Below are 144,179 nucleotides of genomic sequence, written 5' to 3'. Positions count from 1 at the left end.
GATATAAGGTTCAGATGGGAGATCCCAGTGGGGTTGATGGTGACGCACGAAGGTAAAAAGTACCGTTTGGTTACTGTGATGCAAGCGTGTGATTTCTACAATAATGTTTTAAATGCAACGCCATTAACACTTTTGGAAGCTGGAAAGGGATCTGGAGAAGGAGTGCATCAAGAGGCCGAAGATGGTCAGATAGAAGACAACGGTGTTGGAGGAGATCAAGATACAACCTCGTCGGATGAATCTATAAAACAGAGGGTGACGCGTGCTGCTGCAAAACGATCTAAGAAGAGAAAGTAGCAGGAATCGCAGAAGTCTTTGGAACTTTTACGATATAGTCAAGTAGTCAAGTAGGGGAGGGGGGAAAAGATTTGGGTGTAGACGCAATATATTTTTATATTTGGTGGTTTTGTGGAAAGGGTGAGCTTTTTTGGATTAAAGTTCAAGTTTTGTTTGCAATCTTTTTTTTTTCTTTTTTGTTGTGTTTGGAATAATTATAGATGTGGTACTGGAAGAGGAATGGTCGATTACAGAAGAGTTGACTTTAAAGTTTTTTGATTTGGGATCCTTGGTTAATTTGGAAAATTATTTGTACGAATGTTATATCATGGAATGGATAAAATGGATGGAGTTTATTTAGGATAAGTATAGGGTTGAGAAGGGTTTTTTTTTTCTTTTTCCTTTTTTTTGTCTTTAATATATGTTTAATACTATTAAGGTTTGTTCCATTCTATATAAGCTAGAGAGTGTCTTTTTCTTATTCTAGTTTTTTTTATATATATATTTAATATTGTTAAGGTTTGTTTTATCCTATATAAGCTAGAGAGTGATGGATTTTAGAATTTATAGTTGTTAGTATATGGTTGCTTAGGTTTGCTTTTTTTTATATATATATACCTTGTATTCAGCTCTGGGAAGTAGGGGGGGGAGGGGGGGAGGTAGGGGGGGAGGAGGGAGGGGGGAGGAGGGGAGGTAGGGGGGGAGGAGGGAGGGGGAAGGGGGGTTTTTTAAAGGAAAATTGTATTTTAAAACTTTTCAATAAAAAAAAAAGATTACGGTAGTATACCTTGTAGATTCAAATAATACAAAAATAAATCCTATTGTAATTACTTCACTAGATGCAAAGGAGGATGAAATTAATTGGAATTATCTAGTACTATGGGCTTCAGTAAAAACAAGGATTTGGAATAAAATTAATATTTTATAAATGAATAAACTGTCATTGGTAATTAATATCATGTGCAGTATTCCTTCTCATATAAAAGGTAAAGGTAAAGGTTCCCCCGAACATGTGTGCTAGTCGTTTCCGACTCTAGGGGCCGGTGCTCATCTCCGTTTCAAAGCCGAAGAGCCAGCGTTTGTCCGAGGATGTCTCCGTGGTCATGTGGCCGGCATGACTAGACGCCAAAGGCGCACGGAACACTGTTTCCTTCCCACCATAGTGGTCCCTATTTTTCTACTTGCATTTTTACATGCTTTCGAACTGCTAGGTTGGCAGAAGCTGGGATGAGTAACAGGCGCTCACTCTGTTACGCGGCACTCGGGATTCGACCCGCCAAACTGCCGACCTTCTGATCAACAGGCTCAGCGTCCTAACCCACTGAGCCACTGCATCCCTTCCTTCTCATATACATAACCTATATTATCAAAAATTTAATGCATAGTTGTGGATGTTTATCTGAAGAATTGTGTCTTTGTTTTTTTACTTAGGCAGATTCAATTGCCAAAGATGGAGGTTTTCATTCTCCAGGTTTAAGTTTGATTTTTTCTAAGATTAATGAATGGCATCTTTTGCCTACTGGAAATTTGCTTCATGGACCATTTTGCAATTGCTAGCAGATCATGTCAGGAAACTACTTTAGAAAGTATGAAATATCCACTCCTAGTATATTATTAGTTAGGCAAAGCACACTAACTCTGGTTTGATCCTCATTGTCATGCTAAATTAACAATATGGGGAAATCCAAGCTTCAAAATAGCAAAGCAATTGTTGTTGGGGGACTTGGACATAGATCTCAGAGTAGTTAATAAGGTTAGATTATATTTTAGTTAGTTGGAGAACTGCAATACAAATATAATTTGTGAAAAATGTAGAGTGGCAATAGCTTTTAAACGGAAGATATTGAGGCTTCGTCTCAATCCCGCCAAGACTGAGTGGCTGTGCATATCGGCATCTCGGGTCAACCAGACTATTCCATCTCTAACGATGGGGGGTGAGGTGTTACCCTCCGTTGATAGGGCTCGCAACTTGGGCGTCCTCCTGGATTCACGACTCAATTTTGAAGACCATATAGGAGCCGTGACCAGGGGGGCTTTTGCCCAGGTTCGCCTGGTGCGCCAGTTGCGACCCTATCTGGACCGAGATGCCCTACTCACAGTCACTCATGCGCTCGTGACCTCCCGTTTGGACTACTGCAATGCTCTCTACATGGGGCTGCCCTTGAGGACCACTCGGAGGCTTCAGCTGGTGCAGAATGCGGCCACGCGAGTTGTGATGGGGGTCTCCCGATACTCCCATGTAACACCTCTACTCCGCGAGCTGCATTGGCTTCCGGTTGCCCTCCGGGTGAGATTCAAGGTGCTGGTGATGACCTATAAAGCCCTACATGGCTTGGGTCCGGGATATCTGAGGGAACACCTGCTGCCGGCATCAAGTTCCCTTCGTCCAGTGCGCTCCCACAGGGAGGGTCTTCTCAGGGTGCCACCGGTAAGAGATTGCCGGCGGACGACACCCAGGGATAGGGCCTTCTCAGTGGGGGCGCCTGCCCTTTGGAACCAGCTGCCAGTGGAGCTGAGTACTGCCCCCGACCTCCGTTCATTCCGCCGGGACCTGAAGACCTGGCTCTTCGAGCTCTCTGGCCCAGGCTGAGGATTAATTTTTTAACTGGGGTTTTACTTATACAGGGATAAATTTAATTTTTTTAAACTTGTTTTTAACTTTTGTATTTTGGTTTTTAATTACCCTGTAAAGCACCCTGAGTCCTTCGGGAAAGGGCGGTATATAAATGTAATAAAATAAATAAATAAATAAATAAATATGTACTTATAGGTTGGTAGTGTTAGTCCTGGAGTATTTATATACTTATAATAACTACTTATGAATTGGGTATTGCAATATACAGTAAAGCTAAACTTTTACCACTACAAGAAAAATGTTATTGCAGGATACAGGCAGTTCTTATCTCACAACCACAATTGAGCCCAAAATTTCTATCACTAGCCAAGACTGTGGCTAAGTGAGTACTGTCCCATTTTACGATCTTTGTTGCCACAATTGTTAAGTGAATCTTTGTAGCTGTTAATAAAAAAGTTTTTAAATAAATCTGGCTTCCCCCATTGACTTTGCTTGTCAGAAGGTTGAAAAGATGATCACATGACTCTGGGACACTGCAGCCCTCATAAATGCAGGCGTTGCCAAGCATCTGAATTATGATTGTGTGACCATAGGGATGCTGCAACAGTTATGTGCAAAATGGTCCTAAGTCACTTTTTCCTATACTGTTATAACTCTGAATGGTCGCTAAACAAGTGGTTGTAAGTCAAGAAGCACTCATATTTCTCTATCAAGTGTATAATGGCCTGAAAATTCCTCTCCATTTCTGTATTTAGACATGCATTTTATCAACAAAGTCACAACTGGAGGAATATTTTAAAATTCAGACTGCATATACTAGCTTGCATTTAACTTCCAGTTTATTTCCTATTGTTAAATAACTTAAATGTTAACAAATTACCAAAGGGTAATTAAAATTCTGTTCATGGCATACATTCCCCCCCCCTTTTTTTTGCAACAATACAAATGTGGTTTACTATTACCTTATTCCAGGAATTTTTCCCACAAGTCCAGTTGTAAGCTGTATTTTCTATTATTTTCTGTGGTTTATAAACTATAAATTATTGGTGTTAAATATATTGGCTAAAGTTTGGAATTTAAAGAGAATAGATGATAAAAAAGGGAAAGGGAGAAGATGAAAGCCTTGGGCAAGAATATAATGACTAAATGCAGGGTTTCAACATCAAAGATGAAAAACAACACAAAGTTTCTTAAGAATGTCAACAAACTGAAGAAAATAACAAGAACAGGAAAATGAAAGAAGTTTTTATCATGAAAATGTTGCTAAAAATCAGAGAAATCCCCCCAAAATTTAAAGTTAAGGTAGAAATTACTCAAGTATAATCATAGTAGAGATCTAATAGAGACAAATGATTTTAAATGGGGATGGAATCATTATACTGAAAGTTTTCAAAGTGGAATTGTAGAACAACAAAGCAGATGGCAGGGGGGAATCTATTCAGGAATCATCTTGAAAGTGAAAGTGAGGTACAAGAAGCAATCAAAAATATATTGGGCTGTTCAAACAGAAGTAGGTGAAATGCCATCATTTCTGTATCAGCCAATATGGAACAAAATCCATAAAGACTGGGAAAGTTTGGACTTCCGGTTTTGCATCATGGTGGGACGGATGCAGGAATGCAGGGCTCTGCCTTCCGCACCCGATTTCACCCTGCTGGGGGCCCTAAAAAGGGTCTAAAGTTGCCGAACAGATGATGAAGAAGGAAGGGTGTCTGTTAGTCATGGAGAGACAGCAGTCTTTTCGTTCGATCTGAGAAAAGCCCTCCAAAATGGCAGTGGAAAGACTGGCTACATTCCTATGGCCAGCCATTAGCTGCTGACAACCGAAGAAAAGCACCAATTAACACATCGTAAACAGCATGTTTGGAATTGGTGAGAATATTGATCCTTTCTTTACTATTTTACAAGAGTACGAAAACAGGATATTGATTAATGAATTGATATTATTATTTGTATAACATTAGTAAAATATGATGAAGATGTTTATATCTAACTCTGTATACATCAATTGTATTAAGAATTGTAATTGTGTAATGAGGGGAAAATGGAAAAAATATGGGGAAGAAAGGAGGATTAGGGGAAAAATACTGGATTGTGCAGTACTGAATAGATTTATATGGAAGAAGTTAATATTAAATATGTGAACCCAGACAACATGTTGTTTACTAAGCTCTAAAGATTGTAATTCTTAAAAATTAATAAAACTAAAAAAAAACTGGGAAAGTTTGTTTACACATTACATGTTGCAGTGGCCACGTAATTCCATTCCATTTTCAAATAAACAAACTTTTGTTTTAAGATGCTAAAATAATAGAGCCCTATGTACAGGGAAAAATACAAACAATCAAGCAGGTCTCAGGAAAAGGAAAATAACAGATTGGGTGCAAACATAAGCTTGATAAAGGAGAGAGCAAGGGAAAAAAAGTAGGCACATCTTTGTTGTATTGACTAATAAATACCTTTGATTATGTAGGGTGATGGCAAAATTTGGAATATATTAAGAATAATGTGTGGGTGTGAATGCCCAACCTAAGAAAATTTACAATGAAGGGACTTCCGGGTGGCTCTTCAGCGGCGCGGACAGTTGGATTCGACCACCGGTCCTTTGATCCCATTGAAGCGGCGGAATAGCCGACGATCAGCTGTGCTGCCACTCAAAAACCCCTCTCCTCGGGCAAAGAGGGGAGGGGGAGCTTCCAGGTAGGGGTAGAGCTCCCCTAGTGCCCCAGAACATTTGTTCTGGGGCATGAAGGGTGAGAGCCCCCCTGAAGCCTGGGAATGCTCCGGACGAAGGACTCTTCTGCTTTAGCAGAACAAGACGCTGAATCCACTCCTGCCGGATCTGATTGACATCTTGAGTGACAGTAGCAGCAGAGCTGATGCAGGAGCAAGATAAATACCAAGTACAAAGCTTTAACTCTGAAACTCAAACTCTCTTCCTGCTCCAACGATCGTTTTGAAAGAAGGGGAAGATGGCGCCTGACTGATTTTTTTCTTTTTAACAAGAAGTGAAAGTGTTTTTCTTTAAAGTAAAGTGACTGTTTGATCTGAGTTGGAATATGTAAAATGGACTTTTAAACCTTAAAAGAACTACTTATATTTTGGAGGTGCTAAAAAGTTACTTTTAAAACTTGGTTATTTCACAGTTTAACTACAAAGTATAAATGGACTAGAAAGTGAAAGTGTGTATTGAAGTCATTAGTTGCAAAGATGGCTCCCAAACCGCATAGACCTGTTTTTAAAAGTGCGGAGGCATTGTTTGTTCAGCAATCTGGAACGCAGTCTTTGAAGTTACCTCCTGAAGCTGCTGCATCTCTATTGACTTTAAAAGATTTACAATATGCTCTAAACCTTAAAAACTCAGTCCGAAAAAATATTTGAGAAGGTGGCAGAATTTATTGGAAAGGAGAGCAAGAAAATAAGGGAGGATACTTTGATGGCACTTCAAGTGTTTTTAGGCTGTATTGAGAATCTGGATGAATGTGTGGAAGAAGTGAAACAAAATAATCTGATGTTGGAGGCTAAAATGGGTGAAGTGGAGAATAAAATGGAAAAACTTGAAGATGAAATGATGATGATGCAATATAGAGATATGGAATTCGCCCTGAGGATCAGAGGTTTGAAAGAAAATCCGCAGGAGAATCTGGAAGAGACGTTGGTGGATGCCCTGGCGCCTATTTTGGGGTTGCAACTTGAGGATTTTTTTGGGAAGATAGATAAAGTATTTTGTGTTAATTCTTGGGTTGCTAAACAAAGGAAACTGCCAAGGGATGTGGTTGTGTATTTTACAAAGAGAAAGATTAGAAATGATATCATTCAAATCTCCTATAATAAAAGACTTAAAGTGGCCAATCAGGAGGTTTTGATTCTGAAAGAGATTCCTCCAAGAATTTTGAGAAAAAGGAAAGATTTTTTCTTTCTGACAGATGAATTAAAGAAACAACAGCTTCGGTTTAGGTGGGAGATACCAGTGGGGATTGTGGTGAATTATTTTGGAAAAAGATATTGTCTTAATACAGTAGGGAAGGCACGTGATTTTTATTCTAATTTATTGAAAGCAGGCCTACCATCATCCTCAGAAGTTAAAAAAGGAAAGGAAGAAGAAGGGTGACAGTTACAAGAAATAGTTTCGGAAACTGTGCAATCCTTGGCTTTATTTAAAGATCTTAAGATTCAAAGAATGACACGGGCTGCATCTAGCTTCAAGGAATAACGATAATAATAACAGTAGAGATTAAAGTCAAGTGTATTTAAGGAGGACGTTGATTGAAACAAGATTTAGTAATGGAATTTGTTAAAGATAGTAGGATAATCAAGAACTAATAATGGTGGACATTTGGGATGGTATTTACAGTAGATCTTAAAAATTAGTATGTATGTATTTAAATTGTTAATCTAAATGTTGGAGATGTGGTTGTGATGATGCAATGTATTATTATGTATGGCTGAATTGTACAAGATTACAATTTTAAAAGTTAAAGTAATTTAGTGGAATATGTGAGATTTTTAAGAAAAAGAAAAGGTTTTTCTTTTCTCTTTCTTTTTCCCCCCTCTTTTTTCTTTGTATAAATATTGTTGTAGGGCATTATTATAGATTGTATTGTTATAGAAACTAAATTTAATAACTATAGTAGAATTTTTGGTATTGTTATATTGGAAGAAGGCTGATTGGTTTATTATAGAAGAATGGATTTTGAAAATTTTTAATTAGGTAGAAATGGTAGAATTTGAATGTGTGAAGAATATTTGTAATGGAGATATATTGTGATGTTTAAGGAGAGTTAAAGCACGATTGGATTTAAAGGGTAATTATAGGTAGTTAGTATATTTTAGATTAAGATTGTGAAAATAATACCCTGTATTCAGCTTTGGGAAGTCGGGGTGTGTGGGGGGGATGGTAGGGGTATTGGGAGGGTTAGGGGTAGGGGGGGATGGGGTTTATGTCTAAAAATGTACTTTAAAACTTTTTAATAAAAAAAAGAAAATTTACAATGAATAACTACTGTAGTTTAGAGCAGGGGTAGGCAACCTCGGCTCTTTTATGACTCATGGACTTCAACTCCCAGAATTCTGCTGACTCAGGAATTCTGGGAGTTGAAGTCCATGAGTCATGAAAAAGCCGAGGTTGCCTACCCCTGGCCTATGGAAACACTGGGAAGCTAAAATACTTCTTTCTTTAGATTACTGTTATTTAAAACTGTAGGAAATAGCATTGAGTGAAAAATTCACATAAGAATAAAGAGTTTCAAAGCAAAATTTAGGGAAGAATTACTTTTTTTTACTAATAATTGGTCTTTATTACAGAGTTATATTAGCAAAGCAATTTCTAATAGATCAACACCATCCACAGAAATATCCATTTGGACAAAATATGAAATACAGTTATTTTCATATCTTCCAAAAAGAAGAAATTGTACTTTTTAATATTTCCAAATTATGTGGGATTTTCCAATGTTTTATTAACACATTCACATAAAAATGTAAAAAATTGATTAATTTACCCATAGCAACTGGAATAAAAGGAGAAGACGAAAGGGAGGGGGAGGCAACATTAATAAGAGAGAGGCATGGGGAGGGGACCATTGTGCCATTTCAATGATAAAAAGGAAGAACAAGTGACAGGAAGAAATAGAAGCAAAAGTGAGGTCAAGTATAAAATATGAATTCATGCTGCAGTTGTTAATATTTTAGGTCAGGTTTTCTGAGAGAGCCAAAATACAGATGGAAAAACCTATAAAGAGGCAGCGCAAGAAACAGGAATGTATTATAGTTGAAAATGCAAGTTGAGAGCACAGCCTGCAAGAGATATTACTGTTTGTTAAGAAGGGAGAAAAGAAAAAGGATTCAGAAATAATAGCTTTCTGAAAGAGAGGAAGCAAGAACAAAATGGAGCTGAAGCTGAACAACAAAAATATGTAAGATGCCTGCTTCACTGATGAACATAATCGAAGTGGAAAGACGGCAATAATCAAGCACACCTACACCAAGTAAATTTGTGCTGGTTGACCAATCCAATATTGGAAGCATAATACTACCCACTGGGAGCTGTGATGGTCACGAGAAAATTTGCAAACTGCAAATCCTAGGGGCATTACCTATATTATGCCCAAAAATTTTATAAAATAGTTGGAAACTTTGAAGTTTATTATCAAGTGAAGGCTTTTTTAAAAAGGGGGAGAGGAGAATTTTGGCTGAGCTTGCAAATATTTGCTACACTACTTGCATTCTCAAATGGAGTGAGAGAAAGTTCCAAGGAATGCTGTTTAGATATTATTTGGTGTAACATAATGAGTAAAAAACGTAAAGGTAAAGGTTCCCCCGCACATGCGTGCTAGTCGTTTCTGACTCTGGGGGCCAGTGCTCATCTCTGTTTCAAAGCCGAAGAGCCAGCGCTTGTCCAAGGACGTCTCCATGGTCATGTGGCCAGCATGACTAGATGCCAAAGGCGCACGGAACGCTGTTACCTTCCTACCGTAGTGGTCCCTATTTTTCTACTTGCATTTTTACGTGCTTTCAAACTGCTAGGTTGGCAGAAGCTGGGACGAGTAACAGGCGCTCACTCTGTTATGCGGCACTCGGGATTCAACCCGCCAATCTGCCGACCATCTGATCGACAAGCTCAGCGTCCTAACCCACTGAGCCACCGCGTCCCTACATAGCGAGTAGGAGAGTATAAAGTGGCATTAAATAAAAAAAAGGATCTCTGCAAGGATGCTGAGAGATTGACTTAAAACATTTGATTTGTTAAAAGCCCTACTTTTGTTAATACGAAATATAAGAGCCACCATTCTCTTGGATATGCCTATCCTGGATATGCAGATTCCTTCGTAATGGAGAACAGAACATAGATCACCTACGCCAGGGGTAGGCAACCTTGGCTCTTTTATGACTCATGGACTTCAATTCCCAGAATTCTGGGAGTTGAAGTCCACGAGTCATAAAAGAGCCAAGGTTGCCTACCCCTGAACTAGGCAGTCTTTGTATTTGCAAAAAGACAGATTCAAAACAAAATAAAACAAAAATTTATGACCAAAACTCTTTGGGGGCTTAGTCCCCTCACTATCATCTAGCTCGGTTGAGTGCCTGGCTCCTCCACCTGTTGCTGAGGGAAAAAGAGAACACCCAGGCACTGAGCAATTGTGGTTGATGGTCGTATTTTCTGTGAATTGTTTTAATTCACATAACAACTACAGTAGCAGGCTAACTGGATGGGCTCAGAATACTGAAGGTTACCTGAAATGTTTCAGAACTTTGAAGTCTTTAATTAAAAATTCTTTAGTCTTGTTTTTTTTTGTAAGAGCAAGCAACTGTATGAGACAGGAAAGGAATATGCACCGAACAAATAAAAACTACAGTACAGTACTGTACAGGTAGTCCTCGACTTACGACCACAACTGAGCCCAAAATTTCTGTTGTTAAGGGAGACATTTGTTAAGTGAGTTTTGCCCCATTTACAACCTTTCTTGCCAGAATTGTTAAGTGAATCACTGCAGTTGATAAGTTAGTAACCTTAAACCTTGGTTGTTAAGTGAATCTTGCTTCCCCATTGACTCTGCTTGTCAGAAGGTCACAAAAGGTGATCACATGACCTTGGGAGACAACAACAGTCATAAATATGAATCAGTTCTCAACCATCCAAATTTTGATCACATGATCATCGGGATGCTGCAAAAATCGTAACTTTGAAAAATGGTCGTAAGTCACATTTTTCAATGCTATAGTAACTTTGAATGGTCACTAAACGAACTGTTGTAAGTTGAGGACTACCTCTAGTTATAAAACTACTTGAAGCATTATGAATAATGAAACATTATTCTTAATTTAAATATCTCAAATAGAATCAACCCTCTGTATATGAATAGGAATCCTAGTCATCCATACTTTATCTTACAGAATCTAGCCAAAATTTTCCTATCCCAATATATAAAATATTTATTACTGAATCTAACAAATAACGATAGATTCTTGCCAGATTTTTTTGTTTTACAATGAACAAGGTTGAGCTGTCCTTGTCAACTGTTTTTTTTCTAAGGACACCTGATTTTTTGCAGTGAAATCAGTTTGAGACCTACTCAATGGGATGGATCAGTGCATGATTATGTATGTTCCAAAACAGATTTTTTTACAGGAACATAAATAAAAGGGACATAATTGATATTTCTCCACAATTTACTCCAAAAATTGAGCAAATGTTGTAATTAAGCAGGTTGTCTTAATATGGGATACATGGAAGGTCTGTAATTAGAGTTCAGAAAATGTTTGAATTTGTATGGGAAAATAAATGCAAGTTTACTTTCACTAAGCTCCAACTGAAAGCTAGCTTTCAATCAGTAATGAACGTAGGCAACAAAGTAATTTACTACCTTTAAACTTTTAAAATGTTTAATCTCAATAAATTTTACTTTTGAAAATTATTATAGCCTAAAAAAGCAAAATTGTACTTCAATGGCATTAAGATTCAACAGTGGGTATAAAATGCTTTTCTTTCTGATATAAACTGCATCAATAATGCTGACCTCAGAAAATGTGAATTCATGGATCTTAGGATAGGAAACTTAATATAATTTGTGGCTAACTTGTATTTTAGAGAATTCTGGTATTGCATGAAAAAGATCAATCCTTGCTTTCTAAAATGCTATGGAAATTTTAATTCCATTTGCAAAAACATATCTCTGTAAAACAGAATTTTCAATATTTATAACCATCAGAACAAAAAATTGAAATTGTTTACAGTTCCAATATGGCATGCATGTTCCCTTGTCAAAGATCACTTTACAGTTTGTCTTATTTTTAACTTTTTTTAACTTGCCAGTTTTTGTACTTGATTTGATTGATAAAGAAGCACGTACATTTATATACAGTATATATAAGCAGGGGATTGGACTAGAAGACCTCCAAGGTCCCTTCCAACTATTATTATTATTATTATTATTATTATTATTATTATTATTATTATTATTATTATCTTTTATTCAGTAAATATGAACCTCAGTCAACTGAACATTCAAATTGACTGGAGCTGATGATTGACACAGGTTGCTGCCAGCATCCTAGGTATCAACCAGGTAACTCCTTAAAATGTAGGATGTTCCGAGTAGTGCAGTTTTTGGTAGCATTGCTAGAGTTACTGCAGGAAGCTGCAGTTTCTTGATGTATTTTGCAAAGTTTTTGGACATAGTTCCCAGTGCCCCGATGACAATGGGTATCACTGTTACACGTTTCATCCATAATCGCGCAGTTTCGATGGCCAGGTCGCGATATTCTGTAATTTTCTCCAGTTCTTTTTCTTCAACTCTGGCATCTCCTGGTACAGCGATATCAATCAGCTGTATGCTTAGGTTCGGTACTGCGATATCTGGTGTGTTGTGTTCCAAATGGCGATCTGTCTGTATTCGAAAGTCCCACAATATCTTCACCCTCTCATTCTCGACAACTTTTTCCACCCTATGTTCCCACGACTTTTTGGACACAGGCAAGTCGTATTTTTTACACAATGCCCAGTGGATTAATTTAGCAACTCGGTCATGTCTAGCTTTGTAATCAGTTTGCGCGGTTGTGCTGCACTCACATATTAGATGTGAAACAGTTTCAACTTTGTTGTTGCAAAGTTGGCAATTTGGATTGCCAGTGGATTTCTGTATCTTCGCTTCCATGGCATTAGTTTGTAGTGCTAGTTCTTGAGCAGCCAGTATTAAGCCTACCATTTCTTTCTTGATGGTTCCCATCTTAAGCCATGCCCATGTCAAGTTGTTATCACATTTTCCTTCAATGTTTTTCAAATGCTGTCCATGCAAAGCTTTGGTTTTCCATCTATTTAATCTGTCATCCAGCCATTTTTTCTTATATTCTGCCTTTGTTTTTGTTATTTTTATAATGTTCTCTGTTTTCACAGCCTGCAGCAATTTTTCTGTACTTTGATTCACATAGTCATTTAAACTTCATTTTTCTTCTTCTACAATTTGGTGGATTTGCAATAGCCTTCCACCCCCTATTTTTCTTGGCAGGTACAACCTGTCGATGTCACTTTGAGGATGTAGAGCGTGGTGCATATTCAAAAGTTTATGTGTTTTCCGGTCTAGGTTTTCCAGTTCAGCCAAAGTCCGGTTGATAATTCCAGCTAGGTAGTGTATTACTGGGACTGCCCATGTATTAATGGCTTTAGTTATGTTTCCAGCATTCAGCTTTGATTTTAATATTTTGCAGACTCTCCTGATGTATTCCTTTTGCATTGACTCTTTGACTTTTCCATTCAGGATGTTATCTGCATCCAATAAGCCTAGGTATTTGTAACTGTCATCCTTTGCTAGTGCTTTCACAATATTTCCATTTCCCAGTCCTATTCCTTCTATTTTTCCCATTTTTCCTCATTGCATGGATAATATAGCACATTTTCCAAGTCAAAAATTCATTCTGTTGTCGCTGCTAAACAGTTGAACTGCCTTGAGTATTGATTCAAGTTCAGTGTGGCTTTTCACATACAGTTTTAAGTCATCCATGTATAGTAGATGGCTTATCTTACCATGCTGGCTTGAGATATGGTATCCCAGTTTTGTGTTTCATAAGATTATTACCAATGGAATTAATGCGATGTTGAACAGTGGTGGTGAAAGTGAGTCCCCTTGGAAGATTCCTCATCTGATGTTGATTTCACCAATTAATCCAGCTGTGGTGTAATGAGTCGAATGCCTTCTTGTAATCAATCCATGCCATATTTAAGTTCGTTTTCCGTCGTTTTGCATTTTTGAGTACCATTTTGTCAATGAGCAGCTGATCTTTTGTTCCTCTTGATTTTTTATAATTTCCTTTTTGTTCTACTAGATACAAACTGTTTTCCATCAGATGATTGAATACTGAATTTGCCAGTATTCTTGTAAAAAGTTTGAACGTTGTTGGCAGACAAATAATTGGGCGGTAGTTGCTTGGTCCTGTGCTTTTTTCTGGGTCCTTCATTATCAAGTATGTTTAACCAGCTGTTAACCATTCTTCACTTGTGGCATTTTGAAGCATTTCATTAAACTGAGTGGCCATGCGGTGATGGAGGCTGGTGAGGTGTTTCAACCAGTATCCATGCAGCTCGTCCAGGCCAGGTGCACTCCAGTTCTTGACCTTCTTTACTTGTTTTACAACATATTGGTGGTTATTACAACATTCTCCATTTGTTTTGTGCTGCTTGTTTTTGGATATCTTTGATCTGGGAGGCAGTTTTATTATGTTCCATTGGGTTTTCCCACAGTTCTTTCCAAAAGTTTTAAGTTTTTTCTTTACATGGGAAAAGAGTAGTTTGGACTTGATTTTCGTCAAGTGACGGATAGAAGAGGTGCTTGTTTCTTCTGAACTGGACATTTTCACGATATTGTTTTATTCGTCCTTCGTATCTTTGAATTTGCTGTTGCTATTACACGCTGTTTTAGTTTTTCTAAGATTTCCATTATTGTTTCTTCCTCCAGGTTATATTTTTTGTATAAACTATTTTTCAGTTTTTCATTCTTTAGTTTTCCTTCTTTCAAGTATTTCAATTTGCTAACATGTCCTTGTAGCTTTTTTGTTTTATTTTCCAGTTGAATTTTCCAATTTGGTGTTCCAGTGGGTTTCTTTTTTGGCATTTTATAACCTAATTCTGAAGTTATAACGGCGGCTGTGCTGTACATTAGTTGGTTTGTTTCATACAGTGTGCTGGATGGGATGGAAGTTAAGATGTTGTGCACAGCATTTAGTAGATCTTTCACTCGTTTGCTATGCACTTCACGAATGGCAGGCAGTCTTTTTGTTTCTGTATTTTCTTTGATGTGGTTTTCAGTCTTTTCTTTCAGCATTTTCGCTAGATCACTTAGCTCTACACTTTTGAGTTGTTGCACAGGGAAATCTTCATCATTTGTTGTCAGTTTGTTCAGGTGTTGGAACAATTTTTTCAGCCTGTTCGTCATCATTACTTGTTGTTTTCTTTTTAGCCAATGTTTCTAGATATTACATTTCCACATCTGTAAAAACTTTATTACAGATGATGTAACGTCTTTGATCCCTTAATCGTTGTTCAGTTGCGTTACTTTCTGGATGTTTTTCCTTCCACAGTTGCATCATTCTTTTTTGAAATCCCCTGGCTGTTGGTTCTGCCTGGTAGTAGCATTGGATGATTTCTCGATTTTCTTCGGTTGTCCACGTTTTGCGCTTTTGTTCCAGTCGCTTTACAGTTGTACGCTCTGGTTCCCCAGCAGTAACAACTGAACCCTGTGGCCCATTTTCCAATAGAGGTCCAGGAGCCATAGCATCTGACACGGTCCTTGTTGACCCGGGTGACAACCAATCCGATATGGGATTTTTAAAATTTCTTCTCATCATTGGTGATGGGAGGTGCCTGTGTTGGTTCACGGTGGCTAAGCCACTACTGATCTGAAGACCAGTAATCCCATAACCATAGGGACTGCACCCAATAGCCGTCCAGGCCCAGCCACAGGTTGTTGTTGTTACTATTATTACTACTACTACTGTTGTTACTACTGTTACTACTACTACTACTGTTGTTGTTACTATTACTACTACTGTTGTTGTTGTTGCTGTTGTTGTTATTTCCATCAAGTCACTGTTGACTCCTGGTGACTGCCTGGACTAGAACCTGCAGTTTTATTTGAAGATTTTTGGAAGTGATTTACCATTGCCATTTACCATTGAGAAAGACTGGCCCAAGGTCACTGAGCTGGGTTCATATCTAAAGCAGCTCTAGAACTCACAGAATTTTGATTTCTAGCTTGGTGCCTTAACCATGCACCCAACTGGCTCTTGTCTTACTGTATTACATATATCTTCTTTTAAAATACTTTTATACAGTAACTGCATTTGAGTATATTTGTTCTTGATAATACAGTTTACATCTATATTCTTTTGTCCATGCCACAAAAAGCTTAAGAATCTCTGCTCTAAACTCATTACCTTTATCTTGCATACTTCCACACAAAATCTCTTGAAATGAAGTTTTACCTTCTGCAAACATTTACAGGTGAAATTAAGTTTTGTTCAGTATCTAATATACCATTGCAGCTTCTAGTAATGACTTTTTTGCATAACCAGGATTCTTCCCTACAATTTGCTCAAATATTAGATCATTTACTAAAGATTTCCTTCCAACTTTAATTAAAACTTCCCTACTTATGTATTATTCCCTTTTTATTGTTTCTGGGTGAGCAAGAGAGCAAGATTGCTAATAAATTGCTTGTTAATTTTTTCTGTGAGTAGAGTCTCTTAACTGACTCTTACTGTGATTTTCTATTCCTGTAAAGTAGGGGACTTTCATTACTTATTTCATTTTTCTTCACATTTCTAGACAGCAAAAATATTCCAATATTTTGCTGGAATGATGGTTGCTCAATTGTTTGGCTACTTCTGGTTCTTCATGGCCCACAGGATAAAATTTTGTCAGGATTATCTGTCAGTAACTGCTTCTTCGAGGTCTTGTATGTTCATGCTTTTTGCATTATTACCTCTTTGTCTCCTTTGGCCTCTTTTCCAATTCTCTTCTTTTTTTTTACCAAGCAACTTTCATCTTTGCATTATGTGTCCAAAATTTTAAGATATTAGTTTTGTTATTAGTTCTTCGGGGGGGGGGGGGGGAGGTGGTTCAGATTTTATTTCATCTAGTGGCAATTTGTTCTTGAGGTCCAAGATATTCTCAATATTTTCCCTCAGTGCTGTAATTGAAAGACATTAATATTTCTTCAGCAGAATATGTATTAGAAATATTTCCTTAATCATGAGGAAAAAGGGCAATAATTACATGTAAAATACTGTTAATTTAAGATACAGGAAGCCCCAAAAGTCAGAAGTTTTGTTCATTTTGCTATAGCAGACATGTTGTTATTAAAACTATTTAAAACTATTTCTAAAATCACGACAAGTCATATCTACTGATTAAGTGCAAATCTAAATAACACATTATAAGAAGCAGAAATGAAACTTGTTGCAACACTCTGTATTTCAGGCTACCTCAGGAGAATACACAGAAGATTAGGTAGTACAAAATGTGACAGTATTAATACTACATCAAAGTTATACCGAAAGATTTTTTTCTCAGAGACTTCCTGGATGAGTCACTACAATTTCCTTGGCAAGGTTGTTCAGAAGTGGTCTGCCATTGCCTCTTTCCTAGAGCCGAGAGAGAGTGACTGGCCCAAGGTCACCCAGCTGGCTTTGTGCCCAAGAGCCCACACCCTCCCAGCTTCTCATCTGATGCCTTAACTATTACACCAAACAGGCTCTAATACTGAAAAATATGCGCTGATAAAAAAAATGGTTTCCAAGCTCCAAATATTTGTTATAAATTTTAATGTCCTAAGTGCTTTGATACCTAGCTATCTGTGGTGTGGAACCATTTGTCTTGTTATCCAGACATTAGATTTTACAAGATACGTTTTCTAAATTTACTTGTTCATTTTTCCTATTTACCAATCCTTTATAAACCAGTTTGAATGAGGCCTGCAATTGCTTGCTTGTCAGTCTTGAAGCATAGAATAGCCATGGAACACCGTATTTCGGAAAATGCTCTTCCTCCAGCCAACCAGACAGTGCAATATCTATGTATCAGTGCCCATCCTCAAGCTATTACAGATACAAGTAAAAAATCATTTTACCCATCATATATGAGTAGCAAATAAACTAGCTTCCCCTTGCCAGTTTTCTCTAGTTTTCTCTACGCAGGAGGAAGCATTTACTAAATTTCTATAAGAGCACAATCATTAGGCTCTTGATATACAGTTGCAATAAAATTAAAGCCTTGTGTTAGCAATGGTGGTGAAATATGAAGGAGGCAGCTGATCTGGGCTGCAAAAATCTGGATAACCATTAAATCATAGTAGTAGCGATCGTGTGGGTTTTTGCAGCTTAGATCTGGTGGCCTTAATTTTTACAGCCAAATATTTGTCCCAATAACTGTAACCATGGTTGCATGCTACTGTGTTGGCTGGAGAGAGTAAGATGGTGACAGGGCAGGAAGAGAGAGAGAGACAGGGAGAGCAAGACTGAGTCATGGAGTGGGGAAATTATCTTTCAAAATGGGGATGGAAAGAAACTGCTCATAGCTCTCCCCCACTTGCACTTGTTAAAAAAAAAAGTGAAGCATGCCAGCTGGTCCCCCGCTGAAAAGAAGAGGCAAAAACAGATGACAATTTACTTCTTTTTCATTCACTTAAGTTAGTGCAACTTTCCAAACAATTTAAACGTCTGCTGTAATGCTTGCCTCATATTCTCACCGTACTGTCTACCCTTGCTGTCTTTTAATCCATGGAGCTGCTTAAGAAATGTTAGAATGCACAAGAGACAAGATTCAACCATTCATGACTCGTCCTACTCATGCCAGCAGAGAGGGCCTACTTCAGATCCCGTCCATCAGAAAATTCTGACTATCAGGATCCAAAAGAAGAACCGCCTCTGCTGCAGCGCCTGCCCTTTGGAACATCTTATCCTCTAGGGCAGGTGTGCCAAACCCGCAACGTCACGTGACGTGTCGCGACGTACCATGACTTTTTCTCCATTGCCGGCAATGGGATGGGTGCGGTTTTGGCATGATGCATCCAGCCCACGGGCTGGCAGTTTGACACCCCTGCTCTAGGGCAGGGCTTTTCAACCTTTTCACCCATTGTACCACTTTTAGGATAAGGCAATATCCGAGTACCACCAGTCACCCAGCAAGGTGTCAAAAACTTGACCAAAAAAAAAAAGGAAAAAAATGATAAAGTACAAGTAGTCCTCAACTTACAAAAATTCGCTTAGTGACTGTTCAAAGTTACAATGGCACTGAAAAGTGAATTATGACCATTTTTCACACTTATGACTATTGCAGCATCCCCAGGGTCATGTGATTTACATTCGGATGCTTGGCAACTGATTCATACTTATAACATTCAGTGTCCCAGGGTCATGTGATCAATGGCCAGGTCATCACTCAGATTGTGGGGTGCCTGTGGGGGGGATCCATGGGTCTCTGGTGGAGGGGAGTGGGACTGGGATGGGTGACTTCCCTCTCTCCCTTTGTCCCTTCCTTCCTTCTTTCTTTCCTTTCCTTCTCTCCCTCTTTGGCCCTTCCTTCCTTCCTTCCTTCCTTCCTTCCCTCCCTCCCTCCCTCCCTCTCATTTTCCTGTGCTACGTCGCCCAGATCCCAGCCTGGTTTTGGCAGGTAGTGGAGCATTCTCATCCACACAGAGCGGCCAGGCAAACTAAAACCACCGACATCACGGCCCTGCCTGTGCACGCACAAAGGCAGAGGAGAGCGCATGCGCCTCAGCCTCTGCGCGCGCACACAGGCAGGGTGGGGATGTCACCGGTTCACCTCCTGTTTTCAGGCAGTACATTATGAACCGGCTACTTCTCCCAGTCATTTTTCCCCTACCGAAGCCCAGCGTTTGAGCCAGGTCCCCCATCCTCTCCGTGTACATCGTTCTTCCCATAGTTCTCCCCAGCACTGTCAAGAGATACCCATTTCTGGCCACATTTCTCCCGTTCTTAAGCTACATTTGCACCCGCCCGAAGGAAGAGTGACACTTTTCTCCCTCCTCCAAAGGAAACAAATCCACATCGCCACCAAGTCACACTTCCTTCAGGCCAAGTAATCTCTGGGCCCAACTTTGAGACTGTTTTAGCCTAAAGCAGAGAGTCAGAGAGCTGCGTCACTCTCACCATTTGGATTCTACTTTTACGCCCCGGGAGCAGCTTGCCTTTCAAACCTCCGATCTATAACAGAAGGGGAAACGCACTGCAAAGGCGCGTCTCACAGAGTCTTTCCCAAGCGATGCCTGCGCTCCACCGCTGCAGAAAAAGAAGTGCTGTGTTTCCCACTAGTGCAGGCAGCCCGGGTCCTGTGAGAGGACGAGTGGGAACGAAGCAGCCCTCGGGTCTGTGCTGCAGAAAAGCCACAAGCGCCGGTGTCGCCTGGGCACCTGCCTGGCTCACTTGCTTGCGGAAAAGAGGCTGCTTGCTAAATGAGCTGGGCAGCAGCCCGGGATCAGTGTGTCTGAGCGCGATTTCTAAGCGCGACTCAGCTGATCCTGAGCTCCTGCCCGGCTCACTTGCCTGCGAAAAAGAGGCTGCTTGCTAAGTGAGCCCGGGATCAGCTGAGTTGCACTCAGAAATCGTGCTTAGAAACACTGATCGGGGCTCCTGCCTGGCTCACTTGCTTGCAGAAAATAAGTTGCTTGCTAAGTGAGCTGCACAGCAGCCCGGGAACAGCGTTCTGAGCGTGGGACTCCTATGCACCTTCCTGGCCATGCACCAAGAGCCTTGGTGGAGCAGTGGGCTAATGCCTCCTTAAGTGACACCAGCTGCCTGCAATTAGTGCAGGTTCGCATCCCACCAGGCTCAAGGTTGACTCAGCCTTCCATCCTTCCGAGGTAGGTAAAATGAGGACCCAGACTATTGGGGGCAATAAGCTGACTTTGTAATAATGCCACTTGGGGGGGGGCGAAAGCCCTAATAAGCAGGCATATACATAGAACGAAGGCTACTGCTAAGCTTGTAAGCCGCCCTGAGTCTTCGGAGAAGGGTGGGATATAAATGGGATTAAAATAAAAATAAATAAAATGTGTGCCCCGAAGAAACGCCGATCAGAAGTCAATCCAGTTTTTGCACAAGAAGTCCCTGGGGAGGGCAGGGCCTTGCTCTGCGCATGCGCGCGCCCTCTGTAGGGTTTTTGCAGGCCGCTGCCAAGCAGCAACCTTTCTGGCAGCAAGTGAGCTGGGAAGGAGCGGAGCGCAGGGGTGGGGCTGGGGAGGAGGCAGCGGGGGGGGAGGCGGGGGAGGAAGGCGACACCACATACCACCAGCCAGGTGCTCGCGTACCACTAGTGGTACGCATACCACCGGTTGAAAAGCCCTGCTCTAGGGTAAGATCTGCCTCCTCTCCTTCTACAAGAGCCTGAAGATCTGACTCTGCTGGTTGGCCTGGGGACCAGATGGGAGGGGGGAGGAAATTTAATGCTGGAAGTGGCTGTTAGATTGATGGCAGACTCCACCTCTTCCCCCCTTGCTCCCTACTCTCCACCTGTCCATCTTTTTGGTTATCATATTGATGCATTGTTGTGTTCATTGTCAATGTTCTGTTATTTCTCATTCTGGATTTGTTCTTTTCAGAACTGATGCATTCTTTTCAGATATCCTTTTCTTGTTGGACTTGATTTGTAATAACCGATTGCTATTTCTTTATTTTCAATCTTTGTATATTTGCAAGTCCTTTTTTCCTACAGTCCTGCACTCCCTGGCCCTGGTTGCTCAGCCAACATTCCTGAATCCTGTGTAGCCCATTTGTCACCAGATGTCCAGGAACTCCCAACACCTAGCACAGTTCTTGTTGATCCAGGAGACGACTGATTCAGTATGGGTTTCTGTAAATTATGTCTTACTATATTATTTATAGAAGAAACAGTCTTTGTGTGGCTCCTCTGATGAGACCTGTCCAGTGCGGTTAAACCTCTGGCATAGAGCTCACTTTCCTCAAACACACAACTCCACAACCATGTCAAGATAATATATTAATGCTATCATTCAGGGTAAAAGGATGTTCCCTAGAGCAGAAATTTGTGGACACACACACAAATTATTCATGTTGAGATGCTGATTTGTTAGAGCAAGGTGTTTTAAATATAAAATTATCCTTGCTAAACCTTCCCAACTTGCCCCTCGGCTGAGGACAGGGACCACTCCTTGACTTCATCCATCTGATTTTTGGAGGAGAGCTGCTCTCTGTCCACGTCTATGCTTGGATAGGGTTAAATGCGGTCTCCAAGGAGAAATTATAAATTGACAATGTCAACTGCGTATAAAGAAAATCTGTATAAAATGTTTTATAGATGGCACTTGCCTCCAGCAAGATTAGCAAAAATGTTTAAAAATGTATCAGGTAAATGTTGGAAATGTAAACATAATTTAGGCACGTATTATCATATCTGGTGGACATGTGACAAAGTAAAGGCCTATTGGAAAAAAATACATGCTTGGCTAGAAAAAATATTAGGAGAACATGTAGTATTTAACCCTGAATTTTTTTTATTAGGTATAGTACCAGAAAAGATTAATAAGCAAAACTTATATTTGGTTTTACATATTGTAACCGCAGCAAGAATAAGCTATGCGCAATGTTGGAAGAATGAACGAATACCTTCAAAAGAAGAAGTAATAAAAAAGATACTGGAATGCGCGGAGATGGACAGATTAACTATAAGGCTGAAAGATAAAGAAGAAACAGAATACTACCAAAGCTGGAATCTATTTTACAAATGGCTAGAAGAGAGAACCAAAGAGTAGAACTTGATTATGTATTAGCGTTTTATGAACCCAGATCACACGCTGTTTGAAAAACTAACATATGTATGTAGAGGGAATAAAATAATAAGCATATTATATTAAAAAATGCTGTCTCCAAGATACAGCTCATCTGATCACACTTACCTGAGAAACTTTACTGGATGCATCTTTGGTTTACAATAATGGAGAGATGCAGCTGGCTAGACATACCACATGGTTCTCTTGGAAGACTCTTCCAATCCGTGAACAGCATTTGAGTGATGTTCACATATTATAAGACTTCCTGTGACTCTGTTCTCTGCACTAACCCCTTGGTAAGTGAGAGAGGAAGTATGGCACACACATACACACACAAAACCATACACACAAATATTTTGGTCATGCTATTTTTAATGTAAATGCAAACACTACTTGTACAGGTGTATTGTGTATGCATGTGTGTTCTGTGCATGTTTTTATAATCTGAAAATTCCAGATGCCTTTAAAGATGAAGTTTCATGTTCAAAGGCATTCTGAAAGCCCTACAATCAGCAGAACCATTCAGGGAATTCCCACATATATACCTAAGCAAAGCAAAAATGTAATCTCTTCCCCCTCCCCTCAAATCTCTTTGGGCTGGTTTGGTTTGATTACATTATCTTTTGCCCCATTCTTGGTAGAATGCAAAGACTTTGCTAGTTGGTTAGGGTTGTTGAGTTGAGCTTTGGGGGATATGTTTACAGTAGTACATTTTTGTGCACTATTGATGCAGTCCATAGTGCACTCTTCTACAAAGACATGTTTAACTTGTTGACTGGCCTGTCTGCCAAAGTGCATTTCAGGTGCACAAAGGGTGGGGTGGGTATGTTGTTTTTTTTCCTAAGAAGTGAATTGTTCATGGGTTATGCTTCCTCTTTTTTGTTGCTGAGTTTTTAGGATATAAATGCAGGCATTGGGATAGGGAGTTTTGTATTTTTTTTTAATTATATTTTTATACCGCCCTTCTCCCGAAGGACTCAGGGCGGTGTACAGGGCAATAAATACAAAACAGGATACAAAAGTTAAAAGCGATTAAATAAATGCCCAAGGTTAAAACAATAATTAAAACGTATTTAAAACCCCAACCCTAACCCATCAGACCAGGTCAGACTGCTCAAATAGATACGTTTTTAGATCGCGCCGGAAGGAGCGAAGGTCGGGGGCCATCCAGAGCTCAACCGGCAAGCGGTTCCATAGGTCTGGCGCGCCCACAGAGAACGCTCTCCCCCTGGGGGCCACCAATCGACATTCTTTGATCGGAGGCACCCTGAGGAGGCCCTCTCTGTGGGAGCACACTGGACGGAGGGAAGTTGACGCCGGCCGCAGGTGTTGCCGTAGGTAATCCGGACCCATGCCATGTAGGGCTTTGTAAGTCATTACTAACACCTTGAATCTCACCCGGAGGGCAACCGGCAGCCAATGCAGCTCGCGGAGCAAAGGTGTAGCATGGGAGTATCGGGAAACCCCCAGCACAACTTGCGCAGCTGCATTCTTTCCCATGTAGGACCTCTTCCCGGATAGAAACTCATCTTTATTTATTTTGCTGATGTGTTCATTCTGTGAAGCAGAAGCCATTGCTTCAGCTACTTGTGTTTTCAGCATCACTCATCGGAAAGATGCAAAATTTCTCAAATATGATCTCCTAAAATCCCTGTATCTGCTGGTTCAACCTACAAATTAAGTACTGAAGCAACAAGGCATGTCAAACTGCCGGCCAGTGGGCCGGATGCATCATACTAAAACCGCGCCCACCACATTGCCAGCAATGGGCAAGTCACGATACGTCGCACATCACGTGACGTTGCGAGTTTGACATGCCTGGAACTGATGACGATTTACAAACCATCCTATAGTAAAATAGGGGAAAGAGTATGATTTCAATAAACATCTCAGAAATTACTCAGGATTGATTTTTGTCTAGCTTTTCTTCCTACCTTCAGATGGTGCGCTTTGGTAAAAATGGAAAGAATACAACAAATATATATATTTAAAATTAACAAGCATCTTATCTCCCTTTGCATTCAAGCTGGCCTGAATATCCACATCAGGACAAATTACTTGTCAAGTTTGTAACTGGGAGTTCTTAAAAATGTTTTAAAATAATCTGTCCATTTTTTCTGGCCCTTAGCAGTCTATTAATTGCTAGCCTATCTAGACTTATTACTCTGGAGCAGGGGTGTCAAACTCAATTTCATTGAGGGCCGCATCAGCATTGCGGTTGCCCTCAGGGAGCCGGGTGGGTATGGTCTGGGTGGGCGTGGCCTACTGGGTGGGCGTGGCTAGAGTGTGTATGGCCTACTGGGTGGGCATGGCCAGCTCTACATCGTTCGCATCAAGGGTGCCTATGGGGGCCTGGGCAGGAGTGGGACAGATCTGAGGGTCTCTGGCAGAAGGAGGGTCTCTGGGCCAGGGCCAAGGCAGTGGGGGCCGTTCCCTCACTGTTTCCAGGATGGCTTCACGGGCCGCATGAAACCATTTCGCTGGCCGGATCTGGCCCCCGGGCCTTGCGTTTGACATGTCTGCTCTGGAGCATTAAAAAAGGATCAAGAGGCTTTTTTAATGTTCCTATTACCTATAACTGGAAAATTTTAAACACTTCTGTTCTGTTGTACTTTGCTTTGTTCCAAGTTCAAAACAAAGTCTTTGCTGTTTTATGTACATCCTTAGAAAATACCTTAAAGTTTGTACTATCCCAAATCAAGCTATATGCCCTTTCACATTCCTTCTCTCATTATTGTTATTTTTTAATAATTTATTTTTAACACCAATTTTTTAACTTTGGTCCAACATGCTTTCTTTAGTTTAGGTATAGTAATCTAGAAAGTTATCAAATGCAAGCTGTTGTTTTGCTACCTTAACAGGGTGGATGGTTTGGATGATTATCTATTCTATGCTGTCATATATCATTTATACCTATGTCTATAATAACAACTTTAGTTATGTTGTTCGGCCTATTCTTTCCCTTTTTCAGTTAATTATATAGTCATCTCTCCATATCATAAATTTGCACATAAATCCCATAAAGAAAATCTAGCTCATACATAGCTATTGGTTCCATGTGATCTGGTACAAATTAATTTAGCGTTAGTGACTTCCATGTTTTCCTTCAATAAATTCATACTTTGATGTGTATATCTTTAATTCTTCCAATTCCTCTCTGGCTTATGCTTTGTCAGTTTGTCTCCCTCACCCCCTCTTTTTTCCCTTTCCCATTTTGACATGTTTTCTACCCCCAGCATTATTTCAGATGTGTGTTTTAAAGGCACCGTGGACTAGTAGTGAATGTATAATATTACTTTCCTTGTTTACCATTTGTTAAATGCACATTCTACAGTATAAATGGAGAAATGTGGCTCTTCTTGTGATACTGAACTGTAATTCCCAACTACTGACCAGCTATTGGGAACCGTAGTTTTGCGATATCTATTTTCTAAGCTTCTCACTGCTGTTCTACATTATCCTGTGGAAAAGCATATGGGCGATTCTGTCTTTGTCTAGCACCCAACGTTGTTTCTCTCAATATAATCGGGAAAGGCTCACATAACCTGAAGAGAATTTGGTACATTTTCTTTTTCAGTCAAGTCAATAACTTCTGGCACCAGCCTTTATTGACTGATTCTAGGGTTTGCTTAGAGGATTCCCTATGACCTTCTGACCCTACAAAATGAGGTGGGAATTTAAAATGTAGTGCTGCAAATAATATTAACTTATTGTAAGAACAATAGAAAAAAGTAAAATTCAGGGTCATTAAGTGAATTTAACTGACCTAATTCATGTCAATATAATTGCCACAAGGCTGCATTAGATATTCTTCAGAGTAAGTTTATGCAAGACAAAAAACAGCATTTGGTGTGAGTCACAACAGCTAAAGGAACTTCCAGTTCAGCAGCAACATGGTTCCAATTATCAAATGCTAAGGCAAACCACCGGAAATTGTGGTTTCTGCCTTCCTTGGACAACCCTTAAAATCTCTGGCCAGCCATTCTTGAAAATAGCTAGGAGATCCATCTCCACTCCTGTATATGAATACTGAGAACTTTGGGTTCTCAACCAAAGCCCTTTTTATTGCTCAACACTATTTGAAGAATGTTGAGTGTTTACTTGTGAATAGGTGTATGGGGTCTTCAGCCTTGGAATTTGCTCCCAGGGAAAGAAACTTGATATTCCCTCCACTCCCTTTTATGGGCCAGGTCAAGTCACTACTTTTCAGGTAATGACTGAGCCCCATTTCCTCCACTGGCTGTTTTAATCTTGTTTTCCTTCAGTTTTGTATGGTCGTTTCATCAATTGGCTGTTTTTCACCGTGTTAAATAGATTTATTATGTTGTTTGGATAGCTTGGAGGAAAAAGACAAAATATAAATGTTTTCATTAAAGAAACCAGACATATATTGATAGCGGTAATAGCAATCAATTTATTTACAAGCAAAAGGCTCAAATAGCAAGTTAAAACATAATCTAAAATTTGGTATTGAATAAGACAGTTTAACAAGGAAACTATTTAATATTACATAATATACTTATAACTCTACTTGACTGTGACATCAAGAAGAATCTGGAAAAATCAAAAAAGGGTGGGGGGGGTCACCATCTAGTAGCACCCTTGTTATATAGCCCGCACAATACATCATGCCAACCAGAAGTCCTGTGTTAAATGAGTATCTTTTTTTGGTAACACTTAGGTCTGCTTTATTAATGTACTTGAACGTTTTATTTTTTTATTTTTTATTTTAATTCCATTTATATCCCGCCCTTCTCCGGAAGACTCAAGGCGGCTTACAAGCTTAGCAGTAGCCTTCATTCTATGTATATGCCTGCTTATTAGGGCTTTCACACACACACACACACACACACACACACACACACCCAAGCGGCATTATTACAAAGTCAGCTTAATTGCCCCCAACAATCTAGGTCCTCATTTTACCTACTTCGGAAGGATGGAAGGCTGAGTCAACCTAGTTTTCTCTATCCAGTGGCAGAAACTGGAAGCCCTAGCGCTTAAACGAAACGACAGTGGCTCACTCATATCACTCCGAATTAAATTTATTTTTCGGTCCCACCATCAACGGGAAAATTGAAACTAAATTTGGGTGGACGGGCTCATAAAATTGCCGCACGCTGTTCCTTTTTCGCCTGAGCTCAGCGGTTCCCTCTCTCAGGCGTTCGCCGTACGGCCACTGCACATTGCGGAGAATCAATTGCCCGCGTATGCCTCTCCCCTCATCGTCCCACAGAGATCCTCGGGCGAGTCACGCGCTCAAGCCACTGCCCGGGGCCGAGGCGCTGCGAAGGCTCGCGCTCCCCCTCCCGTGCTCAAAAGTTACGTGGGAAAGGGGTGCCTGGTTCCTCCGAGCCCACCCGTGCTGCGCTCCTCACGTCCCTGCCTTGAGGGAGGAGCCATGCTATTTGCAGCTTGCCCTGCAAGCCTTAACGCGAGAGGAAGGAGAGGAGGGGGCACCCCTTGGCGGTGGAAGGAAGAGAGAAAATGGCTCAAGTCCGCGTCTTCGGGGGTCACGCGGTTCCTGGAATCTAAAGGGATCAAGGGTCCGCCCACGTAGCCGCTATGGAAACATGACAGCTGAGGAGAGTCCAGCCAACAGCTGACCCAAGCGGCTGGGTCCTGCCTGATTCTGGTAACGTAGGGGAGGGCTTGGTTCCGCGGCGTCCTCCTATTTTCCTGCCGCCGTAAACATTAGTACGCTTCCGAATTGTTGAGCTCCCATTCAGATTCGCCGTAAACAAAATTTGCTGTCTTCCTCGAAGGCGAGGGGGGACGACCACGAAGCTCACTTGGGACCAGGCTTCGTTTGTATCTGAATGCTAATTTGTTTACATTCGTGGTTCGTTTACTTCGAGCCTCTATCCCTTTTTCACCTCTTCTGTTAGACGCGCCCTTTTTTACCTCGCGGCTGAAACCAAGCCTTCCGGCGAGGATCTCGAAACTTCATCCCTTTCTTCCAGAAAAAAAATATTACTCGCTTTGGTGGGACTTTGCAAACGCGTGGCTGTAAACCGAGGAACCGCTGAACGTGGCGCCGTATCAGCCGAGCTACCTCCCGGAAACTTTAACGCTTCAAAGTTTTGCATCTCTTTAACTTCGGGTGGCGTGCGTGTCTTTAAAGGGAAAGAACTTGCCGCGGTATTCCTATCGGAATTCTCACAGGATGGGGTGGGGAGGAGATTGAAACTCAGAAAGAGCGTGGGGAAGAAGATGCAAGGACTCGGGTTGGGGATAGCGGCGTCGTTTGGATTGAGCGATCGTAACCCCAAAAGAACGAGCGCCCCCCACTCCCCCCAGCCTCGGAAGGCCCAACGAACCGATTGCTACGAAACGGTTTTGACTTGTGGCTTTTAGGGAGGCTAGAGGGATACTCGCGGTCGGAGCGCTAAAGACAAGGGCAGAGAGAAAAGCGCCAGCTGCAGAAGGGGAGGAGAAATCAGGCAGCCAAATAAACGGGTGCCTGGCTCTGAGAGTCCGGTCCGGGTTTTGCTTACAGCCCCGGGCATTAGCAATAGCAGCAATAGCAGCATTAGCAGCAGCAGCAACGAGAGGCAGCCCTTTGCAATGTGGTCCGCCAGTCTCGGCGCTTGCAGAGCGAGGATGTAGAGGTGGGTTTGTCGAGGAGTTGCTGGCGTGGGATCGAAGGAGGGAGGGAGGGAGGGAGGGAGGGCGAGAATGTTCTCGTCAGCTATCTTTTAGCGCGATCAACTATCTTGTTTGCAATCCTGACTTTGCCCGCTCCGACCTCTTTCTTAATACGCCCGCCGCCGTCTTGCTTTGGGGCTTCTGCTGCCACTCCTGAACGTGTCCGGCGAGGGAGTCGGCTTCGCTGAGCTCCCTTTTGGAGCGAGGATACCTTGCGGGGTGGGGGGGTGGGGGTGGGAAGGCAGGTGTTAAGATCGGCAGCATCACCACCACCACGGTGCACGATCTGGATTTGCCTCTCTAATCCGGCTAGCGCCAGCGCGCACGCAACACGCGCACACACACACACACACGGACTGCCCGGAGGTGGCGGGTGCAGCTCTCCTTCCTCCTCCCTCGGCTTCGCGGCTGCTATTCTTGTAGCTCTGGACCCGCTTAAGCCTCTGGTAGGTGCAACAATCCGAAGAGGCCTTTCTCCTGGTTCTTCTTAGGTACAGATGCAGATGCAGGAAGGAGGAAAGTCTGGCGGAAAAGTTTGCGGCGGCGAAGTAATTCCCTTCCCCTTCGGGTGCTGCCGAGGGTGTGGGGGGGGAGATGGCGTTAGGTCCCTCTCTGGCTTTCCTTCCACCTTCCGTGCCGCCTCCCTCCTCCCTTGCTTTCTTTCTGGGGGGGGGGGGTGTTGCTGCCGCAGCAAGCACATCCACGCCGGTCTCAGATCAGTGGCTCCAGACAAAAAGCGAGGGGGGATTTTGGGGTGTGTTGCCGCGTGCGGTTCTCGAGCAGCGCCAGCGGCAAAAGAGCAAGGCTTCGGGAGGTCCCCTGAAGAGGGCGGACTCTTCCCTCAATCCCGAAAGCCAACCCGGGGCAAGAGACCTCAGCTCCTTTTTTTTTTCTTCCCCTCCTTCGGCAGGAAGGGAAGCAGCGGCCGGAGCTGCCCGCCGAGGCTGTAAGTGGAGCCGCTGGTTCTGGTTTTTCCTTGCCCTTGGGGGAGGGTTGGGGGGGGGAGGACGGGAGGGGGGGGAAGGGAGCGAGCGCTCGGTTCGTGTGGCTGCTGAGCAAAGTTTTGTTTGGAAGATTTAGCGCCCCCCTTCCTCCCCCCCCCTTTCCCTTCCTTTTAAAGGCGACAGCTGCCAGCTTTCAGCGCACGGGATTTATAGCGGGGTCTCTTTCCGTTCTTCCTCCCCCCCCCTCCCCGCTCGGGTCGGCCACTGCATTGAAGATCCAGAGCTCCTCCTTTCCTTCTCCCCCCCCTATCCGCCCCCTGGGCCGCCTAATCGGTGGTTCGTTTCCCAGGTTACAGCCGTAGTGTCTGCAGCTAGCCAGCCAGGCGTTGGAAGGCTGCTGGGTCTGGCTGACCCACCACGTCGTCCCTCTCTCCTGCTTGTGCGAGCAGGCGGCGGATTAGAGAGGCGCCCGAGGAGCCTCGAGGAGCGCCTCTGCAGGGGCTGTCAGCTGTTTGTCGCCTCCGCTTCTCCCCCGCGAGGTCTGGCCGGACAGTGGGCGAGCCTGGCTGGCGCTTCCATGCCTGCCTCCTGCAGCGCCTGAAGCCTGGGGAGGGAGGGAGGGAGGGAGGCTGCCTCTGCTTATTGATGACCTTACCCAAAATAATAATAATAATTAATAATAATAATAATAAAATAATAATAATAAGAAGAAGAAGAAGAAGTTGGAAGGAACCTTGGAGGTCATCTAGTCCAACCCCCTGCTCAGGCAGGAAACCCTATACCAGGGGTTGGCAACCTTGGCTCTTTTATGACTCGCGGACTTCAACTCCCAGAATTCCTGAGCCAGCTATGCTGGCTCAGGAATTCTGGGAGTTGAAGTCCGCGAGTCATAAAAGAGCCAAGGTTGCCTACCCCTGCCCTATACCATTTCAGGCAAATGGCTGTCCAGTCTCTTCTTAAAAACCTCCTGCGGGCGGCAGGAAAGAAGAGACCGTCCTCGGAAGCTTCATTTCTTCCGGCGCGGGAAGGCTTTCGTTTCACCGCCACCTTCTTCTCTCTTTTACTCGAAGGTGGTTTCACGGAATCGGCAGGACCAAAAAAGTTAGAAGTCGCCGATTCGCTCGCGCTTGGAAGATGATTTTGCCAATTGGCGTTTGCTTCCGATTCCTGCTTGGGTTTATTGGGCTACCCAGGGCTTTTTTTTTCTCACAGAACGCTCAGAACGGAGTTCCGGCACCTTTTTTGGATGGAATTTATTTTAATTTATTTCAAAGTTTATTTTTTAATTTACTGGACAGAGACCTTTAAGTTTTGCTGTTGTTAGCCGCCCTGAGTCCCTCGGGAGATAGGGCGGGATATAAATCCCATTAATAAATAATAAATAAATAAACCTTGTAGGGTAGGCAAGGCGGGTTGTATGACATGTGTGAGTTCCAGCACCTTTTTCTTTTAGAAAAAAAGCACTGGGGCTACCCATTTATCTTGTGGTGGCAGCTACACTTTTTTCTCTCCCCCCCCTTTCCTTTGCAAGTTCGTTGCTTAGCTTTAAATCTGCAGACTTGGGAGATTGTAGAGCTGCACCGCTCTGCAGCTGTCTTGGTGTGGGACAAGACTTTCCTTTTTCCACCAGGACCCCTTTCCGTCGCCTGAGGGGAGAGCCAAAGTTGCTGGTCTCTTCCACGCTCACAGTCAGCTTGCTCTGACACCCTTTCCCCACCCTCGCTAGAGTGCCCTCTGGCCCACAGCCGCAGGAAGGAGTTTCCAAAAGGCAACTGGGTTTGTTGGTGGCCAAAGGGAAGGTTCTAAGAAACCAGAGCAATTGCAAAACCAAGGGCTTGTTGGTGTTTTGCCTTAGTTAGGCAAATCAACGTGATTGAAAAGCATGCTGATCTATTTTAAAATAAACTTAATCCGAATATTTTTCTTCACTGAGCCCAGTTCATTCCAGGCAGGCCCTACCACTCATTAGCTCACGTTCTTGAGGCTTAGTCCTTCCTATGTTGCTCTTGGTTACAGGCTATGTGCTCTGATCCTTGCTGGAGTTCACTGCTTTTCATGCTTGTCATAATTGACCATTTGGAAATTTCCATCAGTAGGTGAGAGAACCTTACCAAAGAACTCTACTGCATTTCATCATGCCACATCTGTTTGCCTTAAGGCAGTGATGGCGAACCTTTTAGAGACCGAGTGCCCAAACTGCAACCCAAAACCCACTTATGTATCATCGGGTGCCGGGTGGGCGTGGCCCATTGGGTGGGCGTGGCTGCGGTGGTAACGGCAGACTGGGTGGGACTAAAAAGTTCAATCAATCAATTCTAACTGCGAGATCTTTTTTCCTCATGAGAAGTTGAAATTGATTGATTGATCCTTTTTTTTTGCACACAGCGGCGGTGGCCTAAAGCGAAAAGGTTTTATAAAACCCAGCTAAAGGCCTAGGACTGGGACGACGGCGCACGTGCCCATAGACAGGGCTCTGTGTGCCACAGGTTCACCACCACGGCCTTAAGGTATGGAGAGTCTTAAACATTGGCACTGGCTGATAATACATTGGTAATAAGTGGAAAGTCTGTGGGCCTTATCAGTGTGTCTGGCTGGGGCCTGGGCTTGACTACAGTAAGGTCAGTAGGGTGAGAAGGAGAAAGAAAGAGCAGAATGTCTTGGTTTGCTGTGCCGAGAAAGAATCAAACCTCTGCAAGGATTTCCTGTCAGCAAGATCTGAATCATTTAGTGTCAGATAGATGGCAAGTTTGCCCTCACAACTAGTTGTGACTCCAAGGAACAGCATTTGTTCATGTGAAATGCCCCCCTCTTATATTTGCTGATTAATAGCATACTGACCTCCTTTCTATGCACCAACTCCTGTAAACTTTATTTGGCAGCAGTGGCTCTTTTTTACTTATCTTGGTTGAGAGTATTGAAAAAACAAAATTCTATGTTTTTCCTTTCATTTTGTAAAAGTCTTTCTGGTCTCTTGTGGTGTCAGGAACTATTCTGGAAGAAAAAATAAGATGGCTAGTGATTAAAAATAATTTTGCAGTCTGACTCCAAAGGGGTGTTGTTGTTGTTTTGAATGTTAGGATCCTAATTTTGTGGATGTGGAGATGTGTCTGCATTCAGTATGGGTGATTCCAGTGTTTGAGCGGGAACTATCAGTAGCAACCTTCCTTATTTTCCTATATTATAATTATGAAACAGATTGATCTTCCTCCATTCAGCTTCTAAACTTGAAAAATGGTTGTGCCCAATACCTTGGCTGTAGCGCCCCATCCATTAGGATTAAATCAGTCATAGTGTTTATGGGAACAATAACAGAGAGGTGAACCCACAGATTTTAAAACTATATGTAAATAAATGTTCCTGATCAGTCATCCTGAAAAGTTTCTGCTCTCTATGATTTGCTTCTGAGAACTGTGATATAGGAGGCTACAGCTTAGTCCTTGAGATGAGGTCATCATCACCCTCAGCCGTCTTGGGGATACCTCTGCAATTTAGTGAGTTTATTTTTAAAAAGAACATCCATACCAACCAACATACCTACATACTAATCACTCACTTCTCGTTTAAGGCAAACAATGATTTGTGGCATACAAAAAAGTAAAAACTAGTGAATAAAAATAAATTGGAGGCAGGGGATAAATGGAAAGAAAATCTTATCTAACTTTTTTTTACCAACTTTTTTTTTTTATTTTAATTCCATTTATATCCCGCCCTTCTCCGAAGACTCAGGGCGGCTTACAAGCTTAGCAGTAGCCTTCATTCTATGTATATGCCTGCTTATTAGGGCTTTCACACACCCCCCCCCAAGCGGCATTATTACAAAGTCAGCTTAATTGCCTCCAACAATCTGGGTCCTCTTTTTTACCTACCTCTGAAGGATGGAAGGCTGAGTCAACCTTGAGCCTGGTGGGACTCGAACCTGCACTAATTGCAGGCAGCTGCTGTTACGTAAGGAGGCATTAGCCCACTGCTCCACCAAGGCTATTTATATATCTCACTTTATCTTTTTTGTTTTTTTACAATCCAGCTCAGTTTCTTTCACATACGTATATCATACATTTCCTTTTTTTCCCTACTCAACCATAGTTTCTCAGTCTTTTCCTTCCTCTCAACCTGTTTAGTCTTCCTGCATGTAATTGTTTTGCAATTACAGTTTGCAGTATGTTACTATACAAGTGGTTCTTGACCTACAATAGTTCATTTAGTGACCGCTCAAAGTTACAATGCCACTGATAAAAATGACATGGCCATTTTTCATAGTTATGACCTTTCCAGCATCCCCATGGTCACGTGATCAAAATTCAGACACTTGGCAACTGGTTCATACTTATGACGATCGCAGTGTCCCGGGGTCATGTGATCCCCTTTTGCGACCTGGCAAGCAAAGTCAATGGGGAAGTCAGATTCACTTAATAACACTTTGACTATCTTAACACCTGCAGTGAATTAACTTAACAACTGAGGCAAGAAAGATTGTAAAATGGGGCAAAACTCACTTAACAAATGTCTCACTTAACAACAGAAATTTTGGACTCAATTGTGGTTGTAAGTCAAGGACTTCCTATATAACCAAATCATCTCTCTCCATATATGTCTGTTTGTATTTATTTTATTTTATTTTATTTTTTATTCTTTTTTCATGTTATTATTCATTCTGGTGAATTCACTTTTTTGTTTAGCTCTCTTTCATCATCTATTCATGCTTGTTCTTATCACTTCTTGCTTACTCAGAAACACTTCTTTAGTGATCAATCCCCATGCATTCAACTTTTTTGTTTCTTCTTACATGTTCAATTCCCATATTGCTTGTTAGCCTGATATGGGACAATATCTAAGCCTGCCTACTAAAAATATTTAAAACTAGACAGAAATTGAATACAGTGTTCTTGGTAATGTTTTATTGCATGTGCAGTAGTCTTCTCAATGGAAACTGTTTTTGTTGTTCCCAAATATGGCTAGATTCAAAAATATCATGTTTGCATTTTTAGAGATTCAGATAGATAGGGATCCATAATTCTGTAGTTTGCATGAGGCAAACAGGTGTTTTCAAGACTTTTTTTATGTTCTGTGAGTCATATGCAAACCTTCAAGACTGCACTTTGAATTCTTTTGTATTTAATTTGCATATCCGATTGTAGCTCACTCACTTGTTCTTAATTGCAGCTACCATTGGCTGGATTGCTCTGTCTCCTTCCAGCTCCATTGGGCATCTATCTTAGGTGCATCTGCAAACTTTAGCCTTTTCATGAGTTATGCTCACTTTATTTTATGCCAGTTGCATGACAGAGTGCAAAATGCATATGCATAACAATTACGTTACAAACCTGTTCATTTAATGACATTTATGATAGGTGGTTTGTGCTTATATGAGTACACAAAGATGAGATAGTTTCATGTTGCATATTTTTCAACAGTCCAAAGTCATCAGTTTGTTTCTGTTTGAATACTTTGCTTCTAAGCACTTCAAATTATTTAAATCTCAATCCCAGAAGAGTCAGAACAGTTTAATTCTGTTTTAGTAGATAGTTCCATTCTAACATTTTAACACAATTATTCTAATTTTTTAGATTAATTGATTTGATTTGTTGTTAAAGCTGTTGTACAGTTTGATCTTATTAGATGGGGGTTCAACTACAGTTCAAATTAGTATGCATACATGATATATATATATATATATATATATATATATATATATATATAGATAGATAGATAGATAGATAGATAGATAGATAGATATAGATATAGATATAGATATAGATGAGATAGATAGATAGATAGATATAGATATATAGATATATAGATATAGATATAGATATATTATGTAATATGCTTGAACAGGCTTTTATTGTACACATATGTGGCTACTTATTCTGATCAATTGTCTTTAAAAATTAAAAAAACCTGTCAAATTACAAATGGTTTTTATTCACAATGGTATGTTTTGCAAGAAAAAAATTGAAATCTCTTTTAACCAAATATTTGAAATCTAATTTGAATAGAAGAAAAAATATGAGTTTTAAAAAAATACTGATTTTTATCCTTGCTTCTAACTGAAATTCTTGTTTATACGAACTTAAACTCAGTGCCCTGATCTTTAAGTAATACTTAGCTGCAATGCCATTTGTTTCAAAGCAATCTGAATAAGCATTTAGGAAGCCAGGGGTCAGTGACTGAAAGTGATTGTGTATGGTCTAATTTAAAGTTAAGTAAGCCAAAGAAATCAGAGCTTAAAGTGCAGTTTCTGCTTGTTTGCATTGGTGTTCTAAGGAGTTACCAAACACTAAACAGATTGGTGAATTTGTGCTTTGAAAAAAAACCTAGATCTACTTTATATTGATGAAAATCATAATGCCCAAGACACAAAAAAGTTGTTTTTCGTTTCTGAGTCGTTTATAGGATCAATTGTCACTTTTAAGTAAAGTGTGAATGAGTCTTCTGCATCATTGCATTTCCCTTCATAGAGCAGGGAAACATCTGGAGCTTCAATTTATGGTTTTTTCCTACATTTAAACCTAGACATTGTAGTGGGCAACTTCCAACAAACATTGTTTTGACAGTAACATAATTGGATTATCTTTATATGGCCAGTGAGTGGACTTCTTTTAGAGGAGAGTGGGCAGTGTAGCAGCTGAAGTCAAATCAGATATCAAGGACTGGAAATACTCAAGATAATGAAACAAATAGTAATGAACACTCATTCTGGGAATTACAGGTTGTCCTCGACGTACAGCCATTTGTCTAGCAACAGTTTGAAGTTATTGTGGCCCTGAAAAAAGTGACTTATGACCGGTCCTCGCACTTAAAACTGTTGAGGCATCCCCCACAGTTGCATGGTCAAAAGTTCGGGTGCTTGGCAACTGGCAGTGCATTTAGGACAGTTGTGGGGGTCACGTGATCACCATTGGCGACCTTCCCAGCTGGCTTCCAAGAGGCAACAGTGGAAAGCCAGATTCACTTAACAGCTGTGAGATTCCCTTGACAGCTGCAATGATTTGCTTTAAAACTGTGACCAAAAAGGTCATAAAATCAGGCATGGCATCACTTAACAATCATCTTGGCTATGGAAATTCTGGTCACTGTAGTGGTCATAAGCCCCATACAGGTTATTTTACTGATGCTCTGAGCCTGCATTCCTTCAGAGATCAGATTGGATCTCTGGAAACAATATTTTATCTCAAATACGGAGCAAAATTCAGAGCATCACTTCATAATACTAGAAGCTGTGGTTTCATCATTTGGAATATCTGCCACCTTTTACCTTCCACTATTAATAATAATGATGATGATGATGAGGGTGATGATGTTGGAAGGAATCTTGAAGGTCATCTAGCCCAACTCCCTGCTCAGGCAGGAAACCCTATACCAGTGATGGCGAACCTTTTAGAGACCGAGTGCCGAAACAGCAACCCAAAACCCACTTATTTATCGCTGGGTGCCAGGTGGGCGTGGCCTACTGGGTGGGTGTGGCTGTGGTGGTCGTGGAAGATTGGGTGGGTGTGGCCAAAGTGGGTGTGGTCACCTCAATGTCGCTCGTGGGGAGGGACACCTCTGGGGGGCAGCTGGTTGAAGAGGGACAGTTGCCACTTCCGAAGCATGGCGCGAGTGCCCACAGGGAGGGCTCTGAGTGCCGCGTCTGGCACCTGTGCCTTAGGTTCGCCACCACTGCCCTATACCATTTCAGACAAATGGCTGTCCAGTCTTTTCTTAAAAACTTCCAGTGTTGGAGCATTCACCGCTTCTGGAGGCAGGTTGTTCCACTGGTTAATTGTTCTAACGGTCAGGAAGTTCTCCTTAGCTCTAGGTTGCTTCTCTCTTTGGTTAGTTTCCATCCGTTGCTTCTTGTCCTGCCCTCAGGTGCTTTGGAGAATAGCTTGGCTCCCTCTTCTTTGTGGCAGCCCCCCAGATATTGGAACACTGCTATCATGTCACCCCTCGTCCTTCTCTTCATTAAACTAGACATACCCAATTCCAGCAGCTGTTCCTTATATGTTTTATTTCAAGGAAACAGTAAAATAATTTTTGTGGTGTAAACAAAATCTATCCAGCTATCCCTTCCTTTATTGATTTTCAAAAAAATAGCTTAAAAGAGAAACAGAAAATCTTTTTAAAAAAAGAAAACAGGAAAGAAAAAAAGAGTGCAAGAAAGAAGAGGAAAAGAGAAAAATAGAAAATCAATGCCTGTTCTGTTCAGAGTACTGTTGAAAAAAATTAATATAGCAAATGAAAATAATTATTTAAATATAATTAGGGATGTGAATGGAAACAACTTTCTGAACAAGTAATTTGTTTTAAACTGTTGTAACGTTCTGTTGTATGTCTTAGATCGGGGTAGGTAACCTTGGCTCTTTTATGACTCGTGGACTTCAACTCCCAGAATTCCTGTGCCAATCATGCTGCCTCAGGAATTCTGGGAGTTGAAGTCCACGAGTCATAAAAGAGCCAAGGTTGCCTATCCCTGTCTTAGATGGTAGGATACAGTGCTGAGATGAGAGTGTCTTCATTATACAGCATATTTAGTGATGAACCGATATTTAATTTTAGGTAACTGATAGATTATAATAATTTGCAAAAAGCCTCTTGTTCTGTTCCCTTTTAGTGGACTTGTGAATAACGTTTGCTTCTATCTCGATTAAGTTCAAATTAATCTATGTTTGAACCCATCAATGTGATAAATCAAATTTTAAATATTAGTTGAGCTAGAGTCCAGTTTGACAGTAGTTTGTTTCAAACAACTCTAGTTAGGGGTTGACAGTTTGTTGGATTCTGTGAAACTAAAAGCAGAGAAGATCTCTATTCACGATATGATTGCTGCAGGAAGGGAAATATGTGAGTCCAAATCTTGCTGTTGATTTTCCCTAACACTTTAAAAGTTTATGTACTTTGAAAGCTGAGTTTTATTAGCCAAGTGATGTTCATTTGGGTCACGAATGGATCCTTGACTGGCAGCCACACTAGCCCATTGCTGTTTTCCATAGACATTTCCATAGAAATACTCCTGTATTCCCTTGTGCTTTACTATTGGAAGTAATTGAGCCTAGATAATCCATAACCTACTAGGGACGCAGTGGCTCAGTGGGTTAGGATGCTGAGCTTGTCGATCAGAAGGTCGGCAGTTTGGTGGGTCGAATCCCGAGTGCCATGTAACAGAGTGAGGCGCCTGTTACTTGTCCCAGCTTCTGCCAACCTAGCAGTTCGAAAGCACGTAAAAATACAAGTAGAAAAATAGGGACCACTCTGGTGGGAAGGTAACAGCGTTCCATGCGCCTTTGGCGTCTAGTCATGCTGGCCACATGACCACGGAGACGTCCTGGGACAAGCGCTAGCTCTTCGGCTTTGAAACGGAGATAAGCACCGGCCCCTAGAGTCGGAAACGACTAGCACTCATGTGTGGGGGAACCTTTACCTTTACCTTTAATCCATAACCTGACAATTGTATTGTGACTTCCCTATTTTGACAGTTATTTTAAAAATACATTGAAGAGCATTTTAATTTTTAGTGTCTCAGATGTAATTTTTTTGCTCAGCACCTGCCTGGCTTCATTCTGCATTAGTATTGGCACCAGCTGTGCTTACTACCTTACTCTTTTTTTTCTCTCCTAGCTTTTTTCTTTTTTTCTTTGCCATAGTCTGGCATTTTGGTGTGGTATGCGTGCACATTTGCATCTGTCTGCCTGTAGCATAGATGAAAACTGGGAGCAAATCCAGATAAAGCAAAACATAGAAAATGGTGACAGAGAAGATGGGATACATCACTACGGAACACGTGTTTAGTTTTAAGGCCATAGAGATAAAATAATCACAATGCCATCTTTGTATTAGGCAGGAAAAGCTTTTTGATATAGATGTAGTAGGTCTAGAGTTGGTCAGCCCCACAGATTGGGACTAGTAAGAAACTGCAATAATCCGATGAAAAGTTTGGTTTCAGAACTCACCTTGTAAGAAATTAAAAATCTGAAGAAGCATCAGAAGATGTTAAATGTGTGCATTTTTGGCAAGCAGAGATAATAAATAGGTGACGGTTGAATCAAGAGCAGGAAATACGAAAGACATGGGATTTCTTAAATCTTAGGATCAGAATCGGAACTGAGTCTGTTGAGTAGTCCTTGGGAGGTTTGAGAAACCTTTCTAATTTTTTCCTGAAGGATTAGTTTTGTGCAGATCCTATTGTTTGGCAATAATCTAGCTGGTGCATGCAGGCCTGACAAATAGAGTAGGAAATACTTATATACTACTAAAACTCTCCTTGTCATGATCTTTAACTGGTTGTAATTTGTATTATTGGACAACATTTTTGAACCAAGTTCTCTCTAATCGGCTAACTTTCAGAATATGTCCAAAATTCAGGATCCATGACTTTTGAGGGAATGAAATTTGGGAAGGTTGTGGCTGCTTCAGTACTACTGGCTGCTTCTGGACTGCTGCTGTGGTCCCATGCTCTTCATTTTGAACATTCCGTGACAATTTCCTAGCCACTGTCACATTCCTTCACTTCCTGCCCCACCCAACAGTAGCCATTTACTTGACTGCCGGGAAGAGAAGGGAATGGGGGAGGAATAGGAAGAAAGGGAGGGAGGAGCAACTAGGAACCTTTCCTGGCCCATGCCCCCCCCCCCTCAATTCATGCTGCCCCAACCTGTGCAACACTTCTTGCACACTGCATGCACCCTTTCATCACCTCTCTGTGTGCCTTGCCCAACCCCCATGGCATTTCTTAGGCACCCCCATCACCCTTCTTGACCTGCATCATCCGCTCATGCTCTACCCAACCCATGTGGAGTTTTTGTGAGCATCCACTCACCTTCCTAATATGTGCAATACATCCAAATACACCCCCTTTGCTCCCTCTCCCACTGGACAGCAGCCACTTAACCCTAAATGCTGACCTGGACTTGCAATTTCGTGCTGGCTTCCCCAGTGACTTTCTCCCTGCAGGTTTACCACAAGAAAAGTAAATGATGAAGCTAGCAGGATTTCTAGGGAAGGGGGTGAGGAAGGAAGGAAAGAGCAGTGAGAAAGGGAAGAAGGAAGGGAATGGAAGGAAGGAAGGAAGGTATCTGATGCTTCCTGCCAGATTCTCATAAGGAAACTCAATGGGATAGCCAGCAGGAAGTTGAAAGTTGTTCCAGCTCCCACTGCTTTTTTGCCCACCCTGAGTCAATGTGTTTCTTCATTTAGTTAAGGAAATATTTCTGAAATGTTACCCAATAGATAATCAGTTTAGTGTTTCCCTAGAAATCTAAAGTGAAGTGGGCTTTCAACATAGTATAGTGGAAGTTGATCAGGCTGTAACTGTAACCATTATGGAATCTCCTCCAAATATGAAAATGGTCATATTTAACAAATTTAGAGAAAAACAAAACAGAATTCAATTACAGTCTAGGAGGACATGCTTCTTCTCAAGGTGTTCTTGAAGAGGAAAAATACACATAGTATTATATAATGCTGCTTTTCAGTCAACTCTTCCAAATGGTAGTATGGATGATACTCTATTGTGCAGTTGCAGTGTAATTTTTTTGAGAGAACTTATGTAGTGAGTTCAGTAATATCCTTCTGGCAGCGGAGAAGACTTAAGTAAGACTGCTAGAAGATTCCTCTGCACACTGGTAACTTTCTTCATGCTTCCTTAACATGTTCTTGAAGCACTGGAGAAGCCATCTGAAATAGAATAAGGAATTGCATGGGAATATAACAACATGTCATTGGAGGCTTGCTTGCATTGATCATAGATTTTGCCACCAAAATATCTTTTGTATTTTATTATTTTTTATAGAGGCTTCCCAATTTGAAATGACATCATAGAACAGATTGACAAAGGACCTGATATACTATAAACATGTAATAGTTCCTTTGCCAAAGAAGATTAGACTTGGAAAATTCTTTGGCAACTTTGCAGACCAAAAATATAGAAAACATTATTTTATCTGTTTTTTTATAAAAAATGTAAAGTTGTAGTAGGTAGCAATTGAATCTTAGAGCCTTTTAGAGATGTTAATAGTATAATTCTGTATGTCAGCCTTCCCCAACCTGCAGGAATCCAGATCGAAGCATCCTATACATCAGGCGTCCTCAACCTCTGGTCCGTGGACCGGTACCAGGCCATGGCATGACAGCAACTGGTCCTCACAAACAAGCAAAGCCCCATCCATGGGATGCAGGCAGCACACAAAATCACGCACCCTTGGGTCCGTGGAAAGACCTTTTTCCACGGAACCGGTTCCTGGTGCCCAAAAGGTTGGGGACCTCTGCTATACATGACTCTCCAACCTTTGCTTGAACATGTCTTGTCAAGAGTCCACTTATCTCTCAAATTAGTTCCACTGTTAGATTGTTTTTTTCATTAGGCAGCTTATCTTAGCATTCAAACTGGATTCTGCTATCCTGTAACTTAAAGCTGCCATTCCCCACCCTGCACTTTAAGATGTGGGAAAAAAGGTCTTGGTCATTTTCTGTTTAAGGTATTTGAAAAATGCTCTCATATCGTTCTTTGCTTGTTTTTCTCATGGCCAAAAGCATATTGTACCCTGTTTTCCCAATCTCCTTTTATAGGACTTATTTTCAGTCACCTGTGCCTCTTTGGTGCCTTCCACTGAACCTATTCAGATTTCTCTGAATCCTTCTGAATGTGTGGTGCCCAGAATTTTATGTAATGCTTATGGTGGATTTAATCAATGGAAAATAAAGTGGAACAATTTCTTGGTTTTTGAAATTATATTTCAATTTAAGCTAAAATTTTGCTTCCATTTTTTAGCAGCCACATCACAGATTCATTTTAAAAGGTTCTCTCGTTTTGTAATGTGTGCTTGATTTCTGTTTACGAGGTGAACTTTGCATTTGTCTCTATTAGCCTTTATTTCTATATCTCACACTTCGGGATGAATGCAGTGGGAATCAGGTGTTTCAGAAGTGTGTGTGTGTACATCTGGTAAACCAAGAAGCACTAGAGCAGGTTGATGATAATGATTTTTTTAAAAAATGGATTTTTAAAAATTTAAATCGGGATTTTTTTTGATTTTTATCATATTTATTTTAATAAAATTCTTTTGGAGTAAAAATCGAAATATTTCTATTTAAGATGCATTAATAATTTATTTTATTCAGCATGAAATGGAGCTTAGTTATGTAACATAAGGCTTTATATTCTGCAATATTTAGTTTTTGGTAAACTCATTCAATGAATCCAAGCTTTGCAAGCTGAGATAACATGCACTGCATTGATGCATTCACACAATTTCACAGTAACCGTGAGATAAATCATAAAACAAATTTCAGGAATATTCTTTTATCCCATTGTTTTGCAAATCTATGTACACTACAAAATGTATGATTGTTTGAAGGAAAATGCATCTGCACCAGGCTCTTAAGTGTTTTAATTAAATAATTTGAGTAGTTCTCCAACTATCGTTTTTCCCTGAAATTAAGATCTGGTCTTATATTATTTCTGCCTCCAAAAGAGGCATTAGGTCTTATTTTTGGGGGATGTCTTATATTTGGTGGCGGCACCAACAGTCCCATTCAACAGGCGCCCGTGGGCCTACTGGGCCACTTCTGCTGTGGCCACTTGCGGCAGGAGGCCGTGCAGCACATCATGCCACTGCCACAATGAAGGGAGGCAGGTGGGGGAGGGGGTGGAGCTGTCCCATGCACCCCACACCCGCTTACTTCAGGGCCCCACCAGTCAGGCCATTCCTTGCTCAGCAACCTTCCTTTTCACTCCCCTCCTGAGCCGGACTGCCATGCTGTGGAGGATGGGTGGGGTAGGCCCGATCCCCCTCTGCCATTTCAGAGCCTGGGGGGAGTGATGGCGAAAGGCTCCACTTCTGCTGTGCACCACTGGAGGGGCTTTATTCATGCTTTGCCCCACAGATTTGCCCAGCGGCAGCCGACTCCTCCAACTCTCCCATGGCTTGCACCGTTATTGGGCACCGCAAGCCTTCCTTGCTGTCTCCTTCTGCCAGCCCTGTCTTTTGATAAATCTTCCTTTTGATAAATCTTCCTTTTGATAGATCCTCTTTTATTGTTATCAGCTAAAGTATGGCCATTTGCTGCTCTAACCCCTTGACTTTTTCTCCAAAGATTGCTACAGTTTTGTACTTGCTTCAAATAAATATATGCTTGGTTAGAGAAACAAACCTGCCACAACTATTATGGGCCACAATTACAGACTTCCATCATTCATTTTCACTTTGGCTTTTCTGAACACTACCAATAGAATGGCCTTTATCCTCTTCACTTTTCGGGCACTTAGGTTAGCCAAAAACAAATTCTTGATTTAAAGGCAATTTCTTAGATTACTTTTTTTTTGCAGATTTTCACTAAATTGGTCAAGGGATAGTAATTTCTAATTAATTCAATTGATTTGAACAGGTGTGGTGAAGCATGCTCTCCAACAAAGTTGGATAAACTTTGTTGTTAATGGAGTAAAGCAGTCAACTGAAACATAGACTTTGGGAAGCAGTAGAGATCTTTCCCTAACAATTGCTCCTCAGTTCCTTGACCATTCCTTGTTTGGGAGGACTAATTGTATAGCTTATTTGAGGTAAGCACAAGAGCATGGGATTATATGCGTATAAGGATATAGATTTGGGCTTCCGGTGGCTCCGCGGCGCCGGAGACAGCCTTCCCAGGCTGCCCGCCGCCCAGCTGTGTGATTTTTCGCCCGAAACAGCGCCGATCAGCTGTTCGGGCGAATTTGAAGCCCCCTCCTCGGGAGAAGAGGAGGGGGTGAGCTCCCAGGTAGGGGTTGAGTTCTCCGGGGCCGCCTGAGCTTGGAGCTTGGGCGGCTGAAGGATCAAACTCCCCCGCAGCCTGGGCTGCTCCCAGCTGGCTAGCGTCTCTGCTCCGGACTTCATGGAGCAGAGCCAGGCGTCTGCGACCATCCCTGCTTGAAGGAGAGACTATGAAAGGAAAAGAGCAGGCAGAGCAGTACAAGAGGGAAAGATGAAGAGATGAAAAGGATTATTTTATTTTACTCTCGAGCTTGATGGACTTTGCTTAAAACTTAAAGTGAAAGTGCGACACAATTGTAAGTAAAAGATGGCGTCTAAACCTCCCCCTAGAACTTTTCGGAGTGCTGGAAATTCTCCGGTGCAACAACAATCATTACTGCAGGCGTTGCATTCTCCAGATGTAGTGACATCGAAGGATCTTGAAAAACATACCCAGTTAATTTTGGAGTCAATGGGTGTTAAATTTGCACAGATGGAGGAGAAATTGGAGAAATTGGAGCAGAGAATGGAAGAAAGGATGGAACAGAAACTTAGAGAGATGAAGGTAGACATTTTGTCCTCAGTGCATAAAATAGCTAAATGTGTGGAGGTGCTGGATGACAAAGTGGAAGAACTGACTCAAAAGAATGCTATATTAGAAGCAAAAGTATTGGAAATTGAAGACAAAATGGATAGCGAACTGAGTTTGGCTCAATTTTATCAGATGCAGTTTGCTGTCAGAATTAGAGGCCTAAAAGAGAATATTAAGGAAGATTTAAAGCAGCTGGTTTCTGAGGCTTTTGAGGTGGTATTGAACCATCCAGCATCTGAAATAAAACAAGGCATGGACAAAGTGTTTCGTGTGAACTCGTGGATTGCTAAACAGAGAAAGTTGCCTAGAGATGTGGTGGTTTATTTTGTAAAAAGGGAAATTAGAGATGAAGTTATACAAGTTGCCTATGATACTAAAGTTGTGATTGCTGGTCAAGAAGTTTTGGTTCTAAAAGAAATTCCTCCAAAGATTTTAAAGAGAAGGAAGGACTTTATATTTCTTGTGCAAGAGCTCAAGCAAAGGGATATAAGGTTCAGATGGGAGATCCCAGCTGGGTTGAGCTTCATGTATGAAGGTAAAAGGTACTGTTTGGGTACTGTGAAGCAAGCGCATGATTTTTACAACAATGTCTTAAAAGCAACCCCATCAACACTTTTGGAAGCTGCAGAGGGATCTGGAGAAGGAGAACATCAAGAGGATGAAGATGGACAGATAGACGAGAATGGTACAGGAGGAGATCAAGCTGCAACTCTTTTGGATGATCCTAGAGAACAGAGGGTGACGCGTGCTGCCTTAAAACGCTCAAAAAAGAAAAGAAAATAGGTCTAGTAGAAATCTATGGAACTTCCACAACATACTGATAGTCAAGTGGTAGTTGTGTTTTTAAAAGTTTTGGGATGATATGTATGGTAACAGAATCTTTAATTTGGAATTAATGGACAATTTACTACAGAGGAAGAGGAAGAAAGTTTTGTGGGTTAATGTGGGTTAATTTGTGTAAGAATTATCTATTATAGCCTATTTTGGCTAGAGAGGTTAATAGGGATAGGTGTTTGTGATGTGTAAATGAGAATATGTTTAGGAAATAGTGAATTGTGGAAGAACATAGATGGGAATGACGCTAGTTTTCTTTTATTTTAGTTCTTTATACATATTTAGTATTATTAAGGATTGGTTTACTCTATATAAGCTAGAGAGTGATGGATTTTAGAGTTTATAATTGTTAGTATATGATTGTTTATGATTGCTTTTTAGATATATACCTTGTATTTTGCTCTGGGAAGTCGGGGGGGGGGGAGGAGGGGAAGTAGGGGGGGGAGGCAGGGGAGGGAGGAGGGAGAGGGGGAGGGGGGGATAGGGGGGAGGTAGGGAGGGGAGGAGGGAGGGGGAAGGGGGGGTTTTTTAAAGGAAAACTGTATTTTAAAACTTTTCAATTAAAAAAAAAAAGGATATAGATTTGTTCCTTATTTGGCGAGACTAAGAACAAAATCTGTCCCAGAATGTTCCCCCATTTATTTTCTGGTTTTAAAGGGATAGTTTCATTAATGCAAGTTGTTTTCAGCTGGCAACTGGTCCTGTTAAGTATAGAGGAAGAGCATTTTAGAACCTGTGAATATTAATGCCTTTATCACTTGGTAGAGCTCCAGAAACATCATTAGTTGGATAAAGTTTGTTGTTAGTGGAATAAAGCAGTCAACTGAAACATAGCAGTAATGATCTTTCCCTAACTATTGCTGCTGAGTTCCTTGGCCATTCCTTGTTTGGGAGGACTTATTGATATGTGTCACCTAATCTGACTTCTGCTTCTTGAATGAACCTATTGACTTCCAGTGTGGTGGACATTCCTGTATTCTGCTAGTGTTAAAATTTGACCACCCATGTAAAGTATTGATGGATTTTGTACATGCAGTGGAGCTGGGTACTATTTAGCAAAGATTGGGACTTATTCTAGTTATCTGTATTATACTTCGCCCACTTTGTAAGTTCCCATTTAAAACATTGTTTTAGCTGATAGCTGCCTCTGAAAAGCACTATTCTTTAAATGTTATTTTGGAACTGCACTACATATTCACTATGTAATGTAAGCATTGCAGTTTTGCTTTTAAAGAAGCAAATATATTTACAACAATGTTTTCATTTAGCGTTTTATATTGCTTTGTTCAATTTCCTTAGCCTGCAAGTCTCCAGGGCAGGGAAAAAAAGACTTCAGGCTTGGGTGTTAACACTTTGATTTAGACAAGAAAACTCAAGATGTACTCGCTCTCTCTTCAAAAGTGCATAGGATAAAAACTAAAGAATTCTAAACCTTGAAGGTTGTTTTTCTGCTTCAGAGTTGAACCAAAGTCATAAAACCTAAATACAGAAACCTGTTCTCTTAATCTCCTCTGCACCAAAACAGGTTTCCTTCATTTTAGCTGTTTTAGAGTGAAGAAGAATCATTTTATTTTTGCTGCTGTTAATTCATTCTTTTCGATCTGTTGCAAATCAGAGGCCTCCTGGTTGATTCCAATCTGTCTCCTATGACCCCTGCTGTAAAAGATAAGACTGTTTGCCTTTAGCAAAAAGAATATTGCTGATAATCATTCTGAGCCAATGCAGCAAAGTAGAGTATAAATAACATTATTTATTTATTTATTTATTTATTTATTTATTTATTTATTTATTTATTTATTTCGATTTATATACTGCCCTTTTCCCAAGGGACTCAGGGCGGTTTACAGGGCAAATTAAAACAATACAATATATACAGGTTAAAATAAAATTAAATTAAATAGCTCCAAAATAATTAAAATCTTAACCCAAAACCCTCAGTCCTGGCTGGCAAGCTCAAATAACCAAGTTTTTAGGTCCCGGCGAAACGAGCGAAGGTCGGGGGCCACCCGGAGTTCCACAGGCAGCTGATTCCAAAGGGCAGGCGCGCCCACAGAGAACACTCTCCCCCTGGGGGCCGCCAGCTGGCACTCCCTGACTGGCAGAAGTATATCTTTGTGAATTCAAATAGTTTCAAGGAAGAATCAGAGTTATTTGATGCCATTTTTAATGCATGACTTTTAGCAGCACAGTGTGGGGAATTTGGCAGGCATTAGGAAGATTAAATGTTGCATACAAAGTCAAATATGATTAGAATATATCCAACACACACACACACACACACACACACACACACACACACACAAATAGACATACCATGTTTCCCTGAAAATAAAACCCAACCAGAAAATAAGCCCTAGCATGATTTTGTACTTGCTGCCACAATATATGCTTGGTTAGGGAAACAATCCTGCCACAAGTGTTGTGGACCACAATTGCAGCTGAGAGCGCAGGGGCCGTGGCACGGCTCGGCTTGCTAAACCTCACTCTGCTAAATTGGATAGATAGAACTTCACACAGCGTACACCCTGCGGAAGAGGAGCCAAACACCAAAACTGGGCGGAGGCCTCCAATAAACCAGAAACCAGTGGGCGGTGCTCCCTTCCCCTTCCAGAGCGGGGCGTGTTCTGATGCTGAGAAAGTAAACAAGCAAAACTTCAGCAATGCAGTGTGAACCCACAGCATCGAGATGCCACACATGGCAATTGAAAACTCACCTAGCTCCACAAGAAAACAGTCCCGGAGAAGAACAAGTGACAAGAAAGCCTGCCCCTTGTGGAAGGAAATAAATGGGGAGGTATGGTAGTCGAAGGAAGCGGGTGCGGTTAGGATTGCATGTTGGGAAGGAGGAGAGAGAACTGAATCGCTGAGGCTTTGAGGCAGAATGGGAAAGAAGCGCGGGGAGCTTGGGCCGTGCTGAAGGAAATGGGGGAGTGATTCTTGAATTAGACCCGTTAATATTCCAGTCAAGGGACAGTGTGAAAGCTGAAACCACATTCACTGGTCACCTTGGACTAAATGGCTTTGGTGCAATAACAGTACCTTCTAACTTGTTTGTACCATGCAAGACTCTATAGTTCCTGTGCCTCCCGCCCCCCCCCCCCCCCCGTGCCTCTGCCTGGGTGCCAGGGCAAGGCAAGGCAGGTGGTGGAGTGGGAGTGGTGCCTTGCCGCAGCCCCTTCCCACTCGGCCCCTGCCTTCCAACTGGTCCTCCAGCAAGCCTGCCACCCACTGCCCCACCCGCGATGGCAAAAAAATAAGACCTCCCCTGAAAATTGTAACCTTCAGTTGGGCAAATAGTGTGCCATAGCGCAACAATTTTTGAACCAATGTACTTCCTATGGCCTAAATAACAGAATGCCAGGACCCATTACTCCCATGGGAATGAAATTTGGGAAAGTTGTAACCACTTCAGCGCTGCCATACTCTGTTTCAAAAGCTCCTTGCCAGCTTCCCACGAGTCTTTGCTGCTCGGAAGCCTGGCAATGGCAGAGAAAGTTGCAAATTGCTTGACTAAGTCTCCCCCATCTGCACAACCTCCACAGTCCCTCCCTGACCTGCATAGCACTTTTCATGTACCCTTCTCAATCTATGCTGCATGCTTTCACACCCTGCCCATCAGCCAAACCCGAGAAAACATTTAAGACTTAATTATGTGTGAAGAAAGGGGGCAAGTACAATGTGTGTCCTTACAAATATTCTATTTCCTGCACTATAGATCTTGGTTTAGGGTTCTGTTGCACTGGTACTTCACTGTGTGTTAAATTTGTTGATGTTTATAGCATTTAGACCAGGGGTAGGCAACCTCGGCTCTTTTATGATTCATGGACTTCAACTCCCAGAATTCCTGAGCAGCTATGCTGGCTCAGGATTTCTGGGAGTTGAAGTCCATGAGTCATAAAAGAGCCGAGTTTGCCTACCCCTGATTTAGACAGTGCTTTTTTTGTAAAAATAAAAATAAAAAGGTGGCAGAACTCACACATGTCATACAACCCTAACCCTTGCCTACCCTCCATCCAAAAAAGGTGCCGGAACTCCATTCTGGGCGTCCTATGAGAAAAAAAGCCCTGCATTTAGAGATTTCATTTGGTTGAATACAATTTTATGTATGATTAATTTCCTGCATTCTTCGTGTACGTTGAAATTAAGTATGGGAATAATATTATATCTAGGAAGGCTGTTGTTCCCTCTCCATATTTCAGGGTTGAAAGGATTGGCTGCTGGCTTTGTCTATGTCAGGGGTAGGCAACCTTGGCTCTTTAATGACTCATGGATTGCAACTCCCAGAATTCCTGAGCCAGCATGGCTCAGCATGGAAACCTCTCCCTTCCCCTCAGCATGGCTGGCTCAGGAATTCTGGGAGTTGAAGTCCACAAGTCATAAAAGAGCCAAGGTTGCCTACCCCTGGTCTATGTGTAAGATTAGTCTCTTTAAAGTTTGGGAAAGGAAGAATATTTCTACTGAATTTTCTGGGGTTGAAAGACATGGAGGGGAGGAAGAAAATATTGCCATATAATTTCTCCCTCCCATGGTCATGAAGGTTTGAAAATAAGATAAAATTCTCTTGCAGTTTATGAAAGGTCAGGCTTTTAGGTAGTGAGTTTGGCATCTTGGGAACCAGGTTTGAAATAAAGGCTCTATTGGCTAATGGCAATTTCTGGTAAGTGAAGTCTTCAGGTCAAACGTTTGTGTTCAGTGCTCCGTGTAACTGTCTTGTCATGAATAGTGAAATAGTTGCTGCTGCCTTTTGGGTTTGCTTTCCTGTCTAGTTTACATCCCTGGAATTCCGGTTGATCAGGTTTAATTCCCATTATTCCAGTGGCCTCGACTCTACCGGGAATTAAGGGATTACAGAGTCGTAAAAAGGGGAGTTTTATGAGTGGTATGCAAAATGTTTATAAATTCAAAACAGCTGTTGTAAAATACAGTGGTACCTTGGTACTCAACTGCTTTGAAACTCATCGAATTTGGTACTCAACGCATTTTGACGTGAAAAATTTGTCCCTGTACTCATCATTTGTTTGGTATTCAGTGCACAAAGTAAAACCTGTCGATGTCAGCTTCCTTGTGCCATTATTCCTCATGGGGAAAAAATTGATTGATACTTATGGTTTTTGGTACTCATCGTGCCTCCCTGAACCAATTAAAGATGAGTACCAAGATACCACTGTACTCAGTATTGATAAAAGTAATACTACTGCAGACTGTCCTTTTTGGGCATGTGTGCAATATCACAATGCACAAAGAAAAAGAGCAGAGCTTGCATCACAAAGCCAGGACCCTTTGCCTCCTGCTGTTGCAATTATGTACTGCCTCTGTCATATTTAGCATTCAACATTAACTGAAAGTGTTATCTGATTTTTTTTTGAGAGCTTGTGTGAGGTATTTTTCATTTGGGCAATTAAGTTTGCACAAATGTGCTTAAAACTAACATATTTGTAATGTATCTAACTTTGAAGTAGGAACATTTATTGCATGCAGAGAACATATCTAGCTCTTGAAGTTTCTATTTGCACATGCATGACAAGAATTTCGGTTGCTAAGATTTAGGACTTATTTATTGATCTGCTCATTTTCATTGCCATTCTGTGCATTAAAATCTATTGCTATCTAGTAAAGAATTTGCATTTCTGATAATGCAATTTCCAAATTTTATACTCAATGCAGCAAGTGTGAGAAGAATTCAATTCTTCTTTTTTTTGGCAGGCAGAGCAGGCATAAATTGCAAGGTGATCCTTACTTCCTTTCCAACTGGGGGAAAATGCTGCAGGATATTTGGATTGTATAAGGTTAAGGTCCTCAGAAATCTTTTGTTACTGTTTTCAGCTTTAAATTTATTCCTAAGTTTGCATGACAGTGCAACAGAAGGTTGGTAGAAAAAAAAGGGCAGTATCCTAATGATCCCAAATTGTGGCTTGGCTTATCAAAGCAATGGCCAACCACTTCTGTAATTTATCAAGGAAGCTATACAAATACGTAATTACAAAAGTTGGGACTAATTTGAGGGAGGTTTTCTTTTAAACAAAAAATAGTGGATTTCTGCTGATCATCTCATTCAGAACGATATCTTTGGCAGTAAAAGTGGGTTTCCCTCCATTGTGTCTTTTGTGACCTATTGTATGTGAGAAGTTACAGGCAGCAGAGCTGCTTAACCTTTTTCCCATTGGTTTTCCTTGCAATTCCTTTCTGCACCCAACTTTTCCTCTTGGTTCTATGCTCCAGTTTCTCAGCCAAATGTAGAAAGGTCACATTGATAAGTAAGACTTCTTTTTCCTGTAGCATTGGAAGTTCTGAATTCCTAAAGGAGTAATGAGTAACTTAAGGAGACTGTGTCACAACTGTTTTTAATACTTTGCATCAGGTAAAGTAGTCTAGCTCAGACCTTTGAGTACAGGTAGTCCTTGTTTAGCAACTGCTTCATACAGTGACTGTTTGCACTTACGATAGTGATGAAAAAATAACTTTTCAACCAATCCTCTTATTTATGACCTTTGCAGATATGAAAAGCTAAAGTAAGGAGATAAGGCACAATAGTTATTTCACTTGGTGATCGCTTTGTTGCTGGTCTCAATTGTGGTCAATAAATGAGGATTTCCTAATCTACTAAGTTTATGAACCTGTTTTCACCTGCTTCCTTTTCTTATGATCCAGCAAAAAAAAAATATATTCCTGAAATATGTTATATAATTTAATTTTTAAATGGATAGTTATATTTGCAATTTATTTTACAAAAAGTTTAAAATGATCCATTTCCTTAAAATGTCAGTAAACTTTTATATAGATAAGAGTCCTTGCTTACCAAATTGCACATTCAGCAACTGTCTGAAGTTCCCTATAGCCACATGATCAAAATTCGGTCGCTTGGCAGCCTGCTTGTGCTCAGGACTGCAAGGATACTTCAGCTCCCTATATCTGCCAAACTTCCCTCTCCCATGTCTGTCCTTTTGGGTGGCCTTGCACCATCCTTGTGGGAGGGCTAGAACTCTCTTGCTCTGCTGCTTCTTGACATGGTCCCAGAAAGCCTCAGCAATCACCCACAAGCATTCCTTTGCCCAGCTGCTTTTTCTACCGGTTCCCTACACCAACCTTTGGTACCCAGCACCTCCCTTCCATTGCGCTCTCTTTTTCAGACCCAGCTTCTCCAGCCAAGGAGTGGTCTGTGAAGAGAGCACCCCTTGAAGCGGGGGAACTGGGAGAGAAGGCAGTTCGGCAAATGAATGCTTGCTGGTAATGGCTGAAACTTCTTAGGTAGGACAGGCGAATGCTGCTTGCTGCACTGCAAGGCAGGGTGCAGGCTGGCCAGAATCTGGACAGAGTGGGTGGAAGAGATCGGCAGGTGCGGGGAGTTGGGTACTAATTTAATCACTCACGATTCTCAGTTAATGCCACAACAGGGAGAGCCGGGATTGCTGTTGTAAGTTGGTGTAGTCCTGTGACACCTTGCTTTACAACTGCACCAACTTAAGTTGGAAATTCTGGTCACAACTGTAGTAATAAATCAAGTATTACTATAGGTGATAAGGAAAATGGCAGTCCATTGACATGGACTGCCGGTAGTTGTGGTTTTCTTCTTGCAGGAATAAATGCATGTCTCTGTGATTTCTGCCATTGTGCCATGTAATATATGTAATCCTTGGTTAATGATGGTCAGTGGAACTGGAAACTCCATCATGAAGCCATACAATCACAAAGCATGACTGCAGTGACCTTCATTTATGGTCATTAAGTGCAGTGACACATGATTGCCATTTGCGATCTTCTGCCAACTTCCCCATTAACTTTGCTTGTTAGAAGCCCACAGTGAAGGTTGCAAATGGGGATCACATGACTGAGGGATGCTGTGATTGCTATAATCCATTTGCTAAGTGCTAATCATGTGACCGTAGGCATGCTGCAGTGGCTACAACTTTAAAGGGCTGGGTCCCCATTTAGTGCCGTCATAACTTTGAAAAAATTGCTAACAATCATTTTAACCAAGGGCTACTTGTAATATACCAGCAGTTGAATATTCAAGTATTGTTTTCTATTTTATTTATTTTATAAAAATTTAAAGTTGTATTACTATTTTATTTGATATATAGGTTAACAGTTTGTAGTGTCATACTTACCTTTTATTATTGCACTGTACTGCAGCATTCAAGAATCCCTGCTTATTAGTTTCTCCATAAAATAAGGCAGGATTGCTCAGAAAAGGTTGTGTCAAAAGATGGATTAAGTGAATACAGTTACCTGTTTTCTCCTTTTAAAATGCCCCATTAGTTTGTGCAATGCAGACAAATAGGATTAGGATTTCCGCTGCATCAGTTTAATTTCAACTCTCATTTTTAATAAACTAATTTTTATCTCTTGTTACACCACTCTTGTTATACCACTCTAATGGCAGAAAATGAAGAAGAATTAAAGAGCCTCTTGTTGCGGGTGAAGAAGGAGAGTGCAAAACTTGGGTTGAAACTAAACATTAAGAAAACCAAGATCATGGCATCTGGCCCTCTCAATTCCTGGCAAATAGATGGGGAAGAAATGGAGGTAGTGACAGATTTTATTTTCCTGGGCTCCAAGATCACTGCAGATGGGGACTGTAGCCAAGAAATTAAAAGACGCTAGCTCCTTGGGAGGAAAGCCATGGCAAATCTAGACAGCACACTAAAAAGCAGAGACATCACCCTGTCAACAAAAGTGCTTATAGTCAAGGCTATGGTCTTCCCAGTTGCAATGTATGGCAGTGAAAGCTGGACCATAAGAAAGGCTGAGCGCCAAAGAATTGAAGCCTTTGAACTATGGTGCTGGAGAAGACTCCTGCAAGTTCCTTGGACTGCAAGGCGATCAAACTGGTCAGTCCTAGAGGAGATCAACCCTGACTGCTCTTTAGAAGGCCAGATCCTGAAGCTAAAACTCAAATACTTTGGCCACCTAATGAGAAGGAAGGACTCACTGGAGAAGAGCCTAATGCTGGGAAAGATTGAGGGCAATAGAAGAAGGGGACGACAGAGAATGAGGTGGCTGGATGGAGTCATTGAAGCAGTAGGCGTGAGCCTAGATGGACTCCAGAAGATGGTAGAGGACAGGAAGGCCTGGAGGAACGTTGTCCATAGGGTCGCGATGGGTTGGACATGACTTCACAAGTAACAACAACAACACAGGTGTGGTGAAAAAATGTCAATAGCTGTTGATTCTGTAAAAATTGCCTCTAGTTTTTTGTCTATTGGTTATGTTTTTTTAAAATTTGGGAGAATTTAAAAAGGAACTATTTTAAAAGGAGCTCTGCAAGGAAAATGCTAGATCCAAGGTAGATTCTTTTGTGAATTCTTGCTGTTATTCTTCTTTATGACCGCCATCCTTACTTGAAATTTTTGGAGCTGTCTCATCTCTTGTCCACCTCTAGGAGCCTATGGGAGAAGAAACAGATCTCAAGATTCTAGCCTAAAAAGGATGCCTAAAAAGCAAGTTTCTCAAAAATGAGCAATTTGGATAACTTTGTAAAGCGTAATTCATTCAAAGTTGGTGGCTGGCTAGCTGACTTTCTCTTTTTTTTCCTCTTTGTATAATTGGCCCTGATACAACTTTTCATCATTACAAATTCAGGTGCTTTAAAAATAAGATTCTTTTCCGTCTTAAAAGATCTTTGTCCAAGAGGATCTAGTTCCCCTTCTTGACAGCCATATGTGGTGCTTAAGGGTTAGGGTTATTTCGCCCCTGGATTTTCCTCCAGCATTCTTCTGTGATTGCTATTCAGCTGCTTTCTGTGCTGAGAAGAATCTGAATTTCCTGTCAGCAGCAGGTTTTCTTGCTTTGTCTGACTGCCATTTCATCACATGCTTTAATCACCACATCCAAGCTTACAACGAGTAAGCTGGAAACAGCTGCCCCCCCCCCGCCGCCCGCCCGACCTCTCAGGGTATATACTAGCTATCTAGTTGCTACGGTCAGTTGATCTGCTTTATTCCCTGGCAGTTGTTCTGACCTCAGCTAGCTTTATTTGCCTGCGTCTCCTCTCCCTTTGCTAATGGCCAGCTTGGGAGTCAAAAGCAGCTCAGGAGTGCATGTGCATACACACGTGTATAACAATTACCTGCCCATTTCCTGATGATAGCTTCTGTCAAGATGAAAGTGGTTTTGCGTATTGATCATAAAACTTGGCTGAGCACCACGATTCCATCATTATCCTTAATTCTGCAATAGTTTTAGGTTTAGTTTCCAACATTTTTAAAAATCTTGATAAGTGCTTTAAAAATAGAAGCAGCAAAACAACCTTTGTAAACACCAAGGGAAGGACAATAAGGAGATGGAGGCAATGTGAGACCTACTGCTGTATTCACCATAAGGCAGCAAATGTGGGAATAAACTGGCCTTACCCCATGAGAAGGAAAAAATGCCAAATGCTTTTTTAATGTACATACGCACACATCCCAAGTGCATTAACAGTTAAACTTTCAGCTCATAGCTTAAACTCACCAGACCACGAAAAGCCTCCATTAGTTACTCATGCTCCACTGCTCAAGTAGAATATAATGCTGGAATGTTTTATTTTTTTCTCTCCTGCTTCAACTTCAGTGATGTGTTTTAGGACGTGGATCCCAAGTTCTTATTTTTCCTTCCTGAAAAAAAGCAGTCTTGTTCCGGAACAGGAAATAGGTTTTTCAGTTCGGTGGAACGCTTTTCTTTTACAGCTATTTCCTCTATAAAATGCTATGCTAGCACAATAGCATTGTAATAATTGCTGTATGCTTACAACACTATTAATAGATGTGCAAATGAGCAGCTTCACAAAAGCATCCCTTTATTTTTCTTGGTTTCCCTAGCCCAGAGTCTTCTGGATATTATGTTCCTTTGTTAATCCATCCAGTATAAATATTAGGATTATGGTAATTATAATTGAAGACACCCAGTTTGGTATAGGGGTTAAGGTATAAGGCCTAGAAACTGGGAGGCCATGAATGCTAATCCTGCCTTAGGCTGAAGGCCAGCTAGTCACAATCGCACAGCCCAAGGAAAGAGGCAATGACAGGCTACTTCTGCATGGAGTTTTCCAGGCAGTCCTTAAGAATTGGACATGATTTAACAAGGAAAAAATATATGATTCAGCATAGCTGAAGGGCAACAGGTTGGGAGTAGTCCATATAATAGATCTGTGATATAGCCCTATATCGTGAATCATAATATTCTGTATATTCCTGCCATTGGCAGCCAATAATATATTTTTGGGAAAGATCTATGGTACAATGTGGTATCACTGATTTTGCAGAGGAAAAAATAGATATGCACCTGCCATTTTGAGTAGCAATCCTTGCTTATCGTGATTAGTAGGCATAGGTTTGGAAGATTCTCACAGTGTGTCTATCTCCATCCAGCAATTAGTAACTACTTGCAGTTTCAGTACCATTCCCTTTTTGTCAACTGGAATTTATATATATTAAGTCAAAGATATACTTTTTTAAAGCTGTTTGAGGCAACAAAAGTAAAAAGTTATACGTAGGGCAACTGGTGTGAAAGGGGAGTAGGTGAATATAGAATAAAAATATAACTTAAAAAGTATAAATATGTACATTAGAATTAATTATCTTTTAAAATCTGTGCTTGAATGTGATAATGAAGGCTAGAGAAGGATCAGTATGCATGGAGATATTCCTTATCACATACATGGAAATATAGTATACTTTCTTGAATTGATATTTTTCAGATGGGAAAAAACAGCAAATTAATTCAATTTACCAATAAAGGAGAATACTTTATTGTAGCTCATGGCTGAAATGAGGGGTCCTTGGTACTCTCTGAGTTTGGCTGTTTTCTTGCAGACATTTCGTTACCCAAACTAGGTAACATTATCATCACTAATACTGATGATGTCACTTAGTTTGGATAATGAAACGTTTGCAAGAAAACAACCAAGCTCAGAATGCACCAAGAAATTCAATTTACTTACACAAATATATTTATGAGTGTTCACTATATACAAATACAAACATCCACATTTATTTGCAGGATTCATAATTCACCAAAGGTTCTTAAAATAGCTATATTATTCTTTTCTTCATGGAACATCCTGTAGCCTTACAGTAAACATAGGAGTTCAAGTTATGTTGAAATACTGCAGCAACTTTCCTCTCATGGGGTTCTCAAACATACACTATGTTTAGAATCTTCTAGAAGTCATTTGACATATAAAATATGGAAAAAAGCTGAAGTGCTGTATGTCTCAGTTTGTTTCTTCTGCCGTTCAAACATGGGCTTGGACTAAAACAGGGGTGTCAAACTGGCGGCCCATGGGCTGGATGCGTCACAAGCATCACGATACATCAAGTGACGCGATGTAGTTTGACACCCATGGACTAGAAGATCACCAAGATCCCTTCCTATTATTCTATGTTCTATGTAAATGAGTAGGAAATCTGGCCTCAGATTTTGACAGTTCCCAATACTGTAATTTATTCCTCCTTGCACCACCAACCCCCCCACCCCCACCCCAATTTTTGAGGGCCATGTTTCTTTTGCACACTGAACTTAGATTTCTCAAGGGCATCATCAAGAAATGGTATTTTGCATTCTGGAATATTCCATGTTTATGCAAAAATCAATTGAAAAAATTAGGAAAGAAACCCAAAATCTGATGAAAACTCACTTTTCCTGAAATAGGGAAAATAGATTACGATTGAAGAATATTGACAAAATGTTGGTTGTGAGAATTAGTTAACCTGAGCCCTTAGTTCCTTACATCATTGAGGAGTTGTCATGAGGCAGAAGAGTTTCCCCCTAGTTAATTATGTCTGAAATACCTAAGATTTCTCATCTGACCTCACTTACTACCACTACAGGAGTTCCTCCTGCATATATGTACTTGACTGATCAGGGTTTCAGATCGCAAGTAGAGGCTGTTCTTTTGAGTTTCTCTGCAAGTTGAGATAGGCTAGGCACATAAGCAACGGCTTTTTCAGAGTGCCCCTAACCTGTTTTCACCTGCTGCCTATCTGGATTTACAACAAATCCATTTTGTTTGCATGGGCTGTTAGAAGTAACACGAGCCCCTATATTTGTTATTTTTATATGGATTGGTTTTAACTAGCTTCATGTTTTATATTATATTAGCTTCCAATTGTAGACTTGAATATTTGCATTTCATGACTTTACACTTGCTTTAATTATATTCTGTACATTACCCAGAGAACAACAGTTATTGAATGCCTGGTAAACATTTAAAAAAACCACAAATTAAATTAACATTTCTACTGTGATTTTTTTGTGATCTTGAAATACGTAAAAAATTATATATGTCAGTGTTTATAAGGCCATGATTGCCTAGGGAATTGTATAAGAGAAAATAAACCTGCCTTCAAGAATGTACAATGTAAATTAGAATGAAAGAAAAATAAACAACAACAGGTGGGAACAATGACACACTGAGGCTGAATAAGTTGGAATGTCATGCCATCTCTTTTTATGATGTTCTAAGCCCCTCCCACTTCTTTCACTTCCTATTTAATACTGTATTAGCGGAGCCATACACTAAATAAATAATATTAGCAGAGAAAAGGCATCACATTTTTTGTATGCTGGCTATGATCAAGAAAGAATATTAAACCAAAGGTTTGCTACAAAGAGAGATTTTGAGAGTACATTTAAAGGAAAGTTGGTTTATTACTTTTTACTTTGGTAATGTGTAATGTTGGGGACAGAAAAGTTGGGTTTTTTATGGGTGAGAACGGAGACCGATTGTCTCAGTGGCTGCTCATCTTTTCAAACTGAGGCTTTCTCCCTGAATAAAAAAGGGCTAAGAAAGCTTTTGAAAAGTTTCATACTCTGCTTCCGTCCATGTCATTTACACATCAAGAGTGAATTCATCTACCTACCTTCCTCCCTTTGGTGTGGCAATCAACTTATAAATAACTCTCCAGTTGGAAGCTGGAACTTCATTCACAAGCAATTGTCTTTTTCAGTTGAGCAGAGTTATCTTTTGAATACTGTCCCCCACCCAATCCGCGAAATGATCGCTTTTTTCCTTCCAGAAATGTGTTTAGCTTGCTCAAATGCAACCAGGCGCTTGTTATACAAATGCAGGGATTTTTAACCCAAACCATTGTGCTGTGACAAAACGTTGCTATTTTATGAAGTTGTTTAGAATAGCTGGCATATAATAGTGCTTAAATGCAATGTTTCTCTCACCATTTTAGAGAGAAACAAGAGAGGACTGAATTTGGTCCACAGCGTGCAGCTGACATCTTTTAAGACTCCATGCCTCTTGTTATAAAAGCCATTTCCTTGTTTAAAATGTTGGTTTGGGATTAATTGCATGATTGGATAATCAAAGGCATAGTATACTATATAGATGATGCTGAGAATATCTGATTTGCACATAGACGAGGCTAGACTTCTTTTTATCGCTTTATCAAAACCTGGCAATTTTTAAAAGAATATTTACTGTATGAAGTTAAGATTTGATACAGTAAATCAGAACTCGTTATTATACCTGAGAGCTATTGGGCAAATTCTAAGTGGTTCCATTTAAAAACCCTGCAATTGAAAACTATGTTCTAAATATGACTGCAGATGATAATCTAGTTTCAATTATGACTCTGGTTTCTTAAGCAAAACACACTTTTTCAGTAAACACGTTAATACTTTCATCTTTTTTACCGAATGAAACATAGTGCTATGATCAACTGTGTGAAAGGCAAAATTTTGATAGTATCCTTTTCTAACTGCTTCATGGTGGCCTTATTGAGGGGGAATAGAAAGTCCTGGTCAGTGAGTTTATTTTTTATTTTTTTTATTTTAATTCCATTTATATCCCGCCCTTCTCCGAAGACTCAGGGCGGCTTACAAGCTTAGCAGTAGCCTTCATTCTATGTATATGCCTGCTTATTAGGGCTTTCGCCCCCCCCCCAAGCGGCATTATTAGAAAGTCAGCTTAATTGCCCCCAACAATCTGGGTTCTCATTTTACCTACCTCGGAAGGATGGAAGGCTGAGTCAACCTTGAGCCTGGTGGGATGCGAACCTGTGGGAAGATACTGAAGAATAGACGTAGGCAGTGCTTTTTTTGTAAAAGAAAAAGGTGCCGGAACTCACACATGTCATACAACCTGCCTTGCCTACCCTACAAGGTTCCATCCAAAAAAGGTGCCGGAACTCCGTTCTGAGCGTTCTATGAGAAAAAAAGCCCTGGACGTAGGACTGAGCTGGAGAGGAAGCTTTCTGCTAGAAAAGCAGATGAAGGATTGTAATCTGTTTATATATTTTAGTTATTGTCAATGTACTGTAAATACGTTATTGAGCCAATCAGAGTCTCAAGCCATTTCATATAGAATAATACTGGGAGAGACAAACTAATTATTTATTGCTAATGTACGCACATGTAAGGAAAGGGGGTGGATCTGATGGGCAGTAACTAAAACTCTTAATTTCTATATGGCCTGTTACCACTTCAAACGAGAATTATTCTTTATTGAAATAGGGAATTGTGGGTTACCCCAAAATTAAGCTTTTTCCTATATACTGTAGGCCACTTTAGAATATCCTATTGCAATTAGATAAAATTTAAAAACAGGATATTGATATGTATTACTGAAAATATATTTTAAGTTTTGTTGATTGACTAGGTTACAACTAGAAATGTACTAACTTGCCTATTTTGACTTATGTAATAACTAAGGGAAGTAGAGAGGGCATCTCTGTTGATGTAACCTGAACTATTTACAACTGGTTATTTCTTATTTTAACTACCCAACCACCATATTGCTTCACAAATACATGTATATGTAAATATTAAAAAATCAATAAAATCTGAAATCTCAAACAAGTACTTTAGGGAACTTGTCAGACAACCCAAAGTTGCACACATGTGGTACTTCACAACTGAAACAAACAAGAATAACTTCTTATTCCTTCATCGTATCATCTCTATATTTCATATTCATAAGCTTTCATATTTTCCTTGTTGTCGACATGGTGCTCCAGTCTAGAAAAGAAGTAAAGGCAAGGATCTATTTTAATTTAAAACAAAACAAAGATAGGAAATGTAGGACAAGATCCAGCAATAAGCTGTCTTGGGAAAGCTTTGTCTTTTAAAAATATAAAGTAGGTAAGCAGTAGTCAGGTGTCCTGTTGAAGAATTGATCAGTTTCTTCTTAAAATTTTAGGAAATAGCTTATCTTAACCATTTGACTGGTCTAAAATATTTTGGGAGATGATCAAATTTTTTAAGGTTGTGCTCCCATAGATTTAGTTAAGGTCAGCTAGTTGGGAATAGTTATGTATGGGCATGTGCTTTGCAAGGATTACTTTACTTCTACAGCATATCAATATTTTCTTTTACTAAATTAATAAAACCTACTTTATCCTAAATGTTAATTATATGAAGAAATTAATTTGTGAAGAAATTAAATTAAATATGGTAATGATTAATTATAACTTTAAATAGGATAAAGCTAAAAAGCTAAAAAGAATATGGACAACTCGTTGAAATTACTCTCTGAGTGATGGTGGCATATCAAGGTCAGCCTAGTTATAAAATTAAGAAAAAAACATCAACTTTATTAATAAAAACAGCCGTTTTAAAACTTTTGTGCAGACAAATTCAGCTTTGGTTTTCATTTAGTTGGGTATGTTCTGTGGTTTGTGCTTTTAAGTAAGATGGGCGGTCCAAAGAAGTGACTTCAGCATTAATGAACGCTTGTGTTGCTGCTAGCTATAGCAGCACATAATTGACCTTGGCTGATCTCAGAAAGGAAACTGCATGGTTGTATCTATGCAATCATTAACAGTCAAGCTGCAAAGTGACTTTGCCTTGCATGTATTGTTTGTTAGAGATCCCTGCAGTCAGAGCCAGGAGATAGAGGTGTGCCTTGGCAAGAGGGGTGGCTGTATAAATAGAAACAAACAAGCAAGCAGTAAAACAAGCTGCCGGGTTTTTTGGCAGTAGAAGTCAAGAGTAAGGGGGCAAATGCCTTTATGGCTGTTTTGGCAAATAGTAAATGTGGCCATGATGAATTTAAAAGAATTTTTTAAAAGTTGCCCTTTGCAGAGTCATTTTTCACTTAATGGGATATTTGGCAATATGTAGTTGCAGTCAGAAATAGTTAGCTGCTGTTACGTCACCAGTCAGTTGACCTGGCATGCCCAATCCCAGGAAGAATATCTGAGCAAAACTAGAGCAAGGCTGGTTATCCACAATGCAAAACTCCTAACAGCAGATCTTCTTTTATTAGAATACCGCAGAGAGTCCAGGGCTAAAGTTTAGCAATTTCATTCTCAAGTCTTTTTCCTGTCATTTAAACGCTGAGAATTAGGGCTAAAATAAATTTGATGTGAACCACATATAAAATGATTATGCATCCAGGCATGTCCTGCAACACTTGGATGTACTTGTGATATATATGTGCTAATGGTACATGTAAATAGGTTAGCGCTTGGGATATACACATTTAAATTTATTAGCACTTTACATCTAATTTACATCATAATTTTGAGTTTTCTGAGGTGTGAGTAGGACTAGCTAACGGCTAGTATGATCTTGGTGTTTTTTTTACTCGACCCCGTTCCCAAACATTTCCCTGATTTTTTTTAAAATATTAAGAAGTTACTGAAATCTGTAAATTCTTAAAACATACATTATGGATACATTCTTTTTATATTTTATTATGTTCATTATCCATCTCTCCACAGCCCTAGTGAGCATCACCAGTGCTCAGAAATTCTAAAAGTTTAGTGCTGTTGTAATTTTAAAAATATCGATATCCACTTATCCAGCATGTGAGCTTGCTGGGGGCTTTTGCAGGCCCCTCTGACCACCTTTTATTTTTAAGCACGGCCTGCGCAACTGCGTGGTACAATTTCTTACCATGCATACGATGGAAATCCCTGTGCTGACCAACAGCTTCAGCCTGCATGCTCTGGCTGTGTTGGACTACAACTTGCAATATTCTTGAACCAGGATGGGCATTGTTTGCTACAAGGGGATGCTTGAGGAATTATAACTCAAGATGTCAGATGTTGTGCCATTCTACTGCATAACCTCACCCAGATTTTAATAACAGCCTGCTGGATGATTTACTAAATGATTTGCAGGAATTAGTTCAGGCTGTCTTATTCTGTCTAGTCCAGGGTCTTCTTGATTTTTGAAAGTTGTAGCCTTCCTGTGCTGCTTTTCCCCCATCAATTGGTAATCACCATCTTTCTCCTAACCTTAAGGATATTTACAGTTATCACTATAACTAGATTCCAGTTAGTCCAACCTCCATATGTTGGAATAATTGAATTTTATACTAGTTACTACAATGACACTTCGTGTTAGTAAATCCCATAATGGAAATTTATTTCTGACATGTTCCTTTTTGGTATTTTGTATCTTCAGTTTACAAGGGATGTGGTGGCTCAGTGGGTTAGGACGCTGAGCTTGTCGATCAGAAGGTCGGCAGTTTGGCGGGTCGAATCCCGAGTGCCGCATAACAGAGTGAGCGCCTGTTACTCGTCCCAGCTTCTGCCAACCTAGCAGTTCGAAAGCATGTAAAAATGCAAGTAGAAAAATAGGGACCACTACAGTGGGAAGGTAACAGCGTTCCGTGAGCCTTTGGTGTCTAGTCATGCCGGCCACATGACCACGGAGACGTCCTGGGACAAGCGCTGGCTTTTTGGCTTTGAAACGGAGATGAGCACTGGCCCCTAGAGTTGGAAACAACTAGCATGCACGTGCGGGGGAATCTTTACCTTTACCTTTTATCTTCAATTTATTGTTGCCAATTTGTAATAACACAAATTAGTTTTTGACAAATCACACAATTTGTCAGTTTTGTTTTAGGTTCTTCTTATTTGATGTAGGAAGAAATTTTCTACTCTAAGTTATCCTTGGACTTGCACTTTCTCTCTTTGTCTTCCCCTAGTCCTTCATTTTTTTGGACAAACCTGAGAAATAATTGCTTTTGTTCTTTATTTACTTACGAGTCTGTGGCACAATGGGCATCCTTTTGATTTGGCCAGGATTTTCTGTCAGTAACTGCTTCTCTGAGTTAGTTTAAATATTTAAATCCAAAAGCATCAAGTCACCTTGTGTTCTGTCATCAATTTTCTATTGCCTTTGAATTTCCCACAGTGTCAGAATGTTCTCCAGTAACTTTTTACTTTTTATTTTTAGTAGTCTTTTATATTCATTATCAATGCTTCCAATGAGCAGTCTGCTTCTTTTTCATCTAACACCAAGTGATTTATTCTTCAATCACTTAGATATTCTTAACAATTTACTCCAGCACCCAATTTAAAGTTATCAAATTTGTTCAGCCTTTATAATGACCTGGCTTTCATAGCCATATATTTATAGGCGGAAAACTGACCTTACAGTACATACCTTTGCTGTCTGTTAATAAGTGTACATTCATATTTACCATAGTCTAATTTGTCTTTCTCAGGTGCTATATAGCCTTTAATCTGAGCTTAAGATACTGAACCTAGCTGTTTCCTGTGATTTTCATGGATATTGGATTTGAATTTGATGATACCACCTGGCAGACTCTGTTTTTGAAAGCAGCAAAATGGAGGGTTTTTTTTGGAAAAGTAGGGAGGAAGTGTATAGCACTTTACGATTCTCATGAAAAGTCATCTAGAATTGCCCCTAGGCAAGATGGGCGACAAACACGTTTAATAAATAAAGATGGATATAAACTAACAAAAAGCAACACATTGCAGACAAGAAATATGATAGCAGTCATACAATTATCAGGATTGAACTTGAAGGAGAATTTATTTTTGGTTGCTCTTGTACAATAAGGAGTTTAACTATAATTTGGCATAGGGCAATTGTGTCATGCAAGCAAAAAAAAAGGTTAGATGAATAAATTATGGAAAAGTTAGCTGTCAGTCTGTGAGTTATAAAATATACAGTAGCTTAGATTAGACATTATTTGTGTCAACTCTAGCTTTCATTTATAATTTCATTTGATTTACAGTTATATTAGAAATTACCTTTACTTATCATCTCATAGTCCAGCATTGTAGAAAGCCTAAAGAGAAAGATATACATTAGCAGTCTTGGTTGCCCATGGAGCAGCTAAAGTGCAAAAAAATTAAAGTAGCTCAGATGGATATATTTCAGCTGGAGATTAAATCCTGAAATTGTTTTAAATTATAACTTTGGACAAGGGGTGGTGGTGTTGGACCTACTGTATATTCTGGCTTTTGTGTCAACTACTTAATGTGTTCTATGTAACTTGCAGTTCTAAAAATTACAATTAAAACATTTGTACAGTTAATTTCCCCCCACCTGTCTGGAAAACTCTGAATGATCATTAAAAAAAATCCACCCTTTTATCAATTTGCTGCCGTCTAGTGGAGATTTGGAATTTTTTTTTGAGCCATACATTATGGGCCTTTTTTCTTCAGTATTTTGAGCTCACTGATTGTCACTGATGTGTAGATCTAAAAATTATTTGTAAATAATGTGAGTTTTAGCTCCCTTGCAGATAATTAATCATAACTTGTTTGCACAAATTTGGTTTGGTTTTCCTCTTTTTTTAAAAAAATCTGTTCTTCTCATGCACTGTTCCATTCATTAGAGATTTCTATGGGGCAGAAAACAGTAGAAAAAAAGACAGGAAATCTCAAGTACATTGTTACAATGTGTTATTTGAATAGAAGCCATGGTTTCACACTGGTCCACTTCCCTGAAACCATGTTTTTTTCCTATCATGGCCAAAAACAGGTTAGCATTGATGTACTGTATCTAACTAGTGAAGTTTGACCAGCTTTTAATTAAAACTATAGAGAACTGACATGATGCAAAGTGAAGATACACACCTGTACCAAGTTGGGAGCCCATTAAGTTGATGAGTAACCAGAAATCCACAAATATTTCATTAATATGCCTTATCTGCTCCTGAAGGACAAAAGTAAGAGGGTTTATATCTATCAGGCAACTTTCTGTCTATTGGTGCTTTGTAAATAGCTGTGACTTCCTGTGCCAGCCATTTTACACCCACAGGCATGCCTTTTTTGCTGCTCACAAACTGAATTCGTTATGTAGGAGGACCCATGTTGATCAAAATATAATTAACTTGGATGGTTTTGATCAGCAAGCACTAATTTCTGTTCTTTTTTTATTATAGATGATTATTATCGGAGACCTGATTTTTCTGTTAATTGTGAGGGAATTGTGTGGTTAGATCTGTTGATGAAATTGAGAAACTACCTTCTCTTATGTTTTTCTGGAATTTGGGCCATCAGCCAATCTAATCTCATCATGCTAGTGGAGTTGAGTAATCTAACACAATGTTGGGCATGCTTAAATCCATTAATTTTAATTGAGTTTAAACATGTCTAATTCGCTGTTGGATTGTGACTACTTCATTACCTGTTGGTTTTCATAATTACTATTTTTTTAGATTGTCAGTTGTTTTTTGTGTAGCTTGTAGAATCCATGGGGTGTGTGGGTAAAAAGCAGGAATGGCAGCTGCAACTGCTTGATTGAAATCCCCCCCCATTTATGTGCATTCTGACACATTTAAAAAAGAGTAGGTTTAAGTCATATGGTTGCAGCTACCATGTTGACCTGTGGATATTCCAGTTTTCAGCCCTACGGAGTACATAACTACATTAAGACACTGTTCCTTGTTTCTGGCCAAGCGTGCCAGATCCAGCCACTTTGGTTAGTTCAGCAAGTCATGCTTTAGCAATCTTGGTTTAGTATTATGTGTGGAATCAGCCATATTTATTGATTATGGACCTTTTTAAAGAGCAAGGGGTTGGGCTGTCATATAGATACATAGACCAAAGTTGGATTTAACATATCCCATCCTGAAATAGGTATTTAGAAATAAATAGAAACTTTAGATTCTGTACAGAGGAGATTTCATCTGTGTATGTTATTGAGCACAATTTATTGCAATTCATAGTCAGGTAGGAGAAAGAATGATGAAGTACAGTAAATTAATTGAGTATATATAACTCATGGAAAATGGAAAATTAAATATTTGTCTGCTGTTTGGATCCCATTTTCTGTATATTTTGAAGCCGGTCTTTGCCTAAAAGCTATCATTTGCATAAGAACTAGATTTTGTTTCTCATAGAGTTGAGGTAGTTGGATGATTTAGACATGTAATTATCATATTGTTTATTGATAATTATTATCTAGGAAGCCAGGTTCTATAGCAAAAACACATTTTGGTCTTATGTATAATTGCAAATTCATAGAACTCTGCTCATGTGTAGCATCTGTTGGTGAGTTAGTCCAGAATGAATTCGGTCCTGGCCTGGACTGAGGGGTTTTAAATTTTTAAATTTTAACTTGGGCTATTAATTGTTATTTAATTTTATTTTAACTCTATTTTAACTTATATTGTTTTAACTTTGCCCTGTAAACCGCCCTGAGTCTTTCGGGAATAGGGCGGTATATAAAACAAACAAGCAAACAAACAAATAAATAATAAATTTATTTATTTATTTATTTTTCTACCCCTGAAAATTGATCAGATTTAGAAGTCTCTGAGTCTCAGAAATCTTAGCTATTGAAGACACCCAGATTTTGCTTAGCATAATGAGTTGTGCCTGTGGCCAGCAGCTGTTACTTTGCTGAACTAGGCGTGTAATAATGGATATATTACAGATCTGTTAAGGGACGTTTGGATGAGCCAAGGGAATCTCCATAATAGTGGTGAAATAACGTCTTTCAAATGGTTAAATGCTACTTTAATTTTTAACAGATGTCTTAGAACCCAAAATGTGGGATATGAAATATTTGGCGGAGTTGATTAAATAACTTTGTGAGTCAATAAACATAGAAAAAGTATTTGTAAACATGTACATGGCTGTCTGATTAGGTCCTTTTTTCTCTATACAAATAAACACCTGTTGGAAATACAACAAATGAAGTACTAATTTAGTATGGCCAATTTGTATAGCTTAATACAAAATAAATAAATTATATCTCCAAATTTGTTAAATCTAGATAGAAGTAACATTTGGATAATTTTGAAGAGACTCCTGGCAGAATGTATCTAATGGGAAGTGAAAATATGTACATCTTTAGTTAAATATAATGCAAATACCATTCAAAGTTCTTTTTATTTGTGACCTTCAGAAATACATTTTTTTTCTGAACAGTTAAACAGAAAAAAAATTACTTTGGGTAATAAGATGCTGTTCATATTCTCCTCTGCCACTATGGGCTTTTAGTCTGTTGCCAGCTAGAGTAGTGCCAAATGGGTCATAATATTTCTTGTGGCTTTTTGAAATGTTTATGATAAAAATTCCTCACACATCTATTAGTGGCTGGGTGGGTGCCTCCCCCTAGGCTCAGATCCCATGTCAGTTGCAATATTTGCGTCACTCCACAGTGGCAAAGAAAGTAGCTCTGGTTGAAGCAGTTTTTTACGTTTACGTTTACGTTTTATTTAATTTGTATACCGCCCTTCTCCCTAGGGACTCAGGGCGGTTCACAGGGCATATAAATAACAATACAATACAATACCATACAAAAGTTAAAACAAAAATTAAATCAATGCCCAATTAAAAAACAATAAAACAATTCTAAAAAACAACAATTTAAAACCCACTCCCCCATCAGGCCAGACCGGCTAATTCAAATAAATGGGTCTTCAGGCCACGACGGAAAGTTCGGAGGTCTGATGCCATCCGGAGCTCCACCGGCAGTTGGTTCCACAAAGCCGGGGCACCCACAGAGAAGGCTCTCCCCCTGGGGGCCGCCAGTCGGCATTCCCTGACTGGAGGCACCCTGAGGAGGCCCTCTCTGTGGGAACGCACAGGGCGGAGGGGAGTTGAAGCCGGCAGCAGGTGGTCCCCGAGGTAACCCGGACCCATGCCATGTAGGGACTTAAAGATCATAACCAAGACCTTGAACCTCACCCGGAATACAACTGGCAACCAATGCAGCTCGCGGAGCAAAGGTGTAACATGGGAGTACCGGGAAACTCCCAAGACAACTCTCGCGGCCGCATTCTGTACCAGTTGGAGCCTCCGAGTGGTCTTCAAGGGAAGCCCCATGTAGAGAGCATTACAGTAGTCAAGGCGAGAGGTCACGAGCGCATGAGTGACCGTGCACAGGGCATCCCGGTCCAGATAGGGCCGCAACTGGCGCACCAGGCGAACCTGGGCGAAAGCCCCCCTAGTCACGGCCACTACATGATCTTCCAAGGTAAGCCGTGAATCTAGGAGGACTCCCAAGTTGCGAGCCCTATCCACGGGGGGTAAGAGCTCACCCCCCATAGAAAGAGATGGAACATTTTGAATGTCCCGGGATGCCGGAATGCACAGCCACTCAGTCTTGTCAGGGTTGAGTTGAAGTCTGTTCCTCCCCATCCAGACCCGAACCGCCTCCAGGCAACGGGACATCACAGCGAGGGCATCACTGGGGTGGTTTGGGGTCGAAAAGAAAAGTTGGGTATCATCGGCATATTGATGATACCCAACTCCAAAACCACGAATGATCTCACCCAGCGGTTTCATATAGATGTTGAACAGGAGAGGCGAGAGAACCGACCCCTGAGGAACTCCACAAACGAGAGACCTAGGGGCCGATCTCTGCCCCCCTGCCAACACCGACTGCGAACGTCCCAGGAGATAGGAGGAGAACCACCGAAGAACTGTGCCTCCCACTCCCAATCCCCTGAGACGCCGCAGCAAGATACCATGGTCGATGGTATCGAAAGCCGCCGAGAGGTCTAATAGGACTAGGACAGAGGAATATCCCCTGTCCCGAGCCCTCCAGAGATCATTCACCAGAGCGACCAATGCCGTCTCCGTGCTGTACCCGGGCCTGAAACCCGATTGGTAGGGGTCCAAATAATCCGCTTCATCCAGGACCAGAGGGAGCTGATGCGCCACCACACTCTCAACAACCTTCGCAAGAAAGCGAAGGTCGGAGACTGGACGAAAGTTGTTCAATACAGCTGGGTCCAAGGCAGGCTTCTTGAGGAGAGGTCTCACCACCGCCTCCTTCAAGACGGTGGGGAAATAACCCTCACTCAAAGAAGCAGATATAACTGCCTGGAGCCAGCCTCGTGTCCTCTCCCTAGCTGCATAGACCAGCCAGGAAGGGCACGGGTCCAACAAACATGTGGAGGAGCTCAGTCTCCCCATAATCCTGTCCACTTCATCAGGGGTCACAGAATCAAACTCTTCCCAGATAACATTGACAAGACCGCTCGTGTCCTGATCGCCAGACTCTGCCCAGTTGGAGTCCAAACCGGTCCGAATCCGAGCGATTTTATCCGACAGATATTGACTAAATTCCTCGGCACGACCCTGCAAGGGATCCTCCCTCACCTCCTGATTAAGAAGCGAGCGAGTCACCCTAAACAGGGCGGCCGGGCGATTATCTGCGGACGCAATGAGGGTAGAGAAGTAGTTACACCTCGCCACCCTCATCGCTGCGAGATAAGACCTAATATAGGTTCTTAACCGCAACCGGTCGGGTTCGGATCGGCTCGACCTCCAACAGCTCTCTAGGCCCCGTTTCCGACGCTTCATCTCCCGGAGCTCCGCGGTAAACCATGGAGCTCGCTGGGATCTGCGCCGGGTCAGGGGCCGCAAGGGTACAACCCGGTCAAGTGCCTCAGTGGCTGCCCTTTCCCAGGTTTCCACTAAGGCATCCACCGAGCTGTGAGCAATGGAGGCAGGTGGGGACCCCAGCGCCGCTTGGAATCTATCAGGATCCATTAAGCGTCTGGGGCGGTACCATCTGATTGGCTCCGTATCCCCACGGCGGGGGGTGGCAAAACGGAAGACCATCCGCAGGAGGTGATGATCGGTCCATGACAGGGGCATAATAAATGGAGAGCCCCCACCAAGATCATCCAACCACCGTCTAGATAAAAAAATCAGGTCAAGGGTGTGGCCTCCCTCATGAGTTGGTTCAGAAATTACTTGCGTCAGGTCCATGGCCGTCATGGAAGCCATGAACTCCCGAGCTAGCTCAGATGAGCCTCCCAGGGATGGTAGATTGAAGTCTCCCAAAACTATAAGTTTGGGAAACTCAACCACCAACCCTGAGAGGATATCGAGCAGCTCGGGCAGGGCTGCTGCTGTACGACTAGGCGAAATGTACGCCAGCAGCAAGCCCAACTGCGCCCCAGAACCAAATCTCACAAAGAGAGACTCACACCCGACTATCTGAGAAACGGTGGTCTCCCGCGGACATAAGGTCTCCCTAATAGTAACCGCCACTCCCCCACCCCTACCTTGAGCTCGTGGCCGGTGCAGCACCCGAAAGCCTGGTGGGCAGAGGTCAACCAAAGGGACCCCACCCTCTGGGCCCAACCAGGTCTCCGTGATGCAGGCCAGGTCCGCATGCTCACCCTCAACTAAATCCCTAACGAGGGGAGCTTTGTTAACCACGGACCTGGCATTCAGATACACCAGCCGGAGCTCAGGAGGCTGCACATCCTCGCTCCCGGAACCTCGGGGAAGAAGCAGAGGGTCGGAGCGCCTCACCGCTTGCAAGTAGCGGAGATGGCCCTCCCGGTAGCGATACGGCCCCCTGTCTATCCGCCTGCTGCCATTCCCCGTCGTGGGAATTGGTAATCCCACGACCCGCTCGTGAGCTCCGGAGACAGCGACACCCCGTTCTCCCGCCGCGCGGTCGGACCCAAGTCTGGCCTGAATCATGGTTGATTGGCCACCCCCCAAAGCCAAACAACCCGTATCACCCACCCCTCTCCCTAACCCTATAAAAAATTTAGATAAAAAAATGATCAGAGGCCTTCTATTAACTTTATATTGACGGCCCCTGCCCCTGCCCAGCCGTCTCTCAGGGTCCCAAAACTCGGGCCCGTCATCGAGGTTGAAAGTGTTTAAGGAGGCGGGTCGCACCCAGGAGAGGGGGGCTCCCCTGAGGGCATACAAGTCCGTGCTAGTATATTTTCGCATAAGTCTAGCAAGTCCAGGAAAGGCGTCCGATTAGTGGGAGGATTGAAGCATAAAGACAGATATCTAGGTCCCCACCCAACTTCACTGCCACTCAGTTGGGTGCCCCCAGAGACAGGCCACCCCCCGCCCTCTCACGACGGGTTGCAACTCTGTTCCTGGAGGTGGGCCAGGTATCCTCTGGGTAGGCAACCCCATAGAGCTCCCACCTCCATGGGGCCGCAGATGGAGAAAGTCAAGCCACTCTCCCACCGTGGCCGATACCCAGGTATGTCCCAAAATCCAAGGGGAGAGGGGGAGGGTAGGCAGAAAAGATGATAAATATGTATGTCCATACGTCCGAGGCAAAAAGGGCAGGCAGGCCAGGATAGTGAAGATGGTCCAAATCGCCAACATCGCTGTCAAAGCAGTCCAAAGGCGGTGCGGGAACCACGTCTTCTTAGCACCATTATGGTGATCCGCGGTCATCTTCTCCGCCACTGAATGGGCTGAAGACGCCGTCGCCGCCAAGATGACTAACAATCGCCCTTTCCACCGTCGAAGCGGCCCGAGGGCGACATTGCCGCTAAAAAGCAGCCCAAGGCGAGCTAGGGCAACGTGGGAATCCCACCGCCGGCGAGAGGGCCAAGAGCCGAAAAAGCGCAAAGCCAGCCACCGGCAAACGGGCACACAGTCCGAGAAACGCCGGTGCCGCCGTAAGCAGTCCAAAAGCTGGCCCCCGAAACGTCTCATCAGCTGTTGGGCCGCTAAAGACGGCCAGAACACATCATCTTCGCCGTCGCCGCCGAACACGTATTGCCGCCGCAGCCGCCGAGCACAGGCCGCCGTCGGCGCCAGGCGCGGCCCAGAGACCACCGCAACCAGCGCCGGAGACGCCGCCCACGCCATCGCCGCCATCACCGTCATTGCCGCCATTACCGCCATCCTCGTCGCCCGAATCACCGCCGCCCGAGCAGATTCACCGGCGTCCACCCCGACAACCAGGGCCAGTTCGGGAACACCTAGGCGGTCCAAAACGGCCCGAAGTGCGGGAAAACGCCGGCGTCGGCCACGAGCAGCCGCAAACAAACCGGGAAGGAACAGCTGACCAAAAAGAAAACAGCCGACGTCGGCCCCAAGCAGCCGCAAATGGTCCGGAAAGGCGGCAGCAGAGACAATAGCCGGAGGACAGCAAGAAGCAGCCGAAAAAATGCGTATTTAATTTTAAAAATTAAATACGCATTTAATGAAATAAATAAATTTAATAATAGTAGTAGTAGTAGTAGTAATACCCAAAGGCAAGCAAGGGTAGTACAAATAGTAATAGGTGCCCTCCCAAAACAACTGGAGCACCACTTGAACACCATTGGCATTGACAAATTCACCATTAGTCAATTGCAAAAGGAGGCCTTACTAGGAACTGCTTCCATCCTGCAAAAATATCTGTAATACCATCAAACATCCACATCTGCCTATCCCAGGTCCTTGGTAAGGACTCGATAGGTAGACAAAAATGTTAAATCCAGTATGAACATCTGGCTGATGTGCGATGATCAATAATAATAATAATAATAATAATAATAATAATAATAATAATAATAATAATAATAGAGTTGGAAGGGACCTTGGAAGTCTTCTAGTCCAACCCCTTACTCAGGCAGGAAACCCTATACCATTTCAGACAAATGGTTGTCCAGTCTCTTCTTAAAAACTTCCAATGTTGGAGCATTCACCACTTCTGGAGGCAGGTTGTTCCACTGATTAATTGTTCTCACTGTCAGGAAATTTCTTCTTAGTTCTAAGTTGCTTCTCTCCTTGATTAGTTTCCATCCATTGCTTCTTGTCCTGCCTTCAGGTGCTTTGGAGAATAGCTTGACTCCCTCTTCTTTTGTGGCAGCCCCTGAGATATTGCAACACTGCTATCATGTCCCCCCTAGTCCTTCTCTTCGTTAAACTAGCCATACCCAATTCCAGCAGCCGTTCCTTATATGTTTTAGTTTCCAGTCCCCTAATCATCTTTGTTGCTCTTCTCTGTACTCTTTCTAGAGTCTTGACATCTTTTTTACATCGTGGTGACCAAAACTGGATGCAGTATTCCAGGTGTGGCCTTACCAAGGCATTGTAAAGTGGTATTAGTACATCACGTGATCTTGATTCTATCCCTGTTAATGCAGCCTAGCACTGTGTTGGCTTTTTTGGCAGCTGCAACACACTGCTGGCTCATATTTAAGTGATTGTCCACTAGGACTCCGAGATCCCTCTCATAGTTACTACTATTGAGCAAGGTACCACCTATACCAGGGGTAGGCTGGCTCAGGAATTCTGGGAGTTGAAGTCCACGAGTCATAAAAGAGCCAAGGTTGCCTAACCCTGACCTATACTATACCTGTGCATTTGTTTTTTCCTGCCTAAATGTAGAACCTTACTTTTTTCACCGTTGAATTTCATTTTGTTAGATAGCATACAATGTTCAAGTCTGTCAAGATCCTTCTGTACTTTAAGCCTATCTTCTGGAGTGTTGGCTATTCCTACCAGCTTGGTGTCATCTGCAAATTTGATGAGTTCCCCATCTATCCCCTCATCCAAATCATTGATGAAGATGTTGAAGAGCACTGGGCCCACAACAGAGCCCTGGGGCACCCACTACACACTTCCCTCCATGTAGATGCAGTTCCATTGAGGACCACACACCAAATATAGCCGGTCAGCCAGCTACGAATCCATCTGATGGTGATGCTGTCTAACCCACATTTTTCTATCTTGTCAAATGGTAGGTTGTGGTCTACTTTATCAAATGCCTTACTGAAGCCCAAGTAAATTATATCCACAGCATGTGCTCCTTAACAGCCGGGGAGCGTGCGCGTGCGCAGGACTGCCCTGCTGGCTCCCGCCCGACGCTGGACGGCTCCGCCGATGCTGCCTCAAGAGGGAAGAGCGTGAGGCGTCTGCCATGGCTCCCCGAGGACTCCTTAGGAGCCGGGGAGCGCGCAGGACTGCCCTGCCGGCTCCCGCCAGGCGCCAGCCTGCCCTGCTTCCTCCACAGTGAGAGGGGAGGGCGTGCCTTCCCGGGCTCGCTGATTTTCCGGCGTATAAGACAAAAAATCTTGAAAATCATCTCAAAAGTTGGGAGGTTGTCTTATACTCCCAGTCGTCTTATACGCCGGAAAATATGGTAATGTATGAAAGGGCTCTACTATTTTGGTTGATTGGTAAATTAATTAATTTTCATGTGGCACCTTGCGTCGGATAATTAGAATTAAAATATTCTAAGCACATGTTCTAATTATATGGAAGATATAATTGTAAATATATAGGTCTAAACCTTCTCTGACATTTATAAATCGAATTGTTTTGTGTTAGTCCTTTCTTTTTAAAATGTATAGGCAGTGACACTTGATATGCAGGCACAGAGTTTGAAGTGTCTCTGTTGTCTGTGCAACATGGACTCACTTTTTCCCCTGAGAAGTCTCTAAATCAAAATAAAAAAATATGGTCATTCTCGCACCAAGTAACCCATGTATTTAATCAGGGGCCATTTACTTTCTCATAGAGTACAAAATGATGGTGTGGAGAGGTGTGGGGAAGCATTAATTTTAGTTCTGTGGGCTAGTAATGTGGCTCTTCATTTTTTTGCAGGCAGCAAGGCAGAAACGGCTGTTTTTGTCTCCTGAAGCTAGGGGCTAATAACAATGTACATCATGGACACACAAGTTCCTTCAGGCCACAAACTTGCTTGCTTTTGGGCAACGTGCCTTAGGCTTCCCTTTGAAAAGTAGATAGTCAGGAGAAAGAAATGGACAGAGCTAGGAGTAAAATTACACTAAATTAAATTAAATGTTTTTCATGTGATTAGTTTCCATCTGCTTGATAATTTCTTACTATACTTTATCTAAAGTTTTCACATGGCAGAATGTGACACCTAAAAGGTAAAGGTAAAGGTTCCCCCGCACATGCGTGCTAGTCGTTTCCGACTCTAGGGGCCGGTGCTCATCTCCGTTTCAAAGCCGAAGAGCCAGCGCTTGTCCGAGGACGTCTCCGTGGTCATGTGGCCAGCATGGCTAGACGCCAAAGGCGCACGGAACGCTGTTACCTTCCCACCGTCGTGGTCCCTATTTTTCTACTTGCATTTTTACGTGCTTTCGAACTGCTAGGTTGGCATAAGCTGGGACGAGTAACAGGCTTGATAATAATTGCTTGATAATAATTGCTTGATAATTTCTTACTATACTTTATCTAAAGTTTTCACATGGCAGAATGTGACACCTACATTCTGGTTAATATGAATCAAGTAGATGTTCTGCAGTGGGGTAACACATATTAACCTTGTTAAAAATCCAGTGTTTGTCAGCAATAAGAAAAATATAGCATTCTGATTGACTTTGGAATGAAGAAAACCCATCAGGGATTCATTTATACCTACTATTATGGGAGAATTCCAGAGAGCTTTCTTCATATATCCCTCCTCATATATAGTTATCTTCTGTATGTAGACTGAATAATTTAAAAGTCTGCAGTTTTCCAATTGCCTTCTGTAGTAACTGCTCTTCTTATAATGTGCCATTGTGCACTGAATTCAGCTTGTTCAGCTCCTCAGAAATGATCATGCCATGTAAAGGTAGTCCTCGACTTACAACTATAATGGAGTCTGCACATTACAGTTGTACGTTATGATGGTTGTAAAGCAGCTCATCCACATGACCAGTCTGATTTTACAATCCTTTTTATGGTGTTCGTTAAGTAAATGCTGTGATTGTTAAGCAAATTCATTGTTCACTGTGGGGCATTTTTGGCAAAACTGGAAGTAAATGTCCATTTTCAACATAAACATTGTAAGTCACAGTCATGTGACCCTGCAAATGCAAATGCAGGGTTAATGCAGGCCAGTTGCCCAAAATGCAGCCCCACGACTGCAAGAAAGGGGCCTGGTTGTTGGACCGTCGGAACTGGATCGTAAGTACCTTTTATGTGGTCCATCATAACTTTTAAGAGACCAGTTGTAAATTGAGGACTACCTGTCCTATTTATGCTTTGTGTGAATTTTCTCACATGCTTGTTCATATGTCCCCCTTTTTCTTTTTTCTTTTGCTGTCACACAAAAATGCAATCTCAGTTTTGAAGCCTACATTTCAAATATTTCCATTCTAAATGTAAAAAGACTCCTCAAAAGGCTTACAGCCATAAATACAAGTAGTTCTTGACTTATGACTGGTCGCTTAGTGACCAAAGTTACAACAACTGCATTTATGGCCCTTTGCAGCATCCCGGAGTCACATGGACACATTTTATGACAGTTTTGCTGAAAACCAGCACTTCCTGTTTTTGGCAAAACTACAGCCATAGCAAACCATTGATTCATTTAATGACTGGCAATTTCTTAACAACTACCACCAAAAAGGGCATAAAATTGGGCCAGTCAGGTGACCATCCTGGTTTACAGCTATTATGACATATTTATTTTTTATTTTATTTTATTGAATTTGTATACCCCCCTATTCCTGTAGGACTCAGGGCGGTTTACAGGGCAGTTAAAACCATGAAATACAAAAAATTAAAATCAATTAAAACAATTAAACAATTAAAATCAATTAAAACAATTACATATGACTGTAATGGATAGGCTCCATTACAATAGGCTCCATTACAGTTGTATATCAAGGACAGTACAATTAGTGGATCAAGATCCAGATTTTCAGACTAGTACAACTAGTTGTATTTACTGGGAAATAAATTATTTTGGATGCAGGTAAGTGAGCATCAGCTATCTAGCCTTGTAAATTGTTCTTACGTTGTTTAATCAAAATGTATTTCATGCTTGTCAGTCCCATTGATGACTCTGTGTTGTGATTTACAAAATTCCTTCTGACTTTTAAAGAAATGTGTGCCGTGTTCTAAATTAACTAATGTAATAGCTTCTGTGCAAGTTTTTATTTATGCAGATAACTGGGACAATATATTTAGTGGCTGTTATGGGGAAGGGATTACACAAGCAGTACCAGACTTTTGAGATTAAAGGAGAGGGTGTGGAGTTTTCTGCTGTAATAGTTTTGCTATATTGAGGACTATGATTTTGTTTGTTGTTTACAAGTTTCAGATGTTCTTATCTTGTGCCTAGCACTCTTGAACAAATTCCTACAACATTACTAATTGTTGTTTTGTTTTTCTTAGATGTTTGCAGCCGCTTTTTAAAAAAAGCAATTTTTATCTGTAAAAATATATCCTACTTTTTCAGTCTTTAGAAATAATGCTGAAATGAAGCTATATATTTTTTCATTTCAAGTTAAAATATGGATTCAAAGTTCAGCTTAGGTCAGACATGTCAAACTCGCGACGTCAAGTGACGTTGCGCAACGTATCGGGACGATTTTGCCATTGCTGGCAATGGGGTGGTCGCGGCTTCTGTATGACGCATCTGACCCGTGGGCCGGCAGTTTGACACCCCTGACCTCGATGAACAGTTTATTCGCAGTGTAGCCAATATTGTAAAAATACCTTATAACATCCTCTTTAAAATAGACTGGTAGAAATAATTGATTAGTTCTAAACTTGAAATGTGATAATTTTTATAATTTTAATAAAGATGTGCATTTTGTAGTAAATGATTTATTTTTTTAAAATAGTAATGAACAAAGATGGGGCAGGAAAAATTTATTTGTCTTTGCACAAAGAAAATTGAAATTGATAACTTGGTGGCCAAAATCAATTATGAAAGTTTATTTGAAATCATGTAATGTTATGCTTCTTTCTAGTGTTTCTCTGTTCACAACTTCTTCTCTTCTATTATTAGTCATTTACCCACTTTGATTTTAATTACTTGGTTTGCTTTATCAGGGCTATATTGTGTGTTCTGAAATAGAATAAAATTTTATTTTGATTGAGTAAACTTAATTTAAGGAAATATCAATAAATTATTCCTTTTCTGTATCAATATAATGTTGTTTTTGACTTCTAAAATACGTGATTTCTGCAGTTATTAACTTCCTATGAAAACAGGTAGAATTCTCAGTTTCAAACTAGGCATCAATCTACTACTGTGAGTGTACTTGTAACATGTAATTGGTGAAATGATGAAATGCTGCTGTTCTTGCCTAGAGACTAGAGGCATGAAAGGGGGTATGGAGGCATCTAACCTTGTATTAAAAAGTGGGAATTACTCAGAGACCAACCCCACCCCCCAAGATTATCATATTGTATAATATATACTTTCCATTCTTGGACTCACAGGTTAGCTGAACACATTTGGAGGGAAAATTGGTATGTGGAAAAAGCAGCCACACAGTGACCAATCTTAACTTTTTGGAGCAAACAATTTTTCTTCTGTGATTTAAATTTTTGCAAAAGGAACCAGAGCAATGTAGCCTTTTACTGTAGATTTCATCCTCTAGAGCAGGGGTGTGAAACTGCTGGCCCGTGGGCTGGATGCATCATAGTAAAACCACGCCCACCCCATTGCCGTCAATGGCAAAAAAGTTGTGATACGTCACGACACATCACGTGATGTTGTGAGTTTGACACCCCTGCTCTAGACAGAGGTGGGGAACTATGGCTGGCTCAGGAATTCTGGGAGTTGAAGTCCACAAGTCATAAAAGGGCCGTAGTTCCCCACTCCTGCTCTAGAATACAGCTTTCCTGCACTGCAAGTTATGTACATTGTCTACTTTTGCTAAAAACTAATGCTACAGTATTTTGAAAGCAGATGGGTGTTCATTTATAACATCTCTGTGCTATGTGTAATATTACTCTTTCCATTGGAGCAGAATGGGAAATTTACTTTCTCAACATCTCTGAATTCTGGTCATATGTATGCTGAATGGGTAACATAATCCTAATAATACATTAGCAAAGATCCTTATTATTTTCCTCTCTAGCTTGTGTTTTGAGAATATGGGCCTGCAATGTGAATGTTTTCATTTGGGTAAATTAATGGATAGTGATAGTCCCATTAGGATAGGATAGGATAAGGTAAGGTAAGAGTGTTACACAGTAATCTAACATTAATCATTCTTATCTCAAATTTTGTGATGGAAGGATAGTTAACCCAGCTGTTTGTGATTGTTTCGTGATTTTTCATCCCCCCCCCCAAAAAAAACATCACCAAAAGGAATTAATAACTGAGCACACCCATCAAATATAGTTTACTTAAAAGTCCTTTAAAGCAGGGGTCTCCAAACCCTGGGGCTATGGCCCGTTGGGAACCGAACTGCCAGAGTGGCAAGTGAGTGCACAAAGCTTCATTTGTGGAGCATGGGGTTTAAGTTACATGTGGGAAACCATTCCCCACAGTCAAAACCGCCAAAGCTGCTTGCCACCACCAGCATTCTGCAAAATCAAAAAACATCTAGAAATATTATAATTTATGTAATATAACTTTAGTGGAGTTTATGCAGTATTTTCATGACCAGTTCATGATGACTTGCTGAAACAAAAATTCTGTATTACAAAAAATTCTAGTGAGATTTAAGTTCAAATGCCAAATCCACCCAGAAGCGTATTCTTTAAGGTAAACAATGCCTTGAAGTTCTTTTAAAGAGTTTCATCTGTCTGAACCATGACATTGTATGTATGTGTGTGTGACTTTAAAGAGAACTGGTTGAACTCACTCTATTTAACTTATTCATTGTGGAAGATACTCTCTTAATTTAACTGATGTTTATATAAATAGCTTTTTTCAAACATTGTTAAAGATCATTACAGTAATGATAAAATATACTGTTTTTCCCCAAAAGTAAACCCGCCCCTGAAAGTAAGCCCCAGCTGATTTTTTGGGGGTGGGCCCAATATAAGCCCTCCCCCGAAAGTAACCCCTACTTAAGGGCCTGCACGAATGGCCTGCCTGTGACGAGGTGAAGCCGATGGGGGAGGGGGGATCTGACCCACGGTACTGGTATACCGGTTCCCTACCACCGCCTGGCTTGTTCTGTGGCCTCATGGCAGCGGCATTGGGCAGGAGGCGGCAAACATACCGGCCTGAAAAATCCTCCCCCCTCCTGACCCATGTGCCATTATACCGGTTCCCTACCACCGCCCGGCTTGTTCTGTGGCCTCATAGCAGTGGCATTGGGCAGGAGGTGGCAAACAGCCGGTTTTGGCACGACGCAGCCGTTTGCTGCCTCGCGCGTCATGCCCATTGCTGCTGCCAGGCCCGCTGTACGTTAACTCTAATTCCCACTGCCCTCCAAGCCTAACGGGAGATGGGAAGCCCTGGGGAAAAATGGAAAAACAGGTGGGAAAAAACCCACTTTTCCCCCATTTGTTTCCAAACTGCTTTGGAAACAAACAGGAAAAAACTTTTTTTCCCCACCCAGGTTTTTCCATTTCCCCCCCTAGGGCTTCCCATTTCCCGTTAGGGGTGTGGGGATTAGAGTTAACATAACGGTAGGCCTGGCTATGGCCTCGTGTGGGTCAGATGGGAAATCCACCAGGCCTCATGGCCGCACCATTGGCAAGCATAACGCGGCTCAGGCAACAGCAGCCACGGAACAAGTGGAGCAGGTGCCCCCCTCACCTTCCCATTCTCTGTCAGAGAAGAGAACTTCGCAGTTCTTCCTACAGAGCCACCAAAGTGGCAGGTGAAACGCTGGAGGCTCGGGGAGGGAGGATGGACTGGCGATTGTTGAGCACAAAAGCGGCCTCGGAACAAATGGGGCAGGTAAGGAAAGAAATCCTCACTCCCCCCAGGAATTGCCTTTGTTTGCTTACCTGACTCCCAGCCCCGTGCCATTTCTCTTTGCCATCTGCTGCCGCAGCGTGCAGAGAAACGAAGTTTTTTTGAGGAAAAAGGTCAATCAATTCCAACTTCTCGTGAAAAAAAAGATATCATGAAGCTGCAGGGGCTGGCTTGGCACGGGAAGGTCATGCATCCTACCCTCCCGCCACTGCACATGGTAAGATTGCTGTGCTCGCCCCCGCCCAGATGCCCTCACCTCCCCCAAGCAGTGTTTTTTTTTACTAACCTGCCTTTCAGCTGCATTGTGTTTTTTTGCTTCTCAGCCATTGTCACGTGTTTGTGGGACTACCGATAAAAAAAAAGTTCAGTCAGACTTTCTAACTTCTCACGAGAGCTCAAGAATTTAGAAAGTCTGATTGAACTTTTTTTTAAAAAACCGGCAGTCCCACAAAACATGCAGCGAAGGCTGAGAAACAAATGGAGAAACACAATGCAGCTGAAAGGCAGGTTAGTAAAAAAAAATGCTTGGGGGAGGCAAGGGCATCCGGGCAGGGGTGGGTGTGGCAACCTTACCCTGCGTGGCTTCAGCAAGTGTCTGGCAGGCGGAGGGAAGCAACTCTACCTCCCATGGCAATCTTATCCTGCGCGGCTTCCGCAGGTGTCTGGCAGGCGGAGGGAAGCAACTCCATGCCCCCCCCCCGCCATGACAACCTTACCCTGTGTGGCTTTACTCTGTGCGGCTTCGGCAGGTGTCTGGCAGGTGGAGGGAAGCAACTGGTCCACCACCATTCTGTCACCGCCACGTTACTTCCCCACCCCATGAACAGGCCCCGCCCCACCCCTGCGCGCTTGCAGCCTACTGGTACCGATACTGGCAAAAAGTAAGCCCTCCCCGAAAGTAAAACCTTGTGCTTAACTTCAGAGCCCAAAAGAAAGTAAGACCGTCTTACTATCGGGGAAACCCAGTAGTAAATTTATGAGGGAATGACTGAATTTGTCTCACTTGAAGCAAGGTTGTAATTTGTGATCAAGATGTTTGGAAAATAGATTACAATTGCTATCCATAAGTCTCAAATACTCTCAAATCTTTCTTCCTAGTCCTGTCAGCCCTCCCAGATACACCAGGCAGGAAACACAATTAGATGAACTGATTCTTCTGTAAAGTTACATTAATAGAATTTTGCAATTTTGAAAGTACAGATGCCAGTTTTGACTGCTTGAACCTATTAGGGTGGATACTTCCTAAGTTTTTTCCCCCCCCTGACCATTAAGCCACTGGGGGCTCCTTTCTCTCTTGTCTGATTGTTTCCTAGGTGGCATCTTTTCCCCTTGTTTGCCAAACATCCACACATTCCATTACCGTACATATTCTGTTGAATTATTTTCTCATTGTAAGAAAAAAAAGAATGATTGAGAAATGAGAGAAAGGAATCAGAGATCAGAAATCAAAGGTCCTTTCCACTTTTTCAAATTTCTAATTTATCGATTTTGAAAGTAGATACTAACATGGAGTCCAAACCTAATTCAGTTATTACAATTGACTTCATATATTATCTTTGTATCTCTATATTGTCTTAATTGGAATGGATTAATGTTTCAAATTTGGTATGCCTTAACCTCCAATGTGCTTTTAATTATATTGTCTAAGTTTTTAATAGTTGTGTTTTAAGTGAAGAGAAAATTCTTCATCATTTGCACTTGGAATGTTTGAAATGAACATAAATTTCAGAACAAATAATGTGGCTATATTACTAGCCATTTATAGTGTGATTTAAATTCTAATTTTGTAGAAACATATTAAACTACTTAATTGGTCCAATTCTTTGTAATAATTACATGAAAATAACTAAAATTCATCTGGAATGAAAAGTTCAGTTGCTTCTAGAAGTCCTCTGTGTGATCTGTGTTGATGAACGCAGCAGAAAACCAAAAATAATCCAAAACATGCTCTACTGCATTCAGGTTGCATTTGAAATATATTAATAATTTTGAAGGAAAATGAATTTTGCAAAGAGATGTATGATACTGTTTTTATATTAAGATTGCATATTCTACTTCTTCCTAATGCTTTCTGCTAATCTACAATGAACCCAAATAAAAAAGAGTATATAATGCCAAATTTCCAAGATACAAAAACAAAATAGCAATTGTGAAAAGCTCATAAAATTCTTGCGTGTAGGAGAAAGTAACTAAAAGTGTATAGTTAGTAATTTCACACATCTATACTAAAGAGGTTAACAGTGAGGATGATAGCTTGCTGAAGAAAACGATTGAAAATAGAGAAAAGCTGCTGTAATAATACCCTATATCAGACATGTCAAACTCGCGATATCACGTGATGTTGCGCAACGTATCGGGACGGTTTTGCCGGCAATGGGGTGGGCACAGCTTCCGCATGATGCGTCTGGCCCATGGGCCAGCAGTTTGACACCCCTGCCCTGTATGTTAAAAACCTTCTGCGTGGGGTAGGACTTGATTAAAAAATTCCCTGTGATTAATCAGGCACAATATCACCTTTAGATTAACCCATCTCAGCTTTCCTTTCACGGCTCCCTCACTTGGTTTTGCTGGGTGCTTTTTTCAACAGAAGTGGAGCGTCATTTCAGATGACCCAAAGAATTAAATGGGCATTTGGAGATTATTTTCAGTTGGGAGTGAGGCTAAAGAAGGAAGCATCGGAGCTGATCTCTTTTTTTCTCGATGCATATGTGGTAAATGCATATACTGCAACCTTCTCAAGACATAAAACTGTTAGCAAACAAAAGTTATGAGGGAGGAAGGCTAGCAGGCCCCAGCTCCATGTTTGCTTTTTTTATCCCACTGGCTAATGGGGAAAAATACACTTTCTTTGTAGTTGGGTGCCTATTTAGAAACAGATCATTCAGAAGCCCATGCAGTATTATAAACCTTTATAAAAAGTTCCAATTTCCTGGTTTTAGGAATGGCATATGCACCATTATTAAAACTCTTTTACTTAAGTTAGGGATTTTAAAGACCATGACTTTATAGATGATAGTAAGTACCTACTCTATAGACCCGTGGTGGCAAACCTATGGCACGCATGCCACAGGTGGCACGCACAGCCCTCTCTGTGGGTACGCGCGCTGTCGCCCCAGTCCTAGGCCTTCAGCAGGGTTTTATAAAATCTTTTCGCTTTAGGCCTTGGCCACTGTGTGCAAAAAAAAAAAAAGTTCGTTCAATCAATCAATTTCAACTTCTCGTGGGAAAAAAAAATCTCGCAAAGTTGGAATTGATTGATTGAACTTTTTAGTCCCACCCAGTCTGCCGTTACCACTGCAGCCACGCCTACCCAATGGGCCACACCCACCCAGCACCCAATGATACATAAGTGGGTCTTGGGTTGCAGTTTGGGCACTCTGTCTCCAAAAGGTTCGCCATCACTGCTATAGACAATAGTGAGAACCTAATCATTTACTGAAGCACTGAGAGGCAAAATTAAGTGCATGTCGAAAGATTTAAAATAATTTTGAACATAAGAAAAATATTGAAAATGAAAAAAAGGAAAAATTGCTGTTTTAAATTTTTTGCAATGGGAGTTTGATGTAACACTGCTAGCTCTGTGCATGTTCTTGCTCAATCAGACTCTCAAGTGCAAAATGCTGTATTGCTCCTATCTGTTGCTGGTAGGATTACTAGATGTTGAGCTTTAGGTTGTTAAATACAGAAATGCAGTTCCGCCATTGAGCTTTGCAGTCAGGTTGCCAAATGTGAAATGCAGGAGCTGAATATTTAAATTAGGAAGAGGTTTCAATCAAATAGAAATGTATCTGCTATATTCACAGGTTATATTGAAAAGAATCCACTAAGGTCACTTGTTGGCTTCATTTCTTTAGCTGTTTTTGTGGACCCCTGGTGCAAAAGGACAGAACATACCTTAACTTCTGTGATTAGAATTTATTTTTGCGACAATTTTTTAAAAAAAATATTCAGTGTTTTGGATGACAAGACACTCACAATATTTATAGTTTTGTTCTGTCAGAACACTAGACCTTCACAACTTTCTTTTTTATGTATATTTTATTATTTTTTGGAAACAAAATCTGGGTTTATGTGTTTAACATTAATAGTAATACAATTTCCATTGAATTTTTTTTGTCAATTTTTATCGGTATTGTTTGAAATAAAAAGAGTATTTTTGGTAATATGTTCATTTTCACCATCGTTGTTCTTCCCAGGATTAATAGTTGTAGATTTTTCCATTTTTCCAAATCTACTTTTATTTTTTTTTTAATAATTTTACATAATTATCTTCTTCTATTGTGGCACATCTTGCTGTTAAATATATCCCCAAGTATTTAACTTTCTTAACTATTTGAAGGTCTGTTTTTACTGATAGTTGGGTTTTTTTTGTTTATCTGAGACTTTCACAACTTGTCAAATGTTTGTTTTGACCACATCTATTTGATGGATACGCATACTTGTTGGTTAGTTTTTTCTATTTTAAAAAGGTTTAAATCAGGTAAAGACATCAAGCACCAAAGTTGCCTAATCATGTTTTTCCCTGTTCTCTTGTTTTTTTAAAGATCTCAGTTTGTAAGGAAATTAGTTAGCTATTCTATACCTGATGAATTTAATCGACAGCCTTTGGAAAGGAACTTAATTCAAAAAAAATCAGAAGTTCAAATGTATACATACCTTGAAGCAAGATAGAAATTTGACACATATCTTCCAGGTTGCTTCAATCTTTATCACATTTTATTTGCTTACATAATTTATATCTGACCTTTTCAATAAAAACAGAATCCTTATGACATCTTTATACTTTAGAAGTCTTTAAGAAATTGCCAAGTATGTATTATCAAAAACAAACACATAAATGCATTATAAGCATTGTAAAATGATGGGTGCCTCTAAAACAGGGGTGTCAAACTCAATTTCACTGAGGGCCGCATCAGCATTGCGGTTGCCCTCAGGGGGCTGGGTGGGTGTGGCCTGGGTGGGCGTGGCCTACTGGGTGGGCATGGCCAGAGTGCGTATGGCCTACTGGGTGGGCGTGGCCAGCTCTACATGGTTCGCATCAAGGGTGCCTATGGGGGCCTGGGCAGGAGTGGGACAGATCTGAGGGTCTCTGGCAGAAGGAGGGTCTCTGGGCCAGGGCCAAGGCAGTGGGGGTCGTTCCCTCCCTGTTTCCAGGATGGCTTCGCGGGCCACATGAAACCACTTCGCGGGCCGGATCTGGCCCCCGGGCCTTGTGTTTGACATGTCTGCTCTAAAACGTTTGAGAGTCCCTTCAGTTAACATAGGTTTTGACTGTTGCCTGATCTGTTTTTCCTGCTGCTTTTTGCAGTGAGAAGATTATTAACTTAGTGAGGATTGTTGTGAGGTGCTTCCATCTGTGTTTATGTTCCATGTGTTCTTGCAGTTCACTCAACATCTATACAGTTAACTCTGCTGGAATGAAGGTAATGACAATTTTCTTTTCCATCCCTAGAAAGAACCAGCTTTCTACCACGTTCAAGAAAAAACACAAACCCGCCCCTGCCCCGTATTTGCATACATTGTGTGTAAGCATGCATGTGCAACCCTGGTACATACCTTGGAGTTAACAGAGCCAAAATAGCCAACTATTTCTGTCTGTATTTAGTCTTTATTTTAATCCCGCCCTTATCTAGACATACTATTAAAACTCTTCGTCTGTAGCCTTTAAGTGGCTGAAGTGGCGCATCATACAACAAAATGTTTTGAACCAAGTGGCTAACTTAAGAGAATGTGGCCAAAATCCTGACGCATGACTTCCGTGGAATTGAAATTTGGCAAATTTTATAAAGCATTTTATGATATAAAATTATCATAAAACATTTTGTGACCTAATACAAAATGTCATAAAGCATTTCCTGTGGTCAACTGCTGATGTTTGTGCTATACAGTTCAACATGGGCTACTTTCAAGGCAGATAACATCTCTGAATTATCCCTAAATGTTTAAGAACTTGAAGGAAATATCTCTGATATGGTGACCCAAGGTTTAATGACTACTAAAACTTTTATGACTATAACATTTAACTGGTCGAAACAGTGCTTCATAGGGCAAAAATTTTGAACCAAGATACGTCAGATGGGTGATTTGCAGAATGAGTCCAAAATCCAGGACTCATGATTCCCATGGTATTGAAACCAGCAGGAAGTTGTTCCTGCTCCCACTTCTTTTTTTGCCCTTGGTCACTCTTTCTCTGAAATAGCCCTGAAATGATGATTCACTAGGTTATCTAGTTATTTTTATAAATAATTCAAGGTGGTGAACATAACTAACACTCCTTTCTCCTATTTTCCCTGCAACAACCAACCCTATGGGGTGAGTTGGGCTGAGACAGAGTGACTGGCTGATAGTCACCAAACCAGCTATGAATACTCTCGAATAATTCTAAAAGATTGATGAGTATATACCTATACAGTGTTTACTAAGAGCTTCCTTTCTTAGCAAGCAATTGATTTTCTTAGCCTTCACAATGATTTATAATAATACTACCTGAGATGCCATAGATGCGTAATCTTATAATTTTCTGATTTTTTTAAAAAAAAGTGGTATTGCATTCACTAATGTGTAGGCCTCTGAAATGAAAGCCAGTATTTGGGAAATTACTGAGCTATTTCTGAATACTTCATGCCTTATTAACTTTTAATTTATCATTTTTTCTTACAATTCAATTTATTAGAATTTTGTTAGGCTTTAGACTTTCAAAATTGTACCTGAAAATGTCTCTATATTTGTCAGAAAACTATCCACTGTGAAGACCATTGCCAAGAATCGATTCTGCTCCTTGCCAGTCTTCTTATTTTCCATCAGGAATTTAAAAAGCAAAATCCTAAGTTTTCAAAGAGGAAACAGTTCTACACATAATTGTGGGTATCAAATCTAGACATGCCCACAGAAACTTCATGAAGGTAGTTCTCAACTTATAAAACCATTCATTTATCACTGTTCGGATATGTGACTTACGATCAGCCCATGCATTTAACGTCCACATGCTCATGTGATCAGAATTTGGGCAATTGGCAACCAGCATGTATTTGCACAGTTGCAATAGCCTGGGGGCATGTAATTGCCAATTGTGACCTTCCCAGTTGGTTTCCGACAAGCAAACTCAACGGGGGAGGCTGGATTGATTCACTGCAGTGATTCACTTAAGAACCATGGCAAAAATGGTGATAAAATCAGGCGCAACTCAACTACCTTGCTTAGCAACAGAAATTATGGTCCCAATTGTGGTTGTAAGTCAAGGACTACCTGTACAAGGGATGTGGTATCTTTTCCCCTGAACAGAGTGTTTTGTATGGTATCAACTGGTACAGCATGCAGCTGCACAAGCTATAGTGAGTGCCCAAAGAAAGGTACCTTTGCTTCACTTACTGCACTGGGTGCCAGTTTGCTTCCAGGTGTAATTCAAGGTGTTGGTCGTTACCTATAAAGCCTTACATGTCATAGGACCATCACATCAGCCCATCCCACTTCTCCTCTTCTCCCCATCACATCAGCCCATCCCACTTGCTCAGGCAGGGAAGGCATGCTACAGATGCCCCCAGTGGGAGAATTTTGACTGGCAGGGTCAAGGAAGAGGGCCTTTTCTGCCACCGTCCTTGCTTTGTGAAACATCTTGCCCCCAATCTTCTGGCCTTCCACAAAGGGGTCAAAACCTGGCTATGTGTAGCCTTATGTGCGAGACACAAGGGCCCATACAGCCATGGAGCTGGTTAGTCCCATGAGAACCCTCTCTCTCCCACCTGTATTAACAACTCTTAGTCTCCCCATTTTGGATCTCTCCATCTCTTGCAATCTTATAATGTTTTTAATTTTTAATTTCTTAATCTTAAAATTATTTGGTTTTAATACGTTATTTTAATGATTTAATTGTACACCACCCAGAGCCTCTCTGTGAGGGAGATGGGTGGTTAATAAATTTGATATAGAAATAAATAATATCTTTTAGACACAATATCTGCTTAGAGGCAGATGTTAGGTTAGCCCTATTAATATTAATATTATATTCTGGGTCCATTTTTCAAAAATGCCCTTCAATATACCCAGTGTAAGAATATTTTGCTCCATTCCATAAATTGTATATTGAGTTTATGTGATCTCTTTTAATTGTAATCTTTGGTTCCTTCTAGTTCTCTAATGTCTAATCTTCAAAGGCCCCATTTTATCACTGTTTTTAAAAATAATTCAAAACAAAAGCTTTTTCCTGTGAGAAAGATTGTTGCAATTAATTCTAAAATCTTATTTCAGATCTATCTGTTAAGTCTGTTTGTAACTTGTAGAAATCAAACTCTAATCACCCTTTTGCTGCGTGTGTGTGTGTGTTTGTACATGCACACGCACATGTGCCTGTGCGTGTCGGTGTGTACCTAGGTATGTGTGTGCGCGCGTGTACCTGGGTGTGTTTTTGTGTATGTCCATAAACTTGTATTTAAAACTTATTTTATATTTTCTTAAGAATTGAAGGAAACTCACCTGATGTTTTCAGACTTGTCAATGCAAAGATTTCTAATAGCTAAAATACAATTAACAAGCAATTTCTCAAAAAATGGTTAGAAAAGCAAGTATGAGAACGTAGTGTCCTTCCAAAGGTGCTGACCTATGCTTTGAGCAAGATGGTTAATCTAAATCCACCAGAGATCACTATCTGTGGTCTCCTCATGAGAAGCAGCTGTGTGAAGCACTTGTGGGTAATCTCAAGTCCTCTCCTTATTTGAAGAGGTTCAAAGAACTGGTCTATTTGCAGGTTTTTCATTCTTGACTGCAGTCATTGGCTCCACTTTTTTTGAAGCCACCTTCAGTCCACCATTTCTTTTTTGCAGGAAGCACCTTGTTCATCCTTGAAACCCGTGTTTTTCTTTTGCTGGTTTCTACCATCACTTCAAATCTGGTCTCATTTCTGTTCTGTGTTTGGAGAGCTATCTTGCTGTGAGGCAGGTAGACAGTGCTTCCCTACCTGTTTATGTATTTTTTTCCCCAATTTCTGTCTGTGGCCGATCTTCAAGAACTATCAGTAACAGTAGCAGCTGGTGTCACAGCTGGGAGACAGGGGAAGATGCCAAGGGGGTGGACATCAAAAGACTACTGACTATCAAACAAAAATCATATAGGAGGTGGAGTGAGGGTTAGCTTACCAATAAATATGCATACAGGGATTCTGGAATTGTAGAGTGTCAGGAAATTTAAAAGTCCAGCTGAGTTGAGAGGAGAAAAAGAAAGTTTGAGAACAATAAAATGGCTTGTCAACATATTCAAAGTAAAAGAGAGGAAAAAGAAACGCTAAGAAGGGGAATTTAGTAACAAACAACAAAGAAGATATTGACACAAGATTTAAAGAAGCCTTAAACTCTTCTTTTATTTGTATTATTGGTTTGGATAAAATAATGAAAAATTGGGATGAAATAAAATTGCAAGGAAAGTAAATGCCCAGCTTATTTATAAAACTAAAGATAAAAATATTATAAATGGTGACATACGGAAAGGCTTTTTGAGAAAGATGAATGTGTACTTTTTTGCAGTCATAGAATAATCACTCCAAAAAAACATTCAGATGCAATGATTGTAGTAGTAATAGTCTCTGGGAGTCCTAATTGGCACAATTACAATATTTTTCATGGTTTTCTAAGGTGGTTTGCAGTGTTTGTTAGTGCCTTTTCACAGAAGTTGTATTAGGTCTGAGTTCTGTCATAATTTTGTGGGAGAAAAGATTTATCTTCTTGTAGGGTTGCTCAATACAGCACATCTGCTTTTATGGTATTTTAAGTGTTTGAAAGGATGATGATGATGATGTTGGAAGGGACCTTGGAGTCATTTGAAAAACATTGAAGGAAAATGTGATAACAACTTGACATGGGCATGGCTTAAGATGGGAACCATCAAGAAAGAAATGGAAGGCTTAATACTGGCTGCTCAAGAACAAGCACTACAAACTAATGCCATGAAAGCGAAGATACAAAAACCTACTGACAATCCAAATTGCTGACTTTGCAATGACAAAGTTGAAACTATTTCACATTTAATATGTGAGTGCAGCAAAATCGCGCAAACTGATTACAAAGCTAGACATGACCAAGTTACTAAATTAATCCACTGGGCATTGTGTAAAAAATACGACTTGCCTGTGTCTGAAAAGTCATGGGAACATAGGGTGGAAAAAGTTGTTGAGAATGAGGGTGAAGATCTTGTGGGACTTCAAAATACAGACAGATTGCCATTTGGAACACAACACGCCAGATATTGCAGTTGTAGAGAACCAAAGCGTACAGTTGATTGATATCGCTATAGCAGGAGATGCCAGAGTCGAAGACAAAGAACTGGAAAAATTATGAAATAACGCGACCTGGCCATCGAAACTGCGTGATTATGGATGAAATGTGTAACAGTGATACCCATTGTCATTGGGGCACTGGGAACTATGTCCAGAAACTGCAAAATACATCAAGAAATTGCAGCTTCCTGCAATAACTCCAGCAAAGCTACAAAAAACTGCGCTACTCGGAACATCTTACATTTTAAGGAGATACCTGGTTGATAGCTAGGATAGCAACCCATGTCAACCATTAGCGCCAGTCAATTTGAATGTTCAGTTGACTGAGGTTCATGTTTAATGAATAAAAGTTTAATAATGATGATGATGGTGATGGAAGGGACCTTGAAGGTCATCTAGTCCAACCCCCTGCTCTGGCAGGAAACCCTATACCATTACAGACAAATGGCTGTCCAGTCTCTTAAAAACTTACAGTGTTGGAGCATTCACCGCTTCTGGATAAATGTGTCTTTCCTAATTAAAGAGCTTCTCCCCCAAATTTTCATATACACATAATAAGTTTATATTAATTTATATAATTTACTTCAGAGGAAGCTTTCACCAGATTTAAGGAATTCATAAAGGTGCTTGGAATTAATATCTCAAATCTTAGCTATTGCAGCTACAATATTACCAGCAGTACAATCAAAACAGGAAAGTTATAGTGCTTTTAAGATAAATCCTTCAATTTTAATAGGTTAAGTACCAAATGGAGTTGAATACAATTGCTGCCATATTAGTATAAAATCTTGGCTGGTTTCATATAGTGAAAATTCTTGTTAGCAAAGATATGCTTTGTAAGCCATAATAACAGTAATCTATGGTCATACACCTGCATAGATAACAATAATCCCCTGAAGTTTGGCTTCCCAAGCTGTCATAGTTTAAAATGTTTTTAATTAACATAATTATTGAAAGTGGTATATCTATTTTTTACAGCCCTAACCTAAATGAAATAGTTTTATTCAAAGAATTAGTTAGCCAATTGATTTATTATTTTAGATAGATACAATACCACAAAGAATTGCAGCCCTAAGGTCTATCTTATAAAATCCATGTTTATTTGTGAATTAACACTTGATCAACACCAATTAAATGTTGCATCCAGATCCAAACTAATGTAGCTTGGGTGTAACTCTTACTTCAAAACTCAAGAAGTTTTTTTTTCTATTTTATGTGATGTGTGTATACAACAATTAATACAGAAACTCAGCTGCTTTTCTCCTTAAATAAAAATGGGCCTTTTCTGTAGTAATTCACTACTCCCAAATATTTCTTTTTTAAATAATGCACGTTGATTTCAAGGTGCTGAAGTAGTATAAATAGCAAATTATGTCAGAATCTATTAAATCAAAGGAAATGGCTTGCCACTTATTTTTTCCTTTCCCCACCTCCTTTGGCTGAGCTATTCAAGCAGTGATAATTTGAACTGGAGAAGAAGAACTGTCTAGTAACCTGATTATATTCAGCTGGAACTTTACTGAGCTGCCTACGTGGGTGTGCCTGGCTGAGGAATTCTGGGAGTTGAAGTCCACAAGTCATAAAAGGGCCAGGTTTGAAGACCCCTGCTCTAAGTCGTCCCTGTGGCCTGGTGTAGCTCTTTGCTTTTTTCTGAAGCAGCAGCTGCCGCTGCCCCTATGAAATTGACACTCAGGATGGTCAATAATTAACTCTTGGTTTCAAAGGTATTTTACCTTAGATTGGAATGAAAGAATGGAGCCTGGAGAGAGAAGGAAGGATAGATACCAGGCTGAAATCAGACAGATTTAGAGTATGGCCTGGCAGTTAACAACCATGACTTAATCAGGATGGAACCTAGCATCGGGTGTAATGAGTTATTTTGTGTTAACCATCCTAACATCTTTTTTCAGTCTAGCTCTGAATTTACTGTCTTTCACATCCCATTTGTGATTATGTATGCAAATCTGGTGAAAGCAACAAGATAATGTCTTTGAGCCTATTTAGGTGGCCTCTTGCATGATGAAACTGACTATATTGAGTTGGAACCATTAGCACATCTGTTTTTAAAATTTATTATTTATATCTCACTTTTGAGCATCAATACTATGAAATGCCTTGCAAGTAATATATAATGGAACTATAAATACCTGGAATCTCTTAGATTTATAAATTTGGTAAAAAAAAAGTTTAAGCGAAAGGAAAGAGCATACATGCATATTCTGCTCTTAGATATTTAAAAACGCTGAAGATAGCTAGGAATAATAGATTAATTGCTTTTAGATTTTGTTCAGTGTCATTTTCTGAACTCATGCTAACTCTCCCTCCTGCTTCTGAGACTTGGAGACTGAAGGTTTGTTTGGGTTGAGACATCTCCCATTTTCAAACGTTAACTTTGATGTAGAGCAGGGGTGTCAAACTGCTGGCCCAACGGCCAGATGCGTCACGCCAAAACCGCACCCTCATTGCCAACAATGGGAAAAAAGTTGCGATACGTCACGACACGTCACGTGACGTCACGAGTTTGACACCCATGTGGTAGAGGCTCATTGCTCAACTACAGTGCATAAATGCTATTTCAAGTAATCAAAGGCCTTTGTGACGAATAAAGCAGTGTATGAGGACTAAGTCTTAAATTATTGTTCTAAAATAAAGCATTTAGAGGTTTTCAACTTTTCCATTTTTTTTCCTTATCTCTGTTCCAGTACAGTACAAACCTTTTTTACAAATGAAGGCGAATATATACGTGTCCCAGGATATTGTTGTAGGATCCAATCTGGGTTGGTCACTGGGAGCCGGAGGTTTTGTCCTCGGAGCTTTCGGACTGGCGCTGGAGCAAAACAAAATCCTCTGGTCCCGGTGATCGACCCAGATTGGATCCTGCAAACTTTTTTACCCTGGGTGAAAGCTGGGTGATTTTGGTCATTCCCTCTCTCTCAGCCCAACTCACCTCACAGGTTGTTGTTGTGGGGAAAATAGGAGGAGGAAGATACATTGGATATGTTCGTGCTTTGATGTGTAAAAGTAATAAAGGTGGGATAGAATAAATCACTTATTTTGTTTGTGTTCAAGCTGATTGGATTTATTAGCAATACATAGAAAAAGCAGGAGCTCTACATTCAACTGCCGTATTTTTCTTAGCCATAGTATGGAAGTGGTATGCCATTACCACCTTCTCTAGGATGTATTTCCAATTTTTCAGTCTATTTTGCAGGTGTGATATTTCCCAGTCTCCTATCCCAGTACTAACCAGGCTTAGTCTTGGCTAACTTTTAGGCCCAGCCAAGCTTTTCAAATTGCTGCCACCTGCTGGTGGACTCTAAAGAGATATATTTTTATTGTATGCACATTTAATTGCTCTTTGAAGTTTATGGCTTAGATGACTAGAGCTGGAACATTTACTATTTTTCATTAAATCAGAAGGAATTTATTTATTTATTTATAGTTACATTTATTTACCGCCCTATTCCCTGAGGACTACCTTTTCTAAATAACCAATTTTACTAAAGTGCATAAGGTTTTATGAGCTACAGCTCATAAACTACATATACTGTAGATAAACATTCACCTGTTTTCTAGAAAAACTACAGGCAGCATACTGGATAAATGGATGCTTCTTGAAGCCCACCAAAAAATTAAACAAAATCAAAAATATCTTAGACTTATCAGGATTGATTCCAACCTTTATTCTAATTAGCATTCTGAGGAGATAGTGGAGTTCAATGTGTGTAAGTAGCACGTGTCCCTTCACTGTCTTATTAAAGTTAAGATATATAAAAAGCTTTCATTGATGAACAAACAAAATCAGGTTTACTTTTAAAAAATTCTTGTTGAGAAACTTTATGAACAAAGCCTGCAAGCAACTACGTTTTTTATAAAGATCTGCCCTTCAAACTTCAACTAATGTATTAATTAAACTTGCATATTACTTCTTGTTTGGATTTATTTATTTATTTATTTATTTATTTATTTATTTATTTATTTATTTATTTATTTATATATACCGCCCTTTCCCGAAGGACTCAGGGCGGTTTACAGGGTATTTAAAACAAGAAATACAAAAGTTAAAAACAATTAAAAAATTACATCAATCCCTGAAAAAAAAGTAAAAACCCCAATTAAAATTAACATTAAAATTAAAATTCTCAGCCTGGGCCAGAGAGCTCGAAGAGCCAGGTCTTCAGGTCCCGGCGGAATGAACGGAGGTCGGGGGCAGTCCTGAGCTCCACGGGCAGCTGGTTCCAGAGGGCAGGCATACCCACTGAGAAGGCCCTCCCCCTGGGTGTTATCCGCCGGCAATCTTTTACCGGCGGCACCCTGAGCAGACCCTCCCTGTGGGAGCGCACTGGACGAAGGGAACTTGATGCTGGCAGATATAGAGAAGCCTCATTCCAGTGTTTAAGCTGTTCTAGCTATCACTTCCATTCGTAGTGAAATTTACAAGGAAAATCTGTTTTAAAATGGTGTAATGCAGCAGTACTTTCTTTTAAGATAATCTCTTTCCTGAGTAATTTAGACATTCTCCTAAACGTCAATTACAGTAAAAGACACACTGCCTCTGTGTATGTCTAAAGAGTTACATGGAAAATTACATTTGGTAACTGAACACTGATTGTAATGGAGAAAACATCTGAGAACATGACCATGTCTGAATTACACAATAGTTTCTGAACTGACTTCTGAATTTAAATAAAAAAGTAGTTTTTTTTATTTTTTATTTTTTATTTTAATTCCATTTATATCCCGCCCTTCTCCGAAGACTCAGGGCGGCTTACAAGCTTAGCAGTTGACCTGGCTGAAGTTATTTCATTTATTTGTTCTTTATTCTCCTGTGATTCAGTAGTATGAATTGCAGTGCTACATTGCGTGTAAGTTGTGGGAATAAGTTGTAGGAATATCACAAGTTTCTCAGTATTCAATTCCACCCAAAGTATTTGACCAGTTTCTTGTTACCAGCGCGTTGATGCTAGATTATACTGAACTACATGCCACCTGTGGCTCAGGTTGTGTGCAAAATCTGCTTTGTAGCAGAAATCATAGGACGCTTACTTGGAGGAATCATCATTAGACAGATTTACTTCAGAGTATAAACGTGGTTGAAATCTATGGTGTCTTCAAGAATTTGAAGTATAGTTTGTTATATAAGTTGACCAGAGAAAAATGTGTTAAACATTTATAGAAAACATTTCTGTGATGTAACAAATTTTAAGTTTCCATATACTGAATTTCAGGCTTCAAAAATCCAAGAAATATAAAATATAGTGAAATATAAAAATATAAAATAATGTTTTGTAATCTGTGTCATATTAATTCTAAAGACTGAGTTCAGTCTTCATTTTATGGTGTGATGGGGTTACGTATCATATTTGGCTGTATCGGGTTTCTTATGTCTGATGTGTTTCTGATTTCTGTATGTAATTTCCACCTCCTCCTGATTGCTCAGATGTGTATCTGTGGAAAAAAAAAATTAAATTATAGCCATTTTCCAGTGGGTAAAATGCTTTTCGATGGGATGAACAGTTAACTTGTTAACTTATTTTGTTTATTGAATTACTGTCATTGCTCCCTATTCGTTTCCTCCTCTTCCTCCTCATACGACACTATTGACCAAAGAACAAATTACTTTTTTAGTTTTGTACCTTACCTAAATTTCTGCTGGAATATTATACACAATTTATAATCCTATTATAACTGACTAAGGAAAAATTAAATTAAAATTAAACAGAGTGAGCGCCTGTTACTCGTCCCAGCTTCTGCCAACCTAGCAGTTTGAAAGCACGTAAAATCCAAGTAGAAAAATAGGGACCACTACGGTGGGAAGGTAACAGCGCTCCGTGCGCCTTTGGCGTCTAGTCATGCCGGCCACATGACCACAGAGACGTCCTCGGACAAGCGCTGGCTCTTCGGCTTTGAAACGGAGATGAGCACCGGCCCCTAGAGTCGGAAACGACTAGCACGCATGTGTGGGGGAACCTTTACCTTTACCTTTAAGGAAAAATTATCAGATATTATCACCATTATATTTAACAAACTATTATTAAAAGATAGCCATAAATGTTGGACCCAAAATTAACAATTTTAAAGAGGGAGAGCCTGTACCTGATAGACATTGGGAACTGAACTAATTGTGTACTGTAGATAAGAAGCATAAAATGATTGATGCATAATAATAATTTTCTTCTGTGTTTCATTATCCAGGGAAGAATCTCAAGATTTGTTGATGGATTTCATATGGAATATCATTTAATGTGCTGAGATAAATAGAAGAAGAGGCCACACACCTTTCTGCTGCTTTTTATATTTCAGGTTCCAATACTAAGGTAGATCATTGCTCCAATTAGTTATACAATTTAATCACTTTAAAATAAATCAGAACTGATGTTGTGTTTGGTTGCCTCTATTGAACTAATTGCAATGTTTTTAAAGCTAGTTTTTCTAAAATAAAACCATTTGATTTAGATGTATTCTGTACATCTAGGAGAAGAGTTGGAGGTTGAAGAATACTGAAACCATCAACAGCCTGAAAAAAATCATTTCCTTTCCTTATTTCATCTTGAGGGAAACCAACAACACATTGTATAAATAAATAGCAGAAAGAAATTTGGTCCCCTGGTATATGATAGCAGCTATACTGCTGAACCCCAAAGGATAGAAACTTACCTGTGATTGTGTAAGGCAATTAGCCTAGATGTATGGTTGCAGTATTCTGGAACTTTTCAAGTTTTGTAGTCTTGAATTCTGTTGTTTTTTCCTAAAATTTATAGTAATTAGTTTCTGTCCTCAGTCTGGTTGTTGTTTAAAAAAAAATACGATGACCCTAGTTGTTACTAGATTGATTATAAGGCAGAAATCTAGATGTAGAGTTGGTTTCATGAAATCCAAGATTTTTTAGATCTGTTCTATTTTCATAATTCTGAGCATCTCATTTCCCAGTAGCATTTGTGAAGGAGCAGTAAAATACATAGCACAGCATTGATGAGTAGATGAAAAAAGTACAGACCTCCTTCTGCTTAGGAGTTGTGTTCCTGATGCTGTTTATAAATTCATTTTAATTGCAAGTCCAACAAGCATAAAAACATGTGCAGTACAGTTGTTACCTCACAGTATGTAATGGATCTGTTAATAGCATACTGGTGGAAGTTGGGAGAAGGTAGGAAAGGAAGTTGGGAGAAGTTGGGAAAGGTTTGTTTCTTGCATGCCACTTACATAAACACCATGCTGCAAACCTTTTCCTGCCTTCTTCCAAATTTCAGGATCTTCTAGTTTTGCTTACAGGATGGTTGTTCATATCAGCAAAAGCTTGCAACTCGAAAGTTCATAAGTCAATCCCCCTCCCCCCCCCAGATTTTTTTATATCATCGTTCTAGCTGGTCAAGGTGAATGCAGGCATATGGGTTTACAAAGAAGTGTTTCTTGTAACTTTCCAAGTGTACATTCTGAAGATTATTTCATGTTAATGAACTACATTAGCTTCCTTTAATCATCTTACCATTCTGAGATGAGTCTAGGCTAGGGGTCAGCAACCTTAAACACTCAAAGAGCCACTTGGACCTGTTTTCCAGAGTTAAAAAAAAAACTGGGAGCTGCACACGCGAGGGGGAGAGCTTGATTGAAGAGTTTAATTAAAAAGAAATAGAGGCTGCTGTGCATGAGTTCTCTCTCCCTCCCTCCCTCCCTCCCTCTCTCTCTCCCCCTTCTCTCTCTCCCTCTCTCCGATCTTCTGCTGCAAGCTGGCTTCACGCTGTTTTCGGACAAGCTGACACATTCTTATTGGGCTGGCTCTCCTGCCCTTGAGAGCTGCTGCTTCCTGTGGAGACGCAGCAAAGGCAGGAACCCCGCCCACTAATCTTGTCAGCTTCTCTGAGAACAGCGTGAGTTACACACACACACACACAGAGAGAGAGAGAGAGAGAGAGAGAGAGAGAGAGAGAGAGAGAGAGAGAGAGAGAGAGAAGGGAAGCGCAAGTGTCTGTCTCTGTAAACTGGGAGCTGCTGCAGGAGAAGGCTGAAAGCCACATGCGGTTCCAGAGCTGTGGGTTGCCGACCTGTGGACTAGGCAAATGGGATGGGGGCTTTACAAAGATGGGGTCATATGGCCTAGATATTTATGTTGGACCAGGCTCACTGATCTTGATGGGCCTTATTTTTCAATTTCCATTTCTAGGCTAGATGTTAGATTTGTTCTGTCTAATGTATGCCAGCTTTGTGATTGAATTCTGTTGAATTGAAGTGCCTTATCTGGTGGTACCACCTATCAAATCTTGGTTTATCTGAAAACCTAAATAGTAAAGGCCTTAGATGACACTTTGTTGAAGGAGTTCCAGGGCTGTTGGCTAGACTGAGAAGTTGAAAATTACCTGGAAGAAAATAATAAAAAATTATTTTTGTTTTAAAAAAAACTATATAAATGCAGTCACCAAGAATTCATCAGGAATTATTCTTAGAGTCAGAATTGCAGAGGCTGTTTAAGGTACTATTTTATTAAGGAAAAAATTTCCAAAAAACAGAAAAAATGATCCTAGTTACCATTTTCTCTGTAGCTTTGTGATACATTTTTTAGCCGGTTATTTTAAAAGGTTAGGGAGGGGGAGGGATAGTAGGGTGGGGAGGGAATTATTAACCGGCGCTCAGTCTGGGTCTGTTAGGGGTCCCGACGAGACGGGGTTGGGGGAGGTGGTTGCTGGTTCTGTGAATGTTGGGGTGGGGCTTCAAATCCCCACGACGATAGGGAATGGCAGCAGGTGGTTGCACGGAGGGCCGCATCAACATCTGGGATCACGCCCCCGCTGTCTGCGTGTGGTGGCGCGCTCCGACCCTCCGGTTAGCACCCTTTTGCCCGGGGATGAGGGTGATCAGGCCCCTGAGCTTAGGCTGGCTTATTTTAACACCAGATCCGTCGTTAACAAGGCTCCCCTCATTCAGGATTTGATCGAGGAGGAATGTGCAGATCTGGCGTGCATCACGGAGACTTGGCTGTGCTCGGAGGGAGGGGTTCTTCTGACCGAGTTATGCCCTCCAGGTTTCCGTGTGCTACACCAGCCACGGGCTCAGGGTAGGGGTGGTGGGGTGGCGGTGGTTGTCCGGGAGACTTTATGCCCGCGGGAGACCACCATTGTCCAGATGGCCGGGAGTGAGTCCCTCCTCCTGAGATGTGGCCCTCGGGCTCAGTTGGGCTTGTTGCTCACATACCTGGCGCCCAGCTGTGTGGCAACAGCCCTGCCCGAGCTGCTCGACACCCTCTCAGGGTTGGCGGTGGAGTTCCCCAGGCTTATAGTTCTGGGGGACTTCAAGTTGCCTTCACTGGGAGGGTCGTCTGAGTTAGCTCGGGAGTTCATGGCTTCCATGACGGCCATGGGCCTGTCCCAAGTAATTCAGGGCCCGACTCATGTGGGGGGTCACACCCTCGACCTGGTGTTCCTGTCTGGACAGTGGTTGGATGATCTGGGAGGGGGTTCTCCAACCATTGTTCCCCTGTCATGGTCAGATCATCACCTCCTGCGGCTGGTCTTCCGTTATGCCACCCCCCATTGCTGGGCGGCGGAACTGACCAGGTGGTTCCGCCCCAGGCGCCTAATGGACCCGGAACAGTTCCAGATGGCGCTTGGTTCTATACCCATCGCCCTCACCCACAGCCCAGTCGATGCCTTGGTGGATGCCTGGGAAAGGGCGGCCACCAGGGCACTTGACTGTGTTGTACCCTCGCGACCTCTGACCCGGCGCAGATCCTGCTGGGCTCCATGGTTTTCTGCGGAGCTCCGGGAGATGAAGCGTCGGAGATGGGGTCTAGAGAGCGGTTGGAGGTCCAGCCGATCCGAATCTGACCGATTGCAGTTAAGAACCTTTATAAGGTCTTATCTTGCAGTGATGAGGACGGCGAAGTCTAATTACTTCGCTGCCCTCATCGCGTCCGCAGATAATCGCCCAGCTGCCCTGTTTAGGGTGACTCACTCCCTCCTTAACCAGGAGGTGAGGGAGGATCCCTTTACAGGGACGGGCCGAGGAGTTTAGTCATCATCTGACGGACAAAATCGCTCAGATCCGGGCCGGCCTGGACTCTGACTGGGCGGAGTCTGACGTGGAGGAATCGGACGGTCTTGAGCATGTTATCTGGACTGAGTTCGATCCTGTTTCCCCTGATGATGTGGACAGGATCATGAGGAGGCTGAGCTCCACCACCTGTTTGTTGGATCCGTGCCCCTCCTGGCTGGTTTATGCGGCCCGGGAGGAGACACGAGGCTGGTTCCAGGCAGTAATAACTGCTTCTTTGAAGGAGGGTGTCTTCCCCGCCGCCTTGAAGGAGGCGGTGGTGAGACCCCTCCTCAAGAAGCCTGCCCTGGACCCAGCTGTTTTAAATAATTATCGTCCAGTCTCCAACCTTCGCTTTTTGGCGAAGGTTTGTTGAGAGTGTGGTGGCGCATCAGCTTCCTCTGTTCCTGGAGGAAACTGATTATCTGGACCCGTACCAATCGGGTTTCAGGCCCGGGCACAGCACGGAGACGGCATTGGTCGCGCTGGAGAATGATGTATGGTGGGCTCGGGACAGGGGTTGTTCCTCTGTCCTAGTCCTATTAGATCTCTCAGCGGCTTTTGATACCATCGACCATGGTATCCTACTGCGGTGTCTCAGGGGTTTGGGAGTGGGAGGCACCGTTTTACGGTGGTTTTCCTATCTCCTGGGCCGCTCACAATTGGTGTTAACGGGAGGGCAGAGATCCACCCCGAGGCCTCTTGTTTGTGGAGTTCCTCAGGGGTCGGTTCTCTCACCCCTCCTGTTCAACATCTACATGAAGCCGCTGGGTGAGATCATTCGTGGTTTCGGGGTGGGGTATCATCAGTATGCTGATGATACCCAACTTTTTCTTTCCACCCCAAACCAACCCAGCGATGCCCTCACCGTGATGTCCCGTTGCCTGGAGGCGGTCCAGGTCTGGATGGGGAGAAACAGGCTTCGTCTCAATCCTGCCAAGACTGAGTGGCTGTGCATATCGGCATCTTGGGTTAACCAGACCATTCCACCTTTAACAATGGGGGGTGAGGTGTTACCCCCCCCCCCCCGTTGATAGGACTCACAACTTGGGCATCCTCCTTGACTCCCGGCTCAATTTTGAAGACCACATAGCCGTGACCAGGGGGGCTTTTGCCCAGGTTCGCCTGGTGCGCCAGTTGCGACCCTACCTGGACCGAGATGCCCTACGCACAGTCACTCATGCGCTCGTGACCTCCCGTTTAGACTACTGCAATGCTCTCTACATGGGGCTGCCCTTGAGGACCACTCGGAGGCTTCAGCTGGTGCAGAATGCGGCCGCGCGAGTTGTGATGGGGGTTTCTCGATACTCCCATGTAACACCTCTACTCCGCGAGCTGCATTGGCTTCCGGTTGCCCTCCGGGTGAGATTCAAGGTGCTGGTGATGACCTATAAAGCCCTAAATGGCTTGGGTCTGGGATATCTGAGGGAACACCTGCTGCCGGCATCAAGCTCCCTTCGTCCAGTGCGCTCCCACAGGGAGGGTCTTCTCAGGGTGCCGCCGGTAAAAGATTGCCGGCGGGTAACACCCAGGGGGAGGGCCTTCTCAGTGGGTGCGCCTGCCCTCTGGAACCAGCTGCCCGTGGAGCTTAGGACTGCCCCCGACCTCCGTTCATTCCGCCGGGACCTGAAGACCTGGCTCTTCGAGCTCTCTGGCCCAGGCTGAGAATTTAAATTTAAATTTTAATTGGGTTTTTTTTTACTTTTTCAGGGACTGTTGTAATTATTTTTAATTGTTTTTAACTTTTGTATTTCTTGTTTTAAATACCCTGTAAACCGCCCTGAGTCCTGCGGGAAAGGGCGGTATATAAATCCAATTAAATAAAAATAAATAAATAAATAATCAGGAACTCCCAGAAGAAAAATCTGTTACTGAATATTTTTTTCTTTTGAATAAGTGAATCATTTTTAAAAAACAAGGTTTTACTCAAAATGCTGAATGAAAAAAATTATGTAAGAGTCTGAGCACTCTAGTACAATATTGAAGTTCAGGGTTATAATCACATAATGTTTAATAATTTTAGTAATTCTTAACTGCATGTATTTGTACTACTAAAGTTGTGTTTTCTAGTCAAAATCTCTTCACAGATAGCAAAAATTAAAACACATATGCCAAGGTAGCATACTTTCAAGTCTTTCTAAAGTATTGCATAAATTCATGATTTATGTTTTCAACTCTTTGGAAGACTTTCTAAGTATTGCATAAATGTATGATTTTCTGTATGAATTAAAGACTCTGTAGGTAGAGACTGCAGTTATCACAGAGAATGAACCTTAATTTTGACTAAAGCCATCCATCTTGAGAAGATACAAAACATGCTAAACATAAATAAAATTGCTAAGGAAAATTCTTAATGGATTTTGGGTCTCATTTTGAGAGCTTTTTTGGGAGGAAAGGTATGCTAAGTAGTTCAGTGTTATATGCTGTGAATGAATTAATGAACATCTTTAATACAGTCAAAAATTAATACTCAGTAATGTGGAATAAATTACATATCTGTGGAAAGGTGCAAATCATAATATTATCTGGACACACCAGCCAATTGACTGCACTTTTTATATATAATGAAAAAGAATTTAGCTACACTTAGTGTGATGGGTTTAGGTATACCTGTGAATAAAAACTGTAAAACAAATTGGTCAGAATGACCAAAGCTGTATGTTGTTATAAATGAGGCATCTGTGTATTTTCCCCCCCATCATTCCATTGTCTTATTTTGAAAAAGGAAATAATCATTTCACACAAAGGCCAGCTTCAACAAATGTGTCATCATTACATCTGATGCAACACTGACCCAAATCCTAATTTTTTTTGAAAAGTAAAATATACACAACATATAGAAGAAAGGCATCTGCTCAGGGTCCCGCCGGTAAGAGATTGCCGGCGGGTGACACCCAGGGATAGGGCCTTCTCGGTGGGAGCGCCTGCCCTCTGGAACCAGCTACCGGTGGAGCTGAGAACTGCCCCCGACCTCCGATCATTCCGCCGGGGCCTGAAGACCTGGCTCTTCGAGCTCTCGGGCCCAGGCTGAGGAGAAATTTTTAATTTGGGGTTCTTTTTAATCGAGTACAGGGTCAATTTAATATTTTTTTAATTTGGTTCTTAATTTTTGTATTTTGGATTTTTAATTTCCTGTAAACCGCCCTGAGTCCTCAGGGAATAGGGCGGTATATAAATATAAATATAAATAAATAAATAAATAAATAAATAAATAAATAAATAAATAAATAAATAAATAAATAAATAAATATCAATTGTATATTGTTCACCATTTCATTGTTCAAACAAACCAAATGTTAGATATTTGGAGAGTGATTTCTGTATGAGGGACTTAGGAGCTTCCTGCTGAAGTAGCATAAAATTTCCGCAGTGCCCTTGCCCCATTCCAGTATAGCAGGTGGTTTTTAATGCTTGCAGATTCAAATTATAGCACAAGATTTAGAATTCTGAGCTGCAGGACTTTTTTTAGTGTTGACATAATTTGGTTAGAGGAGTACAGTGAATACTTTTTGTTTGGACTCCATCCCATTTAATAGACCAATGTACATTGCATTAAGATTTGTCCATTAAATCAAGATTTGACTGCCCAGATGCTTCCATTTATGATAATTAGGTAATTATGCAAATTATATAAATTGGCCCAAACACTATATACTTGCATTTAACATTCTTCCTCCTCAAATGGCTGAAACCTCAGGATTTTACTATACTGAAATCTCGTCCACAAGTAAATAATGTTTGACCTTCTGTGGGTTAGTCTGTACCTCAGCCTAAATAAAGCCGAAGCCTAAGTGTTTAAGCAACCAAATGGACAATCAAAACCTCAGAAGCTGTTCTAAACAGTTTTCTTGGGCAGGGGCCTATTTCTGCTCAGTCAGTCCTTTATTTCTGTGACACAGTCTATGGAGTGGGTAGTTCCACTATTGTAGCTTTTCCTCCCCCAGTAGTGAATTTGCTGGACTTTTCAATACTTTGAAACATTGTGGAATCATCCATACCTATCAGTAAGGATGGCCAAAAAAGTTTTTGTTACATTCAGCTGCTTTGAATGTGCATACTTTGAATGATCAGATAAACATGGTCAGATACCTCTAAAGTTAATGATAAATTTTTCTATGCTAAAGCTTACCATTTACCTAAATGGCAAATTCTATTAATACTATTTGTGGTGAGGCACACTTAAGCAACTATATTATTATGGATATGGTTGCTTTTCAGATGTGTCTCTGCCCATGAACATTTGGTGCAAGAACAAGGTTTGTAGCCACATTGAGGATCTACGTCACTTCAAATAAAATTGTCACTATAGCTGTTTATTATATACTGCTCAAAAAAATAAAGGGAACACTTAAACAACACAATGTACTGTATTTAATAGTAGGATGTCTTATCTTGTGTTCCCTTTATTTTTTTGAGCAGTATATTATAAAGTTGTCCCTATTTCTACTATGACTTTTGATGAGATTTAGCAGTGTCTCGAATACAGCAGGAGTTATTCACTAAGTAGATTTACAAAAAGAATCTACTTGTTGTAGAGCTTGTCTGCTGATGGAGGTCATGGTAGAGTAGTTTTGGAGCTGGGTGGCCTTAACAAATCCAATAAATAAAAGGCAAACACATCCATATTGCTACTCTACATATGCCACTGTGTAGAGTATTGATGGAGAAAGCTACCAGCATGGCTGCATATCTAATGGAGTAGACAACAGTAGAAGGTTTGGCTTCATAGCAATGGGCTGTGCAAGCTTTGATTTGCTTGTATTGTCAGTGCTCTTCCCTACTGGATTGTTGGTACTGTTTTGTTTTCTTATTAGAGAGCCCTTTGTAACTTCTCTGCAATTAAGGCCTACATCTTCTTTATTCACAGTGTGTGCCTAAAATATGCCCACATGCGACATCTGGTTAGGTCCTTGATCTTCATCCATAACCATAAAGTTGGTGCTTTCTTTGGGAATCTCATTTATTTTATCATAGACCATATAATCAGAGATAGATATACCGTACTTGTTATTGTCTCATATGTTAAATAATTATGGTTCTTTGCGTAGACATTCTTACATCACAGAACTTTCTCTTGTACTGCATCCAGAGTGGCTTTTTTAAAAAAAAATAATTAGCAATCCTTATATTAGAATGGAGGATTTAAGTACCCGTTCAGAAGTAGACATGTATAATTAAAGTACGGTTTTTCAATAAATTCAACTTGAGAACAATCCACAGTGTTGGGTCAAGTAGTTGACCACTTGAAGAAGTGATTCCTATTCTCATCCTCCTAGCCTTACTGCATAGTAATCTGCAAAATACGCAAAGGTATATGCATGCCTTCTAAGGAAATGTAATTGTTGGGAGGTGATGAGTACTTAATCTTAACATAAGTCCTTGGGAAAACTATACTTTCTTTAAGAATCCATACTAATTTTTTGTTGTTTACTATGATCACAAAGGGTTTGTGCCTGTTTGGAAACTTCTGGAACTTACAAGATTCTTTCATGGGAGCGTTCTACCAGTCTGCTTAGCAGACATAGCTTTTCCCCCAAATACTTCAATGCTGAAATGATTTAACAGGTCCAAAGAAACAGTTAAGTCACCAGAGACCAAATGAGATAGGAAAGCTATTCCCAACTACTAATGTTAGAAATCCTTCAAAATGTAGCAATATATAGTATGTTAAATGTACTAGAAGGCCCTGATAGATACATTCTTGAGACTATATAATATAAAGAAGAACCTTGATATCTCTGTTAATCACATTTGTACAATTTGGACTATGGGATGGAAACTGAAATTACTTTGGGCCATACGTTGTGAGATTTATGAGTGCTGGTTCCTGGATGCTCCATACTTTCCTCTCACAAATTAAGTGCCAGTGAAGATTAAATGAAATCTCTGTGGAAAGGCAGCTAGTGGTGCTGTTATCCTGGTTTTTCAGTTTTCATGTCTGACAAGCTGGACTAGCCAAGCCATAATTTTACGTTTGCCATTTATTATATCTGTCTTCCAAGATTTTTGCATATGCTAGAAAATTGGTAGCAGGAACATTGTTTGTATCACACTACAATATGACTCGGCAGAAGGAGAAAGTGTTTTGTATTGCTTCTCTAAAGTTCAACAACATATCACAAGAAACACATCTGTTGGCTGGGGGGAATACAGAGCAAGTCGGTCATCTCATTCTTAAATTTGGAGCTTGCTTGCCGAAACATTTCCTTTCAAGGATATCAGGAAAAAAATTCCCCTCTTGCCATGCACACTTTCTGCAGATGAGGAGAAAAAAGAAGGGGATAAGCACACTTTCATTTTTTAAAAATTGAAAGAAAGATTCTTTACGAACAAACAATTCTGATTGTATATATTTTGTTGTATTTTGCCATGTTTTTCTGGATCAAAATTTTCCATTTAAGCCTGCTTGGCAGTTTCAAAAGTTATATGTTTTATTTTTTTAGTCTTTATTTCTCAATATAGTTTCCACTGTTCCAGTAAAAATATTTTTCCACATACCAAATCTTTTAGTTTGCTTGTTCAATAGACTAGATTTATTTATTTTTATCCATTGTTTTTCAAATAATGTATCTCAAGTACCAGTGCGTACAGTGCTGTGGATATGGCGATGATGCACTAGTTTGAGTAAGAACATTTATTGGAAAAGTCACATCTCTATGTTTCACTTTTGGATTTGTGACTATTCCTTTTCATAATGTGACAGTGTCACAGTTACAGAAAGTGAAAAGTTCTCTGTGTTACTGTGCTTGACAGTGAGAATCTGCCATTGTGCCTTGGCTATGAGCTCTCCTGTTGCAGAACATTCCTGTTTTGCTTTCAATCCCATTCAAAAATATGGCAACCTTTTTAATGTTTACAACTGCTTTAGGGCCTTCTGGGAAGAAATGAAAGAAAGCAGGACTGGATTTTACCTTAGAAATTGCATTATCTCAGTTACCACTTCATCTGGTATACCAATTTCTCAAGCAGCTAGAAAGATAAATTAACTTTCAAGAGATTTTTTTGCATGGTTTCTATTTGTGGCTTCATAGGTGGCTCAGTGGGTTAGGACGCTGAGCTTGTCGATCAGATGGTTGGTAGTTTGGCGGATCGAATCCCGAGTGCCGCATAACAGAGTGAGCACGCCTGTTACTCGTCCCAGCTTCTGCCAACCTAGCAGTTTGAAAGCACGTAAAAATGCAAGTAGAAAAATAGGGACCACTACAGTGGGAAGGTAACAGCGTTCCGTGCGCCTTTGGCGTCTAGTCATGCCGGCCACATGACCATGGAGACGTCCTCGGACAAGCGCTGGCTCTTCGGCTTTGAAACGGAGATGAGCACTGGCCCCTAGAGTTGGAAATGACTAGCAGGCATGTGCAGGGGAATCTTTACCTTTACCTAGTTACTCGTCCCAGCTTCTGCCAACCTAGCAGTTCGAAAGCATGTAAAAATGCAAGTAGAAAAATAGGGACCACTCTGGTGGGAAGGTAACAGCGTTCCGTGCGCCTTTGGCGTCTAGTCATGCCGGCCACATGACCACGGAGACGTCCTCAGACAAGCGCTGGCTCTTCGGCTTTGAAACGGAGATGAGCACCGGCCCCTAGAGTCGGAAACGACTAGCACGCATGTGCGGGGGAACCTTTACCTTTACCTTTTTAGTGTGGATTATTTGCATATGGTAGAAATAAAGCTGACTATCTCAGAATTAAGATCTAAGATGTATTGAAGTCTTCCCTGGGTTAGCTGGCCTTTTTACTTTAACCTCTGCCGAATTCTTTTCCCATTATAGCCTCTAAAAAAAAATCTCTGTTATCTTGCATCCTCCTTGCAAAACTCATTGCTGCCTGAATGAATGTCTTAACTGCAAGTCTGATTTCTTGTTCAAAGACATAAACTGGACTTTATGAAAATCTAAAACGTTGCATATTTTCTCCTCCATAGATCCCATGTTGCAGCCTGAAAGCCTGCCACCTAGGTGGGGTTTCCCAGTACATTGCTTTTATTTGAGAGTGAAAACTCAAGTTATTTGTGACACTTATATTTAGAAGTAGAGAATATGTTATTAGGAACTTTTGCATACATTGAGCTTTCAGGCTGGCATATTCTTTCAGTACCTTAAGATTACATTCTTGCCTACTACACATTTTCATTCCAATTTTGTTTTTCTTGAATAAATACCAAATATCTCATCTCTCTCACCATAGAACAATAGGTCCAATGCAGTAAGAGTACTTTGTTCAACTAACTCGGTCTTGTCTACCCGTAGCAACTCTCAGGCAGGAGTTTTTCCCAGACTTATGCAGAAAGGCTGGAATTGGACTTGCACACAGATTCTTTTCTGCTCAGGTATAAAAATTATTTGTAATTTTAAAAATAAATGGGCAATGATAAATAGCAAATTAACAATTTCACTTTAATTCAGCACTTGTTTCCCAATTTAGAATTTATGTTTTTAAAAATAGAAGCTGTCTTCTTCCTAAATTAATATGAAATGGCCGATTCATAACTATCCTAGTCGGTCACATCAAGGACAACGCCTGTAGGAGAAATAATCTTTTGAATACCCTTGAATTAAAGGAAGGGAAGATACACAGCCAAGAGGTTTGCAAATAAAGAACTGAATTAGTTTCTTGTTTCTCATGTATTGTGCTGTTACAGTCTGCTACCTATATTTACAAGCAGTGTAAGTTCACAGGGTAAGTCATCCAGCGAAGGTCTGTAAGATCTAGATCAATGAAACAAATCACATGGAAATAACTGTTCTGAATGTAAATGTGATGCGTCCCAGACTTTTATTATAAGGGAAATTTTAAGTGAACACTAATACAGAAGCTATTTGTTTTAGCGGATACTAACTCTTTGCTAATTTCTCTCCTCTCTGTTCTCTGTTTTTTTGTTTTTTCTTTATTTTCAGAGCTACGTGTGATATATGAAACCTGCAGGAGATGTTGTAATGACTGTGAAATTGCACTGAGGACAGATCTTGCTCCTTCCATTTTTTTTGTGATTGCTGCTCTTAGTATTGTGGTGATTGATTATTTTCTACAGTAAGTGAGCTTGTTGCTTTGTCTGGTCCCTTTGTTTAAAAAAAAGAGAGAGAGAGAAAGAAAGATGTCTGATCCTGATGCCCATCAAGATGCTGGTATCAAGCCAGGTTTGTTGGAAAAAAGCAACAATTCTGGTGATTCTCAGCCCTCAGTCAATTTGGAAAGAAGGAACAAAAGTGGGATAATTAGTGAACCCTTGAACAAAAGTCTTAAGAAGTCTCGACCACTGTCCCATTACTCTGCTTTTGGTAGCAGCAGCTCATTAAGTGAACATTCAGAGAAATGTGTCCCTATGGCCAACAGCAGCGAGGCCATCGTGGAAAAAAGCAATTCTACCTCAAAGCACAAAACCATCGCTGACATGTTGAGCAAATCAGATCTTTCTTTGGAAGGACAGAACATCTTGCAACAGTTTGCTCAGTCCACAGAGTTGCTCAAAAGAGTAGTCCAGGAGCACATCCCCCTGCCTAATGACCATGGGACGGGCATCTCAGACATGGAAGCTGTCTCAGCTGCTGAAACAATGAATAACCCGTCTGATTTTCCTTACCTGGGGGCTTTTCCCATCAACCCTGGCCTTTTCATTATGACCCCTGCTGGTGTATTTTTGGCAGAAAGCGCACTCCATATGGCTGGCTTAGCAGAGTACCCAATGCAGAATGAATTGGCATCTGCCATCAATTCAGGGAAAAAGAAACGAAAACGATGCGGCATGTGCCCTCCTTGCAGAAGACGAATAAACTGTGAGCAGTGCAGCAGTTGTAGGAACCGTAAAACTGGACATCAGATTTGCAAATTCCGAAAATGTGAAGAACTTAAAAAGAAGCCTTCTGCTGCACTGGAGGTAATTGCCTTTGCTGACACAGCTTAATAATTCCTTCTCAGCTATCCTTTGTGGAATCAAATTAAGAGGACTGGATGTGGAAATGTAAGACGTTTGAATCCATTAGCAGTTTCTACCTTTCTATTTCATATAGCCCAGTCTTTTCACAGATATACATCCACACAGTTATTTATAATATTTAGAAGAGAGGGTGTTTTGCACTACTTTCATGAGATACAATGAGCTAGATTAGAACTTCATAGCAAGTTTAGCAGCTGATGTGGCAGTCATGGACTCCTCCATCTCAGACTGCACGCCTGGCTTCAGATTGTTGAGTATTTTTCCAAGGAAAGATAATAAGTGGAAGAAATTCCTCTATATTAAAGAAAGAGGATCTATTCTGTCTTCCCAGGATACAATTCTTGTTTAATACTATAGTGCAGAGGTCCCCAACCTTTTGGGCACCAGGGACTGGTTACGTGGAGAGAGGCTTTTCCGCGGACCGGAGAGAGTGTGGTTTTGTGTGCTGCCTGCATTCTGCAGATGGGGCTTTGCTTGTTTGGCATGCTGCAGACTGGTACCGGTCCACAGACTGGGGGTTGGGGACCCCTGCTATAGTGCTTTTGAGTGTTCACAATATTTTACATCTGTTACTTTGATTTAAATATTCCAGCAATGGTGTAAAGAAAGCTTATATTAGAAGGGCCAAGGATAGAAGAAGGTATAGGTATAGCTTGCTACTTTTACACTGGTAAAACACAGGTAGTCCTTGACTTATGACCAAAATTGAGCCCAAAATTTATGTGAGTTTTGTGAGTTAAGTAAGTTTTGCTCACTTTACGTTACCTTTCTTGCCACTGTTGTTAAATGAATCATTGCAGTTGCTAAGTTAAGAACATGGTTAAGTGAATCTGGCTTCACCATTGTTTTTGTTTTGTTTTGTTTTTTTGGTCAGAAGGTTGCAAAATGTGATCACGTGCCCCCAGGACATTGCAACCGTCATAAATATGAGTTGGTTACCACGCATCCAAATTTTGGTCACATGACCATTGGGATGCTGTAACGGTTGTAAGTGAGAAAAATGGTCATAAGTCACGTTTTTCAGTGCTGTTGTCACTAAACAAATTGTTGTAAGTCGAAGACTATATTTGCATTTAGAGTTTGTAGCTTAAGGGGTGCAACTGTATTCAAGCTTCTTTGAGCTAGAAGTGGATATGTGAGGATGTGGGGTTTTTCCTCCTCTTCCTGGAAGATATTAAGTGATGCAAAGATTTACCACCTTGTACTATTTATGAGGAAGTTGTTAATATGCATGCCACTTCTCAAGATGTGATCAGCCATTAATCCATATTAGTTTCAAACAAATGAAGCTTAATATTTTCCTTCCTTCCTTCCTTCCTTCCTTCCTTCCTTCCTTCCTTCCTTCCTTCCTTCCTTCCTTCCTTCCTTCCTTCCTTCCTTCCTTCCTTCCTTCCTTCCTTCCTTCCTTCCTTCCTTCCTTCCTTCCTTCCTTCCTTCCTTCCTTCCTTCCTTCCTTCCTTCCTTCCTTCCTTCCTTCCTTCCTTCCTTCCTGGCATAGTACTCTTTATTTAGCCCAGTGCTGCTTTTTGCTAGTAAACATCTCTTCAAAGTCCCAAAGGCCTTGGTTTGTCTAGCTCAGGGGTCAGCAACCCGAAACAGCAAAAGAGCCACTCGGAACCGGTTCCGTCATACACACAAAAAAGTGGGAGCCGCAAAATGTGCGTGCACATGTGGGCGCGCACGCGCATGCGCAGAACAAGCAAAAAAATACACCACCCCCTACGCCCGCACCGCATCCTGAGCTGCACGCACCTGTCGCTGCCCAGTGCCGCCAGCTTACGCGGGGGGGGGAGAGACGGACTCGCAGGTGACGGGCACTGGGTTGCGGCGGCGCCTTCAGCCCAGGCACCGCCGGAGCCACCCGAGCGCCCTCCCTCTCTCCCGAGACCTCCAAACCTCTGCGTTTGATGAATGCAGCAGCTCTTCAAATGTGGAGGCGGAGGTTTGGGGAGCTGCGCAGCTCTCCAAACCGCCGCCGCCCCGTTTGCAGAGCTGCTGCATTCCTCCGCATTTGAAAGAAACACAGACGAACGTAGCAGCTGTGCAAAGAGGACGGTAGCAGTTTGGAGAGTGCGTGCGCACCTCTCCAAACCGCCGCCGTCCCATTTGGAGACCTGCCACGTTCGTCCATGTTTGATGAGCGCGGCAGACCTCCGAACGGGACGGCGGCGGTTTGGAGAGGTGCACGCATACTCTCCAAACCGCCGCCGCCCGTTGGGAGACCTGCCGCGCTCATCAAACATGGACGAATGCGGCAGCTGTGCAAACGGGCCGCGGCAGCTTTCCCAACGAGCGACGCCACTGCCCGTTCGGGCGGAGGTGTGCGCGCACCTCTGCCCGTTCGAAGAGGTGTGCGCGCACCGGGCGACTGGGAGCCGCAGGAGACAGCTCAAAGAGCTGCATGCAGCTCCGGAGCCGCGGGTTGCCGACCCGTGGTCTAGCTATACAAGATTCTTATAACTGGAAACAGAAGAAGCTAAGATTAACACATATGTCTATATTCTAGAATACTCCATTATATTTCTCAAGACTCAAGACACTTCCTAAACTCTTTGGAAAATATCCTATTCCTAGAAAGTTAACTTGTTATAAAGATTACTTCATTCATTCATTCATTTTATTTCATCAAGCCTTTGGGATGGTTTGAATTTTCTTTCAAGATGTTTATCTGTCTGAATTTTGCCCAGTAGCTGACAATTTTGAAAGTCCATGCCCAAAACCTTTATTAAACTTTTCTTGTCAACAGAATTTGATTTAGTAAAGCTCATGATGTTTGCCTAAGCATAGAGCTCCAAATCTTTGTAATTTGAAAGAATGAGTGCTAAATACAGTAAACATGAGCTCTGAAATGAAAGAATAAAGATTAGGAAATAAGGATTAGGATTATAATTGAGATACAAGCACAGCAAAATAAAGACATAAATAATTCCAGCATGTGAAAATCCAGTAATGTTTAGATTTCACTTTGCTAATCTGCAAGCAAAGAAAAAGGTGTATACTCTAGTTCATTTCTCAAGCTGCATTGATGATTTAAAAGATAAATTTATTTGAGTTGGGGGAGCGACCTTAATTAAACAATTTATTCCCATTTTACTTGAAAATGTACATAAATCAATTCTGATAGGCCAGGGGTCAGCAACCTGAAACAGTGAAAGAGCCACTCGGAACCGGTTCCCTCAGAAAAGGAAAAACTGGGAGCCGCAAAAAATGGGTGCTCATCCGCGTACATGCGTGCATGCGCAGAACAGGGTTTGACTGAAGAGTGGAGCCATGGCAAGATATGCACCTACCCTACCCTGCATATTTGAATTGATTGGTTGAACTTTTTTAGTCCCACTTTTTTTTTGGACTACACATAGCAGAGGACTGGGAGCCGCAGGAGATGGCTGAAAGAGCCGCATGCGGCTCCGGAGCCACGGGTTGCAGACCTTTGTGATAGGCAATAACATTGTGGCTTCTTCTGCATAGTTGCAAAAAGACAATGGCAAAACACTTCCATGCTGTTATGAAGAAAACTGCATGGATATGATCAGCAATTCAGTAGGAGCTGAACTTGATTCAAATGAGTTGTTTCAAAAAAGCAAATTAGAATGTATGCACCAAAGCCATGATGGTGCATCTTCTGCAAGAAAAAAAAAATCAGATGCAGTTTGGAACTTGGATAATGCCAATTTTGAATAGAGACGAGAAAGCAAAAGACCTCAGGTGATTATTTCTCTAAATTTCGCCAGTTGAGGCTATTTCTCCATAGTGGAAGTGAGCATCAGTATTCTCATGTGACATGCAGTTTTGTTAAGTCTGTTGCGTATAAACGATGCAGGTTTGGTTTGGTTTGCATTGCTGATTCCTGAATTACAGAGTTGTCAAATTGCATCCAAAGTCCACCCATTAAAAGGCCAGTTTCAAATGAGGTACCTCCCCCCATCACTTTCCAGGTGAGGAAAATAGGAGCCAGCTCCTTTATCAACTTTCCCTGTTAAATCCAGAATGAATTAATTTAGGATTAAGTGTATGTAAGTAAAATTTGAGGTGGGGGTGGGATCAGATGTAAGTATTACCTAGATGTGTCTGCTGGAATATTTGGTGTTGCAAGAGAACATGATTGAAGGTCAGGATGCCGGGGATGGTTGTGGGCTACAAGAATTATCTTTCTTGTCTTCCTGTCCGCCACTGTGCCAATTTTGTGAATTTGTCTGGTGCCCTGCATGCAGGACAGATGATAACTCTCCCTATTTGGGCTACAATTTGGGACTTGTTGAGAACTCCCAGGTTGATGGATTTGTTAGATGTACACTGAGGCCATTTTATCTCCTAGAGTTATGTATCTGTATGCTGCCATCCCCAAAAGTAATGGCAGTCTAAATTTGATTTTACTTGAATGAATAGGAAGATCATCCAAAAGAGAAAACTGTTAACACTTAAAAATGTACAGTCTATCACTATTGGTTGAGGTTTACTTTCTCTGTGGCCTTCTCCTGTAAAAGTAGGGTTTCAAGAGTTGTCGTCCTGAAGGCAAATAGATCTTAATGGGTCTGGAAGGATCGTAGGGGAAGCTTGGGGAATTGTCATATTGGACTGTTTGATAGTCCTGTTGAAACCCTGGTCAAACACGGGAATGTTATTTGTTAAAGTAGATTGAGATTAATTCATTGAGGTACTTTTTTCCTTTTTTTAGAGCCAAACCAGGGTTCAGGATAATGAAGTTGGTGTCATATTTAAAAAGTCAGTGGAAGAAAACTCATCCTTAATTCAATTAAAAATTATCAGAAACTCATTATTAAGTAGCAAGAGCTATTCAACAAATACTATGAAAATGCAATAACATCTCATGGTATCTCCCAATTTTGCTTAACCATAGTGAGGGAGTAGATATCCTGAATGGGTCCCTAAGCATAGCAATAGTTTGGATAAAGAAAGGCCTGTGAGAACAAGCAGAGAGCTTGAGATCAGATTAGACAAGTGGAACCCATACTCCTGTCCAAAAGGGAATGGTTTCTTCTAGCCTGTTACACTACGTGGAGAGGTACAGAATTTAAACCCTGATTTTATTTAAAAGAGGGCTGTACAGGATGGATAGCAGTCCCTAGAATTCTTTTGCAGTGTCCTTCATTAACTTAGAATAAATCTACTTACTGGAATTTGATGTCCTTGGAAGTATGGTCCTTCAGCAGATTTTTTTGCCTGGCTGACTGAAAGCAATTTGATAGCCAGTATATTAAAATGTAGCCTAGATAAAATGGAGGTACTGTGAGATGGAGATGGGTTGTCTACCCAAGTGAATGATATTCAGTCTGGGATGCACTTTCCCTGAAATTTCAGTTACGCTATTTGGGACTATTCTCGTCATTGCCATTGGAGGTGGCTAAATAGTGTATTACCAGCTAATCAGTCCTAAATGCACAAATATCTTGTATATATTATACCTTAATCACTCAGATTACTCCTATTGTTCTAACTAGTTATGTTTGAATATTCAGGTAATCCAGAATTGTACTTCTACTGCACTAATTGGGATCAATCAACAGAATATTGAGGTATCAGGTATATTGGGTTGCAGACCATTTCTAGACAAAACTCAGGGTAATAATGCTGTCCTTTTAAACTTTTAAACCTTTCTCCATCTGAGGCCAGCCATCTGTCCTTCATTAGGACAACGGCCTCCAACCTTTTGGGCACCAGGGACTGGTTCCAAGGAGGGAGGTTTTTCCGTGGACCAGGGGGCATGGTTTTGCACACTGCCTGGATACCACATGTGTACAGATAGGGCTTTGCTTACTTATTCAGTTTGATTCCTGGTGGCCTGCAGACTGGTGCCAGTCTGTGGCCTGGGGGTTGGGGACTCCTGATCTAGGAAACATCCCAGTGCCCTTTTTGCACTGGGCCAGGGGTAGGCAACCTTGGCTCTTTTATGACTTGTGGACTTCAACTCCCAGAATTCTGGGAGTTGAAGTACAGAAGTCATAAAAGAGCCAAGGTTGCCTACCCCTCCACTAGGCTAAGATGTTTCTCTTCTAGGCATTTTAGAATTTGATAAAATCCAGAATGCGTGTGCCTTTACTCTTATTAGCATTGTGACATTTATTTGCTATCTAAGCAATTTAGTTTTACTATTTTATCATTTTCATTTCCTCAGACAGTGTTAAAGTTTATTGAGATAAATATCATCACTGATGGATTAAAACGTAATAGTGTTTGAAAGACAGTCATGCAGGCAAGCAATCAGAATAGTTCTCTGGATCAAGAAGGAAAATTAATGGATGAAATTGAAAGAATCACCAAGAACTTTCCAATTAGTGAGGGTTGTTTTGTTTTGGAGATCCTAGTTCTGTTGAATTTACCTAAGCAGAGTCTGGACAGCCAACTATTGTGTATTTTTATAGTAATTGCAGTTCCTGCTTTGGTTAAAAAAATGGAATGGCATTATTTCCAAAGTAACATCTAACAAGATTGCATGATTTTATACTTACGATAGCAAAGAACAAAATTCATGTGTAGATCCAGGAGTAAGAAATAATCTTGTGCACTCTGGATGCAGATCTTCCTGAATCCCCATTCAGCATAATTAATAAGAATTACAGAAATTGTAGGATGGCACTTCTGGAGTGCTCCAAAGTCGAGAAAACTGTTGTTAGCTCCCAAGAGTAATATGGTTTGTCCACAGAATTTATCATACATGATCTTTCAATTGAATAGAAATGTTGCATTTGAAAGAAGCAATAACATATAGAAATAGTACTTCGGGATAACAGTATGCACAGAGGAAGCTGTCATAAAGGGTAGATACTTTATTTCTTCCTTATTTATTTGCATCCTGCCTATATTATTTTTACAAATTACTCAAGGCTGGGAACATACTCAAAACACCTTCCTCTTACTATTTTCCCCCAACAACCCTGTGAGGTATGCTGGACTGAAAGAGAGTAACTGGCCCAAAGTCACCCAGCTGGCTTTCATGGCTAAAGTGGAACTTGAATTTACAGTCGGCTTTCTAGCAATTGCCTTAAATGCAAACTGACTTTAACATGTTACATTTTACTTCTATAAACTAGGACTGTGGTGGTGAAACCTATGGCATGCATGCCACAGGTGGCATGCAGAGCCTTCTCTGTGGGCACGCGCACCGTCTCCCCAGTCCTAAGCCTTCAGCTGGGTTTTATAAAACCTTTTCGGTTTGGGCCTCCACTGCCATTTGCAAAAAAAAAACAACACCGTTCAATCAATCAATTTCAACTTCTCGCGGGGAAAAAAAAGATCTCGCAAAATTGGAATTGATTGATTGAACTTTTTAGTGCCACCCAGTCTGTCGTTACCACCGTAGCCACACCTACCCAATGGGCCACACCCACCCAATGGGCCACGCCCACCCGGCACCCGATGATACATAAGTGGGTTTTGGGCTGCAGTTTGGGCACTCTCTAAAAGGTTCGCCATCACTGAACTAGGAGATGGAAGGTGATCTGCACAGCATCCATGGTTGTTTGAGGAATTGGAACAGGCTATCATCATTATGATAAAATATAGCATACTAATCTATATAGCTGGAGATTTTTGAGGCTCCTGAACAGCTCCTAAAGAGAGGTGCGTTCTTCTCTCTCCAATCTCTTCAGCATCTTTTCATGCCTTCTCAAGAGAAAACTCTGAAGTGTTGCTGAAGTGCCAGTAGGTTTTTGTAGACCTTCTTTTCCTTGTATTTACTTTTACTTTTTTGTAAGAACAGGAAAAGAATCCTCAGGATTATGAAGAATGAAGACAACAAAAGACAACATGTGAGCCAGTTATTTGCTTTGTGTGAAAGTATAATAATATGGCAAACAGGTTTCACAACAAGAAGTTGCAAATGTGCCTCAAAAAATATTTTTTGTGGGTTATGGTGGGATAGAAGGGAGAGAGTCAGTAGGACAACCAGATGCCTATTCCTATAGCTATCAAACCAGACAAAAGAGAGAATCATAACATAGTCTCTTAAGGACCTGGCCCATGATCTGACCTTTTACCATGAAGAGGAGTTTTCCTATGGAGTTATAACTCAGAAAAAATGGCCACATAGTCTTGATTGAAAAGAAGTACAGTATATTAGAATACAATACATAGACAATCAAAATGGTATGTGGATCAACAGCTTCATTCAGTTGTCAGATCTGTGCATGTCTTCCTCGATCCTGTTTCTTTTTTTGTTATATTTCATGGTGCAGGTATGTATTCACCCATAGAAACATACTTTATCCATTAAGGCAGCGGCCAGTTTCTGTTAATTATTTTCCCAGCATACCTTTGTATCCACCATACAAAGACAAAAACTAATACATTTCAAACTGCTTGATTATTAAGTATTTAAATCAGATTTTTGTGGTGATTTAAATCACAATTTTAAAATTGCTATTTTAAATCATTCATCCTGAGTAGAAAATCCAATAGGTCCTTCCTCTGTCTAATTAATACAGGATACAGAGTCAGTGGATTGTGGTCCCTGATTGTTCAGAGCTGCCTGTCTTCTGATTTGCAAGAGCTGTCATCATCTCACAGTAAGGATTTCTTCACTTCACTCCCACCCTAGGGCTGCTTACAGGTAGTCCTCGACTTATGACCACAATTGAGCCCAAAATTTATGTTGCTAAGTGAGATATTTGTTAAGTGAGTTTTGCCCCCATTTTATGATCTTTCTTGCCACAGTTGTTAAGTGAATCACTGCAGTTGTTAAGTTAGTTACATGGTCGTTAATTGAATCTGGTTTTCCCAACTGACTTTGCTTGTCAGAAGGTCGCAAAAGGTGACCACCTGATCCCGGGACACAGCAAAGGTCATAAATATGAGTCAGTTGACAAGTGTTTAAATGTTGATCACATTATCATTGGGGATGCCGCAGTGGTCATAAGTGGGAAAAATGACCCACTTTTTTCAGTGTTGTTGTATGTTCACACTGTCATTAAATGAACTGTTATAAGTCGAGGACTACCTGTATTTTGATTCATAATTTGTTGCTGAGAAATGCAGAAAATGGTATTTCTCTGCCTAAAACTGGCCAAACATTGCATACAGGTCTTGCTGAAATCTCTTTATTTCCTGACTAATCTTATAAACTAAGGACCTGTTTAAAACTGGAAATTATTCTTAAGTTTGTTCAGGCAGCATATTTCTGCAGTTCTAAGTTTCAACTTGGAGAGATTATATACATGATCCAAGGACTTTTAAAAAGATGTAGAGAGTGGAGTGTAAACTCTGGTACAATGCATCAAGTGAAGGAAAACGCTGTAAAGAAGGAAAATTCCAATATAGACCAGTAGTATACAAAACATTTCAGATTTGAACTATTTCACAACTGCTTTACATTTGAAGTATACTTACTAAAACTCAAAATGCCTACCAAAGCTTTGTTTTGAGTTCAAAATCACTCTGTTTTAATATCAAAACACTGATTTAGGCATAAAACATTTCTAAAGTAATCAATTATTTCAGACTTCAAAAAGGACATTTCAGATTTGAATAGTTTGAAAAAACTTTTTGAATTTGAAGTGGCTGAAATATGAAGAGTTTTGTTCATAATATGATCGCTCACTCCATTAAGAAATAAATAGAGTGACTGAATTGCACCAAAGTTGCATTTTACTGAAACGCCACGTAAATTTGCAGAATTTAATGTTTGGAGAATGAAGAGATGCAGGGATCAGGGCCCTGCACATGTAGAGATGTGTAAAAAAAGGAATTCATCAAGTGCATGTGCAGCTGTTTAAAATTAATTAATGATTTGCTCTTTATTTATTAAAGAGTTCTCTGCCTGTTGTTGAGTGAGGTATCTGATTCTGTTCTATAACTGGCAAAATAAGCTCTCTTTTCAGGAAACCGGAAGCTAATGTCATAGAAATATGTGCAAAAGTGTTCATTTAATCTATACTTAGGTTTTTTAAATCTAGGAAGAGGAAGGATTGCCTCTTTGTAATTCATGAAGTAATAGACAATGATAAATCTATACAGAATGGGCCTTCCAGAAAGGAGGTAGAATAATACGTGGCGCTCAGCGGTTATGCTGAAGTAGAAACAACATGTACATGCAAGATAACACTGGGGCGTTACATTAAAATTTGAAAAAGTACTGACGCCAAAAGAGAAGATGGTTATCTTAAATTTAGTTTAGCTTTGGTTTCCTGTTGATAAGCAAAAACTTTGACCATTGATTTATTCAGTCCTGAATTTGTTCCAAGTCTGTGAATATGGTACAGGTACTGTATCCGCAGGCACGGTGAGAGCACCCACCAGTTATAACTATGGTACTATGCAAGTGAACAGAGGAATACGTCTTTGGTAAAAGGTCATAATTTGGGGAAATGGATGCCAGTGATGCTCAAGAAAAATATAAATCATTTTGTGCAAAGGTTAGAAGACTATGTAGTTAAAAATTAGCAAAATCTTAATATCGCCATACATACATGAACTTAATAAAGACCAGCTAGAACCTCAATTAATGTCAGGAGATCAGTATATATTAGTGTAGTATGAATAAATATTTCAGTTCAAATAGTCTTCTTTCTCTTCCTTCAAGCTCTTTCATGTCTACTCCAAACTGAGCCAGCAAATTGTTTATCTAGTTTCCTCAAACTAGACTTATCATTTTCAAATTTGTACTTTTGGAACTAATTCCTGCTTTTGAGATAGCGAAAACAACAAATGACATACAGATAGTGGTATACACATATAAAAATGTGTATTAACTGTGGGAAACCTATTAGCATAGTCTCATTAGATGAAATGCATATTGGCTATCTGAGAAAACATGTTTCTGAAATGTGGTTTACTTTTGATCAAAACGTATAAAATGTAACCCAGGTCTTTGAGTGAGAAACCACTAAAGCCTTCCCAGCAGTAGTATTGTTTATTTTATATCCTTGATTTTCTATTCAGGGAATACTCAAGGTGCTATTATCCTATGTTGATTCTGCTGTTGGACTAATAATAAAAACATGCAAAGAAAATGCTGAACTCTGCAATTCTACAATAAATTACAAATATGCAATACATATTTAGGGCCCCGTGAAGCATTTATATAGCCATAGGTAGAAAGATAAATGCTTACTTTTCTAGAAACTTCCAAATACTAGTTTCTGTGTTTTGTAGGATCAAAGAAGAGCCAAAGTCTGTCTATATGGATATATGAGTGCATGCCCCTTTAAGATGTTTAAAATAATAATTCATCTATGGATGAATTATTTTGCATTGTCTATGGCAGGGGTCAGCAACCTGAAACAGTGAAAGAGCCACTCGGAACCGGTTCCCTCACAAAAGGAAAAACTGGGAGCCGCAAAAAAATGTGTGCACATGCACATACATGCGCGCATGCGCAGAACAGGGTTTGACTGAAGAGTGGAGCCAAGGCGAGATATGCACCTACCCTGCATATTTGAATTGATTGGTTGAACTTTTTTAGTCCCACTTTTTTTTTTGAACTGCACATGGCAGAGGACTGGGAGCCGCAGGAGACGGCTGAAAGAGCCGCATGCGGCTCTGGAGCCGCGGTTTGCAGACCTGTGGTCTATGGTAATGGACAATGCAAAATTATATATAGAGCAAGTATGATAACATCCAATTCTGGCTACCATATTTGTCGGAGAAAGAAGTTCAGAAGGCCCAGAATTCTTTGAAAGTAATTTTGATTTTATCTTTCGAGGCAGATTTATTTCTGTATCCAGCTCTTCTTTCTTATTCAGGCTTTGTTTTTCCTGAATTCAGTATAATAGCTCTGTTGTGTAAAGAACTTGCACCCTTTTGTACGACTGAAGTGAAATAAATAGAGCAGATTAGAAATTGTTAAATTTAATTACTGCAAAAATCAACATCTCCAGTTTAAGAGAGTTAAAATATAAAATGTGTGAATTCTTGGGAGTGTTTGGACCCTTTGGCTGGATCCACATATTGCATTTAAGACAAGACTTAATTTGCTTTGTGTGCTTTTGATTTAGTGTGCTGTATGAAGCTTGCAACTGAGTGTTTTAAACCATAGCTTATGGTTTGCTTTCATGTAAACCCCTATCATGGCTTATTTTAATTAGCCATGGTTAAAAAGAATCCTGTGAAATGTGTACTATATTTTCCTGTGCATGCTTACCTACCCTTTGCCACATGATCACTGATGATAAGGCTTATTTTAATTGGCAATTTATGTTCAGCTGAAAAGTATGAAAAACTCTGCACTTCTGTGTTTCATGCACCTATGAACAAATTACAATGCTGCATGATGTGCTTGTAAGGAATATCTGTTCCATACTAAATATTTTGCCCTTGAAAATCCAAATAATCTAAATTAAAGCATTTTGGAATTGAGGATGCTTTTGATATTTACAACTTAATAGATACATATTTAGCAGATGAAAACAAGCATAGAAGAGCCGTTCTTTTCAAAGACAGACTATGCTCTCCCCCACCTCTCTGCTACAAAATAAAGCTGTTTTAATCTCCACCTTAGGGGTAGTAAATGCAAGATTAATTAACTACTGGTTGTCTTTATTATGTAATCTCTCTCTCTCTTTTCCCCCCAAAGAAACAAACAAAAAATCCCTGTTTTGGAAGACCAAACCAAAACACAGCCAGATGACTTTGGAATCTCAAAAGCAGGGCATCAAGATATTCAGAAACATCTGCTTTTCAGAGGCCTACTGCCTCTGTATATGGATATATGTCTACACTTGACTTCTAAAAGAGTCATCACTATCTTCTGAATAAACAACCCCTTTTATTGTTGAAGTACACTAGATTTGTCCAGTTGGTAACTCTCAGATGCTTGAACCTACACTTAGGATCATACTTCATGTTGACCATTCTGGAAATCCAGACATTTAGCAGAACCCAGGTATGGGAAACACTGTACTAGGAGTTAGTTAACTAGTAGGTTAAACCAAAATGCAAAGAATTTAATATATTTAATTACCCTTCTCTGTGATTCCCAGATGACCCATTTTAGTATCTTTTTTTACTTGGCAATCTGACTAGAGGTCATCCTCAGAAAGAAGTTAGAAGAGTTCTGCCAGTAGAACTTATTACATTTATATACTTGAATCATTTAATACATAAAAGAGGGAGTGAATACTTTGTTCACTCTACACAGTGAAAATGTAGAGAGGGAGAGAATAGGTAAAAATGGTTTAGTACCTGCAATGCCTCATTTTAGACCTCATTTAAGGAAATTCTAGTCATAGGCTCTTCACACTTCCAGAGTGATATTTACGTTGCTGACTAAATGGAGAGGGTTTTTTATAGCAAAAAGCTGTTTGTCATGATTGTTCACTCAGCTAAAAATTGAAATCCTTTTTTTTTCTTTCTAAGTTTATCTCAATTTGGAGAGCAGTTATGATATATAAAATAGTTATTCAAAGTCAGAACTATAATTAATAGATAGCATTTGACCCTTTTAGGGATGTCCTTAGAAATGAAACAAATCTAAATGTTGGGGCAGTTGAGCTCTCAACAAATGTTTTAAATAAGTCAGTGTTAAGCCAGATTTAAACTAGCTTAACTTTATCTTATTTATAAGTAAACCTCACTAAATTCAGGGGAATTTATGCTTACGGTTATATGTGCACACTATTTGGCTACAGGCATACCAGATCAAAATTATTACAATATTTGTGCATATATGTTAGAATAGATAATGGCACTTTCTTGTTTGCTTGGACAGTGCAAAAAGTCAAAGCCAGATATTTTACCTTGTTTGTAGGCAATCCATGCGTGTGTTTTTTGACACTAAAAACTTTGTTCTTTTAATTTATGAAAAAAAATCAGAATTTATTTTTGGCCCTCTTTTAAAATTTTAAAATAGTATATGATCTAGATGCTACATAATTATTTGTACAAATAGTATGTTATCCTATAACCATATTCTATAAATATTCCTGTAAGATTTGATAAGTGGGAATTCATGCAAAATCGAATGCACTGGTTTCAGTGCAAACAAAATTATTGAGATCAGTCCTCATCACACCCAATGGAATAGCAAACATCTGGTTAATTCCTTGAGACAGGAATGGCACAATCCAAGTAAGGGCCTGGAGGATGATGAATTAGTTAAGAATCCAGTTCATTTCAGCTGGACTGACTGTGCTATTTTTATGGGTAATTTCCATAAGTCTTAGAACAGGGCTGGGTATTAAACATGCTTTCCACACTTGCCTAATTTCTCTAAGATACAATGAAGCTGAGCATCTGATTACCTAGTTCCAGGCTGAAGTTAGTTGATTGCTTCAATACTACATTCTGAATTTCTTATTAAGAATATTATATATTTAGGATAAGCTCCTTTTGACCCCCATATTTCAAACAAAGGGGGTTCTATGCCTTATTATCAGAACATTTCTAGCTGAGTAAGAAAAAGGCGCTTCTTCCATCCTATACATGCTTGGGACATGCCGTTTACTATCTCATTTCCTTTTGACATGCACAGTGAAATTGTGATCAGTCATTCTGAGAAGTGATTCCTTGTTTTGTATTTTTCCATCATTTATGTCTTTTTCCAGTTTGTGTAATCACTGTTATTTTAGAACATTCATTACCATTTCTGGTGTCCTCTGCCCCCCTATGGCTCTAAAGGTCTCGTTTTATAAGAGTCTTGAGTGTAGAATCCAATTATCTTCTTCTGACAGATGTTCCCTTTGACGTGTGTTTAGAGGGCAAGTGTATTATTCTGACTGCCAGATGTTCATGGAATTGGCTCCTTTACATAGTGGCAAAGTATCCTTCAGGATGACATTTCTGCTGCGGCATCTGCAGTAGCTAACATTTCTGCAATATAGGAACCCTTTTCTATACCCATTATTAACTCATATTGATGCCTGCAGCCAGCAGCCCCACCGCATTGACAACAATTTTGATGCAATGGACATCAGGTTTTATTCTTTCTGAGATTCAATTCTTGTATGAATTTCCTCACTTGCTTGAAGTGCAAAGGAGTTGGCTCTGATGAGGAGGAGCTTCACAAGAACAAGAAAAAAGAAATTTAAATTTTAGAGTGCAGTCATTCCTATTGGTGGTATGATAACTCTGATGTTGGTCCTGGCTCCTCACCACTTTCCACTTCTTTACTGTTCTGAAGGATAATAAAGATCATGGTTTTTGTGGTTGCAACATTGGAAGATAAGGTCCAAGAAAGCTTTGCAGATTTGCTGTGCTGCTAGTCTGTCCCCTTTCTTTCATTCGCATAAAGAAGTTTATAGTTTATAGATGTATAGTTTATACATGCTGCTATTTTGTAATCTTTCACTCATTTACACAGATATGGACATGGATTCTTAAGCCTTGAGGTTTCTTGTTCTTGCATCCCTGGATCAAAATATGAAACTAGTTGCTTCCGTTATACATTTTCACCCAGTTCTCCTTACTCTTGCAAACTATTTTTGTTGTAATGAGAATGATTCAGGATTTATTCACCATTATGCTTATCCTAAATCTTGTTACCTTGTCTCATTTCTGACTGGCGGTTTGCTGACCTTGTGGCAAATCTTCATTTCCTAACATGGCTTCTGAGATGCATCTGATGGTGGCCCAAATTTAACTTTTATGGCTGTAAATTGACAACTATTTATAGTACACTATTTGTGCTGCAAATAATGTTCTCAAATTGTACAACAGAGCTCTTCCTGTTCCACCTGTTATGTTTTGGTAGATCAGTAACAGACAAAAATGGAATATCATGGAGCAAGAATTTTTCCCACGAGAGCAGATTCTTTTCAGATCACTTTCTACCACATATGCATAGCATAGTGCCGTATGGGAAAAAGTTGTACCTTTCCACCTACTTGACAGCCAGTTTGGTGTAGTGGTTAAAGCAGCAGGCTAGAAAGTGAACACAAAGCTTGCTGGTTGATCTTGGGCCAGTCACTCTCTTTCAGCCCTAGGAAGGTGGCAGTGGCAAAACACTCCTGAAAAACCTTATCAATTGTCAAAAATTGACTTGAAGGCATAAAATAATAAATAAATAAATTTTACTTATTTACCCAAATCTCAATGTGTGTCAGTGTTCATTTTCTATGATAAGTCATCCAGGCTGGTCTGTTGACAACTTATAACTAAATATCTAACAGATTGCTCTGTGAAGAGGGGTTTCATGAATCATAATTTTGTCAATACAGATGGTGCTTTTTCTTGTGGTTTGTTGAAGGATGCACGTATTAGGTTATATCGGGACCATCCTTTAAATGCGTGAGGCCTTTTCAATGAGAAAAAAAAATGAAATGCCAGGGTTAAAAAAAAATGGACAATTGTTGCTTAGTTAGGAATTTTTCCCAATTCCTTGTTCCTGTTCTGCTTAACGCTCTACCCTTGGCATTGAAACTTTTATCTGCGAATCAGACCACAGTCTTCTAGATCAAATCAGCCTACAGGTTCTAATGTTTATAGATCATGTTCACCTTTGATCCTATCTTTAGCATCACCAGAGGGTTTCTGACTAAGGAAGGCAGTGTTTTTAACTCGCTGCCATCTGCTGCCATCAGATGGAAAATGCTTTTTAGATTGTATCTTACAATCTTTTGCACAGATTGGAATTCCATCATTAGTGATTTCATCCGTGATGATTTTGGCACCCATTTTTTTCACTTGAAGAGATTGGCAAACCGAATTGATATTCAAGCTTTGGTAAGCATTATACATATATCCTCATATTTCTTTTCTATCATTGTTGGGCCAAATTGTTCATAATAGGAAATCACTTTTTTTTAGTTTAGGTGCATCCTTTGGGCTTTCTGCTGTGCTTGAAGTTTCATGAAATGAAAGGTTCTCATCGCTGTTCATCTGAACTTCCAGTTTTTATTTCTCTTGCCCCCCCCCCATTAATGATTAAACATCCTCGTTATTTCATAAGCATCTATAAAAACTCATTGATATCTGAATGGTAAGCAGTCTTACCACATTTCTTCTTTTCCAAATTTTAGGCCTGTGTGTTAACAAGCAGAAAATCCCAACTTGAAATATTCAGTTTATCTGAACACTTCTGAACTCTGTTTTGAGAAGGTTTCTTTCTATTGCACGGTGAACAATCTTGCTATGATATCTACAGTTATTTGAAGTGTCTACACTCTATAGCCATATGGAAGTGACAGCAACAAGGGACAATGCCTGTTTCCATATCTGGACCCTTCAGTTCCATTCTATCACCATCATTGTATCATGTACCATGGTATACAGTTTGGGGTTTTTCCTAGACTCTCAGGTTCTGCTTGAGCAAATAACAGCACAATTAGGAGGGGCTTTACAAGACACATCTTACAGGCCACTTGCACCATTCATTGACCCAGAAGCCTATTTGCTGTCAGTTAATCTTTGGTCATCTATTTGGTTATTAATGCATTTTACACTGGGCTGTCTTTGAAGACTACTTGAAAGCTATAGCTGGTCCAGAATGCATGGCACTAGTAGTTGTTAGCTTTTCTATATATACCTATGTAACACCTGTACTAGCGACTTCTGTGTGCAGTTCAAAGTCCCCATTATTATCTTTAAAGTCCTTCATGGCACAGGATAGGCCTATTTATAGAACCACACATCTCCAGTTATTTCTGCTTGTTTCCACAAAGTCTGAGGAGGTTAGTAAGGTCCTCTATCAAACAAAGTTGTGTAATGGGAATCTGGAAGGTACTATACTCCCTGAGATTCAGATGGTTCCTACCTGGCCAGCCCTTCACAAGGTGCTAAAGATCTTAATGCTCTTTAATAAGTCCTTAATTGAACTGCATCTATAGAGAGAGAAGTATGCAGCGTGATAGCCCAGGGCGCTGCCTTAGGCCCAGTACTCTTCAATATCATCATCAATAATTTAGATGATGGGATAGAATGGAACTCATCAGATTCACAGACAACACCAAGCTGGTAGGAATAGCCAACACTGAAAGACAGGCTCAAGGGAGTGTGTTGCTCTGTACGGCAGGTACCATACAGGAAGAAAAATTAAAATGCACAGGTATAGAATAGGTGGCACCTGGCTCAATAGTAGTAACTGCAAGAGGGATCTTGGAGTCCTAGTGGACAGTCACTTAAATAGGAACCAGCAGTGTGCAGCAGCTGCCAAAAATGCCAATGCAGTCCTAGGCTGCATTAACAAGAGGGGTAGAATCAAGGTCACTTTATACTACACTGGTAAGACCACACTTGGAATATTGCACCCAGTTCTGGCCACCATGATATAAAAAAGATATTGAGATTCTAGAAAGAGTGCAGAGAAGAGCAACAAAGTTGATTAGGGGGCTGGAAGCTAAAACATGCGAAGGACAGTTGCAGGAATTGGGTATGTCTAGTTTAATGAAAAGAAGGACTATGAGTGACATGATAGCAGTGTTCCACTATCTAAGGGGCTTCCACAATGAAGAGGGAGTCAACTTATTCTCCAAAGCACCTGAAGGCAGAACAAGAAGCAATAGATAGAAACTAATCAAGGAGAAAACCAGCCTAGAATTAAGGAGAAATTTCCTGACAATTAGAACAATTAATCAGTGGAATGACTTGCCTCCAGAGGTTGTGGGTGCTTCAACACTGGAGGTTTTTAAGAAGAGATTGGACAACCATTTGTCTGAAATGCTATAGTGTTTCCTGCTTGAGCTTTGGCAGGAAAATCTGCAAGGTCCTTTCAATTCTGTTATTCTGTTAGGCCTGATTCTTCCCTTAGACACTGAGCCAGATTGTTGGGTGAGAATAATTTATTGTCACTTTCAATGTACACTAATCAGCATACATTAAAAGAAATTTCATTGTGTTCAGCTCTCAAAAAATCCCATTATGTATGTACCCACATATACACACACATGACACAGAGAAACATCACAGTCTAGTTCAAATGTATACATATACATGGCAAAAAAAGAAGAAGAATCCTGCGAATTTACAAGATGGATGGCATAAGGAACAAAGCTACTAGAAACTTCCTCCAAATGGGAGCAACAGAAACAGACCATAAAGTGAGCGTGTGGGGTCTCTTAACAATGCTTTGAGCTCTTAAGCACATAGCATTTATAAGCAGCATCCTGAATACCAGGAAGCAAGCTTCCTATAATCTCAACTGTCCTTACCACTCTCTGTATGGACCTTCCATCTGAGGCACTGCTGCTACCAAACCAGACAGTGATGCAGTTTGTTAAAATGCTCTCAGTCGTGCCTCTAAAAAGTGGCCGTGACAGAAGGAGAGAGATGTGCTCTCCTCATCCGACGCAGGAAATGTAAATGCTGGTTTGCACGCTTCACTAAAGATGACGTATGAGCCTGATTTGATTATGTGGTTCTATCTTGTGAGTGATCCTGATCACGATTTGTTGTTGTTGTTCATTCTGAGAGTTTTTAATTGATTATTAGTACATCCCTCCAAGTTACATTTCCAGTGGAATAAATCAAGTCTCACTGTACTTCTGGCATGGCAGGCTCAGTTTCCAAGTCAAATTATGCAGTGGTGGTAATTTTTTTTAAAAAAATTAATATAAACTGGCAGCAAACAGCACTCCTTACTAGCACTGATGATGTTACCTAGTTAGGGTAATGAAATGTCTGCAACAAAGCAAGCAATCTCAGAGAGCACCCTCATGTTTTTAATATTTTCACCCTTTAAGACTCCAATGATAACTGCCTCTTTTCTAAGATGTGTAGCAAATTGCCACTAGTTTTGGATCTTCTGAATTGGTATAGAATAGAAAAGATTTGGCATGTCTTTCCCTTCTATTTTCAGACCTAAAGAATATTAAAATCATATAATTTTAGGGATTCATGGATTTGGACCTCCCAAATATATTTTAGTCACCATGGAACTTAAACTTAGTTAGGACCAGTATTAGATTAGTAATACGGGTAGATGATTAAAGTAACCAAAGAGAGGCAAAGAACCAAATTGCAAGCCTTTTGCGGTTTTTCCTTTTGTTGAGCTGTTGATTGTTCTGGGTACTGGAGCCATTTATAATTTAATGTCTGTACACATTTTGATTACAGAGGATATCCCATTTTCCAGGTAACGTTTGCTGCTGTAATAATGTGCTTCAACCAGAGAATATTCCTTGTCTCAGTTAATACATGCCTTTTTTAAAAAAAAAAAGAGTGAATATCAGTATAACCTTTTTTTCAGTACCACTAGCTACTTTGTGGACAAGTCAATGCTATCTACTTAGATAGTGTGGGATGGGAAGATGACTTCTCTGAAGCTACAGGTGTATCTTTGGTCATTGATGAAAGTAGCTCCTTTGATTGTTGTTCTCAGTGCTAATAGTTTGCTAACTTGGCATTTCCTCATTCTATTTCACAAAATTTAAATTAACGGCATACATTACATTGCATATGTGCATCACACATGTAACAATACACATGCATTATATATGTGTATAGTTTACATATGTACACATGTATTAATGGTGTGCTGTATTTTAAATTTTGTTACTTGAACCTAAATAAATAGTTTTAATGTCTTTTATGCCTAACGTGTCTTGAATCTGAGTTTTATGTCAGTCAGGGTGCCTTAATGTCCTTTATATTTTCCCCATACCCCTTCATGCCTTGGGAAGCATCTCTACATTGCCTTGATGTCCAGCGAGCCTTAGCTTGCTGAAATCAACATATTCCACTTTTCTTTAAAAAATCTGTAGACTGGGGCTCTCATGCTGCTTAAAGTAATATTTCTCCTCTCTGCCTAAAGTAGAGCACTGAGTTGTGAGCACCATGCTCTTCCTTGTGTATAAAAGTGAAATTCCGTTTCCTGAGGGTTCACTGACATCCCAGTCTTGTCAGAGTATTAGCAAGAGCCTTTCTGATGGGCACTTTTCTTTGAGAGATCTGCACATTAGTGACATCATGACTGGCCATTTTTCGATGAATGTTTCGAGAAAGAACAGGTGCTTCATTCAGCCAGGTGGCTTTCTGTTTTAACCTGACAATATGCCTCACCTCTAGTATAGCTTACAATTTGCTGTTCTCCTTGTTGTGCAAAGCACAGAAAACTCTTTAAGAAGAACAATAAGGTTGCTTAAACCTGTATTCCATCCACCTGAAATCTTGGCTCTTTGTTCTTATGGACTAGGCCTTACCTGCATTGTGGAGTTGTGGGAGGAACCTCATTGCATATGTATATTAGCAAGGAGAAGGGCTTTTTTCCATGCCTAAAAGCTCCAGAAAGAACATTTTGCATAGGCAGAGAAACCTATTTGCATGAATGTTTACCTAACTAAGCCAAATATATTCATAGATAAAGTTTGTTGTTAAAATGGAGTTTTTTTCTCTCTCTTAATTTTTGTACCTAAGTTTTGAGAAGGAAGAAAAAAGGATACATATGATAACACTTACAGCAAATTATCCTCTCACTGTCTACTCAAAGTTATGCTAAATTCTGAGCTATGCTGTCCAGCCATAAGGCTTCTTCAGTCATTGAAGGAAACTGTATATTTCCTAAATCACAGGATGGTGTAGTCGGCATAAAGGCCTGAATGCCTTTGACAGCATGGAAACTTAAATTGGATCACTTAAACACCTTTTGTTTGTCACCAGCTTTGATAAAGTTATTGTGGTTGCCAGCTTAGCATAGTTGCCCAAATTATGTAGTTGCCCAGATTAGCACTAAGAATTAGGATATTATATAATAGCACAAATTTAGTTTTGTCTTGTTATTTTTATGCGTGTCATTTACCTTCATCAGTCACATATAGTACAAGGATATATGTTGATAGAGTGTTCCAAATGGCATCCTTTGTAATCTTGGAAATCTCATGATCTGAATTCAGTATCTGTAATTCTGCCAAGAAATTGGGAGTATTGGTAAATATTTTTAAGAATTTACCCTTTTCTCATTACTTTCTCACAGCGGTCCTGTGAATTGAATTGCCTTCATTTTTCTAAGAACAGATTTCCAAACCTGATGCTGACTTTCAACACTTTCACTAAACCAAGTTGGTTTGAACAGAAATACATTATACTTTATTCATGAGAAATACATTCCACTGTAAAAGAGAACTAACACATACTGTGGGCAGCAAGATTTAAGTGAAACAACTCTCAGAAGTCTTAACTAAATATAGTAAATTCTTCTCAAGGCCATGTAAATGACAACTTTTTATTTTTGAGGTCCTACAAGAAATACCAGTGTTTCTATTCCATCCATTAGTAGTTCTTGAAGATATCGAAGTAGAGTTTAAGGACAGTTTTCATGTGGATTACTGGTTCTTTTAAAGAATAATAGATCACACAATAGATTATAGGTTTTGATGAGGTTCAGAAACTAAGGGTAGGAAAAGAGTACTAAGAAAAGTTATCAAGAAAGTTATTAAGGAAACTTGGGCAAGAGCAGAAAGCAAAAACAATTAAATATGGGAGGCTGTTGTGAACACCATCGCAAGCTTCAAGTTGATAGGGAAGATTGCAGTCAAAATATGGCACTTCCTGTTTTACTGCACTGGATGTCACAAAAATTGAACTCTGTCCTGGGCTGGTTCTTCTCATTCTTGCTTATCATGTGTCCCTCTTCTGTTCTCTTCTGTCTCTACAGAAAGTGATGCTTCCAACAGGTGCTGCATTCCGATGGTTTCAATAGGAACAAGAATCCCAAAGCTCTATCCTCCAGTGCAATGTCACTGCTTGCTTGTGTTGTCTCAGGCAAGGAATTTTTTGACGGAAATAAATGGATGCGCCTATGTCTCCTTTAGAACCAAAAATATTTTCTTGCAGATTTCATTCCTTTTTTTTAATATAATTTTTCGGCATTTGTTTAACATCTTTTTAAGTACTAGTAAAACAAGCATTAATGTTTTCAAATAATTTTTTAAAAGAATCCATAAAGTATCAAGATGTAATAGAGTATGGACAATCAATCAATTTGTTTTCTTGTGTTTTGGTGTTGATGTTGTTTATGTGTGGAAGATGCAGTTCTTGTGTAGAGAATGTAAATTTACAGTAACCTTTTAAATCTAGTTACTAATACGCACTACTGTAATTAGCACAGCAATTTCTTCATTTATCTGATTGATTTCCATCATTAAAGAAAAATAGTGTGGCTAGTTTCTAGAATGCCTCAATTCATGTTTATAAATGAAAATATATTTAAAATAAGGTAGTTTCTTTTCCCTAATTCTACAGATAAGACAAGATTTAATCAACAAGATGTCTTGTCTGGTCTTAAAAAGTGGAAATATATTGAAAACTGGCATTTTTTAAAAAAGAAAAGCAAAATAATAAAATTTAGAACAAATAAAACTGCATAGTAGAGTAAACCCAGAACTAATTGCAATGATTCACTTTTAGAAACCATTAGGAAATATTGCTGGAATTCCAATGTAAGCTGTTGCAGAACCTGTGCTGAAAAAATATAGAAGTCCTTTTTTATGTTGAAAATCCCTCATCTCCTGCTTTCTTACATCTCTAATTGAAAGGCTGTTTGTAATGTTCTAGCAATTCAAGCTAAGCTGTTTTGTGAATAAAAATGAAAGCATGTTTTGTGTCATGGTTTACATCTTCATTATTCTGTCCATTTTGGTTGCATGCCAGGATGTTTGGTTGCTTGGGTGGGGGTACCAAGTCTAAAATGACCTGTTATATGTTGTTTTTTCCTATAATGTTTTCCAATGTTTGCCTTTCTTGGCCTCAACAAATTTAAACTACGCGGGTTTGATAATACTTCAGCATTTTGGTTCTAATTTTTAATATAAGGTATTACACATGTTTTAATAGTATGAATGACAAAAAATTATGTTTTCTTCTGTCTACATATGTAACTGATTATCTGATCTGATCATGTTCCACAAATATATGATGTACTGAATCTGGGTTTGGTATAGCCTTCTTAACAGTTTGGTCAGACAAACAATTAAACATTTAATAAATATAATTATGTTTTAATAAGGCTACTCGATTTTAGAATTAGAATTCTACATAGCACTTACGTTGGCAAATTTATAGGAATGGAAGATGTCTTGGCCCTTAAATCTCATGATATGCATGTGGCTTCTGAGAGAACTAGGTATTTGCTTGAATTGGGCTACCAGCTGCAGTGTTCACAATCAATCAGAGGCAGCCAATATATAGAAAGGTCCAACTTGCTCTATAAGCCGCTATCAGTGAGTTCCCCTGGCTGACTTGGATATTTGGGGAAATCTTTCTCTTTTGCCTTTCCTTGCAACTCCTTCAATAAAGCAATCCCTATTTTTAATTTAGAACGCACAGGTCACTAGTCACTCAAAAGTTGCTAGTCAATGGGATCGGCACATAAGGTTGCATTTTAACTTTTTTTAATTTTGTAGAAGCAATCAGCTATTAATAAACTTTACATTTCATGAGGCAATGTCAATATGCAACAAAAAATTGTACTTAAGTTTGTTTTGTCAATGAAAAATTATTAGGTGGATGTTTAGAGATGAAACAGCGCTTTTGAAAAAGTGCCAAGAGGAGATTATCAGTAAAGGAAGCTTCTATCTCAAGTTCATGCAATTTGGGCAAATGTTTTGCTGGAATTATAAAATGAAACTAGAGGACAGCTAATACTGAATTCCAAGATAACCAAGAATAAGAATGTTTCGCATTTTTGGTGGGCTACAATATCCTTCCTAATTTTCTCTTCCTTCACAGTATAAGAGTAACAAGTAATTTTATTGCTGGCAGATGAGGGGAGAGATCCTCATTCCTGTGCAGGTTTAACCAAGTTTTGCCCCAAAGTCCAGCTCCCTAAAATCACTTGGGTGAAAAAAACAAGAAATATGTTGCCACTTTCTTGTATAACTACCATGAATCACAAATGTACATATAGGTATGAAGATGCTGACAATGCAAAGTAAAATTTTGTGGGGTATCTGGTAGGCTTTTGTGACCCTACAATTCAGTGTTCCTCCACATTTTTAATTCTGTCTGGATTGTAGAAGGACATGAATAAAAGCTATAGTATCCCAGCTAATGGGATGAACACTGGACAAATGGTCAGGCAGCATAAAATTAGATTACTCTATGAATTCTAACTTGAATGTTTAACTCTGCTCCAAAATATTTAAACATTAAAGAAACATCCAAACAGGTTATAAATAAACTTATAATGAGACACAATGATATATTGTTTCTACAATTAATGCTGATCAACAGACTCCTTGAACTGATAGATAAGCTACTCTGACCAAATAATCCTTGAGTATAAACTGTTGCAAAATGCTTTGTAAATCAGTACTTAATGAGTTCTGATACTTTTCTGGTCTGACTTTTAAGTGATTCTAGGCTTCTTGGTAACCTTTTCAGAAAGTTCATTTAAATTTATACTGCTTCTAATCAGGGTGCATTTATGTTCTAGTTTTTAGAGGGATATAATAGTAGCTCAGATACTTTAGTTTTTCTTCATGCTCTCCTACAATCTGAGAAGGGAGGGGAGGGGAGAAGAAGAGAAAAGAGGTCTTTATTTGTCTCTGGTACGTAAGCTCTCACTGTACATGCAAGCAACGAGTAATAAATCACAATCATAATCATAAAATAATCACAAATCATAATTTTATAGGATGCCTTTCCTCTTTAGTATCCATTCAATATGCCAACCCCCCACCCTTTTGATAAATATATATAGCATCTGTCAGCAGAGACTCCCAATTTCAATTTTGAAAGACTCGGATTCTTTGAAACATTGGTGAGACCTGTCCTCTTTCCTCTCTAATACAAGTCTTCTCCTTCTATCCATCTATAGGTAAAAGTCTGAGAGAAAAAGATATACAATTTTCCTAAAAATGTGAGAGTAGTGGGACACCCAGATTTCTGTTCTGTACCAGCCTGGAAACCGGCCCTGCAGAAAAGGCAGGGACAACCCCTTTACAAACGGCAAGAGGCTGGAATAAAGCCTGCCAAATTTATTAACATAAAACAGACACCAACCATGAAACAGGAGCTATGAAACAGGAACCTTCAGCAAACCAGCCCTCCCACGCATTCCCCCTTAAATACAGTTCAGGGCGTGGCTTCTTTCTGCCTCCTTCCGAGGAGCCCCATTGCCTTCCTCTGTTTACTCCTGATTGACTGCCTCCTGCGTCGGGCGTCCTTGAACAGGGCCAGCTGTGGGTCATCTTCATCCACGCTGTCAGGCTCACACAGCTGGGTCTGCGTCGTGACCAGATGAGAGGGGCCTGGCTGGGGGCTCTCATCAAGCTCTTCAACACCACCCCCCTCCTCCTCCTCTGAGTTGTCCGACCCAACTGCCGACCCCACAGGCTGACCCTGAATCACAACAATTTCATCTGCGATACAGAATACAGGATGGATTTTTGCCTACAGGAAAAATTTACATGGGGGGGTCTATCCAGTTGGTCTATCCAGTTGATTTTAGGATTACCTTGTAGAACTCCAATGTTATTCCTTTTCAGTTCATCTTATGAATAGTATCCAATCCCCACTTTAGTTAATAATGCTTCCTTAAATTTGAGCTTGTGCAAGTCCATTTCCAAGCACACTTCTTCCTTCTGATAAGCTGAGCCAAGATGACATTGGAGAGTAATGTAGGTTAGCTAGTTAGGATGTATCTGATACAGAACAGAAAAAAGATCTACTTTCCAGATCTAGGTGACAAAATTTTATTTTGGTGAGGATCAGTGTTAGAAAAAAAACCACTAGAACAGCTTTAAATATGGTCACTGCTTTGAAATCTTATTAAATGGAATTATATATTGGCTTAAAATGCTGAGGTTTGTTCACCAGCTAAAAGGATTTTTTCTCTCTATGTAAATAATCTGATGCACATGTATTTGCTTGCTGATCTCAGGCTGTTCAGGGAAGTATATCCAAAAGTGGAAAATTGAAACGAGAAAGTACCATTTGAGCTTACTTCCTATTTTTCTGCATGGTTATGGATGGCATTACTAGACATCTCAAAATAAAATGAAGGATACTGTCAGAGTTCTCTTCATGATAGCACACAATCAACTACATGCAAGTGCATGTTATTTTCCCCATACAATAATAACTTTGCACAAAAGCCATGAAGTCAAAAAGCCATTCTTGAAGTGCCCAGCATCTGATATGCAGAGGTGTGCAGCCTTAGTCATTTAATCATTTTTGAATGCTTTCATGTGAGGTTATGTTGCTGTTACTTACTATATAGACTTCCCTAAATGTGAACAAATTAAACATAATGTGTCTTTCCAGGTGAGTAGTGAAACACTGGAAATGTTTTTAAATAAAACTTTAAACCATCTGATGTGCCTCTGAAGTGCAACATAAAATACTTAAAAGTTGTGCTAAATATGCTAGTAGAATAGGGGAATAAGAGTAACACTCTAATGGCAGACTCTTGGATCCCCATGTCTGATGCCTGTTAAATTTTGCCTCATCATTTTATTACTAAATATTTTAATAAAAAGGAAAGGGGAAGCAAAGCAGAATACCAGCCTCATGCCGGCTTTATTTCCAAGAATGCTAAGATCTGGAACAGTTCAGTAATATTTTGAAATTGCCTGTTTCTCGGGAAATAAAAAAGGTAAGCTGGGATGGGAAAGCATGTCCTATGGAAGTAATGGGGTTAACAGCACCAATTTGTCTTCTGGTGAATGGGTGCATTATGAGTGTCCAGGCTTTTGATGGTAATCATTTTATGCAAGTTCTTATGACAGGTAAATATTCTAAATGTAATTGCTGATTCAACAAAATATGGGAACCATTTATTGAATGAGGAGGGGAGATGAAATCACAATGTGTCAAGATATGATTGGGATAAAACTAGTCTACAATCTACTTTTTCAGATTGATGTTGTTATTACAAGTGTTTGTGCTACGAAAAGTTTGTGTTATGCTTTTGTTGAATTCTTAACTAAAAGTCTATTCCTATTTAATGGGATAAATTAACCTATTGGGAAACAATAAGCTTTCCTTTACCAAATTAGACAGTCAGACCATTTAATGCAGGATTAATTGCTCAGAATTTTTCTAGGCTATCATACAATGTTTTCCATCACTGCCTGACAAAATCTTATAACTGAAGATGCCTGGCCTGCAATCCAGACTACTGAAATGAAAATTGGGCATTCTGCTGCTAAAGTAAATCCCTTTTTAATTTTTGAAATATTGAGGCATTTGAAATCTAATAGTTCTAATAAGCTAAGCGTCTGGCCACAGTTTCCTCATATTTGGAATAAGCAGCAACATAACTAAGGAAATGGGTGGTTTTGTTTTAATTTCCACTTTTTGGTAATTAATTCAGGATAACATTAGTATTCCAAATTACAGGAAGAACCAGACAGTGATCAGATAAAAGGACATTTGTAACAAGATTTCCTAGATTTATTGGTTTAGTGCATTTGTGTAGCTTTCCTTTTTGTCCAGCAGGGCCCTTATCTAAAACAATAAGCCTTCAATGAATATTACAGTGTGTTGCATCTAACAAAGACAATATAGCTTGTGATAGTGATTGCTTAATGTAAGAAACGAGTTTGTTTTCATCTTTTCCCCTTTTCCCTTTCAACAGTAAGAATACCAGGTGATAAGCCTGCATGAAAGTTGAGCACTGATGGTGTGGTAGGATCCAGATTTTGCATGGAAAATGCATCCTTAATCTTAACAGATGAAGACTTTCTAATCTGTAGAGTATAAAGTTTGGGAGAACCCAGCTTTATTTTTTTATCTGCATAGAATATTTAAGATGTCGGAATTTTAATATGGAGATAGAAAGAAATCAAACTGCAGAAAGGGGAGTAACAATTGCTTATATAATTAATAAAATAGCTGGGGGTGCAACTACCAAGATCTATAAGCAATTGCAGGATGCAAGATTCTCATAAGAGAAGGTTTGAGTCATCCTACGTCTCTACAAAGTTGCCTTGTTCTCAAAAATGTTTGATTAAATGTTACACATGTTTTGTGAAAAAATGGTTCTTCATCTTCCAGTGGTTGGAAAAATACATTACTCAGTGGACTCAAACTACACCTTCTTTGTTCAATATCCAACAAATTTATGTTTACCTCTGTAATAAGATGCAATGTAAGACATATTGTTTCATCTGTATGTAATATAAACATTCACTGTTTTCAACTTACTTATATGACTCTGAAGATGCCTGGAACTTCATCATCCCTTATCATTCATGGATTGAGTTTCTATTTTACAAAGATCTTGGAAATGTAGGACTTTTGGTTTATTCCAAGAATTCCCCCTCCCAAAATTACCAAAAGGCCAATGCCACGTAAAATTGCTTTAACATCTCCAATACCATCTGTATAATTGTAGAGGTGGAAAGACATACGCAGTTAAGAATCCAAAGCCTGCCCCTTTAAATCATCTTTACACCTTGTGATGCTTGGCTTGATGGCTTAGTTTAGTGCTTCTCCAGAAAATTTCAAGTAATATATGGAATACATGAATACTGCAGACCGTTGGTGGTACTTCAGCACCTGGCAGGTAGTATACAAGTGTAGCTCGGGGGGATGAGCTGAAGCGGCGGCAGCACCGCACAGGCCTGGGGAAGAGTCAGCTGGAGCTGCGGTGTTACTGGAGCTCTGCTAACAGTCCGGGATTGGCGCAATGTGGCTCCAGCTGATTGGCACTTCCAGCACATCCAGAAGAGGAGGGGGGAGAGGAAAGGATGTAAAAGGAGATTTTGGCGGGAGAGGGAGAGGGGAAAAACGATGGGGGAAGAAGGGGATGGAAAAAGGGAGAAGAGGAGAGACTTCTGTGAGGCAAGCAGTGAGGAGAAAGAGGGAGAAGAGGCTGTGGAAGGAGAGCCCAGCAGACAGTGAGGAGAAAGGGAGGAAGAAGGGCCGACCAGCCAGCTGTCCAAGGTAGCGGTGCATATTAATAAATATGGATAAATTTATCATACGTTCATCAGTGCAAAGAAAAAGCGATTCAGCAAAGGAACCACCACAAGAAATTAAAACTGGTACTTTTTTCCTTTTGTTATCAAGTTTTTGACACCTTGGTAAGCACTGCTACTTGAATATTGTTACGTCCTAAAAGTGGTACAATCTATGAAAAGGTTGAAAGCTCTGCTATAGTTGACCCTATTTTGGTGGTGGTTCTGTCTATAGCTCTAGTCGATAGTCACTCCATTTCTATCTGCAGTCTTTAAGAATACAAAAGGCTCCTGACCAAAGACATTTAAGATACGCAGATAATTTACACATGCAATTTTCAAGTGGTACTTTAATATGAAAGCAACAGCTATACCATGTCAGTCAGGGCTTTTCAACCTTTTCACCCATTGTACCACTTTTAGGATATGGCAACATCCGAGTACCACCAGTCGCCTAGCAAGGTGTCAAAAACTTGATGACCAAAAAGAAAAAAGTGATGAAGTACAGGTAGTCCTTGACTTACAACAGTTTGTGTAGTGACTGTTCGAAGTTACAATGGCGCTGAAAAAAGTGCCCCCCCCAAGCCACAGCTGAGCAAGACACCTGCCTGCCTGCCCGGCGGCGCTCTTCCTCCTGTCTGAGGTTTTCATTGTTGTGAGCATTTCTGTTGAGGATTGGCAGCAGGGGTGGGGTGTGGGGGTGTTTGGTTTTTATTTCCCCCCCCCCTCTGCTGGGTGGTTGCAGCAGGTTTTGGTCACTTCACATGACCCTGGGACACTGTGACCGTCATAAATATGAATCAGTTGCCAAGCATCTGAATGTAAATCACAAGACCCTGGAGATGCTGCAACATTCCAGCTGATTGGCGCTTCCTCTGGGCTCAGAAGCACCAGGATCAGCGTCAAGCTCCAGCTGGAGCCTGGTGCTGATTCTGGCACTTCCGCTGAGCCCTGACAGCCCTGCAGCTGCAGCCGTCTCTCAGGCTTCTGCGGTACTGCCACCGGCTTAGCTCATTCCCCTCCCCTGCTGCCACTTTTCTAGGATGGCCGTGTACCACCTGCTAGGTGCCAATGTACCACAGGTGGTACCCGTACCACTGGTTGAAAAGCCCTGATGTAAGTGACTCTAGATTGAAAATTGTGGCCACTATAGAGGCATTCCAGGTTTTTTTGGGGTGGTGGTAATTTTGTCAATCCAGAGCACTCATTTAGAATCTCCCATTTGAAGATTGGGAGGTTTTGGTATGAAGACGGATGGCACCCTCAAAATGGTCCACAGGGTTAGATCTGTAATAAGTAGGTTTGGGGTGAACGTTTCTCAATGTCCTATGGAATGTTTGAATTTCATCACAACTACTAGAACAATCTTCCAGATAATTGAAAATAGCAAAACAACAACAACAACAAACAGTATACCAACAAACATTTCTGGATCCTTGCTGGATGGAATTTCTTTGGAAATGGAAGTAGTCTCATTGATAGACTAATCAAAGTAGTCAGTCCTTTACATATTAAGTATTTATCATACAAAATTCCCAGTGGCAGGATTCAAATATGTGAACAACCGGTTCTCTGTGTGGATGCCGCTTCTGGAAGTCCATTCTGGGCCTGGCAACAAAAAATTAGCTACTGGTTCTGCCGAAGTGGTGCGAACTGGCTGAATCCCACCCCTGAAAATTCCACATTAAAGCACCTCATCTGTTTTTTCAAAAAAATAAAATAAAATAATTACAGCTCAGTGGTGTCAAACTGGTGGCCCGTGGGCCAGATGCTCTGCAAAGGCAAAAAAACGTTGTGATACGTCACATGACGCAATCGAGTTTGACACCCATGTTATAGCTAAAGTTACACACTCATTCCCTGCTGATCGAAAAAAGCTAT

General features: G+C 40.5%; 1 protein-coding gene across 3 annotated transcripts; it reads left to right on the top strand.

The window, feature by feature from the left end:
* The first annotated feature begins 27,595 nt into the window (after positions 1–27,595).
* On the top strand, positions 27,596–135,979 carry CXXC5 (CXXC finger protein 5). Of its 3 annotated transcripts, XR_014026050.1 has the most exons (5): positions 28,694–28,757; positions 98,818–98,939; positions 111,539–112,515; positions 121,017–121,097; positions 135,050–135,979. XR_014026050.1 is itself a non-coding variant. In XM_081324778.1 (4 exons), exons 3-4 carry the CDS (start codon positions 111,736–111,738, stop codon positions 135,092–135,094), a joined length of 825 nt encoding a protein of 274 aa, XP_081180904.1. In that variant the 5' UTR covers positions 27,596–27,781; positions 98,818–98,939; positions 111,539–111,735; the 3' UTR covers positions 135,095–135,979. The 3 variants fall into 3 exon arrangements, 2 of the variants coding, with proteins under 2 accessions (XP_081180904.1, XP_081180903.1); XM_081324778.1 differs by lacking the exons at positions 28,694–28,757; positions 121,017–121,097 and adding an exon at positions 27,596–27,781; XM_081324777.1 differs by lacking the exon at positions 121,017–121,097.
* Positions 135,980–144,179: the final 8,200 nt, after the last annotated feature.

This window comes from Vipera berus, assembly GCF_964194415.1.
Source record: "Vipera berus genome assembly, chromosome: 3".
Classification (NCBI taxonomy): Eukaryota; Metazoa; Chordata; class Lepidosauria; order Squamata; family Viperidae; genus Vipera; species Vipera berus.
The sequence above is the reverse complement of the archived record's forward strand: the minus strand, read 5'-3'. Positions and strand labels throughout refer to the sequence as shown.

Coding starts and splice junctions, on each gene's coding strand:
- CXXC5 (XM_081324778.1), top strand. CDS start 111,736: ATGTCTGATCCTGATGCCCATCAAGATGCTGGTATCAAGCCAGGTTTG. Junction 112,516..135,049: donor AGCCTTCTGCTGCACTGGAG/GTAATTGCCTTT, acceptor CTGTCTCTACAG/AAAGTGATGCTTCCAACAGG.